The 144,179-nt window shown below is 46.6% G+C and overlaps 1 protein-coding gene and 1 pseudogene across 2 annotated transcripts; one reads left to right on the top strand and one right to left on the bottom strand.

Annotated features, from left to right (window-relative positions):
* Positions 1-61,298: 61,298 nt before the first annotated feature.
* On the top strand, positions 61,299-141,203 carry LOC135373489 (sialin-like). 2 transcript variants are annotated; one of them, XM_064606668.1, is made up of 10 exons: positions 61,299-61,397; positions 61,490-61,683; positions 90,078-90,311; positions 96,504-96,687; positions 115,675-115,808; positions 121,233-121,379; positions 123,409-123,541; positions 124,561-124,716; positions 129,198-129,283; positions 140,969-141,203. In XM_064606668.1, exons 1-10 carry the CDS (start codon positions 61,379-61,381, stop codon positions 141,140-141,142), a joined length of 1,461 nt encoding a protein of 486 aa, XP_064462738.1. In that variant the 5' UTR covers positions 61,299-61,378; the 3' UTR covers positions 141,143-141,203. The 2 variants fall into 2 exon arrangements, with proteins under 2 accessions (XP_064462738.1, XP_064462739.1); XM_064606669.1 differs by lacking the exon at positions 121,233-121,379.
* LOC135373487 (uncharacterized) lies at positions 64,997-67,291 on the bottom strand (annotated as a pseudogene).
* Positions 141,204-144,179: the final 2,976 nt, after the last annotated feature.

The following is a 144,179-nucleotide window of genomic DNA, read 5'->3' as shown; positions in this document are numbered from 1 at the left end:
TAACGGCCAACGCAATTGCCAGGAGCAGAATTGACGTGTCCAGACCCGCCAGTGTCCAAGAGAGAAGTGAATCCTTGCGCTACCTGCATGCCATTCTCATTGGTCGTGACGTCACCCTATTATCTCACGGCTACACTGTTTTTTTCCACTAATGCTCCTCTAGACAAGGTCAATCGTATCGCGGTATGACGTCATCATGCAGTGCGTGGCTCAAGGACGCTTACGCTGTAGACAGGGGACCTGATATTTATTGCATCACTATCCCTAGATTATTTCCTTTATTCTACTATAATGATTGCAAAGGGAACTATTGCAGAAAAACACCATAGACAAGAGGAGATTGTAGCATTTCATTCCCAAAGTCTTACTCTGCAGGAAAAAAAATGGTTCAGCAAGACATGTCCATCCCAGCCAAGAGCCATGCACCTAACTGAATAATGACGCTTTGTTCCTCCTGAATAAAGTCACACACCTGTCCCTCTCGTGCTTACTCTCTGAACTAAATGAGTCGCAAAATTATTAAGAATAGCTCTACTTCCATTCAAGGCAGCACTATCATCATCGTCAAGAATATTCCTTGTACAAAAAGAAAAAACTACATGTAGAAGGAAAGCATGTCAGAACAGGCCCAGGCATGTCAGCGCATGTTTGTCAGACAACAAGGGGGGAAAAAGCGAAAAGAAACAAAGAAGAAAACCAGTATCAAACTATTTCTAAGGACACGCACTCCTCTTATTCAAAAACAGTGCTCATCATAAATCCGTCCAGGGCAATACACACCATCTTTCTATTGCTACACTTTTTTCGAGTAACGGTCAATGCATTGCTACAGACTGCGTGACGTCATCACATCCTGTCTGAAGCAGAAGACAGTGGCAAAGACTCCTATTATTTATTGAATCGCAAGATTATTTCCTTTGTCCTACTCTTAATGACATTCATTCTCTCATGAAAATTCAACAAAAAAGCACCCTGCATATTAACGATTCTCACCCTATAGGCTCCTCATAGTCATTAGAATTACAGTAAACTACCACTGCTCTTTTAAAATATTAAGTGAAACCACTCAACATCACCTCCAGGCTTATGTAATACATGACCCTTTCTATGCTCATACATTCTTTGTCTGAGGCTACACCTCCGAGCAAAAAGGCGCGAAAGCCGGGTGGGCAAAGTTCCATTCGCGCACGCCAAAGCACAAGACACAGAACGCCTTTACGGGAACATGATGGCAATCCCACGATATTAATGATTTTCTACCTTGCATTGCACTTTAGAAAAACTACTACAAAACTATAATTTCAGGAGCCCATTAAAATTCTACTTTCTATGGAAACTATAATTGCCCTATTACTTGGATCGCTATTAATGAAGCGCTCCAATTTTTTCTCTCTTCCCATTTCAGCCTCGTCATGCGGTGAAGCAGACTCACATCCAAAATAATTAATTTACACTGAGGGTGCCGTGCTTCAGGAATTCCTATCCTGCACTCAGATGCAAGCATTTCTTCACGGATGTCTTTAACAGCTGACTTCCTCAACATACCGAGCTCCTAACAACATCTAACAAACAATCAGAGAAAGCCTCTTCTCAGCTGCACCGTGCGACTTTCTTCTGCGTAAAATCGGTGATTTGAGGAAGAGAGCAGCGAAAAATTGCGCGCACTTGTGCTTGACTTAAAAAACCTGAAGCATATTCTAATAAACTAAGAAAAAGACACTTATGTCTGGTATCTGATAGTGCCACATACACAGACGCATTGCCCTTGCGTAAAGAAAGCACAGGACAGGGATACACAATTTTCCTTAGGTGAGCAGGCAAAAGGCTTAACACCTCAGGTCACCACACATCCCCACGCGGCTAGCACAACATGTCACTAACAAGATACTAGCAGCGGGAAGAACTGCAACACTGCTAAACAAGTCCAGACATGCCATGATGACGTCACAAATCAGGAAAAAAGCACACGCATGCACGCACAGAGGACAACGCATTAAACACACGGAGCGCTCAGGAATAATCGTAGCGTTATCGCACATCGCTACGAAGCTCAACGTCTAACACAAGACGGCAGCAACAAGATATTAGCGAAGGGCAAAAATTGCAACACTACTGAACAAGTCCAGACATGCGACATTGCATACAAAACACTGCTCATTGGGGAAAAGGCCTAAGCCCGCGGCGGATCATCATAGAGCATACACAACTTCATTTTTCTACTTCGCGTAAACTAAACGCGGTCTGCTTGGAAAACGACGTACAAATTTTCTTAAGGAGCAGAGAAATATAGAAATTTCTACTCCGTGCTCAGATACCAGCATTTCTGCTCAAAAACCTGCAAAATTAAGCACTGCTTACTTCGTCAAGATATCGAACACCCAACAAAATCAAACAAACAACCCCAGTTCCACTGGTAGAACACTATTTAGCTTTTACGCAGGAGGCTTTCTTCTACATAAAAGCAGAGAAAATAAGAAAAGAGCAGCGAAAAATTACACGCACTTTTGCTCGCATAGCTATAAGAGAAAAAATAAATAAAATAACGACGTACACACTAATAAACTGTGACAAAGACACCCATTTCTGCTATCAGATAATTATTGCATAATGCTAAATACTCATTTGCATTGGCCCTGCGTGAAGAAAGCACAGGACAGGGACACACAATTTATCTTAAGCGAGCAGGGAAAGTCACTTTTACTCGAACACCTTAAAGGGACTATGAAACGATTTTTTTCTTCATTTCGTTCGAAAGAAGACATTTTTCTGAGTCTAGAACCGAAATTTTACTTTCGTCGCGCGAGCGGATTTCTCGGGAGCGAATTTAAATGGAGCGGCGAAGGGAGGACAGCTGACGCCGCGCCGTGACGAGCTGCCGAGCGGAGACACAACGGGTAACTTGACGCGACCACGGTCGGCTCAGCAACACATCATCGTGACGTGTTGCTGAGCCGAGGAATCCCGCCAGGAGCATGCGCCGTAGGATCCCGCGTATGCGTTCATCGGGAGTGGAAATCTCCATAACAGCAGCTTTCGGCAGTGGCGGCAGCCAGAGCGCGAGCTCGCGGCATTACTTGCCATTGTGCAACACCGGTGACGTACGGGGAACCGAAGAGCGGTCCGTACAGTTACACCATCGGCAGGGAAATATGCGCGGGAGAGGAGGAACGCGGAAGAGACATTTCCAGCGCGCGCTCCTCGCAGAGTGGAGCGATTTCGTCCGTAAAAATTTGTGGCATATTAGTTTCTCTGCGGGAAGAACAGTTTCCATCGAAAAAAAGTATGGGGGTTCGGGAAATTTCATAATCCCTTTAATACCAGAAAGTCTGAATTTTTTGCAAAGAAAATAAAGCTTGAACAGCGCTACAAAGGTGACAGACACATACTAACAAACAAACACACACTTCTATTCATTTCTATTGATAAAGGCGTAAACCACACTACAAGGACAAAGCACACTGCTTCAGGAAAGTGCATCAAATGCAACGCAACAGGACCGGCTCTCATAAAATAGCCTGCCCAAAACAAAGACTTCACCAGGTTCGCGAGGCAATTCCATTAAAAACGCTCTCTATTTATCCTACAGATAGCAATGCAAGCGCTGCTACCATTATTTTTTAAACCACTATTCCACGCAATAGTACATAAATGTATCACTCGTGTCACATGAAAAGGCACAAACAAAGAACTTACTTGTCAAGTGGGATCCCTGGTTCAGAAAAGCGCCCGCACGCCCGCGCGCACACACAGACACACACTCACACTTGCACACTCACAAACACAAAGTCTATTCTCACAACCACATAAATTCATATTATTCCTCAGGTCAATAATTATCCTACCATCGTCAAAAGATGGCTCACTCTTGTATGCGATCGCAAAGCGATAGGTCCTCGTTCCGGATGTAATAGGATATCGCCACTCGACCGACGCGAACCAAAAAAGAAAGAAAGGAATGCACGTTCGCTATACCTCCACAAAGAAAACGGTGCCGTGCTTCTACGCAGCACTCATCATACAGGAGTGAATTGTCTTCTTCGTTTTCCTTTTATTTTCTTGCACCCATATATTTTGCAAGAATACTATAGAGACCCAACAGAGCAGTGCGCTCCCATCAACACACCTTGGGCTGACCTTACACACCCGAAGCCTTTTCTGAATACATTCTGCTGGCCCTGGAATAAAAAGATTTATCCCCAAGGTACAAAAATGTCAGCTCTGCTTCCGTTTAAGGAAGTCAGCTGTTAAAGGTATCCGTGCTCACCTAAGGAAAATTGTGTATCCCTGTCCTGTGCTTTCTTTACGCAAGGGCAATGCGTCTGTGTATGTGGCACTATCAGATACCAGACATAAGTGTCTTTTTCTTAGTTTATTAGAATATGCTTCAGGTTTTTTAAGTCAAGCACAAGTGCGCGCAATTTTTCGCTGCTCTCTTCCTCAAATCACCGATTTTACGCAGAAGAAAGTCGCACGGTGCAGCTGAGAAGAGGCTTTCTCTGATTGTTTGTTAGATGTTGTTAGGAGCTCGGTATGTTGAGGAAGTCAGCTGTTAAAGACATCCGTGAAGAAATGCTTGCATCTGAGCGCAGGATAGGAATTCCTGAAGCACGGCACCCTCAGTGTAAATTAATTATTTTGGATGTGAGTCTGCTTCACTGCATGACAAGGCTGAAATGGGAAGAGAGAAAAAATTGGAGCGCTTCATTAATAGCGATCCAAGTAATAGGGCAATTATCGTTTCCATAGAAAGTAGAATTTTAATGGGCTCCTAAAATTATAGTTTTGTAGTAGTTTTTCCAAAGTGCAATGCAAGGTAGAAAATCATTAATATCGTGGGAATGCCATCATGTTCCCGTAAAGGCGTTCTGTGTCTTGTGCTTTGGCGTGCGCGAATGGAACTTTGCTCCCGGCTTTCGCGCCTTTTTGCACGCAATGCGCGAATGGAACTTTGCCCACCCGGCTTTTGCGCCTTTTTGCTCGCAGGTGTAGCCTCAGACAAAGAATGTATGAGCATAGAAAGGGTCATGTATTACATAAACCTGGAGGTGATGTTGAGTTGTTTCACTTATTATTTTAAAAGAGCAGTGGTAGTTTACTGTAATTCTAATGACCATGATGAGCCTTTGGGGTGAAAATCGTTAATATGCAGGGTGCTTTTTTGTTGAATTTTAATGAGAGAATGAATGTCATTAAGAGTAGGACAAAGGAAATAATATTGCGATTCAATAAATAATAGGAGTCTTTGCAGCTGTCTTCTGCTTCAGACAGGATGTCATGACGTCACGCAGTCTGTAGCAATGCATTGACCGTTACTGGAAAGTGTAGCAATAGAAAGATGGTGTGTATTGCCCTGGACGGATTTATGATGAGCACTGTTTTTGAATAAGAGGAGTGCGTGTGCTTAGAAATAGTTTGATACTGGTTTTCTTCTTTGTTTCTTTTCGCTTTTTCCCCCCTTGTTGTCTGACAAACATGCGCTGACATGCCTGGGCCTGTTCTGACATGCTTTCCTTCTACATGTAGTTTTTTCTTTTTGTACAAGGAATATTCTTGACGATGACGATAGTGCTGCCTTGAATGGAAGTAGAGCTATTCTTAATAATATTGCGATTCATTTAGTTCAGAGAGTAAGCGCGAGAGGGACAGGTGTGTGACTTTATTCAGGAGGAACAAAGCGTCATTATTCAGTTAGGTGCATGGCTCTTGGCTGGGATGGACATGTCTTGCTGAACCATTTTTTTCCCTGTAGAGTAAGACTTTGGGAATGAAATGCTACAATCTCCTCTTGTCTATGGTGTTTTTCTGCAATAGTTCCCTATGCAATCATTATAGTAGAATAAAGGAAATAATCTAGGGATAGTAATTCAATAAATAACAGGTCCCCTGTCTACAGCGTAAGCGTCCTTGAGCCACGCACTTGCATAATGACGTCATACCGCAACACTATTGTTTCAGGTTGACCTTGTCTAGAGGAGCATTAGTGGAAAAAAACAGTGTAGCCGTGAGATAATAGGGTGACGTCACGACCAATGAGAACGGCCTGCACGGGGCGCAAGGATTCACTTCTCACTTGGCCACTGGCGGGTCTGGACACGTCAATTCGGCTCCTAGCAATTGCGTTGGCCGTTAGTGGAAGAGCTTAGTTTCGCTGGGGTTCTGTCTGCCTCTGATGGGGTGCGGATGTGTGGTTCGTCACTGGTGAATGGTGTTCGACGATGCAGGTGGATTCTGTGACGAGCGGATTTTCAATGGGGGAATGCTGTGAACGTGAAAAATGATGGTGAGTGCCTTTTCACTCTGTTCAAGTGTTTGTTTTCCTCTGTTGCTCAGCAGTCGTGCAATTTGTCCTGACGTGTTCTGACATGCCCCGATATCCATGCTTTTCTTTGTTGACGCTTTGTATTTGTTCTTTTTTGACAAGGAACATTGTTGTCTTGACGATAGTGCTGCCCTGAGTTCTGTGCTCCTTGTTACCCGTACTCTGTGTTGATTTGTTGAGTGCCTAGTCCTCTTATTAGCCGTCGATGGAGTTACGCGTTAGGATATTTTGTTCTTTTGCAAGTCTCATTTAGTAAGACTTTGGAATTCCTACGATCAGCTTTCATGCATGGCGCTCTTCTGCAATAGTTTCCTATTCAGTCGTTATAGAAGTATAAAGGAAATAATCTTGGGATAGTGATTCAATAAATAATAGGACCCCTGTCTAGAGCGAACGCGGCCTTGAGCCACGCAGGTGCATGATGACGTCATACCGTGGCTTCATTGTAGATTGACCGGGTGTTGTTTCCAATGCAGCCCCCAATAGACGGATTATCTCCGATGAATAGAAGGATTAACCATTGTAGAGTAGAGTAGAGTACCGTGCACCTAATCCCTTTTGATACAGGGCAGATCCCAAAAATAGGTGTAGGGTACACCACTAGAGGGCGCTACGACCGACGCCTCACCACTAGGGGCCGCTGCTGTCGTATTCCGCGGATGACGTCATTGCTCCTTCCGGGAGCATGGTGAGAGATAGCGGGAGGCATTGGATGGCGATGGGAAATAGAGCGCCCCTTTGTGCAAGGCTGTGGTGGCGCTGCGGGCGACAGGACAGACGCTCTCGGTGGCGGCTCTCTACGGCGTTGTTATGGTTATGGTCTCGTGACCGCGATACGCGGCGTCGGCGGCGAAAGAGTTTTGGGTCCAGCGTTGTGAGCGAGTTGATATTAATCTCACTCCGTTTATTGTTCAACTGATGGTTGTTGTTTGAGAGCTCAATTGCTATGCTGTGAGATTGGGGTGTACGGCACGCATATACGGCATACGACAATATAAATAAATACATATAAACAAAAGGATGTGCACGATAAATTACGCCACATTATTATAGCTTCCCGTGTTGCTACACTTTGCATTATAAAGGCGCTTTCGCGAACCAGTCCGTTCACAAACAGCCGTATGCATCCCGTCGTGTATATATTAGACTTGGATACTTTCCTTTTAATTGCCTAATAACACTTTTGCGACTCGAGCGCGTATATTGGCAGGCTCCAGACTTGCGCAATATTATTTTGGGGATGGCGCATATGCTCAGACAAGAGCGGAGGAAAGTTGTTCTCCTATTTGCTTTATGTATTTATTCACTTCAGTATAAACAATTATGCACACTACGGTGCTATATGATATATTGTAAGCACCTTATGGCTGCAGAATCCCTGGTTGGATATTTGTAAAATTTTAGTGCCTTCTTTTCTGTGGTGGTCACTGTCACTCATAGGGATTCCGTTAAGTGTTGTGGCAATTCCAATGTAAACAGTCATCTGTTATATTGGAAAGTGAGTGATTATAGTCAAAAGAGTCTCAATAAACATGATACCTTCTACAATACCATCTGTGATTCCTAAATGTCAGTATGACAAGGTATGAAGAAATGTTAATGTAGTACATGCTATCCAAAGCAAGTTCTTCCACATCCCCCCCCCCATCTACACACACTCAGAAAACAAAAACAAAAAAAAGCCAATCTTGGATTTGCCTCTGATAACATAATTTAACTACACAAATGCAGATACGTGCACTCAAACACATTTGCAAGGAAAGCATGACGATTATTGCAGTTGCAACGGTCATGCCAGTAAGTCATGTACATCTTGGTATTTTTGAAATTTCTCAAACATTTCCATATCTTTTATATTCAACGTGCTGGACATCTAGTGTGCAACACCTGATATCGAATCAAAATCTGAGCCAGTATGGGGTCACGAACACACCGGTGTCACCTGAGCAAGAATAAGGTAGACGTCATGTCAACAAGTTGCACACTGCTGTTCCATCTTGCACATTTGTCATGCTCATCTAGGTATTTTGAAATTTCTCAAACATTTCAATATCTTTCATATTCAACGTGCTGGACATCTAGTGTGCAACACCTGATATCGAATCAAAATCTGAGCCAGTATGGGGTCATGAACACACCGGTGTCACCTGAGCAAGAATAAGGTAGACGTCATGTCAACAAGTTGCACACTGCTGTTCCATCTTGCACATTTGTCATGCTCATCTAGGTATTTTGAAATTTCTCAAACATTTCAATATCTTTTATATTCAACGTGCTGGACATCTAGTGTGCAACACCTGATATCGAATCAAAATCTGAGCCAGTATGGGGTCATGAACACACCGGTGTAACCTGAGCAACAATAAGGTAGACGTCATGTCAACAAGTTGCACACTGCTGTTCCATCTTGCACATTTGTCATGCTCATCTAGGTATTTTGAAATTTCTCAAACATTTCCATATCTTTTATATTCAACGTGCTGGACATCTTCGATTGATATCAGGTGTTGCACACTAGATGTCCAGCACGTTGAATATAAAAGATATGGAAATGTTTGAGAAATTTCAAAATACCTAGATGAGCATGACAAATGTGCAAGATGGAACAGCAGTGTGCAACTTGTTGACATGACGTCTACCTTATTCTTGCTCAGGTGACACTGGTGTGTTCGTGACCCCATACTGGCTCAGATTTTGATTCGATATCAGGTGTTGCACACTAGATGTCCAGCACGTTGAATATAAAAGATATTGAAATGTTTGAAAAATTTCAAAATACCTAGATGAGCATGACAAATGTGCAAGATGGAACAGCAGTGTGCAACTTGTTGACATGACGTCTACCTTATTGTTGCTCAGGTTACACCGGTGTGTTGATGACCCCATACTGGCTCAGATTTTGATTCGATATCAGGTGTTGCACACTAGATGTCCAGCACGTTGAATATAAAAGATATTGAAATGTTTGAGAAATTTCAAAATACCTAGATGAGCATGACAAATGTGCAAGATGGAACAGCAGTGTGCAACTTGTTGACATGACGTCTGCCTTATTGTTGCTCAGGTTACACAGGTGTGTTCGTGACCCCATACTGGCTCAGATTTTGATTCGATATCAGGTGTTGCACACTAGATGTCCAGCACGTTGAATATGAAAGATATTGAAATGTTTGAGAAATTTCAAAATACCTAGATGAGCATGACAAATGTGCAAGATGGAACAGCAGTGTGCAACTTGTTGACATGACGTCTACCTTATTCTTGCTCAGGTGACACCGGTGTGTTCGTGACCCCATACTGGCTCAGATTTTGATTCGATATCAGGTGTTGCACACTAGATGTCCAGCACGTTGAATATAAAAGATATTGAAATGTTTGAGAAATTTCAAAATACCTAGATGAGCATGACAAATGTGCAAGATGGAACAGCAGTGTGCAACTTGTTGACATGACGTCTACCTTATTCTTGCTCAGGTGACACCGGTGTGTTCGTGACCCCATACTGGCTCAGATTTTGATTCGATATCAGGTGTTGCACACTAGATGTCCAGCACGTTGAATATAAAAGATATGGAAATGTTTGAGAAATTTCAAAAATACCAAGATGTACATGACTTACTGGCATGACCGTTGCAACTGCAATAATCGTCATGCTTTCCTTGCAAATGTGTTTGAGTGCACGTATCTGCATTTGTGTAGTTAAATTATGTTATCAGAGGCAAATCCAAGATTGGCTTTTTTTTGTTTTTGTTTTCTGAGTGTGTGTAGATGGGGGGGGGGGGATGTGGAAGAACTTGCTTTGGATAGCATGTACTACATTAACATTTCTTCATACCTTGTCATACTGACATTTAGGAATCACAGATGGTATTGTAGAAGGTATCATGTTTATTGAGACTCTTTTGACTATAATCACTCACTTTCCAATATAACAGATGACTGTTTACATTGGAATTGCCACAACACTTAACGGAATCCCTATGAGTGACAGTGACCACCACAGAAAAGAAGGCACTAAAATTTTACAAATATCCAACCAGGGATTCTGCAGCCATAAGGTGCTTACAATATATCATATAGCACTGTAGTGTGCATAATTGTTTATACTGAAGTGAATAAATACATAAAGCAAATAGGAGAACAACTTTCCTCCGCTCTTGTCTGAGCATATGCGCCATCCCCAAAATAATATTGCGCAAGTCTGGAGCCTGCCAATATACGCGCTCGAGTCGCAAAAGTGTTATTAGGCAATTAAAAGGAAAGTATCCAAGTCTAATATATACACGACGGGATGCATACGGCTGTTTGTGAACGGACTGGTTCGCGAAAGCGCCTTTATAATGCAAAGTGTAGCAACACGGGAAGCTATAATAATGTGGCGTAATTTATCGTGCACATCCTTTTGTTTATATGTATTTATTTATATTGTCGTATGCCGTATATGCGTGCCGTACACCCCAATCTCACAGCATAGCAATTGAGCTCTCAAACAACAACCATCAGTTGAACAATAAACGGAGTGAGATTAATATCAACTCGCTCACAACGCTGGACCCAAAACTCTTTCGCCGCCGACGCCGCGTATCGCGGTCACGAGACCATAACCATAACAACGCCGTAGAGAGCCGCCACCGAGAGCGTCTGTCCTGTCGCCCGCAGCGCCACCACAGCCTTGCACAAAGGGGCGCTCTATTTCCCATCGCCATCCAATGCCTCCCGCTATCTCTCACCATGCTCCCGGAAGGAGCAATGATGTCATCCGCGGAATACGACAGCAGCGGCCCCTAGTGGTGAGGCGTCGGTCGTAGCGCCCTCTAGTGGTGTACCCTACACAATGGTTAATCCTTCTATTCATCGGAGATAATCCGTCTATTGGGGGCTGCATTGGAAACAACACCCGATTGACCTTGTCTATAGGAGCATTAGTGAAAAAAAAAAACGGCGTAGCCCTGAGACAATAGGATGACGTCACGACCAATGAGAACGGCCAGCAGGGGGCGCAGGAATGCTCTTCTCTCTTAGCCTCTCGGAGGTGGTCGCCCCAGAGGGCGCTAGGAGCGCGCATGCGGAGCGGCGTCCCAGTCAGTTTCTCGCTGGCTGTCGCGGAGAGCAGTCGCATCGGTCTGCGCTCCTGCTGTGGTGAGCTGATTTGTTGTGTAACTAATCCTTTCGCCAACTTTGTTCACGCTTTGTTTGCGATTTTCGTGCCAGTGCACGTCGGGTGCTTGTTGCTGTTGTCCGGGCATCCCCACCATTTTCAATCTTCTTCTGCCTTGGGAACGGGAGTAGTGCTAGTGTGATTCTTCATAATTTTGTTGTGAGATTAGTTGAGAAAGTAACTGCTAGGGGGTGCAGCTGCGGGGCTTTATACAGGAGAACAAAACCATTACGAGTCAGTTCTCTGCCTGGCTGTCGGATAGAGCAGTCGCATCGTTCTGCGCTCCTGTTGTGGTGGGATCATTTGTTGTGTAACTAATTCTTTTTGTTGATTGCTATTGATGACTAGCATACCCTTGATTTCCCAGCCTCTGTATTACGAGTGTTTTTCTCCTCGCATGTCCAGAGCTGTCCTAACCTGCCCAGACATGTCATGATGACGTGACAGAATGTCCGGAACTGGAGCCACAGCTGTGAGACTTTGCAGTCTTCCTCTGTGCTCCATCGCCCAGCGATGGTCAGCGGCCGTTCGGGACCGCTTTCTTCAAGATGGCCGACATCTGTCTTCAACTAAACTCCTTCTCTCCACTATATTTCTATCTTTTTATTTTATTTTCTACCTATTTTTTATTTTTTATCAGCTCAAGCAGCCGGAAACTCACACAGTGGTCTGGACACGTCTTAGATGCTCCCCAATTAGTGTAGTGACTCCCTGGATGATCCTAATTACTGTGAGGGGTCCCAAATTGCTCTAATTGCTAATTAATGGCGTCCAGAAGACTGTGTGAGTTTCCGGATACTTGAGCTGATCCACTACTACTTATGTGTCCTATTCTCACGTGATATTAAAGTTACAGGTATTTTTCCGTTCAGCAGAACGCAAACTTTTACGCACTAAATGGCACGTTCGACATGGTTGCGAACTTGAGCAATCTGCTACTCTCAAAACTGCGCACTAGACATGAAATTGGAGGCATCAGCAGAATTGGATCTTTTTTCTCACTACGGCCTTGAATTCCAGAAAGCCCTTTATCAATCAGTACGAGGTTCTTTGGTGAAATCAACTTAATAAGCTGCTGTGCTTTTTGTCTGTTCAAAAACTGACAACGTATGTGTCATTGTAAAACGTGAAAACTCGTTTCCGTCGTCTGTTATTCCAAAGCTGGAATCACGTTCTTTCACATATTTGTTGCCGAACTTAATCCCATCTTCTATCTGCCAAATGACATGTGAAACGTCTTGTCTGAGCAGTAAATAAAGGTAGCTGGAGTCATTCCATTGAGAATCTTGTAAACATTGATATCACACGGCGAACAGCACTAATCCAACGGTGGCTGCGACACCTTTCACATGGTTTGTTTGTAAGGCTGTAGAGACATGTTTATCTTCTGAATTTCTGTACCTGTGGCTACAACCTAACAAGAATAACAAATATATTTTAATATTGCGATGTTTTCGCTCTCGCGCGCCTTCCCATTCGCAGGAAAATTACGCAAAAATTTACACATGGGAGGCCGCTGAACTAGGGACTAGTTTGCATATCTGTCGCTAGCTGGCTCTGCGAAAAGCTCCAGCGCAACAGGCCCATAGACGCGCAGAACCTCATTTTCTTCATCTGAGACAACTACGAGAGGTGGTTGTGCTGCAAGTATGGACAATATTTTGTAAAGGTACTCGAAAAGGTACACAATGTGCTACCTGTTACTTACCGGCATTTTCATGGCTGATCGGCGGATACCAACTGTGCACGCATGCCCCGACTAACAAGTCTTGCGAAAGTTGTACGATGTCAACGATGCGCTCATATACTGCCCATTAGTCTAGACACCGGCCTTCTACAACGCCAGCGATATCACAATGTATCACAGCCAAGGTGACAAACAGCTTCGAAAATAAGCGGCGTCCGCCTAACCAACCACCACCAAGACGCCGACCGTTGAACGAGGTGATGCAACCTGCAGCAATGGCACGGCTGCGAACTTGGGAACATTGGTAACCGCCACGATTCTATCCGCCACACTCTTTCGCGAGGCACGCAACAAACAATACAAAGAAATACGTCCACCTTTGTTTGTTTGTTTGTAACAAAAAAAACAAGGAGAAATTCGTCCACCTTTGTTTCAGTGAACACGTGCTGGAAGCTTGTTTTCTTTGTCTTGTATTGCGTTCTTTTTGTTGCTGTTAAAGTTTCGGTGGTGTGGCGCATAACGCTGGCAGACTATTAAAAACAACAGTAAAATATGCGCCTCTTATCCGTCCTTTATCCGCGACCAGTCTTAGATTGTATATAGCAGACCTCTATCGTGCATGTAAGATATACTATTGTCATCAAGCAGTGTTCATGACCAAACCATCCAGTGAGCCTCTGTCAAGATAGCAGGCCTTCAATTTTGCTCACAAGCACCCGAAAGAAAAGTGAGAGCTTCACCTCAGTGAAAGCAAATGAACATACACATGGTCAGACAGCACCTACTGCATCACACGTCAAAAAGGCAAAAACATTTGTATGCTGCAGAAGGAAAGTTTTCTCATATGGCATGTTCAGCACATGCTTTGAGGACTTTTCTTTAGTGCTTTCCTAATGGTCCACAGACCCACCTGGTAAACTGTTTGTAGGCAACGTACCGAAACTTCCTGCATGTACCATGGGCAGCGTAAAATTATGATATGTAACTTTACGGATAACAAACTGAAGGCAGAAGTGAACGAACTCACTTGTTTACTTCGCTGTTCCTGATAAGGGCGTAGTCGTCGCTTTCTCTCACGTAGCAGTAGGACACCTGGAGCACCTCAGTCTCCAGACACAGTATTTCAAGTACAGATTTCTTCAAATGCAACCGCTGCGCTGCTTCAGTAACGTCTCATTTCGCTACAATAAAGGCATTCGTCTGCCGTCGGCATCGGCACGCATTTGCCGCAAGGACACCTGAATCGAAGGAGCAATACCATATTTCCGCTGTGAGGGTCTCAACATTTTCATTACGCATGAAGACTGTTTCCCACACGACCAGGTGACAGCGATTCATCCGGCAATTCATCCTCCGTCGACGATTCTGCGGATGACATCGTGTCATGCTGTGTCTCCGGCGTGCCCTCGTAAGAACAAAAGTTTTGTTGGCGTGACTGCTGGACTATCCCAAGCTCGAGGGCATTCAGGTTTGGCAGATTCGACATCAGACAGCGTGGACCCCAAAGCATTTCAGTCATTACGATTTCGCCACCATCCGGGACGCGGATGAGAAAGTCGAGACTAGCCATAGCCGACACGAGCCAACCTAGTGTTGTTGCTGAGGGAGTACTCAGCTTTGCGCTCGAATGCATCTTTGAAATTCGATTACTCAAAGAAAAAAAAGGGATTCCAAAAGAAATATTCCATAAATGAGATGTACTCTTCCTAGGCTTTCATAAAATCATAAGGTTACTCTGGGTTGAACTTCACTTTACAGTTCCTTTAGGCAAGCCAAGGACGATATCTTCAGTTTGTGCCCATGTTTCTGATGGAGAGTCCTCCAGCCCAAGGAACAAAAGATTGTTTCGTCTGGAACGATCTTAAAAGTCGTGCAAAGCACAACAAAGCTTCTCACTCTCAGCCTGGAGAAGACGCATCTCAGTTTTCAGATCGTCTATAAGTACCGTCTTCGATTCGACTGCTTCAAGCCTGGCACTCAAGCGTGAAATCTTCTCAGAAATTTCATGCTGTATTTGTTGAAGACAAGGGACGCCGCAGGAAGCGATCGTGCGCAATGGTGGTGGAGAGGAGTACCAGCCTGTGACCTTGCGCTGACACACCGTCCGCGCTCGCTGATTAGTTCAGAGAAATGCCGTCTGCTATTCAGGGCTCTGAAGCAGCATTGCAACTCCTGCGGGAAAATGAAATAGCCCATACACACGGTCACCCTTTCAATTCCTAGTCCCCTCCGAGGGAACAGGTTCACCGACTACAACAGGAAAGAGCCCTCACACACAAAAGAAAAAGGCACGCGCTGACCGCGCTGATGTAATGCCGTCGTCGTCGTCCTTTTCCTCCTCGTCACACCCCGTGGGGCGAGTCGAGAGTGAACGAGTGCGTCTGTGTTCGTATACCTCTTCTTTTTTTCTGGGAAAAATTGCATGCATGAAAACGTCATTTTCTTTTCGGTAAATTGACGCATATACTTTCATCAGATCTCTTAAACTGAAAGTATTTTATATTTTTTTGGCTAATGTACTCTAAGAAGCACGGGAGTGACCCTCAAACTATTTTTGTTTTTCGCAGCGGCGTGTTGTGCAGCGAATAAAATGACTTTCTACAAAAGAACCATAAGCGCAGGTGCCCCACATAGTAAGCTCAAGGGTCTATTACGCACACCTTTAAAAAATCCTCTCCTGGTGCAAAGGGCGCGGTGCCGAACGAGAGGACGTCGTGACGCATCACGGGCTCTGGCACGTGAGCAGTGACCTACAGTGGCACAGCTCAAGCATGTACAAGCGCTCGTGAGTTGAGAAGAAAGAAGAACGAAAAAAGGGGAGGCGGGCACAAAGCCATTTCTGTCAACGAGAATCGTGTCTTTCGTCCTCGGCTACTTTCTCCGACTGTTCTTGCAAATTCGGTGGCGCAGTGACGATACACCGCGGAGCGAAAATATTTTGCATGGTGACTCCTGGTGGACAGCTTCAGAGATGAGGCGGGGTCTGCAGCCATGTTAAATGTCACAAAACACAGGCACAATGCAGACAAACACATGCCTATATCGCCGCTTTCAATAAGTTACGTCGGATGCTCGACGGTGGATATAGTTTCTCGTACCGACCTCAGACTACCAGATATATCATTTGAAAATTGGAAATCATTTGAAAATTCACCCCAGGACACTATCGATCTCCTGCGCCGTGCTATGGGTGACCTTCAATCAACAGCACCACGATAGCCTACCCGAATCACCCCATTCCTTCCGGGCTCCACGCATGTCTTCGTTCATAAAGATTCTCGCCACAAGCCTTTAGAACCCCATTATGAGGGCCGACATAAGGTCCTGAAACGCAACGCCAAGCATAGCACCGTGCTAAGGAAAGGAGCAGAAACGGTCATCTCCCTAGATCGGTTAAAAACCGGCCCACATTGACACCATGGTGACTAGGGACCCCTCTCTCCCAGATTAGGTGGCGGATCATGTCCGTGCGTTTACGACGCAGATCTTCCAACATTTCCAGCCCAGTGGTCCTCACCAGTTGTGACATGGACCACTCATTTCGTAAATTATCCCAGTTATCATTGTCCTCCTAATGTACGTTCGCCACATCGCTGGATCGTCCATTTTTCGACATCCACGCTGTGGCGACTTCCAAAGATTCTGGGGCGTGAGGTACTGGGGTGCCGTGTTTAACGCAGGCGACGACGAAGAAGAAGTCGAGGCACGAGCCCACGCAAACGAACTCACGTCGCAAATAAATGAATTTGTTTTATTCCGTATCAGCGCCGCAAAGCAACTGTCGTATGAGGGCGTACAGATGTGGACAGATGGAGAGAGGACAGCAGGAAGGGGAGGGGACAGGGGGATTAGTACGCGTTCTGGGTCGGCTTCATGGGGAACTGTACTGGCATTCGTCTGGAAAGTCTTCGAAAAACCTTAGAAAACCTCAGACAGCACGGCCGGTGGTTGAATTCGACCCACCGCCTCCCACTATTTCGCACGACCTTGGCTACCACCAACGAGCAGGACGCCTTAAGAGGACATATCACATAGGTCTCAACTCAAAAATGAACTTTTTTCTGCGATAGATGGCGCCACACGCGCCCTTCTCACTCCTCCGACTTTGTAAGAAGTCCATCGCGTCTCTGATTGGAGGACACGACAAGCCCACGTGACAGGCGGAGACCTATGAGCTGGGTTGTGTTTCCTTTATTTTTAGATTTCCTCCTTTCCCCGATTTGCTTTTGCGCGGTGGACTTGGTTGTCTCACGTTTGCTTTTTGGTGTGTACGTTTTACTGGCATTTCTCGAACATGCCGTATGACTGTCGCGTACCGCCGTTACCACCTCGCTTTCTCGTGGATGAAGATTGCTCTGATCGGTAGCAGCGGGCTGAAGCTTTTCACCCGATACGCAGAGACTGTCCGTGGAGGTGTCTATTTGTGATATGGTGATCGTAGTTTTCAGTTTTCGTGGTGTCACAGGATCACGTGTCCCTGAGAGTATCGGGGGACTCCAGTTGAGCTGAATAGCGATTTTTGTCAGAGGCAACGGTATCCAGAAAGGACGCGGGGTTGTCGACGGTCATATGACAGTGCAACATCCCGTTGCAAAACATCCCTGCTTTTCTTGCCAGTGACATTTACGCTGTTGAACCATGACGTTCCTTGCTGTCGATTGGTGTCGTGAAGGCGCTCCCTCAATCGGCTCGCTTTATTTCATAATAGAACTCAAGACCGGTGCGCTCGCACAGGACTGCTAGCAAATTTCGATAGGGTTTCGCACTCATCCTTTAGAGCATTGCGCGGGCCTTGTTGGGCCGGGCTTTACGTTTTTCGCACGTGCCCGTGCCAGGCTCGGACTTGACAACACATATCATGGTGCGGCATGTACGTCAACAGACTTCATGAGACTCGACAGCTGAATGTTTGTGTTCATTTTCATGCCTATTTCGTGTAACGGGTCTCGGTTCTTCTTCTTCATAGGGGTTAGGAGATGTCAGCCAGATAGCTACGGCTTGCTACTCCAAATTCCACACACATGCACTCACACACGTTGGGGCCCACAGGCGTGGTGGGCGCGTTTCGACAGCAGAAAGAGCATCCTTCAACAAAGCCAGAGAGGAGCAACCGCGTACACACGACACCGCTCTCTCCGTGAAGCAGAGTGAGACGCTGATCAAGAGGAAAGCCGAAGTGCGGAGTTTTCAGGCGTAGTGCAGGGTTCTGCACGACCCGCTCTATCCTGCGGTGCGGATCTCGGCTTGGAGTTTACCGCGGGTAGCGGGTCGGTTGCGGGTGATATTATTGACACCCGCGCGGGTTGCGAGACTGTTACGGGCAGCGTTTTTGGCACAAGCACTGCTGGCGGGTCGGCCACGAACAAGCAACGGCTACAGCAACAACAACGAAGAGAAAAGATCATACCACGGTCCCTTGATAGCTTCCTGGTCACGCAGCTTCTCCGTAACTCTATGGGGAAGCTTTGCCCAGGGACCGGAGCGCCCGCGTGGTGGCGCTGCCATCGGAACGCGGGAGAGAGACGCCTGCGTCTCCCATTGCAGTACACGTCTTTCGGCTGTTGTCGCGTTGTAACCGTGTGCTAGCAGCATGCCAGAGACATGCTGTGTTACCAAATGTCGCTCTGGGTATTCGGGGGGTGGCAAGGGGGTGTACATGTTCGCTTTTCCTGCGAATTCTGACAAGCGTGAGAAGTGGAAACGTGCCATCCATCGCATTGATGGTGGGCAGTTCAGTTTTGACTCTCCACACACACGTGTCTGCGAGGAGCACTTTGACCACGGCGATGTTGTATGGCACGACGAACTCGTCATCAACGGCGATAAAGTGATGCACAAGCGTGGAAAGTCAAAGCTTGCGTGCAAAGTCAATGCAGTGCCGCGCATATTCGACGGCTGCCGTCGTATCTGAGCACGCCGAAACTGCGAAGCCGTTCCGTCAGACAACGATGCCCGGGAAACAACCCCGTAAAAAGAAGGCGTCTGCCGTAGACACCAACAACGAACTCAATGCTTTTATGGAGAGAATCTGAAAGAAAATTGCTCATGGAACTGGGGCTTTTGAGCTGATTTGGCTCCCAGGGATGTCAACATTTGTAATAATCGTGTAATAACGGTCGAGCGATCGCGTCAAATACTAAGGCAGCGTTCACAAGGAGCAGCTTTTCCCATCAACTCTGAGCAACTTTGGAGTTATTGACAGTCGTCTGACACCGGCAACCTCCAGCAACTCAAGTTGTTCGTAATCGCTCCTCGAACGAAAACTTAAAAAGTTGCTCGCGCGCTGGCCAATCAGCGAGAGGAGTACTGTCACGTTGCTCCCGAGGGCCTGGATTCACGGGTTCAAATCCTGCACGTGCAGCTCAGAAATACTCGTTTATTTTTTTTTTTTTTTTACGAACGTCACGAAAATATGTCAATTGCCATTCTAGAAGGTAATAATGATCTATTCGCTCAAAAAAAAAGACTGTAATTTGACAAACGGTTGATAAGGAAAAGACTCCACCAGTTGGATTCGAACCCACGCTCTCCGGTTGCCGTAAGATTGCTTGTGGGTGGAGCTGCCGAGTTGCTACATGTGAATGCGCCCTCTAAGCGGTCATGTAACTGTCTGCGATTAACTGTAGTAAGTCCTTTACACGCTAAATAATGTACGCATCATTAAAGTGTTTTAGCATGGCAGGATAAAAAGGCCGCTCTAGATTGATTCACGGAAGCGTGTCGGATACATGGCGGTTCCTTTCAGTCTCGTAAAAGAAATGAGGTCCAGACGATAGATGACTAAAACAAGAGATGAACGGGACAAGGGCACAGCGGTTAAATTTCGTGACATGTCCGTCAGTCGGGATCTTTTTAGACGCTATACTTTTGTCTTCATCAGCTTCGTGGCAACAATTGAGAGTAACTCATCTGGTACCTCGTGAAAGGACTGGTGTGATTGCGATCGGCCGATCGCGTCAATTAGTACGCCGTCATGGGCGCAGCAACTGTCCGCAATTAACTGTAAAATGTACTGTACCCGCTAAGTAAAGTACAGATCACCTTACCACCGTGCCCTATGCACATAAACTGCGCTAGACTCTCCGGTTGAGGGTTTGAAGATAGGAGACTCGCGACAATACATCCGTGCCACTCGAAGTGGTCGGCAGCAGCTTTACGCATAAAATAATTCCGAACAGAAAACGATTATTCGATTATAGTTGCTGCAACGTAGCAGAAAACCATTGCAACAAATAATTTTCTCGTAGGATGTCTGGAAAAGCGCAAAAACAACACTGCATCTGCCGTTCCCATGACTGGCCCGAGCGGGAGATTCTACCGCGTTCCGATCGCGGCGCCACCACGCGGCTCCCGTTGTCCCTAGGCCAACTTTTTGACGGAGCTGCATGACCAGAAAGCTATCAAGGGACCGTGATCATACCAAACAATAAGTAAACAAAGACGCCGCAGCCCCTGCTGGTCCGGTCCGGTTGGGTGCGGATTTCATTTTCAGCTGACTTTGTAGTTCGCCGCATCACGCATTGTGATCCCAGAGAAACGTAAACAATGAAAGGCGCGTTGGTTGGCAGTAGCCAGCTGAAGTTTATGACGCGCGACAGGTTGTTCGTGGACGCTGACGTGGAAATCGTCACTTTTAGCTATCCCAGAGCTACAGCGGCCCGTCTGAGAGAAAAAATCCCTCGACTGCACCTAGCAGTAGACTGGATCGTCATGCATATCGGTGGCAACGATATCCAGGATGAGAAGAGTGCCGCAGCTGTTTTGCGGGAAGTCTCAGTAAGTACAGATTGCAACAATTTCAATCTCTGTGCTGCTAAAACCCATTTCCTCTGACACGCCAGGGAAGATTCATTTCCATGAATTGTCTTCTATCACAGGATACCGTTGAGGTGGCGAAAGGCTACGTGGAGCATATATTCCTGTATAAGTTGATGCCACTGACAAGGCGGCCTGAACTTTCTGGCACAATTCAAGGATATAACGCGATGCTGCGCACGATTCCAGCTGTCCGTGCCCGTGACGCTACGGTGTTGAGCATTGACGTGAGTAGTCGCTTCTCGAACGCTAACTCTGGAACTTCCTGGTGGTCATGGAAGGTATTTTATACAGTATGCTCGTTAGTTTTGGAAAAACAGTGCGACAAAAAGTAACTGGGGCTACCTTTGTGGTGCTTGAATTACAAACAGGTGCTGGTCTTCATGCGGTACCTGTTTGTAATTCAAGTATCACAAAGCTAGTTTCCAGTTGATTTTTATCGTGCAATTTTTCCGAAAATAAAATGCGTACGAAGTATTGGCACATGCCTACCGGGAATTCCGGTTTATTTGTATTGCTGTCTTTGTGAAGTGCTGTTTGCAAAAACATTCCGTATATATGTTCAAATATCTTTTCCAGCACAAGGTCTTTACCAGGAACAAGGAGGTGAAAGAGGGGATGCTTTCACGGGATGGCTATCACATTTCGACGGGACGGGGGTTATCGTGCCTAGCAGGCATCCTCCGCACAGCCCTCGTGAAACGCTATGGACCATGACTGAAAGCACCGGGTCCGCGTCGTGGCATCGTACTCAAGCCAATGGAGTCGTGTGAAGAGTGTCGTGCTAAGGGACACCCCACAAGTGCATGCAGGCCTGTGCGCTCACCGTGGTGAACGCTCACCATTTTGGCCGCCATGTCATGACGACACAGAACGATGTTACCACCATTACCTGCTGTATTATAACAACCACGTCATCTGATCCCCAATCCTATGCTCACTTCTGTCAGCAGCAGCAACGTAGCCAAAGCTTTTTCTAACCTGTTCCTCCTGCCATCGCATACTTTGTCCCATGATTAGTGTACAAATGGCCCACATCTTACGCAAGACCTGCCCGATAGAATTTTGTAAACAACTATCATCATTCCGATGACGATTTTGTAATGGCTTCATGCCGTCTGCCAGCTTCCGGCTGGGCTGTCTGCTCGTTACCCTAGGCACCCTGAGACGAGTTGTTTCCCTAGAAATTGGTCCAGGGCACATATGCCCCCCTCCCCGTGATATTTCCTGGAGCAGAAACTCTAAACACAGCGAGGTGGTGCATGATAATGCGCGTGAAATTTGAAATTGAAAGACTACTGCGTTGCTTGCCACTATGAGTGCGAGTCACTGATGCCCACTGTAGCCTGAATGAGATGGCTGGGTATTTTCCTACGGGTGCAACTCGTGCGATATGTTTTGGTTAATAAAATATATTATGCTTCATAGCAAGCTTTTCAAGGGAAAAAATGTATTTCTCGTCAAATTCGTATTATGGTCCGTACAGATGTGTTTGCAGTGTTCCCCCGGTCTCAAGTTTTTCTTCAGATGAAATCTGGTCAAGGTGACCAATAGCCATTGTTAGTAACCACTGGTTCACAGATTCCTGCAAGCAGAAAATCCTAGACAGCCAGCACCCGAAAGATTAAAAAGAAGTCAGTAGCATGTGTTCACTATTGGTAGATTGGAGATATTTTATTGAAGAACGCAGCATGTATACATCGTCACATTTTCTGCATTACTTATGCGTATCAGCTCATGTTTGTAGCCTCAGAATGTTCATTCGTGGATACAGTATCCAACAGCACATTTCATAATTGGCGATGTGACATACACACATAATGAAGTACCATACAGTCCGCTGCATGTAGGCGCACTTTGACATGAAGGTCTCGCACATACGGCATCAACATATAGCATCTTGGTGGACAGAGCCCGATTCATAATATGGGAATAGTAAAAACTTGGAACGTGTTACTCAGCAACGAGTTTCCTTTTTGAGCAATGAAGTAGCAACTGATAGTTGCTTTTGCCATGCGTGTCAGTTGGCAGCCAAGGCCTCAGAGTGTGTGTTGTGGAAAACCCGTGTTTCCACAACCTCGGGGCGTCAGTCCGTTCCGTCCGTTCCAAGGAAGACACAGCAAACGAAAAGGTTCAAACAACAAACAAGGTTTATTACATACCTTTGACAACAGCACGACCCGCAACCGCCGTAACAACCGGCAACCACCCGAAGACCTTTCCGCACGGGAAAACGCTTGCTTAAATACGAACGACCACGCCCCCCTACAACAGTTCCGCAGCCACAACAGTAGATAATGCCAGCAAACAATGATAACAACCAACAACGATAACAAAGTTCAGCCCGGCGAAACGTGAAAACAGATCAAGTCCTACAATTCGCCCTCCCCACAAGACTGGGCGACCCGCTCACTAACAGAAGACGAAGAGACGAAAAGTTCATGTCAAGAAGGACCAGAGGTCGACCTGACGTCTACAAATGGCAGTAGCCACCGGAAAGTCCGTGGGGCCTCGCCCCCGGAGGTCCCAACGCCGCACCAAGCGGCGACCAGGGTCAGGTAGTCGAGCGGTCCTCACACGTCGTCCGGCATATCGATGACGCAGTCCTCGGGAAGACGGGGTGGAGGGGCGGCCGGAACGTTCAGGAGGTCTGGGCGTTGGCGCTGGAGGAGTGCGACAGCCGCCGCGATGTCGTTCGCCGCCGCACGCTCCCTGCGTGCTGCATCGAGCCGGGACTGATGTAGGCGTCCTCGGCGATGAGCGGATCGGTGGGTCTCCGGCACCGCACACATAGGGCAGAGTGCCCGCCGTTCCTCTTCGGACAAGGGGGAGAGAGGGTCCGCCGGATGCCTCTCCTCCAACGTAAGGCCCCTGAAGGGCCGAGGCACTTCGTTGAGGTCATCGCCGCGCAAGGGTTGGTGCTGGGAGGCCCAGCGCGACCGGGAAGCCCATGCCACCGGGTACCCATCCGCAACCACGGTCCATGTAGCAATGTTCCTCGGAGGCAAGCGTCGTCGAGGCTGCGGTGGCCTGGCCGAAGGAGGCGTCCCTGGAGGGGTGTTGGTGGGCCTCTGTGTCCTCTGGCGGGAGCACCCTCGGCTACTGCTCCGGCTGGTCTGGTTGTGACGTGGAGCCATCTTTAAAAAAATGATAAAAGAAGGGAACGGTCAGGAGGGAACTCCCAGCCGAGAGGGTCTGTCCAGCCCTCGCACAACACTAATTATCGTAAACAGTCGTGAAAACGGAAGACAGACAGATAATTAGCGAAAATACCAAACCAAATCGAGAGCACTAGAAACTAGCGGCCGATGAGGTGGCGTCACGTGCGCTGTCTACGGGGACGTAGGTTGTAGCGACGTCTTGCAGGTCCGGGAGGGGCTCCCTGGTCCGAGTCCTGCAGGGGAGGAGGCGGGAGGTCGGTCTCGTCTCCGTCCGGGTCCCGGAGGTGATAAGTTTTCAGGTCCGAGATGTGAACTGGCCCAGTCTCTTCGCCGGTGTTGCAGCGACGAAGCCTGTAAGTGAGGCCGGAGGAGCACGCACTTACCTCGAAGGGGCCATCCCACCTACCTGCGAGTGAAGCTGCAAAGCCTCGTGACGCATCACTTAGCGGGTGAGTCCGTCGAAGGACGAGGTCACCGACGCTGTAGGTGAGGTTCCGACGTCCACGGTTGTACTGGCGAGCCTGGTCCAACCTTGCGACGTCCAGGTTCTCCCGAGCCGTCCGGGCTGCATCGTCCAGTCGACTCCAGAGGTCCTCAGCAAACCTTGAATAAGGAGGCCGGGTAGCACCATCCCGGAGGCCCAGAGCATTCTCCACTGGAAAAGGGGCCTCTCGTCCCAAGTTCAGGAACGCCGGGGTGAAGCCTGTGGATCTGTTTACTGTTGTCCGTGTAGCGAACGCCAGTTCAGCAAGGCGAAGATCCCAATCACGGTGGTGCTGACTAGTAAAAGCAACCAACATCATTTTCAGGTTCCGATTAACACGTTCGGTAATCTTAGCCTGAGGGTGATATGGGGAAGTCTTCTTGTGCCGAATGCCTAAGACAGCGCAAGAATCTGAGAACACCTTACTTGTAAAGTAGGTAGCGTTATCTGTGATGAGCTGAGCAGGAAACCCGAACCGGCAAAAGGTGTCGAGTAGTCTTTCCCACACTCTCTGGGAAGTCAGCGTCCTGAGAGGAAACAGCTCAACCCATTTTGTGAAATGATCAGTAACCACAAACAAATACTGGTTACCTCTAGGACTACGTGGAAACGGTCCCATCACATCACAAGCAACTATCTGCCACGGGCCTATTACTCTGAATAGGCTGTAAGCGCCCAGGGGGTAAACCACCACGAGGTTTTGCTCTCTGGCATACGGGACAAGTACGAACATACTTTGTTACATCCTGCCTCATTCCTGGCCATGTCGCAACACGACATAACTTTTCATAAGTTTTCCTGCCACTGCTGTGACCTGCCAAGGCCGAATCATGAAAGTAACGTATGAAAGACTTACGCAACTTCCGTGGCACCACGACTCTGAATGCTGATGAGCCATCATCGTCATCCGCCTGGGGTATGTATCTGAACAGGATGCCATCCTCGCCCAGCAGATAGGAGTCGTGCCGTCCGTCAGTCGTTCCGGTGCCTGCCGAGTCCTGCTCAGCTAACCATTGAGACACCCGCTGACAAAGGCCGTCCGCTCTCTGAGCGTCTAGGAGCTGCTCTCTGCTCACGACCGTGCCCCAAGACGAAGATACGTCTCGTGCCACTTGTGCTGCTGCCAGGAGCTGGGAAGGCGCCTCGGTGCCTTCCTCTCCCCCCTCCGGTAGAGGCGCACGGGAAAGCGCGTCTGCTACCACGTTCGTCGAGCCCCGCCTGTACTCCACGTTGAAGGAGTAGCCTTGTAGCGTCAGGGCCCACCTGGCAAGACGTCCAGATGGGTTGCGGAGCCGCTGCAGCCAAGAAAGTGCCTGGTGGTCAGTCTGGACGGTGAAAGTGGTGCCGTCCAGGTACAGATCAAACTTCCTGAGAGCGAAGATGATCGCCAAGCATTCCTTTTCCGTGACGGAGTAATTCCGTTCTGCCGGATTCAGCGTGCGACTTGCAAAAGCCACTGGACAGAGAATAGCGTCATGCTCCTGCAAGAGAACTGCGCCAACACCATAATCGCTAGCATCTGTTTGCACTACAAACGGTTTGTTCAGGTCAGGCAAATATAGCCTGGCCGTATTAGCGATTGCGTGAGAAAGAGCTCGAAATGATCGTTCGTGCTCCTCTCCCCACTGCCAGGGTGTATCGTTGCGCAACAACCGGTTAAGCGGCTGCGCTAACTCAGCGCAATTAGGAATGAATTGTCTGTAGAAACCAACCATACCCAAGAAACGCTGCAAGGCTTTTACGTTACCGGGAACCGGATACTCCATGATCGCCTTTAGCTTGTCATCGCTAGGACTGATGGTTCCTCCGTCCACCATGAAGCCGAGAAGGCTGATCCTAGGCGATGCTAGCTGCACCTTGCGGGGGTTTATGGTTAGCCCCGCCTGCTTCATCCTTGCAAGGACGATTGACAGGTGTTCCAAGTGTTCCTGAAAGTTTCTGGAAAACACTACGACATCATCCATGTACGCCATCGCGAAGTTATACTTCGCATCTCCCAATACGGTATCCATTAGCCGTTGGAAACTGGCGGGAGAGTTAGACAGACCGAAAGGCATCCGTACAAACTCAAACAAATCCCTATGACAGGTAAAGGCTGTTTTCGGGACATCCTCCGGGGCAACTTGGAGTTGCAAAAACCCTCTACTACAATCAAGCGTTGAAAACACTGTAGCGTTGCCCAGGGAATACATAATAGACTCGATGGACGGAAAGGGGTAAGAGTCCCTTACAGTTACTGCGTTAAGTCGACGGTAGTCGACGCATAACCTAGCCGTACCATCACGTTTCGGAGCCAGGACGACAGGAAACGCCCAAGGGCTCTGGGACCTTTGAACTGCACCGGTTTGGAGCATTTCATCAAGAGCAGCGTCTAACAAAGCACGCTTATGCACACTCAATGGTCTCGGATTACAACGCCAGGGCCTAGCGTTACCCGTGTCTATGCTATGCTGTAACACAGACGACTTACCGGGTTTTTCCGTGAAGACACCGTCAAACTGCCGCAGTACTTGTTTAAGCTGACGGCGCTCCTCCTCGGGACCATGAATGACCCCAAGACAGTCGGGAGCGGGGACGGTTCGACGGACGTTGCTGCAGCTCGCTTAGCTGAACTGCTGTCCTGTGGCACGGCGAAAGGAAAAAATCCTGACGATCCGTTGTAGACGTATCCTCCATTGGGCAGGTCCAGCACAAATTTCTGCCGGATGATGAAGTCCCTGCCCAGGATAACGGGCACTGCCAGGCCAGGAAGGTGGACGAAGCGCTGCTTTCGTCGTCTCCCATCAAAGCGAAGCCAGAGCACAACTGCTGTTTGTGCTGGAATCACGTCATTGGAAGCAAGACGTAGAGTGACATCTGTGGATTGCAATTCCACATTCCGTGATGCGCAGTGCTCGTAAACCCAATCGCCGATAAGGGAGACTGTAGCTCCCGTGTCGATAAGGGCGATGTAATCTCTCCCCAAAATTCGAACAGCGATGTTTGGTTCCTTGTCCTCGATGTTATCTCGGACAGAAAAAGCAAAAGGAGCTAAAGCGTCTCCTTTTATCTTGCTGCTTGCAAAGCCAGCTTCTGAATTATCAGGGTCACGGATTGTAACCGTTCGTTCGCTCTTTCGGCAGATAGCCGACGTCGCTGAGCGATTGTTTACCGGCGTCGGCTGCGACCGTTTCCCGTTGGCACATTACGGGGGTTTGGTCTTTGCTGCGGACAGTCCCGACGAAAGTGGTCCGGGCTGCCGCACGTCCAACAGCCGGCTGGCATTCTGCGTTGCTGCCGCGGAGCATGCCGTTGCTCCTGCGACCTCCTTGGGGTTTCGCCAGCTAAATAGCCGGGTTGCCCATGATTATGGGACAGGACGGGTCTGCCAAGGCTCGTTCCTGCGGGGATCGCCCTCTGTTCATAACGGAAGGGATCGGGTGCTCGGCGTGATGGCTCCGCATAATAATTGCGGTTCTGCTCATCCAGTCCCACTGTAGGTGGGCGCTCAACCGAGGCTGCTCCCACTGACCACGCACAGCGCGGTTCTAACGCCAATTCAGGCGGCGGCGGGGGCCGATACTCGAGTTCCGCTAAGAGGTCTCCTTCAATTGAGCGAGCCTCTTGCGCCAGCGCCTCAAGGCTATTAAAGCGATGGACTCGAAGATAGGGCCGGTAGCGAGGATGACACTGACGGATAGCCCATGTCACACGCTGCTCCTCTGTAGCAGTAGGTTCAGCTCTGCTATACCGGTCTTGCAAGGCCCGAACGAATTCTGCTAAGGTCTCATCTGGATGCTGAGTACGCTTATGCAGCTCCTCCAGGATACGATATTCGTAATCCGGTGGAAGAAATTCGCTCTTAAACCGCTTCTGAAAGTCCTGAACGGACGTAAACCTCGACTGCAGCCGAAGCCAGCGGGCGGCGTCTCCGATCAAAGCAACTTGCAGGATGCGTTGTATCGGGACTTCATCTGAGATTCCCATACCAGTCTGATAGGCTGTAAGGTCATCCAAGAAGTCTGCGACCGACTTTTTATCGGTGTACCCTGAGAAGGTAGGGACCGGTAAATTCAGTCGCAGGGGCGCTTGTGCCTGCGGCGGCGAAACCGACCCGGCTTCAAGGCGTTGTGCCACCAACGAACATAACTCCGTCATGCGTGACAAGAGTTCTGTCGTTATAGCGGAGTCAAACTGCGGCACTGCAGGTACCGTAGTTAACGTACCTTGGGACGGAGGCACTGCATGTGCTCCTTTGCCCTCGGCTGGTCCTTTCGGCTCCGAAGTTGCCGCGTTGTCCGAAACCAGTCTCTCCTCTGAACGAGACCGCTGATGAACAGGGCCTTTGTTCCGGAGGTTGTATCTGCCTGCCGGCGAATGGTGCATCGGCTCCGGGGCTCGGGCACCGAGTGGGAGCTCTGAAGCACTCAAAAACACACTCAAACAAACAAAACGCTAGCTCAGAAAAGAAAAAAAAATGACACCCCGGAAAAAGAACAAAAACAAACCGGCGGGTCCTGAATGAAAGAAAAGAAAAAGAAAAAACGTACCAAAGGAAAAATTAACAACGCATTTCCACAGTGTTTATGGAAAAAAATGTCCAACAGGGCACCATTCGTCATTGGCCACATAATGCTGAACCAGGTACAATACTGGCAAGGGCAGGCGCTTCATAATCAGGGAGAGAGTGAGAAATTTTCAAATGACAGATAAAGACAGTAACACTTAGGAAGTTTGACCTTTGGGCGTCTGGCCATCATATTTGCAGTAGTACTGGATACCTGAATCTGAAAAGGCAATTTTCATATGTTGAAATGACACCCAAGTAAAGGCAAGATTGTAAGAGGACGTAACGCAGAGCGACATGTTGGGATGTTGCTCGTGCTCAACAATGCGGGGAACTGGCGACAGTTGGGAGACAGCTCTGCACAATTATGATACTTACCGACCTTGTCAAAATATCAAAATGGATTCATACTCAGGATGTCGACATCTGAACAGGCTGGTGGAGCTTCAAAAGTGCTAGGAATACCATTCATGTTTATTTCCACAATTTTTCATACACTCAAGCCAAGGTAGAATACCATGATGGCCTCACACATATAGCATCAACGTGTGGACGTGTTTCAACCATGCCTGGGAAGAACGACGGTTTGGGGACAGCTTTGCTATATCTTCATACACTCAAGCCAAGGCAAAATACCATGATGACCTCACACATATAGCATCAACGTGTGGACGTGTTTCAACAATGCCGGGGAAGACGGTTCTACGGTTGGGAGATTGTGCACCATTCTCATACTTAGATCCTCACGTGCTGATGGCTGGATTCAGATTTCTCACTCGTACGCCAGGTTTAAAATATGACAAGCATCCCACGACTAGTCTGTGGATTTATACATAGAAATATATTAATATAAATATTTAGGAAAATTGAAAAATATGCACAGATATGCACAGTGAAAATGGAAAAAGGTAACTTAAATATGAAACACAAACATGAAGATATGCAGCCTGAGCCAAAGTCGAAGACATGTATATGGAAAAAATTCAGTAAATTATGAAGCAAAATGGATGAATATGCATTAAAACACTTGGCAAAGGTGGAGCCGCACAAACTAAATGACACGTAAATCCACAGTCTAGCCATAATTACAGAACAGCGGCACGTTAGTTATCTTTACCAGTCTTCCGTCTCTTTCTGGATGAATCGCCCTGATTGGAAGTTGTTTTGGCGGCATCACAGAGCGAGGGAACCTGATGGTCACTCTTCTTGTTATCTCTGAGCTGCAGCCCACGGGACTGACGAGGGTCAACCAACTCCGGTAGAAGGCTATGTGAGTAGAACAGTTGAAGGTGGCCAACCATTTTGCTCCAGAAGCCATCATTTCTCTCGATCTTCTGGACAAAAATTTCCTGACCAGAATATACCACAAAAAGACAAAACTGACGTCGAGTGATGTGGAGCTGTCCCTGCACCTGATAGTGGTAGTCATGGTTTTCCTTCAACGAAATATTACCAGCGTTATCAATAGTGCAAAAGGTGATTTTTTTGCCCGCACTCCCTCCACAGGGGTAAGGAACCGAGCCGAATAAGGGCACTTCACTTCCACGACAGTGTCGTCACCGACAAGCCCATCAGGTGTTGCAGCAATGTATGCAAACTCCTGATCAACAGCAAGGCCGCATGGTGAAACAGTCACCCCTAACTCATCCTGCAGCTTAGCAATTGCAATGGGCTCAGTGTCGCGACCATATCGGAGAGCCTCAGTGTCAAAATGACCATGGAGCAAGGAACGAACAGTACTTGCACTGCTCGTTGCATCTCGCATCTTGCATACCTTGCCAAAATTAGAAGCGGTGAGTCGCTTTCGCCTCTCCTGCATCCACAAAGTTCTCCCTTCTTGACCTCGAGTATCAGCCTCGAGCTGCTCTGCATTTGGTTGGGAGAGCACAAGGGAATCCTTGTACGCCGCAGCAGCTTCAACATAGTCATCGTGGTTCATGTCTGGAGCATCCACTATGGAACCATAGTGGTTGTCGCTGGAAGCACGCTTGCAAGGCGCACCTTCAAGTGAACGCTTACAGCGAGCAGCCCCAGAACTCCGATGCCTTATGCAAGCAGCACGAACAGCTGCTTTACGCTTCAGCATAATTTTTGCATACTTCCCAGGGCTGGTGTTGTACACTGCCTTATGTACAGCACGATGGTACTGCTTAGAGTTGAAAGACACGACAGCTCCTGAAGCCCGCATTCCGAATGATCCCCTCTGGGAAAAGTTTATTCTTTTACCGCTAGAAAACTTTGCAACGAGAGAATTGAAATGTTCTGCAGCATTATTGTTAACGTCAAGGATCAAGCTGCTACCATTGTTTGCCAAACGACTCATCGCTACAAGGATTTCACTGAAAAGTCCGCATTTCCTGAGCTCTGGGACGTGATTGACTTCCCCTTCTTTTGGACCACTGCAAAAGTAACCCGCACATTTTGCGTGGTCGCCGAACACATGGAGTTGCCCATTACGGATATCATCCACCAGGTTCCGAATCTGATCTTGTTTGCTGAACTCGGCCTCCTCTTTGCGATAGTGAATAGCCCTAGCAACTCCAACTCTTAGTCGAATAGCACTATACAGAAGTAGCTTCTTCAGCGATGGGGGATGGAGGTTGTTCTCTTTGCCAAAGCAATATCTCGAAGACGACTTACATAGTTTCGAAGGAGGTGGTTGCGACATTCTATCTTCTGAACTACCTGATGCTAGTACGGTGCAGCTTCAAGAATTGACTTGTATGTGCTCGGATCACCGTCAGCGATCAACTGCAAGTACTTTACCCCGTGCAACTCAATGCTGCGCCTGAAGCCTTCAACGACGATATCCTTCTCCATACTGGTAGAGCTGCTGTCCCAGTTCTTGAAGCACAGATGCTTTTTTGGGCTCGACCGTGGCTTGCAACTTGCGCACAGTGTACAAAATTTGTTCCGGACGCCTAGGAACAGTACTTTCTTTGTGCGGTACCCAACAATTACAGCCTGCAAAAACGAAAAAATGTCAGGATTGTATTCCACAAAACTCTACCCCCAATGACAATGTTTCCAGGAATTATGCATCTGCACGCGTATCGTACAAACTAATGCCACAGGATGTATACCACTCTAGTAAGTGTGTTTACCAAAAGACAGCAGTGCCACTACTAGCACCAGAGGGGTCAACTTTTTCCTCCAAATAAATGCTCATAGTGTTCTTTCCACAAATGGTGGGCACAGACTTCCTGTATATCCCGTCTGCCAAGCGGTGTGCAAGATAAATCCTCCTTTTTCGGGCACCTTTATTTAGTGTAGATAACAATATTTACTTACCAAGTCAGAAAGACCGTCGTACTTGTTCTTGTATGAACGTTTGCACCAAGCACCATCGGCAACGACCGTAATTATAGGAAAACCGTCAGCATCGACGTCCCCAGCCTCCCTAGCTAACCGAGCTTCCTCAATGCCTGCTTTTCTTATTTCTTCCCAAGCTGTTTTGTCGATTCCTTTAGCAACAATATCCTGATACTTACTGTACGTGCTACTAGCCATGCCGGGTATGTCCAGAGCACCTAGGAGCTCGAGAAGGCCTGAGAAACCAGAACCTTTAGACACGATACCGTTCACTGCTGAGGAATTGACGTCCATGCGTTGTTGAACAAGTTGATCAACTGGTGCCTCCGTTGTGACTACATCTTTCCTCAGACACATCCTGCACTTCAAACTGAAAGAGCTACACAGATTTCGCCGATGTTCTGATACAATTTCCATGTCAGCCAGGCCGCAACCAAACGGACTATGTACCGACAAACTTTGCAAAGACGAGAAGAAGTGATCAATCTCCACTATACGCCGACCATTCACACTGCTTGTGCGCTGACTCTGTGTCTGGTGAACATTGCCAGTATCGAAAGGGAGATCGACAGGGTGTAACAGCGGTAGTGATTGGAACGGGACTTGCTCTGGAACCGGCAAGCTCGTCACAACCTGAACTGCAGGGGACTACATTATCTACCTCAGCTGAATCAGCACATGACGAATTTGAAGGACGAATTTCGCTTGTGCTCGAAGCGAAACAAGCATTCCGACCGGCATCACTTACAGTTTGAGGAACAACACTACCACCAAAGGTTGAGCCTATAAGGGTATCTGCGCGATGTGGAGTCGTCGAAGTGCAACGATCACTCGGAACAGCACGGCTGGAGCATCCTGCATTACCGAAATCTCTCAAATCCGCAGGCTCCGTCACATGCCTGCCTCTACCACGTAAATTCTCAAAGTCCTTCTTCTTACGTTTCCGTTGTCCGTAGACGTGACTTCGAGCCATAATGGATAAATACTATGAACACGCAGAAAACACACAAGGACAGAGAGCAAATGAACAGGACAAGAAAGTGAAAAAAACGCGTAACTTAGCCACGAATTGGTCACTTCAGGACGAACCGAAACCACGGACGCCAATCAACTGCTGCGCAATACGTGGAGGCTTACAGGCGCAGTCCGTTCGGGCGCTGCGAGCGGACGGCGCCATCTTCCGAAATCAGTGGTAAACGCCTTGGATGCATGCCTGTACTCACTTTTAATTCTTTTTCGGAAAAACAGAATGCTAAAAACACACAAAAAACGAGTGATTTGAATCCTGAAACATGTCCCCGGTTAACCTCAGAAGCGGATTGTTTTTATTTGCTTTCATTTATTTATTTGGATTTTTTGAAGCTGTAGCGACAAAATTCGTTTCTTTTTCTTTTTTCAAAAAAATTACAACGCTAGAGCGATATTTCAGTTGCCAGAGTTAAGAGATCTTGACGTCACCTTTCCGATGAAAGTTTCCGCATTCCGATCTGTCTCGTAGTTCAGCCACAAAACCTATGCAAAGTTCACACAGAAAACAGAGGGGTTCTCACCTTCAGGGGTCCGTAAAAAAAATACAACGCTAGAGCGATATTTCAGTTCCCAGAGTGAAGAGATCTTGACGTCATCTTTCCGATGAAAGTTTCCGCATTCCGATCTGTCTCGTAGTTCAGCCACAAAACCTATGCAAAGTTCACATAGAAAACAGGGGGTGGTATGTCCTCTTAAAGGGATTGTAAAGTGAAAAATAACCCCAATATTTTTGCCCCCTATCGTGCACAACATCATTGTTTGACAACACACAGAAAGCATTACTTCTCAATTCGGCATATTTTTTATGTATAAATATTTTGAAGATTGCCGGAACATGGACGGTGCTGCCGACAAACGGCGAAAAAGAGCAACTTGGTTTCGGGTCCAGGGCTCCCAGGGGTTGGTCAACCCTTACCACGTGAGAGTTAATTTTGTAGAGAGCAAAGTTGACGCACATTATCTTACAGCTAAACGCCATTTTAAAACTGACGCTCACTTCCATAGTTTCTACATTGATAAAGCCTTAAGAAACCATTCAGCTATTTCCTCGCTACGAGCTACGATCCGCCGCGCCATCTGCAAGGCCGTCTGTGTGTTATTGCGTTTATTGTCTACGTCGTGGGTGGTCATGTTGGTCGCGCGAAGCAGAAAATGGAAGTGAATGACGTGTCTGTGGCTGCTCTGTCACGTATTCGAGAGACCTACATATGCCTGGTGTAGTTTTGGTGTTCGGGGATGCAAAAATCATCTTCGTTCATCTTCGACGACGGACGTTTCCTACCACAAGATTCCACAGGAGAGTGCGCGAAAACGAATGTGGTTCGAAGCACTCGGCTATTAGAAACAGCAGTCGTGTCGTGTGTGCTGAGCTCATTTTGCTGCCGATGACTACGAAGATGCCGTAGAAAGCGAGTTGCGATGACGTCCGAAGCGAACTGCCGTTCAGTAACCAGTGATTTTGCTTCACGGAGGTGACGGGTTCAACACAACGTCTTAGGTGTGTACAGGTGTCACACATGTATAAATTATAATGTGGCAATGACGTATTCCATTTAACTTATGTTATCCTAAATTGTCCCGTACTGAACATTGTCAAAAATTCAATTTTAGGGCCCTACCAGTGTTGAAGTGGCGCCATAGTGCTTATGTGTGTGCGATCCAGGCACTCGAGCTGACAAGACAGAAATAGCTGAAAGCAGGTATGCAAAGTCCACAGATGGAAGCATTCGTTACGTGTTGCAGACTTTGTGACATTTTTGGAGTCCTTGGATGCAGAACCTTAGTATGACGTCAACAGTAGGAGAAGAAACCGATGAAAACTACTAGCTTCTTTGAAGGGTAGAGGAATACTACCTGTTGAGGAATAGTTATGACTAAGGAACGCTAACTATGAGACAATCGATGTTCTGAGGCTGGAACACATAGAAAGGACAAATACATACAAAGCCCCAAGTGCCTAATGAATTAATGATGACGCGCCCTAGGAAGTCGCTGGGGAGGTGTATTAGCTTAGCTCAATTGGTAGAGCCCTGGACCGGTAATCCAGAAGATGTGGGTTCAAGTCCTACAGCTGGCTAACCTTTTCAGTGACTTCCATCTTTTATCATGAACGCTAATTAATTTTCTAGAGATGCATCCTCTACACTTGAATGCCCAGTGAAACAGCGAAAGTTCATTGTCTTCGAAGCCCCACTACTGGAATTGTTCAAAGTGTATCACAGCTGCAGTGAGCCGTGCAAGGTTACCACATCATATTGGTCTTAAATTTGCAGAGTTCCCCTATCTCGGACACAACGGTCGTTTCTCTGTATCGCTCTCTCGATCCTAGAGATCTTGTCAGAGATTAACGTGGTTCTCCATGCATTACATGGGCACTGCCTTTTTCTACTCATGCCTTCGGTTTCTTGTTCTGTTGAATAAATGTTCAATTGAGAGTTTGCAGCCTGTGTTCGCCCCTCATCTATACTGATGTGCTATAACGGTATAGCACATCAACATACCGACAACTTACCAACAACAACCAAGATTTGCTGTTTTTGTACACCCTTCATTGTACATTTCTGTTGTCTTACTTAGCACACGTGAAGAAAAGTTCTCATCTTCATCAAAATTGATCAATGTCATCATCAATGATCAAGGTCATTGTTGGATCTATCTGCAGCATTATTGTTCCTGTAATCTTCTCATCAACAGAGAATACAACGGTGCACAAATGGTAAAATATAACTTGCTTGTTAAATTCAAAAGGGAAAGACAAAACTGTTTATACTTATCTTGTTTATTTTGTTGCAGGTTTTACAACTCTATCAAGTACGTCAAAACATCAGAGGGCAGGAAGTCCTACCCTGTTTCCTAAATCCCTGGGCAATAAAAAAGAAAGATATAATTTGAGTTGTGACAAAATGTTGCTTCTGCTCTTATATTATAATTCAATTAAATGTTAAGTTGCGTTTGTCGTGTACGCTGAAGCCAGTTTCAACTTACAGGGCTGTCAAAAGTACTTTGCAAAAGTACATCTCAATTATACTAACAGATAACTTATGCAATAAATTAGTCAGACTTTTTGGAGTACTATTGCCCACACCAATGCTGCATGCTTAACTTTGGACCGTGATCAACGGCTGCTAATACTTGAAGTCAGCCCTCAAGTCCTTCTTTCCAAATGTTAGTTGGTGACATGATAATGAATCAGTTACGAGTACTCCTTTTAGCAAAACAGAGTTAATGAAGTGTTAAATCCCAATCTCGGTTCAAATATTAATTGGCATTTGGAAACCTGGTCAATTAGAAGTATATTAAAAGGTTATGGACACAGTTCAGCTGAATGACACTGATGAAAATTACCTTATTTACTCATCATATATACAAGACACGAGTGTAATCTACGAATGCAGATATTCCCCAGGTTACTTAACCCTGGAACACGCTAATAATTATAGTGTGCTGTGACTGCAAAGAAAAAGCAATGAGAAAAACTTGCAGCAAGCAAGAAATGAAAATTAGCTGACCATCAATGTATACATTTCTACAAGTCTGCACACTGATGGGGAAAGCATCCCTAATATAGGATGCACGACGCAGGCAGGAAGAATACTTTCTATTGTACTTTCTCAGCACCCCATATCCTCCTTGTGATAACAGGTGATACAACGGAATTTCCCGCAGAAATAAGGGTCTTCCGTCCAGTTTGCCGTTCAAGTAGCGCGTAAAGACCACACGGCGCTGCCGCGTATTTGCCATGCTCTTCGGTTTCTCGGATGTATGTAAAAGATACTTGCATTACTTCAGTGTCAAGGCACAGTATTTCGAAATATTCGTTAGTTCTGAAGCAATTGTCTGTCTGCTTTCACACGCATTCTCTACCTCTCGGCAGCAAAAACACTGGTCCGTGTATCCATCGGTTTACATTTCCCACATGAACACCTGCACGACGAAAAAACAGCGCTTGTTTCGGCTACCACAAGTGCTTCTCCCTGATACATGGAAATTTCACAAACCAGTCCGTGTCCACGGCAAGGTGAGCTACTGGTGAGGACAAATGTGACTCTGGTAAATCTCTGGACGAGGAATCTTCTGCTGCGAAGCACACACTTTCCAGCACGCTATCGCACGAACAGAAGCTCTGTGTGAGCGATAGTTCTCGAATGCGGAATTCCAGCGCACTCATGTTCAATAGGTTTGACACTCTCGACGTAGAAAGTTGCCAACAATGTCCACTGCCATTTTCGTTTTCGCCGGATTAGCGAGCGGAAGCGCGCGTATTACATGCGTCCTCGACAGATGGCGCGGGGTCATGCAATTGTTGACAGAGTGCTCCGTTTCATACTAGGACCCTGGACATGCAATCATGGAAAATTCGATTACAGGAAAACTACAGCGATTTCAGCGGAGTTCTTTGATATTTGAACTTTTGAAGGTTCAAGCTTTTCGCTTAACATAAAGTTTCGATAGGTTTATATTCACTTTTCGGTCCCTTTAACCCGCTCGGCCATACCGCTGATAAATAAATGAAATAAATCAGCTCTATGTTACCGGTTGCGTCTCAATGGACCCCTGCACTAAAGCAAATAAACGAACGAATGTACACAATGAAGGTTATCTATACAAGACGTAGAAAAATAGACGACTAGTTGGGGGACACGTGAGAAGTTGCCTCAAAGACCTAATGACACCGTAACGAAGCATTCTACCGTATATACTTCGAAAGAGAAAAAGGGTTGCACGGATAGAGGCATCACAAGCTGTATTTACAAGCTTCCGTATGTCCGTGCGCACTATTGCACGAAAGCATGTGGAAGGTAACGTGTCTTTGTACATCCGAACTCTACTCGAACGACGTGATATAGGAAGTTTTCAAATCCAAGCATAGATGTGATGAAATGTGATGTCACCTGCTTCAAAGTGGCACGCGAATGGCTTATCATGTTTTCGGGTTTATAACGTCATATCGTGTCCTTGAACCCGGTATGAGATACATGCATACCTGCCATATCTGCATAACTGCTATATCAGCATGCACGCCATACCGCCCGGAATACCAGCCGTATTGGTATAGTTGTGAAATATGGGACACCTGCAACCATGGAACCACAGCACATTAGCTACCGGGTATGCGTGTCAAACACATTCACAGTTGTGCCACTTATCTGTGCTTGTTAAAATTAGCAGACATAGCAAAAACATTTTTTTGCTTGCTTTTATTTTTTCCTGTTTACGTCAGACAAAAGGTTTCTGACATGGAATGTCATCTGCTTGTAGCGCTCCTCCTTTTCGTGGGATCATGTTCGCTTTAAATACTCCTAGAAGAGCTTCTGTAACTGTATAGATAATAATTTGGGGCTGTACTGTAATAGGAGGGAGAACAGACAATAAGAACTCTGTCATACATAATAACATAACATAACAATAATCTGGAAATAAAGTCATAAAGTCATAATAGTAATAATACGTTTATGGCCATAGTAGCTAATGCGCAAGAAAAATCCAAATCAAATCAAATGGAATGAGTAATAATACATAAGATAAGAATAGCAACTGCTTCTGCAGTTGTTATTATGTCCCATATTTCTAGTTGTCTCACTCAAGCATTGGTGTGCTATTTCTTCATAACTGTTAGGACATGAGAAGTAGTTCTGCCCTGTTGACCAACATGAAAGAAGCAGAGGCAGTCGCATCTCTTCCTTGTGGAGCAACTGCTTTCGTTCTTGAGGCACGAAGTAGTTAGCGCTTTGTAACGAAATGACATGATGTACAACACAGTGTAAAAGAAAATAACAGAGGCTGCCTCTGTGGAACTTACTTCCTAGCGTATTCTACTTCCTGAGGCGTTTCTTGCCAACTGCCCCATTTTTCGCGTATCGGCGACACGCCTCACCCGTTACGTTGCATTCGGGAAGTTCCTTCCCAGTCCATAGGAGCGTCGCAACCTCCCGGCAGAAGAGTGAATCCTTCGACTTGAGCCTTTCCTTGTTGACCATTATATTGTCTTCAAGGGCAACCTATCACAGAGAAAGAAGCACAAGGTTAAACCTGGAGCCACAGACAAGGAACATATACAAAACAAATATGCAGATTGCTCTCTGTAAACAAACAATAGTGAGCTGCAAATCCACCTCATTTTCAGTGGACAGTGATACAACTGTTTTCCTTTGCAACGAGTAACAGCGCTATGCATGACAGCAGTTCTAGAAAGGTAGTTACGGCATTGTGACTTGTTTCAAGAAATAATTTTGACCTATGAAATGATGAATAAAGTAGCCAGATAAAAGAGAAGTGCAAGCAGAAACGCAGGAAGTTCATGGAGTGCTGTGATGCATTCAAGCGCAGGCTGTGCATCGCGTCAATGCCAATGTGTACATATATAAAACGAAGTTAGCAACAACAACAAAAAAAAAAGTACGGTCCGGCACTATGCTGCCATAGTACCCCAAGGCAGACTGCCCCGCAGGACATGGACTGATGGAAGAGCTACTAACCTCACCGTCATCAAAGTTCAGCCTTGGCCGTGTTGGCGTGCTCTGTGCACACGACAGTACCAAGAAATGTCGCGATGCGGGCTTGGCTGCGGGCCTACGGTGGGGCGTTTGCGGCGTGGAGAGGTTCCTCTGCTGTAAAAAGAAAGTAACATCATAAATAAACGACCCTATGACACGTCACTAGCACAGTCCAGCAGAACATGATTCAGCATGTCCTGTGCATACGCATAAAAAGCACTAGGCAGGGTTCACACGGGGCAACTTTTTCCAGCAACTATGAGCAACTTTGGAGTTGCTGTCAGCCGGCAACCTCCAGCAACTCGAGTTGTTCAGAGTTGCTGCGAATCGCTCGCCGACCGAAAACTTGAGAAGTTGCTCGTGCACCGGCCAATCAGCGGGGGGAGCATTGCCACGTGACTCCCGATTGCGTTGTGGATTTTGTTCGTGGATTCATTAGTTCAAATCTTGAAGGTGCAGCTGAGAAATAACTTTTTTCTTTTTTTACGAACTTCACGTAAACATATCAGTTGCCATTTCTGGAAGGCAATAATGATCTATTGGGGCAATAAGACTGACTGAAATTTGATAAACAGCAGCTAAAGAAAAGATTCCACAAGTTCGATTCGAACCCACATTCTCCGGTCGCCATAAGGTTGCTCGTGGGTGGAGCTACAGAGTTGCTACGTGTGAACGCGGACTCGAAATTGCTCGAAAGACGTTGGTTTGAGTTGCTTCGAGTTGCTGGGAAAAGTTGCCCCGTGTGAACGCCGGCTTATACAGCTCATCAATGACAACTGCCCGCACTGGTGCGGTGAAGGGTGCGGTACCGGGCGCCATCTCTGGTGAGGTCACACGAGGAACAGTGCCGGTCACAAGGGTGTACAGCACAAGGCCCATCCTGGTCATGTAGTGAAGACGTGCGAACAACTGCAGGCTCACGAACAGCAGTTGGAATTATATCCTCTTCCTGTAGATATAAGCATATTTAGTGTGAGGAGCAGACATTTTTAATGGAAATGTATTACGCTAATCGGTATAAGCAACAGTGAGTGATGAATTGTTTTAGCGATTAAGGAAAAAGGAACACAAAGTGCCTGAGCCTCTCAGAGGGAGTGTGACAGCTCCTGAGATTCTTTCCTTTTCGGTTGGTGATTCGGCAATGGTTCGGAGCAATCAACATCAGACGCCTGACTATGCTACTAACAATTTACAATGATGTTCCGAATGAATTACCTCCTCACAAGGGCCACCCTCTTGAGGAACAATAGGAGCACCCGATGCAAAGCTTCTGCACCTCACAGACAAATGTTCCCGAAAGACACGTAGGAAATAAATTCAACTAGTTTACAGCACATTAGAAGACGACATAGTGTTGTTAAGGAACACACTGGAAAAGAAAAAGAAAACAATCAAAAATCAGCGAGCACAGTGTTATTTATATATATATATATATATATATATATATATATATTGGACTTTGAATCTCATTCGGCAGAATAATCGTCCAGTTCACGGAAAAGTCAAAATGAGGCACGACATGGCCAGGCCTCACAGCACACTCCTCCCGATGTATGGCTTCCCGCTGAGTCTTCCTCACATAATCGTGATTCACAACAGTACCGACCCAGCGCTGCAAAACAGCGAGGAATTCGCTCACCGATACTGTGCGTTTTAGCAGCCCTCTCATGTAGCAAACAGGATCTCCTCATCGTCGGGGATACCTGAACTTTCTGGTGTCAGGGCTTCCGAACCGGGACACTAGTCACAGTCTCCCGAGAGGCATGCTTCAGAGTTGATGTCGCAGACGCACATATTGGTGATCTCCTGTAACGTCAGCTCTTTCTCGCTGGTGTTTATGGCCGCTGTCGTCGTTAATTCAAAGTTTGCGCAATATGTACACACGCATTCTTCCCAGCAGCGACTTACACTGACCCATATCAGTCGAATTGAGTAGAACTTGCTTAGGCTGAGCTTCACATCAGGACATTTTGTTTTAAATTTCCTATATGCTTCGCGGATAGACCAGGTCATATAACGTTTTGCTTTAGTCGTCTTCTGTCCCCCTTCCTTTACTAGTACGACGTCTCTTGCTTTTGGGCTTTGGACGGAGCAGTCTAGCTCATCCACGTGTAGAAGCTCATCTATGTAGAAGCTCATCGCTGCTAGCAAGTCCTCTTCCTTCAAGTGATCTCTTTCGTAGGGGCCAGGTGTTGCCCACACATGCTTCTCTGCAACCAGTTTCTTCGACTTGCGAATCATATACCGCGTTGCTTCTGGAATGATTTGCTGTATGTCCCGCTCTGACATGAAGGAAGGAAGCAGGGTGAGAATCTGGCAGCGTACTTGCTGTGGCTTGCTTTCTCCGTAGGCTGTTCTGATGTTCCGAAGCAGCTCCTCACTCAGCCTATTGTTGGAACTTGACGTCCCAGGAAGCGAAACGTCAAAAGCCGCCCTCTCGATCTGTTGGCGCGTCTTCACGTTAAGTGCTTCACTGATTTCCATCTGCTTTTTCCTCAGATACGGCGTTGAAGGCTTTTTACGTTTCGTCACTGGTGTCACGTCCATCCCTTGTGTTTGTATGAGCTCGTTAATTTCTCCAATAGTTTCGTCGGGCGTTGCGAAAGGCACATCATCGCCGTTGCTTCCAGACGACACTGACGTTGTCACTTCCTCTGATTGCATCAAAGTATTTAGGTGAACAAAACAGTTCCTGCAGATCATGTCCGATTCGCGTGCATTTGCTGTCCTCTCGGCACCAAGAGCAGATTTCAGGGCTTTCATACCTATGCTAGACAGATATCGGAAGTCCTTTGTACGTAGAACTTTCTTCTTGTGTCGACGGCAATAGTCTGCACAATAAACACGTTCACTACTGTGCACTGAACTCATTCTTCTCAGAAGAAGGCACGACGAATCACGACATCAGAGGCGATGAAAACAACTCCCACGCACTGATTGAACCTAAAGACGCGGAGCCTAGGTGACGAGGTTGTGCTGTTGTCCGAGCGGAGCAGGTAAGGGGGAATGAATTGGAAGTACACATACACTTTTTTAGTTAAAATTGTCATTTCGAATTGAACACGTGATACAGGGCTTCAAAGGCGTCGGTTGAAGAACGGGTGCAGGTTCCCACAGCCTTGACGTCGACTGCTGTCGAAGTGCAAGGTCACCCGAGGAAGTGTCCAAACGCTTTTTCGGAGACACAAATGAGATTAGCAGTGGCCATGGCGACGCATAGGAACGCGGTTGACTGTGCTTTAGTGCGGCTTCCTGAGTAGTTGCGGCCTCTGTGAAGCTACCGTTCTGTGCAATTCATACGTAGGCGGTTTTAGCACGGCACCGCGTATTAACTCTCTACATGAACCCTGTTCGTATAGGCCACAATACGAAGCGCAACGAGAAATTGTTCACGCTACCTCCTAAAATTATTTTACGTATATCAACCGCTTTCGGTCAGCGCGCGCTCGAATTCAGCGCTGGGGGGTTCCCGGCAGCGTGTTTCGAAACCCTGACCGATACAGAAGAGCGGCGGCGGCGGCAGAAAACCCCGAAAACCCGATGCGTTTGCTGTACGGACGCCGACGCAGACGACGGCTATTTGTAAATTTGTACGCATCGCCACAGGACATGGCCGAGGGTGGTGAAATGTGCTGGAGAACAAGGTTAGGTTGGAACACGCATGCAATTTTGAAGTCCTTTACTATGTGTTTGGATTACAAGCAAGGGTGGGTCAAATTTCGCTACCCCTTGGACTGTAGATGAGACAGAACGCTACGAATTTATAGTTAAAACCAGACACACATTCGGAGAATGTGTTACGCCATATAAAGCAAGAAAGCAACAACTGTTAATTTGAACGTTCGCAAACTGTCACACAAGGAACAGTATGTTCAGTCCCACTGTTAATGTCAATGTCGTTCTTTCCCTGTCTGATTTAGTATGTACCTCGACCCACATTCGAAGCACTTCAAAACAGTTTCTTGCGTCAAAACAGTTGTCATTTAGGAGCCTCCACTGATAATTCATATGCTATGAGTAAACAGGGTGCGTAGAATTGATCCACTGTACTGAACTGTCGGTACGCTTGTCATGCTATGTGTTGCTGCAGAGTGTGTAATGCCAAGACTGAGACATACACTGAAGGCAGGAACACAAACAGGCTATCTGTATTTCAATGCAAAAGTGAAGACCATGTTGTACTTATTATATCTACATACAGATAATAAGTGCTTACAGCGCACGTCTCCTCTGCGAGCGAAGGAAAGCGAGACTCTCCGAACTGTAGTGGGTGTGGCGTTGTAGAGGATGTAGAACACATCCTTCTCAGGTGTCAGAAGTACGTCGATGCTTGAAGGGCATTAGAGACAAGCCTCTCTCGTTTGGACTCCCGAGCCTTCGACATCACGAAACTATTAGGTCCTCCTTCGTCCGACAAGGCGCTAAGGGCACTTGAACTTGACTTTTTGCATGCAACCGGGCTTATGGACATCCTATGACACGCAGAATGTGTGATGTGTCCTGTGTGTGCCCCCGGTGATTCCGCCACTTTACTCTAACTTGGGCGCAGCTCTTGAACTTTTGACCTACATGTTGAACTCCATTATCATCTCTGTTCGTCTCTGGACATCATCCCTTTGCGTTTTCATCATCTCATGATCGGATTGAACTTTCTGTATTAAGTGTACTGGGGTAGCCAGTTTGACTTCGTCGAAACCCACATCCCCATTTTTTTCTTTATTCACATCACATCACATCACATCACGCTTACAAATGTCAGCACACACTAGTAGACAGGTCCCAATAGTTATTATACTGTAGGAATTTTTTGTAAATTTTGTTATGTTTTGCAACATCAACAACAACAACAAACTTGCAGGCGAGTCAAACTAACGACAGATGTGGCTTGACTTGTATTGAAGGAAAACGATATTGTGTAAAATAAACAATAATGTAGGATACAGAATAATGTAATGATTCGGTATTTGTAATAAAGACAGAGATTGTAATCGAGCAACATTGCTTTGACACTTGCATGGGTGAGACTGACTTTGAGGGCTGGCTGTCGCTGCATCGAGGTCTACTTCGGGGTGGGCATAGAGGACCTACAGTCAGGAAACAAGTGTTTGTTGTTCACACTTGACACATGTACTTCAATCGAAACTGGCAAATTAATTCTGTATGTCTTAGGCTGGGTTGCACTAGTGCAGATTAGACCTCCATAAACTTGAGAGTGCGGTGCCATGGACTGTGCAGGCAATGGCTCATTTGTATATGCTCGCAAATTAAATGATAATTCTAACATTTAAATTTTACTTGGGAAACTTTTGGAACGTCTGTTTTACGTATCGGAACCTTCAGTGAAAAATATTTAAAAACAAAACTATGTTGGCAACTTTTGATTTTTTTTCAAGTTATCAGTTGGTTGCAGTTTACACATTTTTTGTACAGACCAGTGTCCAAAGCTCTCTTACTCAGCTCACTTGATGTATCTATCGCATGTTCATTTGTCTGTCACACAAACAGGGGTGACAAAGGATAAGACAGCAGTCCCACAGGCCAACTTTCTGCACCAACTGCACATTCATGACAGACTCAAATTGGAGGGAATGTGTCACCGAACGAAACCTTCAGAAATTGGTTGTGCATTGGCAAGTCAGCGAGAGGAGCATTGTCACATGACTTATGCCCTCACTTCCAATGGTGATGCAATTTTATTTGTGTCATAGTGCCGTACTACTATTATTAGATTGGACTGGTTACGAATTGTGCAGGTGTAGCTGAAAAATAATAGTTGTTAAAAGGTCAAAGCCGCAGAAGCATCCCAGTTGGCATTTCTTAAGAGAATGTTGTTCTCTTGGTGAAATAAGATGATGTGAGATTATTTGTCTGCGGGGCTCCCTAGTTGGTACTTGCGTATACGCAGATGGCACCGCCTCGAAGTTGGTCTGTTGGTCTGTATGAACACTGCTTAAGAAGCAGCCACAAGGCATGCTTTGGAATCCTTCTCTACCTGACTTGTAAACAGCAATGGCCATGATGTCATTCCTCAGGTGAGACAACACGTTTGCATCATGAGACGTCACGAGCGCTGTGCACCAGTTCGGTAGAGAAGAAGAATGAAGAGCGAAGTGTATCTTCCATCTGCCCCTTAATTTCTGCCCCCTATGTGTGAACCACGCGGATGAGCACACAACTGACAGCAGCCAAAGAGCACATTTGTACAATGCTTCATGCAGGAAATACATAAACAGAATCCAACTAATAACTCGATAAAGTCACTGAGTGTCAATGCAGTTTGTTCTCAGAATATTTTTTTGCTGAAGGTCCTGGCCCGCTTGCACGAAACGTCTGCTAGGATGCTAACTTTGAGGCATTTCCTTTAACACAGCTCTGGCATTGCATTTCGCTTATAGGAAAATTTATATCAGTAGCATGTGATACAAGCACTAGCAAGGCTGTGCTAAAGGGAATTCCTCAAGGTTAGGACCCTAGCAGAAGTCTAGTGCAAGCAGGCCCAGGTACTTACCGAAAAATGTCGAAAGTAAAATTAAAAAGTTGATATTTATTTAATTAGGGAGCATATGCAAATAAACTCTCGCTGCACAAGTCATCTTTAGCGATAAGAAAGCTCTCCAATAGCACCAACTCTTTATGAATTATTCAGACTGGGGACCTTCACGAAAGAAGTCCAAAACAAATGGGACGTGGACAAGAAAAGCAGGAGCAACAATTAAATGGGGTGTTTACACTTTGGCAGTTTATTCTATGTAGCAGCTGCAGTTTTTGAAATCGAATCTGCAATATTGTAAATTGATTTTGGCTATAAAAGGTCTCACGCTATTCTACGTGTAGCCAATGTGAAAATATAACAGAGCATGTAAATTGTGACCTCCCCACTCTCCAAAGCCAAAATAAAGTTGTTTTGTAAATTGTGGTAAGCAGACTTCTGGTAGGACTTCTCTATACCTGACTCACATGGTGTGAGGCCATATTTAGGTATGTATGGTATCAGAGGGGTAGTGATTCTATTAGTAAACGTATTGATGAAAAATTATAGATCCTTCTCATTTAAGAGACGTTACCTGTTGTAATCAAAATGCATGCAAATCCTGTAAAAATATGCCTTATGAAAGCATATCAGGAGCTCTGTCTAATCCTTATGCACGAAAAGGGGGGCCGTTTCCCCAAAGCCCCGAGATCAAGATGAAAGTGTCTTGTCCTGCACCCACTTTCCAACACCTGGAGACATACATTATATCAATGTAAACAAAGGGATTGTATTGATAGACCTGGTGGTTATGATGTTTTCATTGTCATTACGCATGCTTGTGCTTGATCAAAAGTTGACTGCATTGAAAAGACAGAGCTTTTGTTAAAAACCTTACACCACTTGTTTGTTTTTCTTTCCTTTTCTTTCTTTCCTGGGAATAGGAAGCTGCCATAGCACAGGCTAACCTTTCCTTCCTATTTTTTAATATAATAAACATATCCCCCCTCACACACACACACACACACACACCACTATCCCTTGCTTTTACGAAAAGTGTGCTTTGTTGCCTGTATGATGGATGAGATCTGCGCTGGATATCTACAACCACGTATAAGACTATGCAGTATAATAATAATACATAATAATAGTATATAATTAGTTATATTATTAAGATTAGTTTAACAATAATAGTATAATAATAAACAACAAATATAACAGAGCATGTGTGGGCTTGATCATTTCACTCAACAAAATGGTTGCTATGGCTGCAAGACATGAGCTTTATTAAACACAATTATATTACAACATTGTAAGTGTTTCTTCATCTGTCTTTCAGATAGTATAGCAAAGACGGGTGGTGTCTCGTCTTAGACGAAGGAAGCATGACAGTAACAAACAAACAATAATGTCTTTTTATGTATTTGTCCTTTCAATGTGTTCCAGCCTCAGAACACCAATTGTCTTATGTTCAACTGATGCCGCTTGCGTCGATCCCGTCGTATGAATGTGTGTATGAGTGAGCAAAAATGTAAGAGTGAAAGGAGGATGAGTGAGAGAGAGATGGCTGGTTTGTCCCTTCAGATGACACACCCTTGGAAGTCGCTGGGGAGGTGTGTTAGCTTAGCTAAGCATTAGGTAGAGCCCTGGACCGGTAATCCAGAAGATGTGGGTTCGAGTTACAGCTGACTAGCCTTTTCAGTGACTTCCATCTTTCATCATTAATGTGGTTGCATGACAATAACTTGATCTACAGTCACTGATAGAGCAGCATAAATGCAGGCAAACTGGTGGACAAACTGCATGGTAAACAACCCTGAGCAATGGACAAATGTTGAAGACAACACAAAACAGACTGCATCCTGTCATGTTGTTTTCAGAGTACGTCCATTGATGAGGTCTGTTTACCACAAAGCATGACCTGCAGTATTTGAAGAACAGTCTGCGTAAACTTCTAAAATACCTTTTTGGTTCAAAAAAATGGTGCAGTACAAAAGCAATTGCCAAAGTTCATCAAGCATCACATTGCTCTGCCCTGAGGGCATAAATAAACAAATCAGAAGGAAGCAGCATAACGAAGGAAAACGTATGGACTGGCCCTGCATGCAACTTTTTCATGTGGGCATAATTGCAAGACGTTGCGTAGAACTAAAGAAACAAGGGAAAGGGTGCAGGCTAGCTGGTATAGATCCATGAAGAAGACCGAGAGACACGGACACAGAAGACGACACACGTAGGTTCTCAGACACAGCAATAAATTTATTAGTTCATCTCAACTTAAAAGCTAAAAATCTTCGAAGGGGTGCGAGAGGGATAAAAGACGCATTGCTAACTACGTTTCCCCTGGTGGCAATCTCCAAGGATTCCCGAAACAACCTTCGGTGTGCGTAGGGTTCCCACGCAAGCACTGTAGTGTCCTTGAAGCAAGGCTGGCAACCTCTACAATCCCGTAAATGATCTACCAGCTCCGAAGACCCGGCCATTCTTTCAACATTTGCTGCATGTTCCCTAATCCGGTCATTGAGGCACCGGCGCGTCTGGCCAACGTACACAAAGCCGCACTCAAGGGGAATAGAATACACAACGTTCTGCTTGCAAGGAACAAAAGGCTTCCTGTGCCTCACGCCACAAGATTCAGATTTAGAGCTGAAGGGGGTCAAACGACTTAATTTAAAGGCATTGGAAAAAACAACACCAGAACACCAAATTACACCAAATTAGAACACCAAATTACAGTACTCTTTAATTCAAACCCCCAGGTCATCACCTATTTTTTGTACAAATTGTCATAAATTACTCCAAATGTATGTTGCAGCTCACATTTTATAGCCTTTGCTCTAAAGAAGTACTATTATGAGTGGGGACAGAAAAAAGCAGGCTTAATAATAAATAAAAATAAAATAATAAAATTAATTATAAAATAAGATTAATTAATAATAGAAAAGCAGGCAATTAAGTTAATAACTGCAGAGATATTCAAAAGAAGCATGTCAATGGTTACTAGCTTAACACGTCAGTCCTCAGAACTAAATGTCTTATATCAGCTAAAGCCCAAGCAGTAAGGGTGCCTTCTTTAGGAGACAGGCATCTGGAGGTGAGCATTATGTTCAATGGAGGGTGTCTCAAGCGGTGGCATCAGCAACATGCGGAAGCCATCTTCTGCCAGTAGGAGGGTTTCACAAGGGAATGAAAAATGTTGATTAGGCAAAAATGCCATTGAGTTAATAAGCTTTTCAATACACTGAAAACTGTGGGCTAAAAATGGAGGTGACGTGAAGTTTGTCTGAAGTATGCAAAAGTATGAATTATCGTAGCTCGACGTAATGAGAGAACACCTACATTAAAATATAGCAGGTACGAAACAACTTGTTGTCGGTTGTTTGAGGTCTATCTTATTAACTGCCGTGAACTTGCCTGGGCTATGCGTGTGTGGCATTAGCACCAGACATTATAAAACGCAATATATTTACTCTTTCTTGTGCAACGATGGCCCGCTTAAAGACATGTCCTGAAGCTCACTGACACAACTGTTACCTGATAGCCATAATACTGTACATGTTCATCGGATTGCCCTTGGTGTTTTTTTTTTTCCTTTCTTTGCTGGGAATAGCAACCCGCCATGGCGCAAGCGAACCTTTCCCTCCTATCTTTTTTTATATAATAAAGCTATCCCCCCCTGGTGACCTTATACGACTAACCAATAGATGTCTGTGTTGTTGAGGCTGTGTGTTCTTCGAGTTTCCCCTACAATCTCAACGTTATAGCAGTGAGTGGGACCAAAATTGATCAAAACCATGCTCTTAAGCACAGTAAAATCAACACTTTTCGAAAAAATCTCATTGTTTTAAAGCATTCTATCAGGTGTTTACACACCCCATAGGAAAACCAAAAAGTTGTAACTCTAGCGATATGGTGCTACCATAATTGATAGGTTGTTTGTGCACAGCAAACTGAAATATTAAAAGGCCATTATTGGTAGCAAAACATGGGGAATACAGTTGTAATGTTTTTGTACTACACGGAATTACGTACTTCGCTGATGCCGTCCAACTGCAACGAATTGCATGAAGGCCAAGCAAGTAATTTATCCTGCAACATGTGGGGGTTTCGTGGAAACGACATTGCTGTGCGACATTGCAGTATTACTCTAGTGACATGAATAAATAATCTCTTTTGTTTTCTTGTAACGAAAAAAAGAGGAGAAATTGAACTTGTCTCCCGACTTGTTCTGCTCCTCCTAACATAAATTCTCATCCCCCCTCCTTAAAAATACTGCTCACGTGCTCTGCTCGCAAGTTTGCTATCCACTATGCACATGTTCGCTATTCAGAAGTCCACTAGTCATATGTGTACTAGCAGTCCACTATCCACATGTGTACTAGCAGTCCACTATCCACAATTATCCCAGGATCATGCACAGAGAATCCTAAAAGGTATCCATTCCACAACTCTGAGCAAATTTCACAAGTGCCGCCAAGGCAACATCCCTCGTGTTCGGTGCCCAAAGTCCCAACACCTTCACTATATTGAAGACACTGCTGTCTAGTCGAGCCCTTTTTGTTTCATAATCTGGCAGTGCATGTTACTGTTTTACAGAGCTGCAGTGCCTTTGCATTTGTGAGCAACATGTTGTACTTAAAGCTTATAATTTATGTGCATACATATGTACATACGGCATGTGATGGTGTGGGTATGATCAAGATTGGGTCAAGTGGGTGCAAACACTGGCACTGGATTTTTTTTTAGTTAACCCACTCCCTTGCCTTGATCAGTAAACATGTGAACCTAGACACCTTCCCATCTTGGTTTGATAAGTTAACAAGTTTCTACGTTTGCTATATACCCCCGTGTAGAAACCATTGTATGACAGCTTTCCTAAATAATAAAAACAAGAGCAACGTGTCATGTGTTAGTTAACAAAACAGAGGGCTCCCAGTGATACCCAACCAGCAGTGGCCCCAGCCAAACATGAAAAGCAAGTTGTAGGCATCGCATGACCATGTCAAATACATCTTGTCACTATTCCTAACCAAATTAAATTAAACGTTACAGACTTAGATGGACTTAGACAGACTTAGTTTTTCTGGAGCTAGAATTCTAGTTATGATTGGTCAATGGTTGCCTCCAATGAACAATTCCGTGGTGAATCTGGTATGTGCATGAGGTATTGCATAAACAGGTGACGGGTGAAACTAACGGTCTTTTGTCCTGAGGTGATAACCACTCTACCATCACCACTACCCACTACCATCCACACCCACAACTATCCACTACCATCACTACCATCCACTACCATCACAGTCATGAGCAGAGATGAGAGTTGACCATGAGACACAGAGACCATCATAGCCATGGGATACAGAGGGCAAACTAAAATCAGAGAATATAATTTACACCACAAATGGCGATTTCAATATTTCTGGAACGTGCAATTTGGGCATTTGCTAAGTCACAAAGTTACCAAAGTAATGTATTGCTAAGCTGCGTAGTATTGAACTTATCTACAACAAGTAACGTAACTAATATTTGCGTTCAGTTCTAGCACTTCAAATGAGAAAACAAACATTTCAGGAATAAATGTCCGACAAATTGGTCAGTTCTGGTTGGTTGATATCAAGTGAGACACAATTGTGTTCTGACCTTGGGTATACCCAAGCCACTTGACTTGACCAAGACATTTGACTTGAGGTACAGCTACTTAAGTTCTATACCTAAATATTCCAACTCGTCAAAGCATCCCTTCTCTCTCCAGAAAACAATGTGAATGCCATTCCACATTATAATATGACTAATGCAGTGATACTGACTCCGTTATTGCTTTTGTTTTTACTGGTAGCTTTTGTAGAAGTATGCTTTTCATTCATTTTAGTCTTGCTATTTTGGTGCACTTGCTCTCGTTAGGTATGCATGTCTATATTATGCATAATGTTTCCTCACGTTCAAGCCACAGTTCCCTGTTAGCTGTCAGAAACACTGAATAAAAGACAAAATATAGCAATATAAAAGCCTGCGTACATTCTTTGTCATACTGTGTACATTTATCCACAACATTTAGTAATGAAAGGCAAGTGTACTTGACTTTTTGCCAACATGAAACCACAAAAGGAAGCTGTATCAACACTATGGTCATAAAAGGTTACAAATATTGGTCAGAAAGATATATGAAGTGCACTGAAATGCACCATAAATACAGCCTGATTACGTGTTATACCCGAGTCTGAAGAGCTCGTGTTACACCAAGCATCGCCCTGAATTCAATGACGTTTCAATTATGAACTAAACTGGATGCACATTATTTGGATTTGACGTTCAAGACCACTACATGTAACTTTCTCTGCGAGAGAAAAAACGACAAATGGAATATAACCTGAAAACGTCAGAACTAGAGTGACTCTAGTCAGAACCACACACACCGTCTTTGTGCACGCGCTACGCACAGACTTCAGTACGGCGCCATTGCTTTTGCAGATTCACTTCAAACTTCTCTACACGCCGCAAGGACCTATTTTCAGTTTCTGTCCCACTTTTACATCCGAACATTTTCAACTTCCATGCCGTGCCAACGACCACCCAAGTAGCAGCACAACATCGCTGACATACACTGAAAACACCGGCTCTCTGCGGACTCACGCTTTCAAAAGGAGCATAAATGTTGGAAGAACTTCCGCATTACTTAACGCATAATCTGAAGGCACGTCAACCAGCAAGCCAAATCTATTTTTCTTTTCACTCATCCCATCTGTCCTAACACCACAAAACGTAACACCGCCTACACTCTAAGAAAAAAAGGAGTAAAACGGGGAGTAATTGCAGCTTCTACTCCCGTAGACTGCAATTACTCCCCATTTTAGTCCCCTATCCCGACATTTAGTCCCGACATTTCCTCCCCAGGACTGCAAATTGTCACTGAACTTCGCGAATGGTCTCCTGGATGCAACAGTCTACGTAAATATGTGCCCTTGGTCAATTTGATGGCCTAGGGCTGTATAACTCAGCCAACTTAGCAATTTTCCACCCACACAGAGTAAGAGAAACAGTTAACGCATCCTTCTTCTCAAATTGTGCCCTATGTATGGCGCAAGATTTTAAATCACTCGATATATCACGGCTGACGGTTTGCTTCAAAGTATTTTCATGCATGCACACGAATTATGTACCTGGGACTCTTACAACAGCGCGTGAAATGCAGCCTCCACTCTGTAACATTCATTTACTACCATGCATTTACTCCCGTAAGGGACTATTTGTTGTGGCAATGCATTTAGTTCCCAAAAGGAGTAAAAGTACTCCATTTTTTCTTAGAGTGTACAGCCGCCATCATGTCAGCAGCGTCCTGCGCCAACGCGTCGCATCGGGTTTTCAGGGTTTTACGCCGCCGCCGCCACCGCTCTTCTGTATCGGTCAGGGTTTCGAAATACGCTTCCCGGGCAGGCGACCCCGTAGGGTGCGTAACCCTGCGTTCATTTAAAAAATCGCCGCGTGAAGCACGATTGAGAACGAATCACGATTTTTTTGTGGGTGTGCGGGGAAAGGATTTCTGCGTAATAAGTTGCTCCTACCGTTTAATATCACTCTTTGATCTACTCATCACCGGCAACTTTACATCGCCTATTTTTCTGTCGTCGTATTTAATCATATAAAAAATCGAGGCATGTTTTTGGTGGGGTTTTTGGGTCAGAAGCGTGCTAAATCTGCCAATTTTATAAAACAGCTTCTGTGTTCAGGGCAATATGGATGCGATGCGCTGATGAAGTCATGACGATTTTGGTACCAACAGAAAGAGCTTGTAACTGCAAATACAGCGGTGTGTGTTATATGTCTGGGCGATGAATGGGCTGCGCCGCAGAAGGCTTTAAAATGAAGCCATTTTAACGCTGTCACACAAGTTTGGCATTTTTTCAAATTGTGGATCTTTGCGCCAAACCAGTAAGAAGCCGTGAATCTATTGTCCGCCTGCCAGAGAATAAGCAGAAACAAATGAACTGCCCTGCGGCCCACCGCTGCCGCTTGGGAAGCGCTCATAGTAGGCCGAAACGACCAGGCGCCAATACACCGTATTTCTTTCTCCTCCCCTCCCTCGAAAACGGTTATAATATTGAAATTTCTTTTATGATCTTTTTCATCATTTTGGATGTGGTAACACATATTTTTTTACTGTGAGATCGGCCATGTCGAGGTTCCATGCTTGGCTGATTTTCAGTGCAATCACCCAGTTGCGAGACAGGGAGTAGAGATGGTCGACCACGGACGGTGCTGTGCATGCTGGAAAATTACATATAACACGCGTCAGTGTTTTACAGAATGGTAAAACAAACAACACTGGCGTTCAACTAACCATGCTTTCACTTTTAGTGGACAGTGAATCCGCAGCAAGCGCAACATTCAAGCAGTTTGTCACTGTGGCAAAAAAAAAAGAAGGAACCAAAGCTATTTGATACAAGCCAAGTTAGATAATGCATCATAATGGTGACAATTTCAGGTGGGATAGCTTGATAGCAGTGCAACGCAGAAAGACACACATGTGCAGTAGCTACAGCCAAGCAAATGGTAAGCAGAATAATGATGCATGAAGATGAGACGCAAAGAGAATGTACAGCAGCTAACACTGCTTGTGCTGCCACCAAGGAAAAGGGCGGCACTGTGCGTCGTGGCATGCATTCCAGCGTTTTGTTAGTGTTCAGTGTCAAGTTTTCTCGTTTTTTTTGTTTTTTTTTTTTTTTGTCAAATGCTGTGTACTGTACCACGCTTCTGAAGTAGAACCTGCTGTATATGGCGGCAGAGTTTCCGCTCAGCACTGAGCTCCTCTCTCAGATTGCGATTTTCCTGTTCAAGCTCCAGCCGGTTCTTTTCATGAAGAAAAATACTTTGCGTGGAACAATTTCTATGTTCTCACTCCTGCCCTCAGCAGCATTTGCAAAATTCATTTTCATCGTGGTTTCGTCCAGCTTGAACATGAAAGAACTGATGTTCTGCGAGGCTGGTTGAGGCTATGCTGAGGTGAGGCTGTGGCTTGGTTCAGCTGTTTCCCTTGGGCTTCCCCTCGCTTCTCCTTCAGGACTTTGGGAATTACTTTGGCAACCTAAATTAGGGTATTGAGCAACAAAAAAATGTCTAACTATATATTATCTCAGAAACCTAGGGAGATACGTTGGTGCGACTTCCACAATGTAGGCTGCATGATAAAAGACGTTTTATGCTTTCTCATGGAATGAGCACTTAGCGTACTTCGTTTACAGGAGGAGTATGGGAACCCGAGCTAACGAAACGAAGAACGGATTTTGCATACTATGCGACAGTTGTCAGCCTCACTACGCTACATTCAAGTGTACAATTAAGTGTCTAGGTCCTGTGATGTGATTTTGTCATGTCAAAGTGATGCAACGCAGCTATTCTGATATTAAGCATTGCAAAGGGCGTCCTTGCCTAGCATGAAATATACCTCGATATTAAGACGCTACGATTGGAATTTGTACAAACGATGTCACTTACTTCGAAAATATTTGACATTTGTATTCTAGTCGCCTTCTCTGTCGCCGGCCTTTTAACTGCCAATAAGCCTTCCTCGTGGTGCCTTGTTCGAAGTCATCAGTAGTTCGCGCGTTGAAATTCTTGATCGAACGGATCGGCAAGATGGTTTCTACCTCGTCTTCGTACCGTACACACGCATACATGTCGCGTCAGACAAAAACAGAAGCACTGCAGAAAAAAAAAAAAAACACCACATACAAGACAAAAACTGCGGAAAGCAAAACCACGTGCTAAGGCGTTATTCACCCTCCGGCTGTCACACCACGGCTGCAAACTAACGTTGCCAGGCGTAGTATAGGCCAGCTCACACTTGGGCACGCACGACGCGACGTCTTGAGCGGGCGGCAGAATTAGACGCGCATTTCCGGCGTTGGGAGAGAACAGATGTCGAGCAAAACAAAAAAAAACTACCATGCTAAACTTCCGCGATGTCGGCGAAAGCTGCCGAGAACGATACACTGGCGACCAATAAGGTGACACAGAAAGGCCACGTCTCCTGACTCCCCTCTCCGGCTTCCCTCTGCTTTGGACGACGGAATGTCGTTGTGGTGGGAACATGAAAATCGTGCGCTCTGACGGAGCGGCGGAAATGCGCCTGTACATCCGCGCGCAGCTCACGACGTCGAGACAGGCGTAGAGATTCAAAATTTCCGGAAATTTTGAATCGCTCAAAAAAAAAAAAACGGTTCTTTTCAGGTTTTTTCCCGAAAAATTGGACGAAATGGAAACAAACGCCGTTACTGCTGAGTCGAAGCATTGCCGGCCTAGCCACAGCATACAATGAGCTAGAAACTTTAGTAGTGTTCACCCTCTAGGCATAAATGCAGAGCAGATCATCCCATGAGGCTGCTGTCTACTCAGCGATAGGTAATTGGAACAACCCTCCACTCCAACCAGAACTCCGACATTATGTGAACGAGACGGGGATCGCTTGGAGCAGCCAGACGGAGCTCTAAGTTGGTGGTTGTTGGCGGATTAGAGGCACCCAAGGCACTGTTGGCGGGTTGGAACGCATCGAAGGGACGAAAATTTATATTTTTGAATTTTGTCGCCTGGAAATTTTGGGCAATTTTTCCGGAGACGAGGAAAAAAACCGAAAAACTGTTTTTTTTTTCGGGGCTTCGCATCTCTAGTCAGGCGTCGCCGAATGAGAAGTGGCCCTAAAAGCGTCATTGAAGTCACCGGGCTGCTACACGAGGCTGCTACTTCCCAAATTTACCTTTCCTGGAAAGCGTAGACAGCGACCTGTTGCCACAACCACGGTCCATTTAAAGCTATCAAGGGACCGTGCCACAACATAGGTGTAATACATTTCTATATTTGCTCTTGTTTTCTTTTTTTTTATGCTACGTGAGGAATCTTTTCTTTATTTGCATTTAATATTTCACAATGATTCGCATATGAAAAACGAAACGAGTCGGCTTGGAATTTCGAGTCGTTAAGCTGGCCAAGCCGAACCAACGCACACTGTGATGCCAGAATGGTGCCAGTCATGCGTTGTTTGCAATCCCTGTCGTCTGTGTTCTATAACATTATTCACCGACTGATTTTACTATTGTTTGGCGATTTATCGTGGACACCCAGTGCAATAGCGGAACTGTATTCCACTTCTGAGAATATGCCTCCGAGACAGCGGAGACTTAAAGAATATTTGCACAGAGATGTGGAGTTTAAGGTTCCTAGAAAACCTCGTTATTATCGACGAAACCGCATGGGAAGAGTCGGCTCTGAAGGTGGTGAGCAGCACATTTTATCAACTCACTACAGGTGATGCGAGAAATTCGACGACTGAATGTGTCTCTAGTGGACGTGAATCCCTGCAAGATGTGGCTGGTGTACAGAATCTCGAAGCGAGTCCTGACACCTACCACCAGCTTAGTGCTGGCTGTACCAACGAAGAGTACTCAGGGGATGACGTGAACTTCACGTGTTTCCGGGCAAGTGGCGACAGAGGTGGTTGGTGAACACAACAGTGAAGGGCCCACGAGCGCGACAGCACTAGAGAATCATCCCAAAATTTCTAGCCCGCCTTCATGCTCCGAACATGACACTGTTGGCGTCACTGATGATGAGAGCGACGCCACGGGCACTGTAACACCAGACAATGAAGAGGATGCTTGCAATTCGGAAATGGAATATATTTTGTTGCTGTGCTCATAATGCTCATCAAGAAGATATATTGTTCCTGTTAAGCGAGAGTGAAGAAGACGCAGGTAGCCCTAGCAATGCTCACAAAAGAAAGTAAGTATGTGTGTAAGTATGGAACCAAGTGGAAGTATGGATGAAGATCCTGACGACCAGCTTCCGAGCGGTACACTGCCAGGGACTCAAAGTACTGTAGCTGCTGCATCGGTGTGTGTTGGTCGTTGACATGCTGCGTGTTCAGAAACCCTGTGTGTTCATTAATTTCTTGCATTTGAAGAGAATACGTTTTTGAACGTGAACGATAACGATTGAACGTGACTGATAACATTCAAATTCACTTGACAGACTATATTACATTAAGTAACTTCAACCGTACCTCATGTGTTTTCCTCATGAAGCGGTATCTGGGACGACGTCCCCAGTCCTGTCGTCGTAAAGCTTCGCGCATATCCTTTTTCACAAGATATTCCGTCACAAGGATCCCGTTCTCGCTTCATCTTCTGGTTATACCTCCCACCGCATGGATCGCACTGGGTTCCGCACCGACATTAAACGTAAGAATAGAGAGTCCTACTTAATTTCGCAATTCAAGTGTCTCACACCAAATGGTCTGAATCTTAGTCCTGGCTCGTTATATCCGCTTATGTAAATTTAATAGTTATATATCTATATTTATTTGTGCACAAGTATTGAATCTTCGCTTCAGTCATCGTCTGGCTCTCAGTCAGATAATCCGTAGCTTTCTCTTTTGTCAATTCTGGGCGACTCGTTTCCCATACTCCTGACCCCCCCTTCCGCGAAACTGGGTTGGCGAGCCTTTTTGTACACAATAACACCTTTTACTGTTCTTAAACTGTTAGAGGTCACTTATCTGTCTGCCGAGCAATTCATTGTACACAGACATGTGGCACCATATCTCCTTTCCCCTTCCCTTTCTTTGTACAGCTGTGTGTTTAGTCATGTATATGTCTATACTATATATACTTATGTGTGTCAATTATTTTCCTACCATCATCAGGTCATATCCGCAGGCACGGAAAGTCCTGATTACATCCTATGTGTACATACGTTATTTTTGTGACAACTACATTTTTTCATTCGCACCCTGCATGATTATCAGGCACCGTTGTCGCTTTCATCACAATTATTTTCCTGCAAGCTTCTGGTCACGCGCACGCACGAAAACTCAGAAGTAGAAAACTCATTCACAGCCTGAGGAATACTGATTATATGGCACCATTGTCACTTTCATCACATATGCATTTGATTCATCGATTCATCACGTCATTCATCACGTCACCAACCGCTCATTTAAGAACTGCCCACTGAACGTCGATGGAACGCCACTTGATTTCGTCCCCCGCTACAAATATCTCGGCGTCATCGTAGACAACAAGCGCGGCCCCCGTGTATGCCTCGGACTGCCACGTACGGCTGAAACTTACACGGTACTTGCGGAGGCGCGAGAGACGCCCGTGCATATCCTGCGGACAGAGAGACGCTCCCCATCTTTGCGCGCTTCCTCACGCAGCACCCTTGCCACTACCTGCTGTCCATTCAGGATGTCCGCTCTGCATCGGCCTCTGGCGGCGCCTTCCGCAGGCTTAAGGCTATCCTCCCAAATCGCTCTTCAGGTGTATCCTACGCCCTTCCTTTATGGGCCCTCGCCAAGCCCCAGGTATTGACGAGCGTCCCTAGTCTAGGACGAAAGAGGGAGACGACGTTAGCCGTTCCGCGCCAGCTCGTCCTCGAACAGCTATCGGCGCAGCATCAACAGCGTCAAGCCATCTATATACAGACGGATCGGTAACACTTGATGGAGCCACTGCAGCCATCTACGTCCCGCACGGTAATGTCGAGCAAGCTTTCAGGCTCTCCCATACCACCTCCTCCACCGAAGCCGAGTTCTTCGCAATCTACGCGGCCCTCAGGCACATCACAACATCGCCCCCAGGAACCTCGACGATCCTGTCGGACAGCAAGGCGGCACTGGAGACACTCCACTCACACTGCACCAAAACAACCGACGACCTACACACAATGGCAATGTCCATAGCCAACACCGCCCTTGCTTCCGGGCACAATATATGTCTCCAGTGGGTACCCAGCCACATTGGCCTCGGCGGGAACGATCGAGCCGATGCTTCCGACCCGAACACGAACAACCCGACGCCGCGGCGCACATACCGCTCACTCCGTCGGCCTGCTGCATCCAAATCTGCCGCTGGGCCGCCCAAGAGGCTTTGTGCTTCATTCGCAAATCCGCCCGTTCCAACGAGTTTCATCCCTCTAACGACCCGGCGGTGTAGTTGTCCTCACCACGACGTGTCCAACGGCCACAAGAGACACTCATCCACCGCTGGGCCTCAACTTGGCATACACGCCACCGGTCCTGCGTATGATGGGGCACAAAGGAACAATCCGGGGTAGTTGTATAGGTTCATGATGACGAAGAGCAGCAAGAAGACAAGGACAGGATAGAAGTAGACAGGACGACAGGACAGTTCGTCCTGTCTACTTCTACCCTGTCCTTGACTTTTTGCGGCTATTCGTCATCATGATGGGGAGGCAGATCTCGGCCCTATGCGACGTTTGCGAAGTGGTTGCGGACACGTCGCACTTCCTGCTGACCTGCCTCAAGTGCGCTAACCATCGCGCCACCCTTTCCCGTTGCCTCGAGCGTTTCGGGGACAACCAACTGACGCTGGCAGCACTCCTCAGCCCTGTGCCTCGGCACCACCAATGGGCCGCCACAAGTGTTTTATTGCCCTTTCTGAACTGACTTGGCCTGGCCTCCAAGCTCTGAGATGCGCGCTCCAGGGGTCGCACCTTTTTTTTTCCTTTTCCTTTTTTTTTCTTTTTTTTTTATGGCATAGCCATGGCATTATGCCGACCTTTCCTGTTAATAAACGTATATTCCCCCTTTTATTTTTTATTTACTCACTTTCTGACGTTCGACGTTCATTCTGCAGTTTGTTTTTCTACGCGATTTATTTCACAGAAGATTGATGATAATGCAAAGCGCATTCTAACAACAGAAAAGATTACGTAACGATACCGATGCCTATATCTTGAAAGGAGAACAACTGATAACAACCGCAAAACTAGAATGATGTTCAGACGGGATTCGAACGTTTCTTTTCATTGGCAGCTGTCTTTGCCAGTTCCTTATCTTCTCTCGCTGCTTCCTGCCGTGCTTCACAGCTGTAGTTGCTGCGTCGAGGGACAGTCATGATCCTCTCAGCAAAATGTAAGCTGCTCGAAACGCCACTGTCTTTGTAGTATTGCTTATCCTGCGGAATGAAAATTAAATTATTCGCCCCTAATGATACTGTTGTGCAGGTTGTCTGCCTTACCGCTACATCATCACAGCTTTGATAGCACTTGGCTGCTTTTTCGCCTGCGCCCATCGTACCAATTTCAATTTGGTTGTGGTGGCCGTGGTTCCAAGACCTTCTGCACACCCCAGTGGATCACAGGAACGTTGCAATGCTTCAGCCGAGGCTCCAGGCGTCAGACACAATTTTCGCAATCAGGTTAGTTGTGCACCTAAGATTTTTTATTTATTTACAAATACTGGAGACGGCTTATAGCCGTCCAAGCAGGAGATGTTTGTTTTTTTAACAAGTAAAGCAGTGTCTAATGCTCAGCTCAAATGCACGAACACAGTGGTTTATCCAGAATTCCAAGCACGGAAGGGTGTCTGAAAAAAAATGGGGGGGGGTCATTATTATAGTTACGTCATTGCAGCTTAACTTGTCATTAGCGACATGCGTCTGAAGCTGAATTCGCAAGGGCACACGCTGTATGGGGTACACTGGTGAAAAAGTTAGGGTGTGTCACTGAACATTTGGGGGAGGGGGCGGTGTAGGGGGTCTGGATAAATCACTGCATGAACATTTGGGGATAAAACACATTCAGAAGGCAAGGGATTCCACTCCTGTATGATACGTGGAAAGAAAGAATACTCCAATGCACCAATACGTTGCCCGAATGATTTAGTACATTTCTCATGACTTAACCTCGCAGAGTGGTGGGGAGGGGGCAAAACGTATAGGTTTCTCATGCCCTTTGTACAGGGAAAACAAAAACTTAAGACGAGCTATTTTGCGCCGAAGATCCAATGTTTCTAACCCCAATTGATTAATCATATTTGAAACAGAGGAGGTCCGTGGTAATCATTAATAATAAAACGGACAGATAAGCTCTGACCTTTTTCAATTTTTGATATAATCGTATGGAACGGGTCCAAGACAATAGAGGTCAGTTTTCTTAGTCAACTCAAGTAACCCGCGAGTTGGCTGACATAGCATCTCGTGACCTCAGAGTAGTCATCTTCGACAGGTGTTTTCCAATGGCCGGAGTTACTCTGCGCTCTCTGGGCAGCAAAATAGCGAACGTTGAAGTTTCGCGCGCTGCTTTGCGCACCATCAGAATTGTAATGGGCACTCAGGACGTGGACTGGGGCAATGTGGTTCTGTTTTCTCTTGAATTCGGTGTGTAATCGGGTGCTACTTGGGTGCACTCATGTGTTATCGTTTGCTCTTCTTCTTTGTTGTTAGTTTGATCGTTTGTTTATTACTTGTTGTGCACCAAGCAGTCATCAGTAAACGTTGCATGTACAATGTGGTCAAGCCCGCATTCCTCGAGAATTATACTCAGGGGGTGTAGTCGTTACCTGGACCACTGGGTCTTTAAAGATTAGCGAAAGCGGTTGAAAGGTAAACATTGCATATGAGTGTGAAAGGTGGTCATATCCGGAAACTAAAAATGTAACAACTTTAAAATTGTGTGGTCTATAACCTTTTTATATGCATGTGAATAACACCATCTGAAGCACTTCTGTGCAGCAGGGGAAACTCGGCCTTGCTAAGCCTAACGAACTTGGAGGTTGCCATCTTGAGAAAGGTAGAAACCGTTAGGTCAGCGTACAGCTCAGGTCAACCTTAATGACACTGAAAAAAATATGGCCTCCTTCTCGAGCGCGATTACAGCAACCGTTGGGGCCATGGGGAAATCTTAATTGAACAAAATTATTCTGTCAGGTTAACGGAACGATTTTGTTCACTTAACGTTCCCCGGGTTAACAGTGCCTCCGGGGTGGCTGTTATCGCGCTCGGAAATGAGACCCAATTTTTACCAGCGTTATTATTAAGGTTGACCGGAGCTGTTCTCCGGTGAGGTTAGTCCCCAGGTTAGGTCAGGGCAGATTTGGTGTGGTCTCGAGGCGGTGTCGCCAAAGTGTCTTTGATTCCTCAGCAAACACGGCGGACTATCTTGAAGAAATCGTCGATAAATGTTTTTGCAATGTTTGTTCACACAATATATGACGCTCATTCTTGTTTCATTTCTTTCGTTATTTGTTCCTCTTTGAGGTAGAAACAAACCGTTAACCTGGTCATTTTCTTTCGTTAGGGAAGCTCAGTGGTCGAAATCCCCGTTGCAAAATAGACTGCTGGAGATTATTTCGTTGTGCACTGATTGAAACTAAGATCCATAAACCCCACAGTCGAGCGAGAGGAATTGCGAAGAGCGAACTAACCTAGACAAAAATGCAAACGCTCGACTTCAAACTAACCTAATAATAAACCAACCAACATGTTGTGCCGGCGTGTCCGCCCTATGCTAAGCATACCAACCGCTAAAATGAGGATTTCATTCGCTAAAACGACTTCGTTAGATATCGAAGACTTCTGAAGAAGTTAATCAGCGATGTCGGCTTTTTAAACACTGAGCTTACGAAGCAATCGAGCTTTTTTTTTAGAGGCCGTCAATTTTGGGATCAGAAATTACGCAACCGGGAATATCGAGGCCCTCCCAAATTATCGTACCATATGAATAAGAACCACGTGCTGTATACCTAGAGTTTGTGGTGTTCGGCATTTTCTTTCAAGCTAATTCGGGGGGGGGGGGTTATTGGCATATATATCGTTGAGTTAAAATCAGATTCTTTCAGGGCAGTTATTCCGCCCTGAGAAGGAGGCTCAAATGCGGGCATCTATTCAATTCCACACGAAGGTCCTGCTGGCTTGACCGTGTTTTAACGGGCCTCGACTCGAAGCTCCGCCTCGACTCCAACGAGTGGAGGAAAGTGCCGCTCCTCCACTCGAAGAGACCATGCGTTTCATCACGGTCCCTTGATAGCTTCCTGGTCACGCAGCTTCTCCGTAACTCTTTGGGGAAGCTTTGCCCAGGAACCGGAGCGCCCGCGTGGTGGCGCTGCCATCGGAACGCGGGAGAGAAACGCCTGCGTCTCCCATTGCAGTACCAATGCCTCCTATATTTAGTAGACTATGCCTGTCAGCTTCCGACGCGCACAATGGGAGAGGAGCGTCGCATGTGGAGTCGCACCCGACCGCGAGGGAGCGCAACTCATGGAGGGACGGCAGTCCCGGCAGACGATGAGAACGAGCGCGGCAGCACGCCGATTATTGCATTCGTATCTGTTGCTTATGAGTTCGCATTGGTGCGGGTTCTGGTGAACGTTTTGAGCTCGTCGGTTGTCTGACGAATTCGGAGAACTCTCGGATCGAATGTTGCGCTGGTGAATGCAACGAAAGCGAACCCAATACGAACCCGTGTCTGAAGCTTTAGCCGTGTACAAGATCTTTAAAACTGAAAGAAAGTAAATGAGTGCAGTTGGCCACTCAAAATAAATTGCCACAGCTAGTCTGTTTTTATTTGCGTACAACTTATTGCAAAAAAAGAAAAAGAGAAAGAGACGGCATGCACAAGAATAGCATACAAGTACAGTATGGAATGTAGTGAATTCCACAAGATGCGTAACAGAGAGAGAGGAGCACTGCAATACTTAGTGAGTACTGCTTGAACATTCTAGAAGGACAGAAGTCACTTTAGTATCAAGTATTTTCTCGAGAGGGGCTTCCTGACAAAAGTTTTTGCGGTGTCATTTTTGTCGGTCACATGGAATGCATAATTTGTAAGAAGCGGCCGGAATAAGTTTGAGGAGATCAACTGTACAAGCTCAAGACTGTGTTCCCTAGTGTTTTGTGGACATTGCAATAGGGGCACTCACAGACTGCAGGCACTGCAAAGTGCAGCAGTGTGCCCAGCGGCTTTGATGGTTTCAGTTGACTGGAGAGCGCAGTTTCAGCGAATTGCCTCAAAACGCACAGCAGGTACGCAAGGTCCTCTGAAGGGTACAGGAGCCCACCTCGATCTTGATGCATTGTGAGCCCCTGAGCGGCCTGGTTTGACTTCCCCTTAAGCACAAGCTGACAACAGTTTTCGCAATGCACCTTTTCAGTCACGACGCGGGCAACGTAGCCCCCAACGTGGGTTGTGGCAGACAGTTGGAGGGTAGGCGGGCACCGTTGCCTTGGCTCGTTCAGTTTATGCAGGACAGATTCTGCTTCACAGGGAATCCTGAATGGTGGTGCTGATGGTGCAGGACGTGCAACGTTGGTGACAACTATATTTGATGTCGTTGAAACTGTGTGCGACACACTGCTGTGCTGTGATGCACTGACATTTCCTGTCTTCAGAATTATTTCCAGTGTATGTATCGTGGATTTGGCGTTCATTTGATCATTACACCCATGGGACCGTCTTAAGGCACCGAACTCTGATTCCAGTGCATCACCACTGAACTTTCTTGTTAACACAAATGCAAACTGCTCTTTCTGTAGCAAGTCCCTCACACAGGCAACCGTCGAGTCTGTTGTCATGAGCAATGCCTTATAGGTTTCTTTGGTGAAGAATTGAGCAGGCTTTGTACCCTGCTTTAGCTTGGCCAGGTACTCTGGGAACGTGGATTCCAACCAATTAAGTCTTGAGCCCTCAGGGCTGTCATAGTGACGCACATCTGGAAAATTCTGGTGTATGTACTCTGTACAATTACTTGTATCAGGACGAACAGCAACAGTTGCAGGACGAACCAGCGGTACAATGTTTCCATAAGTAGTATTGTAGGTCCAGCATCGGTGAACATCAGGTTGCATGTGTGGCCCGCCTGGGCTTTGAGGAACTTGAGTGCGGCTGTGACATCCGGGGAAAACAACTGTATAGCTCGTTTAACATTCATTTTTTCAATATTATTTGGATACAGATGCTTCCGGCTGAGGAACCTGACAGCTTTGATTGATGCCCCTTTCTGCAGTTCGTATAGTTCCTTTAAATAAGAGGACGACACTTCATTGTCCTTGCCTATGTCGCGATCCAAAAATTGGGACCGAAGGTTTTTAAGGATATGACAGCAATCGAAGCTAAGGAAGAGTGTTCTCTGCGAATCAACTGGATTCTCGATGCGGTGAGTAAGGTTCCCACCACACAGTATCTTCATGGCGCACACGTTTACACGGTGGTTATCTGTCACAATAATCAGTACTCGAAATCCAACGCTTTCAACTTTATCCAAGACAAAAAGTATTAGTGTACAAAGTTCACCTCCTGCAGGCCTTTCGTAAAGAAATATGCCACAGGTATTCGGAATGACACACTGAGGCCACACAGTAAAAAGCAGAGCAATATTTTTTTTTGCCAAGACCGGCTCCTTTTTGTCTGAATTCAGAAGACCATAGTCCACCTGCCCTACAAAGGCATCCTGTTGCTTATTGTACTGCAGTTTTTGTTTGATTTGCATTTCGTCAATGATAAGGGAACATGTCCTTGACTGAACATTTCGTAAGTTTAGAACTTCTGCTTCCAGGCGGGCTTTTACTAAGGAGCTAAATCCAGTCTCACCACTTGCACTGCCAATGTAGTTCTGTAGAGTGTTGCTAGACGGTAACTTGAGCCGCCCATCACTTCTGATGTGTTCTTAGGATTTCGTTGAAAGATGCCTCAGTATAATGCAATGTCCCAGCGTGTCTTCTGACCATCTTGGGCTCTTTTTCTTGAAATTTCTCACTTGATCCATGAGGAACATTGCCTGAGTATCATTATCTGCACATCTTGGTCTTCGTGTAATTTCTTCAGCTCCATTTCGTAGCTGTCCACTGTTCTTTGCAGTCGTTCAACCTGCTTTCTCAAGTCTGTGTCTTTCCGAGATAACCTGCGGTGCTCCAGCTGCGTGGTGTATTGAGTCTTCCGAATGTCTGCCTGGGTTGACTGAACTCTCATTAGCAATGGCACTGCTGGTGTTGACGACAGGCTGCCACCACAGCAAACTTGAGTTCCTGTCATGGTAGAGGTGTCAGGCCCTCCTGTGGCTTCATAATGACTAGAGTTGCCCAGACTTGGTGCGTGGTCACAGTGGTCTCCTGAGTGTGCAGCTCATTTGAGATTTATCGTGCCCCTTGTGGTGATTCAGCTTCGCGGCGAATTCTTTTCTTTGGTAAAGCAGGTGGGGGTGAACGTGCCCGCTTTCGGATGCTGGTCTCGCCTCTCTCCTTCGTGACCTTAGGTTGGAGGTAGGATGGGAAGTTTTTGAAGATATACGGGACAGCTTCCTTCTTAAGTCGCCGTCTCTTGCCTTCAAGGAAGTCTGAAGCAACAAAATGTTTGCTGCATACTTTGGAGTAGTTTGAGGTTGAATTTGGTGACCAGTCGTCCCTTCTGATAGCAGCCAACCACTTCTGCCGAATATCCACTTGCGCCGGTATTTCATGAAATGTGATTTTCTCTCCTGGAACTGGTCTTTTTCCATCAGAATTGCACAAAGGCACGCAGCAGTATGCCATAGCACTATCTGAAAAGCGAATTGCAACGATGTTTAGCGTCTCCTCCGTCCATTCAAGAGGTGAACATTTCCGAGACCTAGAAGTGATGCGAACATAAGGGCAAGCCCCATATGGAGAATATTGTATTTCGAATAAGGAATAATGCTTATGGCAGACAATGATCTCAACGAGACTCACTTTCACTAGTACGTATGACTTGATTCGTATCACAATTCCTAAATATTTATGCTGTCTAATGATTTCACTCAACGCTGACGCTCTTTACACTCTACACAGATGTTGCACTTAGTTATCCAAACATGTCACATAACTGCTACTCATCTTCGGCCCCTAAAGATACAAAAACTGCTCCACGTGCTGCGTTTTTCCTTGCGTCTGTCGATCTGAGTACCCTCTGTATGCAGCGCCCCCGCGGCGACACGATACCACGTGACGCAGTGCGGCAGCGACGGCGTCGGGGAGGAGAGCTGACAGGCATTGTCTACTTAATATAGGAGGCATTGCCAGTACACGTGTTTCGGCAGTTGTCACGTGATAACTGTGTGCTAGAAGCATGCCAGAAACATGTTGTGTTACGAAATGTCTCTCTGGGTACGAGTGAGGTGGCAAGATATACATGTTCGCGTTTCCTGCGTATCCTGACAAGCTTGAGAAGTGGAAACGTGGCGTTCCTTGCTTTGATGGTGGGCAGTTCAGTTTTGACTCTCTTCACACACGTGTCTGCGAGAAGCACTTTGACCACAGCGACGTCGCGTGGCACGACGAACTCGTCATCAATGATGATAAAGTGCTGCACAAGCGTGGAAAGCCAAAGCTTCGAGAAGATGCAGTGCCGTGCATATTCCACGACTGCCGTCGTATCTGATCATGCCGAAACCGCGAAGCTGTTCCGTCAGACAACGAGCACAGGGAAACAGCCCTGTAAAGAGAAAGCGTGTGCCGTCGACACCAACAACGAACTCAGTGCTTTTATGGATAGAATCTTAAAAGAAAATTTGCTAGCAACTGGGGCTTTTCGCCAAGGGATGTTAACTGGTGTAATAATCGTGTAATCGCGATCGAGCGATCGCGTCAAATACTAAGCGGTCATCCAAATGTCTGCGATTAACTGTAGAAAGTCCTTTACGTGCTAAGTAAAGTACGCATTATTACAGTCGTTTACCATGGCAGGATAGAAAGGCTGCTCGAGGTTGATTCACAGGTGAATGTCGAATACATAACGAAAGGAAAATTAGGTAGCAAGCGAGCTGGTGGTGACGATCCATGACTTGAAAACCCGAGATGAGGTAGGGACAATAACAGAGACACAAACACGGTCTCAAACTCAGCTGCTGAGTTTGAGACCGTGTTTGTGTTTGTCTGTTATTGTCCCTATCTCGTATCGGGTTTTCAAGTCATGGATCGTCAAATACATGTCTGTTTCTTTCAGTCTCGAAAAAGAAATGAGGTCGACACGAGATGACTAAACAAGAGATGAACGACAAGGACACAGCGGTTAAATTTGGTGACATGTCTGAGTCAGTCGAGATCCTTTTTGGACGCTATACTTTTGTCTTCATCAGCTTTGTGGCAACAATTGAGAGTAAGTCATCTGGTACCACGCACCGTACCACGTGAAAGAGACTGGTGTGATTGCGATCGGCCGATTACGTCGTCATGGGCGCAGTAACTGTCCGCGATTAACTGTAGAAGGTCCTGTACCCGCTAAATAAAGTACAGATCACCTTACCACCGTGCCCTATGCACATAAACGGCGCTAGAATCTCCAGTTGAGGGTTTGAAGATAGGAGACTCGCGACAATACATCGTGCCACTCGAAGTGATCGGCAGCAGCTTTCAGCATAAAATAAAGCCGAACAGAAAACAATTACTCGATCATAGTTGCTGCAACATAGCAGGAAGCCAGCTCAACAAATAATTTTCTCGTAGAATGTTTGGAAAAGCGCAAAAACAACACTGCATCTGCCGCTCCCATGACTGGCCCGAGCGGGAGAATCTGCCGGGTTCCGATCGCGGCGCCACCACACGGCTCCCATTGTCCCTAGGCCAAATTTTTGACTGAGCTGCATGACCAGAAAGTTATCAAGGGACCGTGGTTTCATGAACTCGTTTCGGAGATTCCTTCGCCAAGGCGCTCCTCGAGAAACCGTCCTCGAATAAAGCTGTGGTCTCGTCCCCAGCCGTCTTTCGGGACCCCTCGGAAATGTTGATTTTCGTGCTTAAAACACACTTATGGCATGAAAAATAAATATCTTTCTTTACTTTATTTCGACCAACGCGCATTACAAGCACAAAAATTTGCAAGTGTTTGAAGAAGGGTTCACGTGTTTTGAACAGGAAAACAGACAGATAGGTTTTCTAGTTTTCTGGTCTGGCAACTACAACCAATCATAACGGCTCAAGCAGCTAGCTAGCTAGCTAACTAACTAGCGGCTAGCTAGTTAACGGCAGCAGCTAGCTTAATGGCATGGTCACCTCGTACCAAATAATTTGAAAGATGGTGCCACTGCTTGTCACTCTCATGATCTAAGTTGTCTCGCGACGTAAACACCCAATTATATAAAAAATACTGCTTGTCACTCTTCTATGTTACAATATGTGGGGTGGACTCTCTTAGTTAGCGGATTGCTACGTTTACCCAACGCCTAGTGGGCAGCTATAAACAAGCAAACAAACAAAAAATATTTTACGACAACGTCGCGAGAGTTCCAGACTGCTCGAAGGAATCGGGGAGACCATTTGCGACCCATTTGCGTTCTACCAGCATGTGGAGCATGTTATCCCACCCAACAAAAGGAATTCGACATCTCCCGAATGTCTCCCCACATCTCCATGTCCGAAAGGACATCTCCCAATTACCCTAAAAAGGGGGAGAACTCTCGCGACCGTTTGTACACGCTCTTTCTTCGACTACAAAACAAACAAAGCGAAAGAAATATGAATGAAAGGTTTGTTGAGCCGTTTCGGTCATAGCTAGGGCAAGGGTTGATCCAGCTTGATACAGTGTAAATAGTACGGAGAAACTCGAGCATTGAGTGGGCAGATCAGATGTTTATTTTTTTTAGATGTCCAATAAATGCAACGTTTCTTTTTTTGCACCACTTTTTCCGTGAAAACATCGTTCAGACATACCATCTTTGTGCTGAGTCGCACGACAGAAAGAAAATTAACTAGACCTTGTCTTGAAGAGTGTGCTTGCGAGAAGGTGTGAGATTTTATTCCACAACGCGGCACACCGTCGGCTCTGACACATTCACAGGCTCTCCCGCGACAGTCCAAAAAGTCCTAACGCCATAAAATCACATGTCGACGGGCAGCTGTAGCACAGGAGGTAGCGGCACCCCACGACTGCACGCACTTTCGTCCAGCGGTAACGTATCCAAAAGGCTTCATACGTTTGTCTTCATGAAGCGGTACCGTATACCATATGAGGGATGTTGTGGAATATCCACTCCGAGAATGAAGGAACTGTACTTGCCACTTCAAATACGTTTAATTTCAGCGACCAGCTTCAACCATGTCCGAGTATACAGAGGTACAGCAAAAACGTGTCCGCTCCTAACACGAGCGCAAGGTGGAGAAAAAAATATATAGAAAAGTCCCCCAAAAGGCTCACACACACGCGCTTCTTACACGCGCTCTCAGTTGCTTCGTAGTCGTCTTACGATGCACACAAAGAAAGCTGCAACATCCTCCCCCGCGCAAAATAGAGTTAGTCAATGTCTAGTCATTTCTAACGGGTACAATAGCTGCACAGGCCGTCGAGTTATAGTCCCATTGGGTAGCCTCACTGTACAAGAGCGTACATTGCCATCTCGACCGGGATGAACTTCGTTGACTCTAGCCAGCTTCCAGATATGTCGAGGTGTCTTATGGTCGTGAAGAAGAACCACGTCCCCTTCTGAAAGCTTTGGGAAGCACTCCGTTGCGTTTGTTTGATGAGCTGACCTGAGCTCGAGGAGATACTCCTGCTTCCATCTTCTCCAAAACATGTCTGCAATTTTCTGTTTGTGTCGCCATCTTCGGATGCTTGACTGGGCTGTCGAGGATTGAACTTCATGCGAAGGTTTCTCGGGTAGTGCTGTTAAGGTCCTGCCTATTAGTAGATGAGCTGGAGTCAGCGCGGCGGGTTCGTCGGGAGTGGAATGAAGAAAGGTGAGAGGTCTGGAGTTAACAACTGCCTCTACTTCATGAAGAAGAGTTTCCATCTCTTCGAATGTGAGGCACTGTCTTCCCAGAATTCGCCGCAAGCAGCTCTTGACCGTCCGTATCAGTCGTTCCCACATTCCGCCCCACCATGCAGCCCGTTCTACGATGAACCTCCAGTTAATACGTCTTGCAGACATAAAGTCTTGTGATTCGGTGCTACGCATTATCCTCCACAAGTCTTGAATGTCCCTCGACGCCTTCTTGAAAGCAAGGGCATTGTCGCTGTATATGATAGAAGGAGTTCCCCTTCTTGATATAAATCGTCGGAACGCCATGAGGAACGCTTTCGCCGTTGTATCGGTCACTAACTCGAGATGAATCGATCTCGTCGTGGCACATGTGAAGAGGAGGATATATGACTTAGAGGAGGATTCGTAACCTTTACTAGCTTTGATGTACAACGGTCCCGCAAAGTCGACACCTGTGGTCTCAAAGGGGTGAGTCGGGTTTGTCCGAACGTCTGGCAAAGGCGCAGTTGGCGCTGTGATTCGAGTAGCACGAAACCTTACGCACACCGTGCAGTCGTGTATGATCGACTTCACAATCTGCCTGGCCTGGACTATCCACCACTTCTCTCGCAAGGTCGACAATGTCAGTTGTACCCCTCCATGTAGCGTTAGTTCATGTGCATTCCGAACAATCAGCTTGGATAGCGTGTGCTTCTTTGGTAGCAGAATGGGATGCTTGATATCTTCAGTGTTGTCCGAGCACTGTAGTCTGCCCGTAAGCCGCATCACTCTATTTTCATCGAGAAACGGATTCAGCCTCAGAAGCTTGGATGATTTGGCAATTTGCTCGTTGCGACTGAGTGCGAACATCTCTTCGGGGTAGACTTCACGTTGCACATGTCTCACCCATAACATCTCGGACTCCGCCACTTCAGATGCCGTAAGCGCCGCTATGTTTTTTACATTATTGCGGCAATTCCACACAAATCTTCGTATCCATGCGGTAACCCGCACAACGCGGTTGTAACTGCTGTACTTAGAAAGCTCGAATAGAGGAGAAGGCCCCTTTAAATCACCTGCAATCACTAGTGCGGCTCTCAGCTTTTCTTCCTCGACGCTCTCTAAGTCCGCATCTTCTTCACCGCAAGGCTTTGGCCAAACTGTGCGTGGATGGGCAAGCCACCCGGGTCCTTCAAACCACTGTGTGTTCTGACTTAATGACCTGACGGTGAGTCCCCTTGTTAAGGCGTCCGCTGGGTTATCGCAGCCTGGGCAATGCCTCCACTGCTGCTGACGGCTATTCGCCTGGATCTCTGCCACTCTGTTCCTCACGAAGGGTTTCCACCTCGTTGAGTCACCTCGGATCCAGCTTAGCGTAATGGTGGAGTCGGTCCAGAATGTCGTCTCAAGGTTCGACAAAGAGAGCGCTTGACTCAGGAACTTGGCTATTCGCACTCCTATCAGGGCCCCCATTAGTTCCAGCCTGGGCAAAGTGATCTTCTGGAGTGGTGCCACTCGTGACTTTGAAAACAGCAGGGATACCTTTGTTTCTCCAATCTCACTCGTGCTCCGTAGGAGGGCGCATGCTCCATATGCCTGCGGACTAGCATCCGTGAAGATGTGCATTTCATAAGTGTACAAAGACCCTTCGGTTGGAAGCACACATCTTTCCACTGAGATCATATGTAGGTCGGGCAGCTCCTTAAGCCAGAGGTTCCATGTCTTCGATATCTCCTCTGGAAGTTTGGAGTCCCAATCTATCTTCGCCTTCCAGAGTTCTTGGAAAAGCATCTTCACTCGAATGGTATACGGTGACAGGTACCCCAGAGGATCGAACAGTCTGGCGGAAGCCTGCAGTATGGACCTCTTGCTGTCTTTCATGTCGGCAATGACATCCAGCAGGTGCTGTGCTGAGAAGCTCAGTCTGTCACTAGATCGGTCCCACATCACCCCAAGTACCTTAGTGTGTGCAGTGTCGACGAATGATTTTCCTTCGCTAGCTCCGCCGGTGTCGGACTGCAGGAACGTAGTCTGTAGCTCAGCAGAGTTAGACGCCCATTTGCTTAGTTTCATTCCTGCCCTCTGAAAGATGTCTTCAGCCTTTTGGACCAGATGTTTCCCTTCCAAAACGTTGGCTACGCCCACAAGCAGATCGTCGACATAGAAAGAATTTATTAGTGCCTGGGCCAGATCTTTGTCCGACCCCTCTACTGATCTCAGGTGATGCTGTAGAGTTGCAGTCAGCAGGAAAGGACTCGCCGATGTCCCGAAAGGCACCCTCGTCATTCTCCAACACTCCACTTCAGGCTGTGGATCGTCCAATGTTGGAGCATGGTTAAACCACAAGAAACGGAGAGCATCTCTGTCTTTCTCTCGAATGCCGATTTGCAGAAATGCCTTTCGGATATCCGCTGTGATTGCTATTCTGTGTAGTCTGAAACGCAACAGGACAGGCACCAAATCGGCTCCCAACTTAGGCCCCTTCTCCAAGTGGTCATTCAGCGACGTAGCTCCAGATGCGTGTGATGAGGCGTCAAACACCACACGTATCTTCGTTGTCGTGGATTCGCTACGTACTACTGCCCTGTGAGGCATGTAGTAATGCAAACCAGTCAGGGCTGTGTCTTCGTTGGCCTTCTCGGCGTGCCCATTTTCAAGGTAGCTCCTTATAACCTCGTCATACTTCGTCAAGCAGTCATTTTGGAGTAACCGTCTCGTAAGTCCTCGCAGTCGCCGGTTGGCTTCCTCGAAGTTGTCTTCCAATTCTTCTGTACGAGGCTTCCAGGGTAGGGCCACCTCGTACCGGCCGTCCACATAACGAATGTTTCTTTGAAATTCTTCAAGCACCGCTGTGTCATGCTCGTTGTTGTTTGTCGTTACGTCTGCGATTCCAATACTTTCTAACTTCCAGAACTTCTCCAGCACATCATCTGGATCCACACAAACTCCTGTTCTTAAGACGCATATCGTAGTGGCTGCTGAAGTTTCAGCATAGCCATGTGTGACCTGTGAAGGCCCTTGAAACGTCCACCCGAACACTGTTCCAATTGCTACCAACTTGTCATCGTCTGCATGCCTCTTCACTTCTCCTGTCAAAAGCTGCCACATTTCGTCACTGCCTATTAGCAGTCCAATGCCAGCTTCACACTGAACATTGGGGAACAAGGAGTCGTCGGCTATCTGGTGTCCTTGTCGACGAAGCCTTTCGACGAACTCCTGATTAGCTGGAATTTCCGCAAGATCCTTGCAAATGAACGGAATAGTGGTTGCGCGTATGACATAGTCCACAGGACGATACTGACTCCGCAGGTGAAGTTCAACCACCTTCCCTAAGTGGGTCTTGTTAGCGGTAGACGAACTGGCAAAAGTGTTCAACCGCAACTTGCTCTCACCTACAACTTTCAGTTTCAGCTTCTGCGCAATGTCGTCACGGATGAAGGTCAGCTGACTACCTCCATCGATGATGCCACGAAGTTGGGTACACGCGGTGTCAGATGACGCCCATAGTCTGAAGGTCTGCAAAAGAACCTCGGCACGTCCCCGTTGGTCCCTGTGCCGGGTGGTGGTCATTATGTTGGTCACGGTGTCGTTGCTACTTGTCGGACCTGGTCTCTTTGAGGGATCGCAGACGACGGAAGCGTGTCTGTTTCCACAATGTTTACAGACAACGTTAACACGACAGTCCTTGGACCGGTGACCTCTTTTCGTACACCGAAAGCAGCGCATATCCTTTGACAGTTTTTTAATCTTTTCGGCGATCGATAGTCCTGCATTGCAGTCCAGTGTGCTGTGGCCAGTTGATGCACAGAACACGCACTTTGGAGTTCCTTCAACGCATGCTTGGAGAACCGCTCCGGTAGGAATAAGTTTGTTTCTTGCCCCGTTAGTATGTTGGGCCCCTGAAGCCTTCTGACTGTATTGCAGTCCAGACCGTTCTAGGCTATCTAATTCCGCTCTGATGAAGTCGAGGACCTTCGACAACTCATCTGTAGTCTCTACGCCGCAGTCATCTTGAGCAACTGGCCTGGTAGACCTATCCCTGTGCTCTGCGGTCCCGTCGTCGCTGGGGGTCCTCTTGTGTCGATGCATTCGGTGGTACTCAACCACCATCTCTGTAGGGATAGCTGAGAAAAGGATATCGACCATCATCGACGAGTAACTACTTGTTGACACTCCCAGCGCCTTGAGACCTCGCATGTTGGCTTGTAAATGGTCATACAAAGACCGTAGTCCATGTACGTCTCTCTGTGATTTCACAGCTGGTAAATCCCGTAGCCTCGCGAGATACTCCCGTTGTATAAGAGAGGTGTCTCCGAAACGCTGCGATAGTATCTCAATCGCGTCGTCGTAGGAAGACTCTGTTGATTGCAGTCCACGAAGGGAATCAGCTGCTCGTCCTTTCAACGACGTGTTTAGGTACTGGAACTTCTCTGTCTTATTCAGCCGCTGGTTTTCATGTACTGCCGTCTTGAACTGCTCCCAAAATGGTCGCCATTCTGTGAGCTCACCGGCGAAGGTCATCAACTGCAACTTAGGTAGCTTGATCCCCGCTTGGACTTGTTGGTTGATCTGTGGCATACGAGGCGACACTGGCTCCGACTGAGGAGAAGCCATGTGCCGTTCCAAAAGCTGAAAATCAGCCAGCCGTGTCCGTAGTTCCGCAGTCGCATTAGCAGTTTGCTCTTCATATCGGAATACTGCTTCGTACTCCGCGGGTAAATCCTCATCCTTTATGAAGGGCTCGATTTCTGCGTTCACCGCTTGTAGTTCCTTGTAACTTTCTTCTATGCGAGCTAGAAGTCCATTCAAAACGGTCTTACTGACACCGACGTCCTGCCGAAGATCCGTGACCTCGTTCACGAGTCGAGTAATTTGTGCACGCCGTGCTGCTCTTTTAGGCTTAAGCCGGTCCATGATCAGTCTTCGAAACGTTCAATATCTTGTACAGCCAGGCCAGTTCCCGGGTTTCGGCACCAGAAATATGTTGTGGAATATCCACTCCGAGAATGAAGGAACTGTACTTGCCACTTCAAATACGTTTAATTTCAGCGACCAGCTTCAATCATGTCCGAGTATACAGAGGTACAGCAAAATCGTGTCCGCTCCTAACACGAGCGCAAGGTGGAAAAAAAAATATATAGAAAAGTCCCCCAAAAGGCTCACACACACGCGCTTCTTACACGCGCTCTCAGTTGCTTCGTAGTCGTCTTACGATGCACACAAAGAAAGCTGCAACAAGGGACACGTGATCATCAAAATGTTCGAAGGGAGTTTGATGCCTGATTCGAATCGAACCCAAGAATTCGTGACCGACAGTTCTGATGCCTTCTACAAACTAAACCTTTATTCTCCTCTCTCGCGCTCCTCGTCTTCGTCCACCGCCGAGCCTAAGAGCCCTCTCCTCCTCCTCTTTCTTTCACATCCTCCCGGGCCACGGGTGGTGCGACATCCCCTTCCAAGCGGTGCAGCAAGTGCACGGGACGGTGAAGAATGGTCTTGTTGGCCAGCATCACTGCACAGGCACGAACAACACCGTCGCATCCGGGAATGGTCTGAGTTACGCGGCCGAGCTTCCACAGTAGCGGCGGTCCTCTTTCGTGGATGACGACCATATCTCCGACCCTCAGTTGACTCTCCGGTCCCGTCTCGCCATGTGCGCGGATCTCAGCTGGAAGAGGTATTCCTTGCGCCACCTGCTCCAGAACTGCTGGCGAAGACTGTCCTGTGCTTTCAGGTAGTGCTTGAGTCTCCCTGCGTCCAACGGCTGTGCAACTTCGCCCGGTGTTGGGGTGGCAGTCAAGCGTTTCCCTACGAGGAAGTCTGCAGGAGTCAAAGGGTGCAGGGCGGCGGGATCGGAATCCACATACGTCAGTGGCCGGCAATTCACTATGCATTCTACTTCGCATAAGGTCGTTGTAAGATCTTCATATGTCAAATGGCGCCTTCCTAAGCAACGCCTGAGGGAGTCCTTCACGCATCTGACCATCCTCTCCCACCACCCGCCCCACCAGGGTGCTCTCTCGACAATAAACCTCCATTTGATGCGATTCCTGGCGGCAAAGTCTTGCACTTCTGAGGACACGGTGGAGATAATCCGTGACGTCTGATGGAAGGTGCGTATCACATCGTATCACATAAGGGGGACAAGATCTTACAACGACCTTATGCGAAGTAGAATGCATAGTGAATTGCCGGCCGCTGACGTATGTGGATTCCGATACCGCCGCCCTGCACCCTTTGACTCCTGCAGACTACCTCATAGGGAAACGCGACTCATAGGGAAAGGCAGACTACCTCATAGCGATGAGATCGCCTCCTTATTGAACGTCGTCGCACAGTCGTCTGCACTCAGTTTAAAGACCATCGTGGCGCAAAACGCTCGATGAACTTAGCGAACAACCTGTCTTCCGCTATGACACCCGCCAAACTCGAGTTGAGGAGCGCTCTGGAGGTAGCGCCGATGCTACCTCAAGAATGCGCGGAATTTCGAGGAATGCGCGGGGGATTTCTTCCACTTGAGGAGCGTTTCAAGTCAAGGCCGATTTATGAAACGCAAAACCGGCCTCGAGGAGCAGCTCGAGTCGAGTTTCGAGTCGAGGCTGGTTCATGAATTCGGCTGGCAGAAACAGAAACAAGGGTGAGTCTTAAGTCATTATTGGAGGGGTGTAGCCAGAAGAGTTCAAAGAGTACAAAGTCTAACCAGAAGACTTAGGGAGTCAGTGATCGGCTTTTGGAACAGTTTGGGAATTCCGTACATCCGCTAGAGATAACACATCGTCACAACCAGGTCATCTTTCTATAAGCACTGAAGCACAATGTAACAAGGGCACCGTCCGAAGACAGCAATGAATTTTAGTGCATCGTAGACGCTATCTCCTGAGCGTACGTAAGGAATAGCGTTGTGGATTGTCGCGAAGTCAGGTCACGACAATAAGCGAGACGGAGGCAACAACCACTTTACTGCGTGAGGGCCGGATCTGAACTAAAGAACCACTGCACGAACAGTCAGCACGAGCAGGGCAGAGACAGGGCTCGTCGTTGTCAGCAGGTGCCGCTACAAGACCCCCCCCCCCCCCCTCGAGACCAGAGGTTGACGAAGGCAAGGCCGGAAGACGTGGCGGAAGCGGGCATCAGGGGTGGGCAATGGCAACAATGGGGATGTCGTATGGCACTGGATCTTGGAACGCTGACAGGCCAAACAATTCCGAGCCCACTGGCGGTTGTCCTGATTCATGGACGGCCACACGAAGCGGGAGCCGATGAGCCTCTGCGTCGACTTGATGCCGGGGTGATGCAGAGTGTGGTAGCTGTTGAAGATGTGGCGACGGAAGTCGTGGGGAAGCAGCGGACGTGGGTTAGCCGTAGAGGTGTCGCATAACAAGGGGCTCGAGGTTCCAGGATAGGGAAGCTTGTGGATGTCGAGGTACGGGGATGACTGAATAATGGTAGGCATGTCGGGGTCGTTCGCTTGCGCTTGTGCAAGCTCAACGTAGTCAACGTCTGGTGACAGATGGTGGGCCAGGCCAGCAATGTGAGCTCGAGAGAGAGCGTCCGCAACGACGTTAGCGTGACCAGGAACGTGCCTGATGTCTGTCGTAAACTCGGCGATGTAGGCCAGATGACGGATCTCTCGGGGTGAGTGAGAAACAGAGGCAGGCGTGATTGCGTAGGTGAGAGGTTTGTGGTCAGTATAAACAATGAACTGGCGTCCGTCGAGAAGGTAGCGGAAATGTTTGATAGCAAGGTACATCGGCAACAGCTCGCGTCCGAAAGTGCTATACCGTGCGTCGGCGGGCTTGAGGGGTTTGGAAGATAAACCCAGCGGCTGTAACTGATCGTGCGGGCCGAGCTGGTGCAAAGCGGCCCCAACGGCTTCTGAAGAGGCATCCACGAAGAGTGCGAGTGAAGAGTCTGGGATGGGATGAGCCAAGAATGAAGCGGAGGCGATGTCCTGCTTTATCTTCTGGAAAGCTTGGTCAGCGGATGGCATCCACTCGATGGTTTTCGACGGACCGCCAGGACCAGCAGCAAATGACAGAGCGACTTGATGGTGCGCGCGCAGTGCGGTATGAATCGGCAATAAAAATTCACCAAGCCCAGAAATTCGCGAAGCTTCCGCCGTGTGGTAGAGCGGGGAAAACTGTCAATGGCGTCAACCTTCTGGCGCGGAGGGGCGATGCCAGAACAGTCAATGCGATGGCCGAGGAAGGCGAGGGAAGGAACACCGAGTCACTTAGCCGGATTGATTACAATGCCATGTTGACCAGTGTTGCGGATTTAACGAGTCAAATCGGATTTAAATCAAATCCATGTTTTTCGGAACACCGCAAATCAAACCCAAATCAAGTACGGATTTAAACTTGAGGCGATAAATCGAATCATTTTAAATCCGGATTTGTTTTTGGTGTGCTGAATCAAATCCGGATATAAATCTGGATTTATCAAATTCGTCAACGAATCCGAGGGCTAAAGTTCCCGAAATAACTGTAGCATGCGGCTGACCATGTCTGCAAGGTATAATTACTGCATGCATTCACTGGATAAGACCCGTGACATGGTACAAACACGTATAAATGTTACCTGCAGTGGAGAGTATGAACAGCCAAATAGCGATGCGAAGTTGAAACTGACATTTTATTTTCACGTGGTTATCGAAGAAACATATTTGTCAAATACGCCTACTCGGCACATATGATAAAGTCACCTGTAGGGAATTGTTACGGTAAATGTGATGGCTGCGTGCTGCACACCGCAGTTGTGTTATAACAAACTCTATAGTACATCCGCCCAACACGCGTACGCAGTCTTATTAGAGAGTTTTAGCAGACCGTTGATAACGTGGGTAGCGTCTCACCGTATCAACCGGAACCAATCAGTGCATAAGATTCTGAGTCACGCACGAGTGCGATTGGTTCCGATAGAGACGATAACCTTGTCAACGGTATACTAAAACTCACTATTGTCTCAGGTTCTTGTTTAGAAAGGCCAGCTGCTCCAATGTAGCTGGATGCAGCGTGTTTCTTATCGCGGTCTTGACCAGGCTGGTTCGTTCAACTGCTCCAGAACTTGCAGGTACTGCAAATACATGTTTCGTTACTTCTGAAAGCAGCGGGTAGTGGGCCGCTGCGGACATCCAATAGCTGATAGGGGAAACATCATCATCTACTGTACACTCGCTTATATAGAGGACTATTTCGTCGTTCGTTCTTGCGGTACGAGTTCTGCGGTGCCATCACGTTGACCATAAACAAGCCACCATGAAAAAAGGCGACCAACATTCACATTCCTGTTCCTGGAGACAATGACCTCGCACGACTGGTTCTCACGTGCACATTCCAGGATTTATTTTAGCAAGCTCTGGGACACCAGAACGCGACATCAGTTGCAGTTCAGAACCAACAAAACAGACAAAATGCGTGTATGGTAGTCCTTTCTCGAACGCACTTTGCCAGAGCTTAGCGAACCAGTGGTGCGCTCGCTCCGATGCGTTCCATTTCTAAGAAATCATAGAAAGCTGTGACACCGTTGTGAGTTAGACGTCGAACTGCCCATATGATTATGTGTGAGAGTATTGCATGACGTACCCTTAGTCTCTTGTGCCATAAAGCACCAAAACACCAAACGTACCCTTAGTGCTCGGAAGGGAAGATCTCTATAGATCTCAGAGGTGGTCTGTCTGACAGACAGACCACCTCTTAAGCTTGAAGCCGTTCACAGTGTCCGTAGACTGCTTCACGCAATAAAAAAGAAAAATCACGGGATTTCTTTTTGGATGAAACGGAACTTTCGGCGAGACATCGGGAATCGAGAGAGAGGCAACCCATATCAAATCCAAACATTTTTTAAACTTTCTCCTTATTAAGAGTTGCATTGAGTCATATGTAAACATATGTGAAATGCAATTCAGTCAAATGTCTTGTAAAAGCGTAATTAGACAGACTGCCTCAGATACGACTGACAAAGAATCTGCCTGCCCGGCAACGTCAAATTTCGCAGCAGTCAAAATGCAACCATTTGCCTTAAGGAGCTTGTCCAAAGACTCATCCAATTCCGTCGAAAAAAAAACGTGATTCAATCCAAATCATCTGCAAAAATTGTGATTCAATCCAAATCATCTGTCAAAAATGTTATTCAATCCAAATCATCTGTCAAAAATGTTATTCAATCCAAATCATCTGTCAAAAATGTTATTCAATCCAAATCATCTGTCAAAAATGTTATTCAATCCAAATCCAAATCATCTGTCAAAAATGTGATTCAATCTAAATCCAAATCCTCGCCATAGTTTTCCCCGTAAATCAAATCCCAAAGCAAATCCCAAATCAAATCCATGAGCCCTTTGATGGATTTAAATCAAATCCCCGGATTTAAATCCGCAACACTGATGTTGATGTAGACGCTGGAACAACTGGCGAAGGTGTTTGGCGTGGTCCTCGGGAGTGGAACTAGCCACCAGAATATCGCCGAGGTAGGCAAAACGGTAAGGCAGACCGCGAAGGACCTCGTCAATGAATCTTCGGAAAGTTTTCGCAGCGTTGCGAAGACCGAACGGCATTCGAACGTATTTGAAGAGGCCGAACGGGGTCATGATTGCGGTCTTCGGAATGTCACTGGGCTCCATGGGAATCCAATGGTAAGCCTTGATTAGATCTATCTTGGAAAAGTGTGAGGCGCCGTAGAAATTTGCGGGGAAGTTGTGAAGATGTGGTAAGGGGTATCGGTCGGGTATGGTGACAGCATTAAGCGCCCGATAATCACCACACGGTCGCCAATCTCCCGGGTCCCTTTTTGGCACCATATGCGATGCCGAAGCCCATGGGCTGCTGGGCGGACGAATGTACCCCAAGGCGAGGAGATGGTCGAACTCGCGACGAGCGATCGCAAGGCGATCAGGCGGGAGTCGCGAGGCTTCGCATGCACCGGGGGGCCTCTGGTGAGGACGTGGTGCATGGTGGTATGGAGAGGGAATGCATCTGTAGGTGGCAAACGGACGATGTCGGGGAAATCCTTAAGGATGTCACGCAACTGTACAAGTGCTGATGGGCGGGTGAAGACATGGCCAATGGGGTTACAGAAGGCACGAATCCAGAGGATAGATAGGCCAGTGCCGTTATCAATGAGGCGGCGTCTCTTCACGTCGACCATCAAATCGAAGTGCTTGAGAAAATCACCGATGATGACATCAGAGACGTCGGCTATGATGAAGATCCATTGAAAGTTCCGACGCAAGCCCAAGTTCAGGGTGAGGGAGCGCTCACCGAAACATTTTATTGGTGACGAATTTACAGCTTGCAATGAATGCTAAGTGCGATGACGGTCCGAAGGATGGGGTGGAATGATACTGACTTCAGCGCCAGTGTCGATGAGAAAGCGAAGATGGTTGATGGTGTCGCTGACGTGAAAGAGGCGGCTGTTCTCAGGCCCAGCGACTTCGGCCGCATTCAGTTGCCGGGGCTGTGGTTTCCCGGCCACATATGGGGGTTGACAGCTACGGGCCGTCGGAACCGAACTTGGCATGGTACCAACAGTAAGGTGAAGACTGAGCTGGGGATGGAGATAGGTATCGTCGGGGCGAGCGAGTGTGTCGGCGACGATTATCCCGGTAGTGCGGTGAAGGGGATCGATGTGGTCGCGCGGTTGTAGAGGCAACCAGAGTGGTAAATCCAGTTACAAGCTGTGTGAGCCGATCAACGCTGGATTGTAGGGTGTTGACAGTGGCGGAAAGACTTCAGATAGAGCGCTGACCATCAGGATACTCGCAAAAGGTGTGATGGCCGGAACGGGCGGCACCGTGTGAGCCGGGGGAGGTACGGGGTCGTAGGTGTTTAGTCGGCGTTCCACAGGGTTCTATTATTGGGCCCTTTCTTTTCTTAGCCTACATAAATAACCTTCCCGGGTACTTGTCGGAGAGCAGTGTTTTATATGCTGATGATATCAATATCTTTGTAGAGTATCTTAACTATTAGTGAATTGTTTGTAAAAGCCAACAAGGTTCTCAGCGAACTTGTAGTGTGGCTCTCTGAGAACAAACTTATTCCAAATTTCTGTAAATCTGCTTAGGTTCTGTTCCGCCCCGCTCAAAGTCTCGTCCAGTTAAATTTTCAGTCTTTTTTTCTCATCAAAGGTCCTTCCCATAGTACGACCTTCGAAATTTTTGGGAGTCATATTGGAAGAGCATCTTCTAGTTGGCACCCACACGTCCTCTCTGTGAGAAATAAGATATGCTCAGGGTTATATACGATAAGCAGGGAACAGTCTCTATTGTCAACAGAAGTACTTACTGACATCAACTACGCGATCGTTCCTTCACATATGAATTACGCGCTAGAAGTTTACGGTTTAACTTACAACACGGTCTAAAAGCCGCTTTACCATGCAGAAAAAAAAGGCGTTGCGTATTATCTTGCGTGTTCAGACTAGGACGACAGTCTCTATGCTTTTAATTCACTCGCAATAATGGATGTCTTTTCCCTTAGGAAATATAAGATATGCTGCCTTGTACACAAACTGCTATACGAAACTGATGTCACCCACATGGCTTGAGATTGGCATATGATTTGAGACGCGATCTTTGGACCGTGAAATTACCGAAACCACGAACGAATTATGGGAAATTTACGCTAGAGTTCTACGGTGGGAAGGCTTGGAATTCCTTGCGTGTTACCTTTAGGGATAATGCTAATTTTAACTCTATGAGAAGTAGCCTTAGAGTATATTTGTTGCAAAACCTATCAGACACACATTTTTAAATGTTTGAATTTTTGCTTATTGTAACCGCGCTGTTGTTCTGAGCAAAGTTAGTTGGTACTATTGTCTGTACGCTTCCTAATTTGCGAGTACCTTTAGTTTTGTTCGTGATCTCAGTTAGCATCTAAGTTACCGATTTGTTTGACATCAGGTCACTATACGCTTAAATGTACTGAGTAATTCTATCGCACAAGGCTGTACTGTGTATTGTCTCACTTTTGTGTGTTGTGTTAGATGGATTGCATTTACAGGCTTTGACCTCGCAATCCAGTTGTTACTTTGTGTATATGTTGTCTATTGTGCACAAATAAAATGTGAATCTGAAATGTGAATCTGATCCAAACCAACTCGCTCGAATAAGTGCTTTTGCAGCTTTCTTCTTTCCGCCGCACAAATGTTCGTGCAGACGTTCGTACATGCATCCTTGATCTTTTTTATTCATTTTAAAGATGAACTAGTTCAGTGGGATACAACAAACAACTGCCTGTTTGCAGGCAGTGGCGGATCCGGCGGGGGGGGGGGGGGCGATCGCCCCCAAAACATCAGTTTATACATGGGATTTCCCTCTCCCCTCCCCCACTACGCGCTCCGACAAAGAAACCCCTCCCCGTCCCAAACCGAGGGTCTCGATCCGCCCCTGTTTGCAGGGCTCGGCACATGACGCATACTAACCCCCCGGCCCATGTCCCCTACTGCTTCCTGCTGTCCTCTCCATCTGGCTACACCTGCGCGTCGCTCGTAGCCACAGCTGTTCTGTTTCTCTACAGACGCAACCGACGTTACAACATGCACTACAACACCTACAACGCGAGACTGTAGAGCCCTCTGTGAGGCGCGGGCGGAAGCGCTTTACTGCATGCTTAAAGGTCAGCTCCGGAGATACCTTGACTTCTCGAAACTGTAACAATATTCTGGAAGCCCATATCGAACTGTGTCTGAAAGCACCCTTCATTTCCACAAAACAGCCCCACATTTTAAATAATCGTAAATTAACCATTTCGAAACAGACATGGGGGCCGCCATTTTTATGACGGCAGCTGTTCACGCGGTCTATATCGCCGACGTAAGTGATATCAGTGTTCTTCAAGACTTCCCTCCCTCTCTACGGAGCATACGGGAATGTAAACAGGCGATGGTGGCAGGGAGCGTCTGCTCGATCGACGTATGTTTCTTGATCGCATCGCTTTCTTAATATTTGGGATGATCTGCCAATGCTAAAACACGCTGTTGATACCACTTGTGCAGTTAGGATTCGTGCAACTATGCTGTCGCGTTCCGGCCAGCGGCAGACTGGCTAAGAACGCAATGAACGTCACGTATATTGTCAACGGAACTGTGCTCCGCCTACATACGAAAGATATTTTTATTCGCATTGTAGGTGTCTTTGATAAAGTAAGTCAATTCATCGCTTAATTGAAGACTTCACTCTCTTATAGTTACGGCTCACCACTGCTGCATCACTTGCGCATATCTTTCTCACTCTCGAATACGTTCCAGGCGTTTGACGTTACAGGAGCAGTAATCGCATTTCTTGGCATTATAACCGGGTGAACGAGTTGTGTTTGGCAACGCCATGTTATCGTATACACACTGCAGGTACTACGTACGTAAGAATTAGGCTTGAATGACAACCTTAGTGTAGATTCGCGATGAACGTATTTGCCGAAATTTTACACTGTCGAGAGAGCAAGCACCAGATACAAGAACAAGATACTTACATGAGGGCATACGTGGCTTATGAGAGCTGAACAGAAAAAGAAAGGAAGGAAAAAATAAACGAACACAAAAATACACTGCACAGTACAAGGACACCATGCAAGCGTAATTATCAGGGATATCTTGCACCTTATTTCGGCTGGTTTACTAGTGCAGTGCAGCCATGAGTCATCACATTAATCAACCACAAAAAAAGAAAGAAAAAAAAGAGAAAAGAAATGAAGATGAGTTGCTTCCATATGTGAAAGACACCAGTATTACATCTGGATCTGCATGCTGGTTTCAGGAGCCGATTTACTTCTTGAATCAATGCACACCTCCACACATTCCACAGATACTGTAATTTTACACGTAACACTGAACGTACCATAATTTTATTGAATACACAGAGATCATAAAACTCTGACTCCCCCCATAATCGCTCGCAACAGGTAAACAAACACACTGCAAGATGGACAGAACACAGGTGCCAGTTCAGGTGTTCTGTGGTAAGTCTTAGGTGCAGAATCAGGTCATTCCCCACAAACCAGTGAAAGAGGTTGCAACACCACCATCCCACATGAACATAAAAGCTTCTTCGTACCAATGTGTGTTTTACAAACCAAGGTTGGAATAGAGTGTAGAAAATGGGCACCTTGTACAGCAAAGCTCAAGCAGCTCTGACGTCACAGACCTCAGGGCTATCAGTGGAATTGGCTGTATTTCTGAGGTCCTTGACATTCGTGCGTTAGTGAGGCATCTGTTCGAGAGCTTTTATCTCACGAAGTATGACACATGAAAAAAAAAAAAAGATTGATCAGCATTATGGAGCGCAATGCATGACGCACCCATGATGTAACAAACCACGTCTATGAAAGCGTCCCAACCCCTTTGATTTTTCCCTGGCACTTCATGTAGTAAAAATGGCTAAGGAACATGGAGTACCATTTACTGTGTGCTCCAAAATCTTGTGTTTGTTTCCCCATCCCCTACGCTTCTACAGAAGCCACCGATTAATGGCGAATGAAATGCCAAAAACTAAAACTCCTAGGTATGCGACTGTTTGTACATGTTCGCCGAAGCCCTTCTGCTGTCGACTTGCATTTAATGCCTTGCAGAGTTGTTAGCGTTTACTCATTCACTGTAACTCTTGCGGTGAGCCCCCCTTGTGTAGTCTCTTCCTTCTGTTCGGGGGCTCATGAACAGCTATCGTCCACAGAGATCGAGCAGAGCACCAGAAAGCCCCTGGACATAACCTGACATGAAAATTAGCATTATTAGAATTCCTAAAACAGACAGAACAGGCTTGTGCAGTAAAGAAGCAATGCAATTCTCTGTTTCAGTAGTTTTCTCACACACATTCCTTTTGTGTAGATACAATATGTGGCACACAGATAAGGTGGAAGTGATACATGACCTACTTACCATGACATACTTTGATACATGACCGAGTAACAGCACTGAGACAAGGAAACTTTTAGTGCACACAATGGCGGGATGTCCTTCAGAAGGGGAAGTACACCCATTATCCCCTACAACACTTCGAATGTTCCAGTTCCTGTAAGTGAGGAATGCAGGACAGTTGCTTAGTAATCGCTGCTAGCTTGAAATACTGTAAATCACCTTCGTGGGGCCAAAGCAGCTTCCCAATGTCTTGATCTGCACATCTTGCATGGTGACTTTTATGCTCATGAATATGTGAAGCAACGTTATGATCCAAATATCCATGACATGCCAGAGTATCATGAGCCATTTTACCGGAAACAGGTTGCCATTATCATTGGTTGTCCATGTGTGCACACATGTACATGTTCACGATACTGTGGCACCATTATTGTAGCACCAGACGTTGCTTCACCAGTGCTGCTGTATGTACCTCTTTCCTGGGACCTGAGAAAGGAGAAGCAGAAATTATAATGATACCTGTTAAGGCTAATATTGTTAGGAAAAGTGCAAAAAAGCATCTACATATTTAAGAGCTACAAAATGTGATCAACAATGTTGACAGCATAGCTTGCCCCCAGCTATACCCCTTCTCATAGGAAATATGTTGTCAACCAATGGACAGCATACATATGTGTTATAACTGTGTGCTACAAAGCAAATGTGGTCCTCTTGCAATGTGCCATGTGTCAAAACGATGATTCACAGGTAGATGAGCCTTTCTCATGACTTCACCTATTTCTGCTAATCTGTGACGAGCATGCTGATCGTCATCCCTTACTGGTCAAGGTACTCAGTTGCTGGAGTCAACTTCATTAGTATAGAAGGACAGAATGGAATTTCTGGCACGTAATAACTTTACATTACAACTTGAACACACGGCACTCACAGACACAGCCCGGCTTTTAAAGAGGAACAACAATATGCTACCATGTATGCAGGATATGGTGTGGTTCCATGGTTCGGAAATGGCTGAATGTGATCACACAGAAGTCCAGACAGACACAGTGTCTCAAAACAGGAACTCCTAAGTTGTTGCTGATTTCAGCTGCTGTGACTGTTTTGTCTTCCCTGTGCCCAAGCGCAGACTTCTCCAAACTCATGTAATTTCTCAACCAGCTTCTCTGAGAAACTGCGTAGTTTTACATACAACCGCGGATTATAGGGTTTAGCAGTCCCATATTTGTCATTCACATGTTTACATTGTGTGCAAGCCATAGTGCAAGTTCGTGCGGACACTTACCCGCAACTTTGGTCCTTTGTTGCTATCCTCTCCTCTTTGTTGTCGTCGAACGAGGCAGGTGCCGCATCCCTTTCCAGCGACTTTTACAGTCCAAATCGGCCGTCAAGTGAACGACCTCGTAACATTCTGATGCAAAATGCTTCGTGCACACACGACAGTTGCCTTGATAAGTTCAGAGCACTCAACTACTGGTTTCGTACCACTCAATCACGCACAATATCAACTGGGAACCTGGCACGAAACATCTTTCTTAGTAGCGTACCTGCTCGTACTGCGAGAAGCACGGCATTCTCACAATTCACTCACGCTGCATCTCTCACAAAGTGACAACTTAGATGAGGTTGTGTGTACTGACTAGCCGGAGTAAAAAGATGATCAAATTAAGACGCGGAGAAAGGTGCCCACACGTACACGACTCTCGATTTCGCTTTCAGCCTGACGAGTTGTGATTGCTGGCGATTGCGAAACTGCGATCCAGCAAACAAGCCAAGAGGAGCCAAAGCGAAAGCTGAGCGTGACGTCAGCTGTTCAAGCGGACGATCGGACGGCAAACCAAAAAACAGATTTCGCAGTAAATACAGGGTATTCGCCGAAACTATTTTGGAAGTACATTCAGTAGGCATCAACCTTTGTGCCTGCGAGTTTTTGTTGTAATCCGTGGCAGTAAGTTTCCTCCGGAGCCGACCTTTAAGGTTTCAGACAATCTTCCGCCGACTCCAGAATCCCCCCCCCCCCCCGTTTATATCACTATCTATATCACACTAGTTGATTTTACAGCTACCGCTGTAAAATCAACTGTTCCCTTGCAGGAGGTAAACATATACTACAGCAGAGCAACTAGATCGAGCGACGTGATTTATTGAAGCGTCACGAACACAAGCCAAATGTTCATGAACGCTGTGACATCAGTGGTGCTAGAAACGAAAAACCACGCGACATTGAACGCTAAAACTTATAGAAAATGCTACACTGTTGTTTATATCTACGCTTAATTCTTCTTTCAGTCTGCAGCTTTCCAATGGTCGGAGACTGAACAGGACGTCATGTTGAGTGCCTTCTTCTGGGGCTACACGATTCCTCAGACATTTGCTGGCCTCGCTGCAGACAAGGCAACACCAAAGCATATGCTCAGCATCGGCGTCGTTATTCCAGGACTGCTTTCTTTCCTGACACCTATGGCAGCATATTGGCATTGGGGAGCCGTCGTTCTACTCAGGACACTCATGGGCTTCGCGCAGGTACATCGACGCAAATTTCATGTTCTCGTTACCTTCAATCTTGAGGGCACGGTTTATTTTACTTGACGATACACGATTTCCCCCACTGCACAGTGACTCACTTTCACTTTGGAGAATCCTTTAAAGCGCCAATGTCTGCAGCTAACTTTATTGTATGTTGAACTAGGGCATTTTAACGTGCTTCTGTTGCGAAATCGACAAACCACCAATACGTGGATTTGCGACGTCAAAAAATTTGGAAAAATGGATGAAGCGGGTGAGAAAAGCAACCTCCTTTCCCACTTCCGGGGCCACTAAGCCCATCATGCCCATAAGGGACAAACACGAAATTGTACAAAACAACCAGATTCTGGTTTATTACCTTGTAACGCAAGCGAGAACCGTATATAACATGTTGCCGCTCCACTCAGACTTCCTTAGGGCTATCCTGCTCGCCCATGGACATGGTTCACAACGGGTGGGGACACTCCGAACCATATTCTGCAACGCCATTTGTGGTCATGTAGCCGGAGGAGTTTCCGTATGGAGGCGTTCATCGCCAACACTGCGGCTCCGAAAAGTTGTGGCGCAAGGATTTCCACAAAAGGGACGGCGTTCCCGCTACGGCAGTAAGGCAGGGAACATGCTGGACACGACTAGTAAGGGCGCTCTGCGCTTGGGAATGGCACTCGGCATTGCGGTCGCCGTGCGAAATTTTATTGCAACAAGCCGAATAAGAAGCCATAAACCCTTCTCCCAAACCAGATCACAGCGCCCCCAGTCAGTACACCAGTACAGCACGCGACCAACTGCGGCTGTGGCACAGTCCTGAGCAGAGGGGAGAGACTCCGGTAACGCTCCCACCCCTTGGATACGATCCACCAGCTAGCCTGTTCGAATGCCATTTTATCTTCCAGTTAATTAGTTGCCATAGGTTGCAATGAAGAAGTCAAGTGCACATGCCACGTTCCTTAATATATCTTGATATAACTCCCCATGTACACATCGCATACCAGATGCCTCTCTACATAGGTGAATAAGGTTGACCGAGCTGTAAGTTGCACCAGATAGAAAGAGTTGGTGAACATGGGAGAAGCATGCACTGTTGCCAGCAAGAAGACAATGCTTGCTAAGGGGGAAGCGCTAGTCACTCAATCCACTATAATTTGAGGAAGCAACAGCAGGGTTGGCTGGTACCAATGGTGTACCCAGGATTTTTTCCAGGGGGGACGAAGCGTACAACCCCCCCTTGTTTCCTGTACACGGGTGCTGCGGACCATGCGAGCGTTCAGCGGTTCTTATTATCATGACATCTGAGAAAAATCATTACGGCCTATACCCCCATGGTTGATACGCATCCATAATATTCTAATCGACGGGAAAAAATACATTCACAGCCACTAGACGTTGTATGTATATATAGGCAGCAACGAGAGTTTGTTCTAGAAGCGTCTCACATTAGAGGGAGACTTCGCAACGAAATGAATTTCAAGTTTGTCTGTTATTTCTGCAGCCGTTAACATGATCACAAAGAAGACTGTTATGAAATATTTGTGTTGCAAGCGAAGCAGGAATCATAAAAACGATTTTTGAAATTTGCGAGAGGCTGGCTCTGACGTGCCTGCGTCGATTGGGACCCTTTGTGGGCAACACTGGCCACTGTCTGCGTACTATTCTCCTCGTGCGCAAAAAAGACACCTTTCGTGGAGCAATAATACCGGGGGGGGGGGGGGCAATTTCCCACTTGTCTCCTCGGAGGCGCCAAGTAGATACCGATACTAGTTGTACTCTCATAGTTTTTGGGCTAGTTATTCGGCAATGAAATGCTGCATCAAAGCATGTGTCTACAAGTCAATGTAGACGTGGGCTGTTACCTATTCCTGCTTTCCCAGAGATCAACAGCGTTGCGTGTGGTGGGCAGCACTCCGGAAAACGTGATAAAAAGAGCATGCCGCTGAATTTGTTCCGATCATTGCACACTTGAGATGTTCGACATCAGGGCACGTCTTATGCATGAGCTCGAAGTATCTAAAGAAGGAAAAGTGTTAGCGAGTCATGGTATTCCTATACGCTGTTTCACTACTCCCGAAAGCCGACTCTATGTGGCGCGTACATCAAACAACAACGCAAAAGGTACGCATTATCAGCCCTGATATTCTCTAGCGTGTTAACGGACACGTGTCCGATAAATGCATAAATTGATAGATCGTAGATCAGGCTTGAGGAAAACGGCTGACCGCGGTTCCTCTTAAGGACGAAGTACACCTGCACAGACGTCAAAACATCATACCCGTGTTACGGACGCCCTGTAAAATGAATTCTCACAATTTTTTTGTATCTGAGAGATTCTGACCGTCGGAGCCTCCGATTCCTTAGAATGGGATCTTCATGGGTGGTGAATACGCGTCTCACACGCACAGAACTCTCCACATCAGGCTGTCTTTGCGAATAATCATCGTCTGCGTCTGACTGTTCTGATTCCGAATTTTCGTTGATTGTGTCGTATGGCTTCGCTTTCGGCGTAGCTACACAGCAGCTACAACCGTCATGGTACTACATCACCGTTGCATGCAGAGTGTCGTCATCCCGTCGCCGGCGCGGATGCCTTGGGAAGGGGAAATTTGTGGCATGTATACCATAATTCATCACATAAGGAGGAAGCAAAGGTTGTCTAAGGTATTAGGAGACAAAATGGCGTAGATGCAGGCTGGCTGGTGGATGAACTCCATAATGTAAAAGCCTGAGTCTGGGCACACAAAGGGACGACATGAACCAGCAAAAGTTTTGCTGGTTTGAGTCGTGTGTTCATGTGTCCAGACTCATGCTTTTATGGTATTCGGAGACTGTTATGCACCAAGTACGATCTGCAGCAATTTTTCTTTCCGATCGTTGCAAAGTCTAGCTTTAACATGTTTTACAAATGCGTTGAATGCACTGAATGAATGCTCACCAGAGTTTCGGAATGGGGTCTCCCATTCCGTTCCAATTCCATTCCGAGGAATGGAGTTTTGCGATAATTCCATTCCTTTCAATTCTTCGGAATGAAAAGGTACGGTCAGTTCCCACTCCTGGAATGGCTTGGCAACCCAATTCCATTCCGTTAATTCCCTCAATAAAAGAAAAGGACCGGTAACCATCCTGGGGGCTTAATCACTTCCATCGTTCGCGAGCCAACGAGGGGCGGAGCTCTCGTTAACAGGAACACGTGACACGTTTCACGTGATGCGCGTTTTTCGTTAACGGGACAAAGGCGTAATCTCTTGCTCGCGTAACGACCGACGGTGTCGTCTGCCTAACGAATGTGTTCACGTGCTCACAGGCTTCGTCGCCTACATGGCTCATGATCTAACGAGGCGCGAGGCACTAGGGAGCTGGAGCACGTGGTGTATGACGCGCTCTTTTCGTTAAAGTGACAGGGGGGTAATCTCTCGGTCCAATTACGATCGAATGAGACCGTTTGCCTAACGAGTGGCTCTACCCACTCGTTAGAATGTGAAACATCTTCATTTGGAGATTTGCAGAAACGGAATTTCTGCAGAAACGAACATGTATTGCTCCACGACTGCGTACAAAATGACATGCTCCCCCTTTCATCGTATTTACCCCAGTGGTTACGTGAGGGCTGTGAGACATTCTCGGGAAGATGCAGATGAAGACGAGAAAAAAGACGAAGAAGTGACAACGACAAGCCATAGACAAACCATGCCAGCTATCCAAACAAAGTTAAGCAACCTCATTGGTTGACAAGATTGCAGCCTCGTTGGCAGCTGTAGTTCGTTCGCCCTTTCACCATCACCACCACCACCACCAGCTGTAGTTCGTTCAGGGCGGTGACATCACAACACGTAACGGCTCGTTACGAGCACGATAGCCTCAACGAAGAAGCGAAACGAGGAGCAGAGATTGTGCCGCAGCAGGGCGTCGATAAGTTTCCTCGTTTCGTTATTCGTAACGACTCGCTGATGTTGAAGCTGCCCAAGGAAGATTGAGTCATTCTTCGCTTGGGCGACCACACAAGCGGCTAACTGTGCCCCATGGACGTGATGGCGCCAGGATGCCTTTCAACTGGACGAGACAGGTTTTGTAAAGTTCTTCCGTCCGCCAAGAAACACTCTCCGCACCGTTTGTGAGGACATGAGACCGTGTACTTCGCACCGTCTTGATAGCTACGGGTGTTGTGATGAACAACAAAGGCGAAATGGATGTATATAGTAGTGTTCTAATTGCAGACATAGTGTTGATGTAGTAATGGACGTGAAGAGCAAAGGATTCTGTGGATTTTCTGAGGTCGATTGTCTTGAATAGTTCCATAACATTCTCTTGTTTCGCGGTGCTAACATGGAATTAAAACAGTTCACACACGTTCTGTTCAAGCTCGCTAGAAAAACATTGCACTGCGAATTTATTTTATTTTAGGCGTCAGGATGCCTCTCAACTGGACCAGATAGATTTTGTAAAGTTTTGTTACGTCCGGGAAGAAATGCTATTCGCACTGTTTATGAAGCCTGACAGTAAGGCTGCGCGTTGTACTTCCATGCTTGAAGGAAAAATGTACATGAAGTTAATGAAATAAGTGTAAACATTGAGGAGAACGGGCAGCCTACTTCTCTTGCTTCTTTTGATACTTCTGATAACACTACGTCTTTCCTTTCTGGTCTCGGACTCCCACGTGCCCCAGAACTCAGCACACACTAGTTCTGGTATCATACTTAAGACCATTCTCACCCGCCACCATCGTCAGGGTAGGAAAATGATTTACAATTTTTTGCGTATTGCTCGACGATTATCCTTACAGTGACGTACATGTCTGTTCATTATTTTCACACGACTAGCGAGCCATATATTGAGACGGGAAGAAAAAGAAGATGATGAACGAGCCTGGGAACGAACATTGGAACGCAATGAGCATGTATGAGAGCACGAGAATGCGAGCTATCGCAACAAATGAAACAGTCCTATTGGTCGGAGAAGATGCAGCCTCGCTGCCAGCCGGCTCTTCGCTCAGGGCGGTGACATCACAACACGTGAGCGCTCGCAATGTGCAAAATAACCACAAAGAAGAAGCTTCACGAGGAGCACAGATTGTGACCACAGTAAAGCATCGATAAAGTTGCTCGTTTCGTTAGCCTGAACGACTCGTTCAGCTGTCTCGTGCCGTTAAGTTGAACGTGTGAAACGATTAAGCCCCCTGGCAAGTCCAGCAGTGCTAGAGGAGATTGACATTACCAAGCACGGAAAAAGCACAAAGACAAGGTTATTTCACTCTTGACCGTGTGCAGGTGCGGTGCAAAGGGAGCGAGGGCAGAAACCAGCATGTTGAATCCAAAACTACCACCCGGGCACCCAGACCATTCCATTCCCATTTCTAGGACAGCTTCCGCCATTCCATTCCAATTCCATTCCGGTCTCTGCTAAACCTGGAATGATTCCGGAATCATTGCAACTCCGGAGTGGCAACTCCGCAACCCTGGTTCTCACCATAAATTGAGAAGTTACCCGTCAAAAAGAACTCGTTACGAGTTAAGTTACCGTGTGAAAAATGTACCTAAGTTAAGAACGATGTCCTCCAGCCTGCAATGTAACTCGCAGTTATGGAGTTGCTTAGAAAAAAGAACGAGTTACTTCGGACACAAAATAGCACTACACAGGTGCAGCACCCGTGAGCAGTTGAGTTCGACCTTGAGTTGCCTGCGGAGGAGTGCAACACGCTTAGATCGTTTTCGTTTATGTCCAACAATTCGAACGCTTTACATATTACTCCCTGTGGGCGCACAATGTTTCAGCTTCATTTCAATGTCAGCGGTTCTTACTTCCTGAATAGAATACTGTCATTGATCGAATGTCACGTTCTGTGGCGTAAAATGCCATGAAGGAACCGGAGAGAAAGCAAGAAAATAAGTGGACGCGAGTGAAAAGCGAATTGAAAGTAACTTGAAACTTCGCTTAAGTCATTTTGGCAAAGGTACCTTAAAAACGAAACGAGTTCCTCTGAAAGTTGCCACGGCGCAAAAGTACCGAGTTACAAGTTACCAAGAAAAGGAACTTAGTTACAGTAACGAGTTACTTGTAACGAGTTGCCCCGAACTCTGGTTCTCACAGTATAGCGTTGCCGTTGGACGTATGTCAGAAGCGTGCGATTCCTTTATGTATTCAACCTGAGGCCCTGACAAGCGTAAAATTTCATTCCCCTTGTCTTTTGTTTGCTTTTTCTAGGCCTTCGTGACAGCATCAGAATACGCGCTAATTGCAAACTGGGCTCCGAAGTTTGAAAGAGCACGAATGTTGTCCATCTGCTTCATAGGCTATTCCATCGGTGCCATAGTTACCATGCCAGTGACGGGGCTATTGATCCAATATGACGTTCTTGGTGGATGGCCATCTACGTTTTATATTTTTGGTGAGAATTTTCTTCATTCAGATGCATGAAATAATTTATAGGCAGTGGAAACCTATGTGTAAAAAGGAATTGCCATCCAGGAGACCGAGTGTGACACTCTACAACACGTAGGCTAGAGAAATATTTCGCTTGTGAAATCCCGTGTAAAAGCTACCGGGCTGCTCGAGCGAATTTGTGCCTTTCCCATTTCGTCGTAAATCTTATCAAACACTGCACAATTCGAGCCTTAGAAGTTGGTGTAATAAATCAATCAATCCGTAGAGTTGCCTCCGAAGGCCCCATAGGTGTTACAGGGGAGGTGTGGGAACACACGCACACGAAACGGCAAAAGGGCAGTTAAGCCTGTAAATGCTAGCCTGCGCATAATACTCATCAAGGCGGGTAAATGAAATAGAGCTGCAATTTCGTGGCCGCTTCTGCTTTCGTTACGTTTCCGTTGCTGTTCCCGGCTGAAACTGTTCATACGCGGGCCAATTACATTCACATGACGTCACATCACCTTAGCGGGCTCCCCTAGGTTTGATGACTGTGACACAGGTCCCGGTGTCAGCAGCAATTACATCACATTACATTTAATAAGCACAACTAACCCAATCATGCTTCAACGTTGTCTGGGAGGCAGAAACAAAAATACACAGAAAGCAACGCAGGAACAGCTAGAGCAGAAATACCTGTAATAGCTTTCTAGATTACCTTTGAAGTTGTGCTTGCATTATACGTAAAAATTTCCGCGCAGTAAGCTGCTGAAAATGCGGTTTTGCCGCGGTGAACGGCATTTGTTCTTACTAGGTTTTTGCCACCTCCTGATGTAAATGTAATCTAACATGAGTTTTATTACGCCATTTTTCACGAACTGAACTCGAAAATTTGCCAAGTATGTCTCCTTTTTGCCCCACCAATGTAAAGCGCGTGTAGAATTCACTCGAGTTCGTGATAATTGACACGAATTATCTGGAGTTTTAGTGCATCGTACGCCTTTCGTTATTGCGTACGTAAGGGTAGCGTTGCTAGTCCTGCGCACGCGCAAAACATAAAGAGAGCTTCGCGCAGTGCACAGAACCACCAGGCTATCCCTTACGTACGCAAAGGTGATAAAGTACGATGCACTAGAACTCACTATTAAAGAGATATCCCATCGAAAAAAAAAGAAAAATGCGGCGCAGTACCCGTTTCGGAGCGCCCATAGTCCAGCATACCACCACTTTTTGCGCGCCCTTGCTCTCAGTCCGACGAAAGGAGGTTGCTAAACCCAGCCCACAGAGGGATGGTAGAAAAAGTGAGAGTTCTTGAAATGGGGAGCGGGAAGACAAGATTGAAGCGGAAGTCGCATGCGATAAGCCATGCCTGTCTTATCTGGTACCGAAACAGGAAAAGGAAAACACTCTTTTGCGGCACCTATCGGCTCACTTTTTCTACGACCCCTGTGGGCGTGTTTTTTTTTTATATACATATACTATTCAATTCGAGTAACCCGCGAGTTTGGTATGACGTAGCGCCACATGATCCCTACAGTATTTGGCACCTTCGACAGGATTTTTCGAACGTCTGGAGTGGGGGTGACTCTTCGATGCAAGCTGGTGGACGCTGAACTTTCAAGCGCTGCTTTGCCCCAAATTGTAATGATATTCAGGAAGAAGAATGGGTACAACCATCTGATCCTCACTTTAGTTGTCGAAACTTGGGGGTGAAATCGGAGGCTATGTGAGATCGGGTGCACTTAGGTGTTATCGTTTGTTGTGTTCTTTTTCTCGGCTGTTTCTTACTTGCTGTGCAGCAAGCTGTCCTCCATAAAAGGTGGATGTGCACGGTGGTCAAAGGTGCATTCTTCGAGAATTATAATCATAGCTTCTAAGGGCCGTATTCCCTAGCAACCCTGGGGGTTCCACATGTAAGCGCTAGCCCCGAGGGAGGAGAATATCGTTTCCCAATATGAGTTCGCGAGCTCCCTGTGCTTCCCTGACGGACGCTCTCCCCGAAACAAAAATGGAGGACATGTGCGATTTCATAGATCACGTCATGCGATTGAAACGCTACCGGGACTGGGAAGACCCCCTTGAGCGGTACGACAAATGTGAATTCAAATAAAGATACCATTAATCGGAATCACCTATGTCCCAGTAGTGTTTGCGTCCTGTGGCAATTGTACACACGAGAGATGCGACCATTTTACATATAACGCCTGATGTGAATGTGACACAAAATAAGTCACGATCTTTCCTTTTCAGTACAAATCCTATAGGCAGCTCGCAACAGTTGTACAAACATTTCTTACCTATTCGATATACGGAGGTGTGGCATCCCCTCTTCGATATTGGGTCGCATGAGAAGCTTGCCGCCCCGCCGCATGTGCCCCTCCAAGATTGCACATCTGCCGCTTTGTCTTACTTTGCTTAGACTTTTGTTTTCTAAAAGTCTCTTAATTGTCCTACAATCCTGTCAGACGTTATTCCCTGGGCGTCAAACTCCCTGGCTAACTGCGCCCAGGCTTTCGCGCCGAGTGATGCGCTGTCGGATTTTTTTGTCTTCAGTGGCCCCTTTATGCTTCCCCACCCGTTCTAGAAACGTCTCCCGCTCCTTAGCACTGTGTTGTGCACGTGGAGCCATCGGAACACTAGATTGATACGAACTTTGCAAGCCAACCGCCTGCAGAACAGGCGATACCAAAGTAGCAGACGTCCGAAGCGGAAACGAACTGCGGTCTTGCGCATGTGCTACGGCTTCATTTTACGGGTGCGTTCCACAACTAACCCTCGAGTAGAGTTGGTTACTTGACAGAGTTGTACCACGTGACCATGGGAGTAGGGTAACCCTCGGGGAGGTTGTGGAACGGGCGCGAGTACGATTCTCAATATGGTGACAGCAGACGACATTGACATTTGGGCCCCGCGACATAAGAACCGCTGCCCGCTGCTTCGCTTTAGTGTGACGCTGTTGACTTCCGTATGGGGACATCTGCGTGGGTTCGTAAAGCATTCACGCCACGAATTAGGGGTATTTGCCGCACGTTCCGAGAAAGGGTAGCGCTGTTCTGGTCCGCAGCTAGCTCTGAAACGCACAGAAACAGGTTTCGACCTTCACATACAACGATCTGATGTGTGTTTTATATATGGTTCCGTTCATGTTGCTCTGAAGAAAACATCAGGTCGCAAAATTCGCACTGGAACTTTCCTGGGTCCGCTATGATGCTGCCGAGACGAGCAGCAGCAAAAGCGGACGACCGTAGATTTCAATGCAAACGACCGCTCTGACGTCACTACTCTTACCTACTCCCGTCTGATAGGGAGCAGAGCGAGTCGACGCACGCTCCCCGGGTTGGGTGTTCGCCCGGAGGGTGCCCAGAGCCCAGGAGCCTTTGAGGGCGAAGTTGTGGGTGGCTTTGGGAATACGGCCATAAATATTGTGACATCAAGCGTGCCACGCATAACTCAATTGTTGCATCCCCGTAATAGTGACACCAGTCATGCTACAGATTGCTTGTTAATAAATTACTGTAGGGGACACGGTTGTCTAAAAACAGCACTGCGTGGTTATTCGCATCTCATATCTCCAGGTGTTGCACAACTATTTCTTTCGAGTAATAAACACGTGCTGCATACGGTCAAATACAATATTAGCACAACACATTCAAGCGCAAACGAGGTAATATGGGACGGCGAAGTACGATTTTAGATAACAGTGTCCCCAAGAGGCCATCTAGTCCAGCTGTAGACTGATCGAATTCGGGTACCAATTCTTACAGTCTACTATTTCGAGTTTAGGGGGGGGGGGGGTACCTCGAAATATAGTGATCAAAATCTCTGTGGCAAAATAAACAGCTCGAAATAAATGTTTCGTGGTCCCCTGACTAAAAATAAGCCTCCCCAAAAATGCACGGTGACGCGCGAAAAAAAAATGCAATCAGCAGAATTAGACCAACTTGGACAAAAAAATGCAAATACCCATCTAGAACTAACTTGATAGTAAACTAGCAAAGATGCTGTGCTTGCGAGTCCGCCTTGCTAAGCATAACTGCCGCTAAGATTTGGCTTTCATTCACTAAAACAACTTCGACAGACATCGAAGACTCGTGAAGCTAAGAGGTTAATTTGTGATATCGTCTTTTTAAAAACCGCGTATATTCTTACGAAGTAATCGAGCATTTTCTTTGTTTCGAGACCGTGAATTTTGAGATGGGGAATTTTGTTACTGGGAATATCGAAGCTATAACAAATAATCATGCCCTATGAATAAGGACAACGTGCTGCGTAACCTGGCCTACAGCATTGCAAAATGCTTACTATTCGGGTTGAATAAGAAAACACACCGTATTTAAAGGTCAGATATGCCGATTTTGAAGTGCCGCAGAACTGGGCGATACTCGCGCTGTGTGTTGATTACCGAACACTGAATATGTGTGCGAAATATCTTGCTCCAACTGTTCGTAGTTTTTTAGAAAACAGTTTTTTTAGTTCCCACGCCCGGCCGTCAGACCGTCGGCAAACCCTGCGCTCGAGCGCACCGACGTCACTGCTCTAGGTTTATCTGTCTTTGGCTTGGCATGGACTCTTGGCTTGGCCGCTTGGCTTCTTTCGTTTCGTCCTCTGTGCATCGTACATAAGCGAACAGCTGTTATGTTGTTGCTAAGCCGGAAACAAAGCATGTGAATATTTTTTTTTGGCACGGCGTCGTTTGCAAAGTGCACTTCCTTGTTCTGACCTTGCCTTTTATGGGCTGGAGCGATATGATACGTGAAATGCCACGGCGAAGTTGTCGAAGATGCGACGGTGCTACGCTGTTAGAACAATTCATCGGAGCATTCAAGTGTTACCTATTATAAGCTGCCAAAAGACCTAGCAGTGCGAAGCTCTTGGCTGACAGTGGTGCCTGCTAATTTCCACTGCAAGGATTTCGTCCACGAATGTTATCATAGGTTACGCGCGACTCCAGAGGCAATTTGGAATCTCGGCACGAAATCGTCTGATGAAAATCTGAGGTGCCCGACGCACAACATTTCGAACGTGCCACGGAGGATCAAGGCAAAAAACGAGAGCAGAAAAGGTAAGGCGAGGTTCAGACATAAAAAAATAGCAAGCTTAATGAATCGATTGTGCAGCTGTCCTACTGCGCTTACTCTGATATAACCACGATTAACAACACAATAGTATTGATAATCTAACTTCTGAATTATCACAGGTGCACACTGAAGGCGGAAATGAAGCGTGATCTGGCTTGCGTCTGGTACATGAAGAAATTGCTGACACGTTAGTTGCAGTCTACCTCCACCAACAGGTATGGCAATGTGACGGTATAATTTGAGTACTCACCTATGTTCAACTTTTCATGTGCACTCGCATGCAGACATCTTGACACCACTTTTAAATCTGCCCTCAAAGTTACAACCTGTGCTTTCAGGGTGGAAAACAAATGTCGCAGTTCCGATTAGCTGCTATCTCCCAGTTCAAGCACTTTTGCTGTCTGGACACTGGTTCCTGTGGATGGGGTGTTACAAGCTTCACTGTCTGATATAGAAGCTAAGTTACATTAGTTCAGTTAATTTGTCTTTTGCACATTTTTGTTACTGTTAGCTGGATTACTGTTTGACATACAATCCTTTGACACACCGAAGCTGATGTCGCCTCTGATAACGTTTTAGAATTTTCAGTGTCATCAACGTTCATTGAGGAAGGTGCCTTTACTATCTGTGAATCTTTAATTGAAGAATAGCCCAGAATTCATGTTAACATTGTCTACTCTTATTAATTCACTGTCTGTGTTCTGAGAGCTAAGAAAAAATGGAAACTATTTATTTGTCACAACTTCACACTTGATGTGGTACTGGCTTGACATGTAAGCTAAAATACCTGGATTCTACAATAATTGTGTTCAACTTGGTGCATTACCGTAGGCAATGCCACATTCACTACATTTTTAGTGGGTCCGGTGCACAAATACTGTGTGCATACTACATACATACATACTGTTCGATAGGCAAAAATACCTGAGCAGTGCTGTGTAGTCTTTTTACCCAAAGTCCATACTCTTATTGCAAAGTCACAGTACGTAGAACAGCAATGTGCAGGTATGCTGCGATAGAGATTCACAACAGAAAGAAGACTGTTGAGAGCATCTAAATTTTAATGAGACGAGACTTTCGTGCACAAGGCTGCTCTTGTTAATGTCTAACATGAAGTTACAAAATCCCAGAATATATAAAACATGTTGTAATGTAGAGAGCGAGGGTTGGTACAGACATAAAAATAATTATAGAATCATATATAATAAAATAAAAAGGGGGTACAACTCCCCCTCAACTCAACTCGACAACTCAATAACTCTACTTATTCTCTACCTTACAACATGTCATATATTCTGGAATTTTGTAACTTGATGTTAGACCTCAAGAAGTACAGCCTTCTGTGCGAAAGTCTTCTTTCTGTTGTGCACAATCATTATACAGTAAATACGACTATCCATTTCTTGTCATTAAATGCTTTTTCTTTTTTTTCTGCAGTGATGAGCATCCATAAGGACACATGCCAGAAAGGGAGTCTCTTTGGGATGACAAACCCTCATCACCTCATGGGGATACAATGGTTGACGAATGGTTCTCAAGTACATCGAAACTTCAACAAATAATTCCTGAAAAAGCCAGTCAGTGCTAGCACCAGGAATTGAACGTGGACCGTCCTGCTACCAGTCAGAGATGTTACATTTCAGGTGCTCATTGACTTTTGGTGAATTACTTGTTGACTTTGTCCCAAGGTGGAGCTCGCCACAGCTCATTTGCCTATCTGTTAATGTTGTGGCGTGTGTTGTGTTTTTCTCTTTGTGTGTTCCAGACTCAGAACGTTTAATTTGGATCAGGTCAGGTACGTTTCATTTAGACATGGCAAACATAAAGTGGTGTTTCTCAACACAACTTAGCAGTGGCCTCCATGCATTACTGCTACGGCCATTAAGCGTGAATGGAAAGCTGCACATTATGCATGATGTAAAACCCCAGGACTAGGGAACACGAAGGGACAGACACAAACACGTCCCTTAGTGTTCCCTAGTCTCGGGGTTTTACATATGCATCACCTTCACCAGCTCGCTTGCTTCCTAGCCATTTTTTCTGCACATCATGTTCACTCTATTTTTATCGTGTGCTATATAATCTTGTTCAAGTTCTGTCAAACGACGTGTAGTGCTATAAAAAAATTCAGTACACTGTCTATGTGGGTTGAATGGTAGCGCATGAATGCAGGAAGGGAACTGTCATGTTATGGCAAGTGTTTACGTATTGTACATTTAACTACTAATTTTATTGGTTACCTTTCGCCGGCGTATCATGTCAAGCCATGTTATATTAATTTGGAACATGTTCTTCTTAGTAGCCAGAGCAGCTGATGCACAGTGAGAACATAGCCCATGTGTGTTTGTCTTTTCCACCGCAGCCCTTGGGTTTCCTCCCTGATGGCTACACATGTCAGGGATAGGTTTCAGAATTGGTAGTGTGAATTGCTTTTCAGGGGATCATCACGCTGGCAGATAAAACATATGGTTTAAATTATTTGCAGGACAGGAATTGCGTAGCTTCACACAAATACTACTACTACGACGTAAGAGTGGTTTCAAATCTATCTTTTTTGTGTTCCTGACATTATCGCACGAGATATAGTATCCACTATGATCCTTTATATGGGGGGTATGTACAGTGCAATCAACAGATGCTATTTACAAATCTGTGTTTTCTACTGTGTTGAAATTGGGTAGTTCGTATCTGAGAGCCATAGTGAAACACAGGCAGCCAAGGACAGACTTTTGATGCCCTCGAGAAACATGGCAACACATTGCAGGGACTCTGGATGCTGCCTAAATTTCCAGAACACATAGCTCAAGGCAGCGGTTAAATAACAAGTGGGTAGATAAATCCAAGACGGTTGCATGTGTAAGCAGTCCGCTGTTGGATTTGCTTCTGTCTGAGATACGTTATCTCAAAGGGAACGCACGGACACACTCAGAATGATACTAGGGCTGCCTGTGAAATAGAATGAGGAGAGGGGAAGATATATAACCCCTTTTTTCTTGTCTGTTATTCTATTGGTTAAATTGCCATTTGCTTAGCAGCATATATGTGTATATTCCAGAGTCTGCTAATAAATATATCAGTTTAGAGCTAGCAGTCGCATTGCAGATGTCTCATCCTGTCCTCGGCTGCTTGTGTTTCACTATGGCCATGCTTGCTATTGCAAAAACAGAAAACAAAAAAAGACAATAGAGAAACATGCAAAGAGCGACCTAAAAAGCTACCTGTTCTAGTGCTCTCATGGAGGCAATGCAATGAGGTAACATGTTCCATTCATGAACTGTGCATAGTAGTACATATCACAACGGCAACCGATTATTCAGATTTTTCTTGAAGTACTTTGTCTTTTGGAGCTTTGTTTGCACAGTCTATTATTAGAGCTTTATATGATTCCCCTCTTGAGATACTTCAAGATTGCTGATGCTGTGCAGTTTGTTAATTTTGAAACTGTACTGTGCTGAGGTACAAAAACAGAATTGTCATATCTGCATTTGAGCACATAGAAATAATTTGTAAGTACTTTCCTTGTTGACATTAATATTTGCACCAGGTCACAACATTGTTGATTGATGGAAAATGTAAATAAATATATTTATTTGCTTGCCAAACAATGCACAAATGTCTTCTTTTCTAGTGAGATATTCCCTGTTCACCAGAAATAAATGTGGAAAAGTTAAAGGGGCACAATGATGACAGAGTCTAGCGTTGCTTTTTGCCACTGCACATATATTCACTGTTATTCGTGTGCACATGTAGGAATAGGAAGGTAGAGCATGCGCATCAAAATTTCGTATGCAGCCACACATATGGTTCAGAAGATTAATTAGATGATGTCCGAGCATATATAATTGTGCTTCATGTGCATTGGTTATGCTAACTGATTGCTTGCATAAGCCTTTTTATATTTTTTTTAAATGTTATTTTTATTTTATATAAATTTCATATTACATATTGTATACTTATATTTTTATAAATTAAAAACTAAAGTTACACGGCCCCTGTAAGAGTGCCCGTTTTAAATGGTTTGGTAACGTGTCTCTAGCTGTAAAGGTAAGAGGCCATCGAGAATGCTGCAGACAAGGCTGCAACTTAAATATTGCTTATCATGTCCTACATACAAAGTGATTTGTACAATAATTCCTGAGCACGGAATTAATTCCGTGGCTGGCCAGTGATGTCACCCAGGACGACAAGTCACATAATTGCCTCTAACACTTTTACACCCCATGGGCTGAGTTGTGAATTGAAAGAGCACTCTACAGAAGGATAAGCTGCACCTGATTTCTAGGATCTATGCTATGCTCTAACTCTTCAGACACCACATTTCTAGAAACACCATTTCTAAGTGGCAATATGTGCTCTGGTACTTCTTTTGCGTCTGCATAGTGTGCAACCACATGGCTACTGGAGCTTTCGTGTGCATGTTTTTGTGCGACGGTGCTCATTACAAACAATATCCAGATGTTAGACATAAAATGCAGTAGTTTGTAGCGTGCCACACACCGCAGCGTGGGGGTGTGATTCAAAGAAATCTTCTGGAAAATTCAGAGTCCCACAAAAAGTTTAAAATATGATTTGTATTTCGTTTTACGTCTCTCGTCATTACATACCATCGTCGACGCTGTTGCACATTCATAAATCGTACGTAAAACTTGTCCCATAGCAGTATGCGGTTTCTCAAATACATAGCACAATTTTTTCCTGCAGGAATAAAACGCTGTCGGCATTTTCTTGCTAACACGGCTGTCGAAACGTCAGTCTCTACAATGGGCAAGTGCTGTAAAGGGGCTAACGCAGACGCGTCTTGATACAAATTGTACATGCTCACAAAACACAAACGACGAATTCCAGTCACAACATCGCACAGATGTTGGTTCGCGAATGAGTTCGCAGCTGCTGCACTGTTTACTTATCGCGGAACGGTGGAACCCGGCTGTCCGCCATCTTCAAGCACATATACGTGAAGCCGCGAGAAGCCGTAGGTGAAATCCACTGACAAGTACCAACGCGCGTACACGTCACAATGCCCGTTCGGGTGCATCTACGTCATAAAAATGGCTGCGCCCATGTGTGTTTCGGAATGAATTATCTATTTTTTTGACGTGGTACTGTACCGAACTGAGAGAATGAAGGTGCATTTTGGGGAGAGCTGGATGTGGGCTTTCAGAATATCACAACCGTTTCGACTATTTGGGATATCGGCATAGCTGACCTTTAATGCAGACGCGGACAGGCATTGCACGTTTCGAAAGTGCTCCACACTTTCCACCTTCTATCTAGGTATTAATATTCTAGTGGGTCACAAAGAGAACTCTGGAACATTTCCTAGACTAACTCTAAAGGTAAAGCTTTTGAAACTCTATCGAGACCAGCAGAAAACGGCCCAACTGTTGTGTATAGCAGACGACAAAGGCGCACTCGCGCGTCCGTTTGACATCATACCTTAGCTTCCTAGGACCGGAGTAGAGAAGCGTTCTTACCAGGGTTAACTCTGGCTATTTCTCGCTGCAGGGTATGACCACATTTCCGCTACTCTGTTTTTCGTCCGCGTAGAGTAACTCTCAGTTGCCAGAGTTTAATAAGAAAACGCGCCCAATGACCTGTTTCTGTGGGTCAGGTGGCGCGAGTGAGCAGCAACGTCAGCGCCCCAAAATATGTATCGCGCGGTAGTTTAGCAGACGACGTGGCACTTTCAGATACATGGTCTCGAGTTGTTGGCACTCGGCAAGATGCACCGCGTTTTCTGTGGATTTCCCATGCGTGTTGAAGCTCTCCTTGACTCATACGGCATGAAACACCACGCAGAACCCGTCGATGACACTCCTACTGTTTGGATCCGTGGCCGCTTGGGCCTGAAATGGGGCTGTGCAAAACTTTGTTGCAGGCACAGGGGTGACACAAACCCGTCATTGTTGTAACTACCCTCAAGCGGGTGGTTTTGGCAAAACTGCCATCTTGTCCTGGTCTCACGACATAGAAAATGTCATTTTGAGGTCATGTGACTTTGTTTACATGTCGTTTTGCCGCTTACCGACATGTTTTCACCGTCATAACACCAAGAGGTGACCGTATTTTGCCAGCGTAAACTATGCGGTGCTTCTTCCGCAACATATGGTAGCCCATTTCACCTTAGTTTAAGTACATCGCATCGGCTCGGTAAGTCTTAACGCGCGGTCGTCATCACATCTTTGGAAGTTGTCAACAATACGAGGCTTTATGTGTAAAACTGCGTGTTACTGCGAGATTATCGGATAAAAATAATTTCCGTGATAGAAAAACATCCAAAACGTCGTCCAGAAACAACCGCATTGTTTACAAACGGTTTGGCCGCCGATCACGGGCGCCGCCATCTTTAAGGTCACGTGTGCCTTGACGTTTGCTGTGACGTACGACCAGGACCTGTCCAGGATGCATTGCGTTCGCCCACCACGCTTTCGTCTACGGAGCAATACACTGGATGTCACCCCTGTGGTTGCAGGGGGGTCGGACTCGCTCAAAAAAGCGTGACCACGCCGGAGCTGCCATCCGTTGGTCATGGAAGGTGTTGCCTTGCGTTGACTGCTTCATTCCGCTAAACTTGACGTGCTCGTTTTCCTAAATTCATCACATGCTATTTATATTCGGCGTACTATGTGCGTACCTCATATGTATTCGTTAAACAAATAAGCAGTGAATATTTTCCCGCTACATCACTTGCTTGTGTGCTGCCGTTCGTTCATCACTTTATTATCAGGAAACTCGACAGACCAGAGCATGGAATGGCGGGTGGTTTCGTTTTTTGTATTTCCGGTTCCTGTTGGTTCGCAGATCAGCATGAAAATGGCGGTTTACTGTGTGTATACATCTTTGGAATTCTGTTGCCTTCTGGCAACAATGCTCTGGAAATATGTGGCAAATGTTCTGGAAATACATGTCAGCATTTGTTACCTTGGGTAATCATTTATTGATTTCGCTCGCAAAGCATGCAAATGCCACTTCAATACGTCATAGGCGGTAAACATCTTCATCCGTGTCGGTGCGAAGCAAAGGGTTGGCGGTGTCGCAGGTAATCTCATAGATAATATATGATTCACGTTTGATATGACAAGGTTTACCTTGTGATTCCCATAGCACCACTCAATTCTGCATGTATCCCGAAGATTCGTGCGTACTCAACGCAATTATACGGCCGGCCTCGCTTCTTACGGTGGACGCCGTTGCCTCCATCGGCTCGTTCCCCCGTTTGTCATCCCACGTGACTGCACAGGGCTGGCAACAAACGGAGCAGCTCCGCTGTAGCTAGGGGCTGAAATTCGTCCACTAGCACTGTCCATGACCAACGGATGGCTGCGCCCGGGCGGTCACGCTCGGGGATAGGAGAATCCCATTGACGGTGCGCCAATTACGTTCTGTAGAGTCTTCCTATATTAACTCTATGCTTTGTTGCATCGGCCCTATGTGCTGGGTTCAGGAACCTCCTTTCATCGAGCGGAGAGCGAGGGTGCTCAAAAAGTGGTCGAGCCCTAGGTTGTGGACGATAGGATGTTTGGCTATTGTTTTCCGATGGTATATCTCTTCAATATCCGTGTCAGTTATCATTAACTTGAGTAAATTACGGCACGCGCTTCACGTTTGTGGGTAAAAAAAAGCGACATTTACATTGTAGATGTCCGCGTTCAGTACGTAAAAACTGACATATTCGAGAGTTTTAGTACATCGTACGCTATCGTCTTTGTATGTCGTGTGTGTCGCATCGTACGACGTACTAAAAATTTTATAATAAAACTTAAGTTAGATGAGATTCATATTTGGAAGTGGCAAAAACCCAGTAAGAACAAATGCCGTTGACTGCGTGATTCTATGTAACGTAGGCATTTTATTATAATTTAATGGCACGTTTTCTAGGTGATCCTGTAGAGCGGAGAATAAGTGCCGTATCGGGTGGATGTAGGTGGAATAGTCTATGTAGGCAGTTCATAAGAACTCGCCTGGCGGTACTGAGGTTTAATGTAATTGAATTTACGGTGTAAGTTAATTAAAGTAAGTTAATTTAGAGTTAAATGTAATGTAATTGTGTAATTTTGAGAACACAAAGTTTAGTTTTGAAGTATACCCCCGTGCCTAAACCACGATGGTAATTTGGCTTCGGTGAAATCATACATATTTCGGGATTTTTTCTCAATAAAATAATTACGTCAAGCGAAGCTTAAAGAAAAATGTCATATAGAGGCGTCGTTGTGTCATGTGGGCGGAGTGAATTGTGTAGACATCATGCCCACATGTTTGCGTCACAGGAACGTTGACCGGACGAGCCGGTGTATACATGGGAATCTTAAAGAGTATGCTAGAAGGAAACCTTCGAAACTGGGACGTAGCGGCGACTGGAGCGCCATATTGAATCAGCCAGCGCCGGCAAAGCAGCGCTCTCCTCCGCCGCTAAGCTTAGCGAAAGCATAATGTAGTATATTCACAGCACACTAATTAGAAAACAATGAGGCCTGTGCTCAAAGATGAAACACGTAAACGGTACACACAACAAGCGTCCGTGTACCACCACCCCACACTGCTACCACCGCACCAGACTTGGCTACGAGCTTGGGTAGACGCGGGCAGTGACAAGATCCGTAGCCAACGCTAGCGGCGGAGGAAACGTTGCCAACAGTTTCCGGAATTGCGCTGGTTTTAGCGGGCTAAAAATACGCGACGTTCCCTCGGATGACTCAATATGGCTGCCCCCCGGGCGCGTACATTGAGAGAGGGAAGAACCCCTTCTGAGCAACACCACCTAGAAAGAGAGCCTGCGCATTGCCTCCTCTCCCTCCTTCGCTACGTGGACATATATAGTCGAAAATCGTCTGCTACCGCGATACACCGTTCTGCGAATTCAAGAACTCGCAAATCATTGCAGCTCACCTGGAACCTGCAGACCTAAATATTTAGACAAAAAGTGCAAGACGCTTCCCAGAATATCACTTTTGAGAAAGGTTGAGACCGTTTTGGGATATATTTCAAAGTTTTCCCATTTAGTAGGCTGGGACGTTCAATCACAACTCGCACACGACAGTGGTTCTTCTCCATCGCCACGACCGCTGAAAGCACGTTCGTGATTGGCTACGGCCGTTAAAAACACGACCTGATTGGCTGACTTTTAATTGTTACGTGACGTCGACAAGTGCGCAGGCTTTCTGTATCTAGGTGGTGTTGGTCTGAGTCCTTTGCTCTCCTCTGATCCTCTTCCCTGTCTTTCCTTCTAGCCTCTCCCATGCAGCGCTTATTCCTATACTACACCGAGGTGTTCTGGAAGCGTATTACAAGTGCTGTGTGCCAGCTGTTTAAAGGACGATAGTCTCGGCACCCACGCCAATGGTGCATTCCGCACGGAGAGGCCCACATTCGGGGCGCCCATAGCATCGGGTCAGAGTGCAACTCTGCTGTCGGGATATACTCTCACCTCGCTTTGCAGTCGGTTTCCTTCGAGCATCGGAGCCACTCGCTCGTACTGGACATGTAGCCCTATTTATTGGTATTAAACGTGTTATGTTGCTATAACCCACTCGAATACACTTCAGCTGGCGACGACGGATGGGATACTGGTGACGCAGCGGCAGTACGCGACCAACGGCCGTCACCGCACGTCTGAAAACATCTCATCCGACGAGACTGCATTTCCCTTTGTTCTCCGGAGCGAGGAAGCAAGATGGCTACTTTCGGAACCGCCTCAGCCTTCGACGCAGACGTGGAACCATGGAGTCACTAAGTTGAAAGGTTGGAACAGTACATCGTCGGAAACGATTACAGACGAGAATCAGCGCGCCGGTATTTTTCTCTCGGTTGTGGGACCGAAAACCTACGGGCTACTTCGGAGTCTCCTGGCCCCGGCCAAGCCGAGCACGAAGACCTTCGTGGAACTAGTAGCAACACTGAGCAGTCACTTCGCCCCGAAGCCGTCTGAAATTGTGGAACGTTTCTGTTTCAACTCTCCTGTCCAGCAGGAAAACGAAACTGTATCTACATTTATCGTTGAACGGAGAAAACTATCAGAGTTCTGCGAATTCGAAACAACTTTGGATACGATGATGCGGGACAGGCTGGTATGTGGTGTCAGGGACATGGGCATACAAAAGCGATTGCTTGCTGAGCGGGAACTGACCCTGGAGAAAGCTACTACACTTGCGTGCGCCATTGAGATGGCAACCAAGACCACGCCAGACCACACGAGACCAGAATGCCATGGAACTGAGTCAGCCTCCGGAAAACTCAGTGAACCGGATCATCAACTGAAAGAGTTGATGAAAGAGTCGACAGCGTCTGGCTGGTCAAGAGCCTAAAGGAACACTACCAAGACAGGGAAGTCAGAACTTTAAGTGCATACATTGCGGAGGAAGCGATCACGGAGCACCAGCATGCCCATTTAAGACTATTGCGTGCCACCGCTGTAAAAAGAAGGGACACCTTGCAAAGATGTGCTCGTCAGAATCACGACAACCAAGACCACGAGCACATGGTCGGACGAATGCTATTTCAACAGAAGGGGCTACCTCAGAGGCAAGCCTTGACCTGCATGGAATCCATAATGTCGACACCCAGGCAACGCCGCGTCCGTGGATCATCACCACTCGTTGGATGGGCATCCTGGTTGACACAGATTCGTCCGTTACGTTGATACCTGCTAGCACGTACAGGAAACATCAAACCTCCTGGCCAACGTTATTGCCATGCCAACGCAAGTTATCATGCTACATGGGTCAGCTACCAGTGCTAGGCGTTCTGAAAATGGAAGTCACTTACGGACACCGGACAACAACAGCTTCGCTTTACGTCGTTGATCGCGAGGGCCCAAGCTTATGTGGTCGTGACGTCATTGCAGCGCTGGATCTGCTTACCGTCAACGTGAATGCCGTTAACAGCGAAGGCAAGGTGGCCAATCTGAAGCAGGAATTCAAATCCTTGTTTCAGCCAGGCATCGGCCTCGTGGTAGGTCCACATGCTCATCTACATTTGAAGCAAGGTATAACGCCCAAGTTCTGCAAAGCAAGATCTCTTCCGTATGTAATGCGCGACAAAGTGTCTGCGGAACTTGATCGGGCTGGTGAAGCGGGAGTGCTCACACCGGTGACCCATTCCGAATGGGCGACACCTATCGTGCCCGTCATGAAGAAAGATGGCACAGTAAGATTATGCGGCGATTTCAAGGTTACGCTGAACCAAGTCTGTGACGTTGAACAATATCCTCTTCCGAGGATTGAAGACATGTTTGCGTCGCTTAGTGGAGCGGAGTGCTTTTCGAAATTGGACGTACGCGACGCATACCAGCAGATTACTTGATGGGGACTCACAGAAGGTCACGGTAATAAACAACCATCAAGGCCTGTACAGCTACAAGCGTCTACTCTATGGCATCGCTTCTGAGCCAGCGATCTTCCAGCGTCGGATGGAATCCTTGCTGAGAGAAATTCCTGGAACGGAAGTCTTTCTCGATGACATCCTGATTGGAGAACGGGAGGCGAACTTCGGCGAAACCCTGCGCAAGGTACTCCAGCGTCTACAGGACAACGGTGTTCGCCTGCGGGAGGACAAATGTGAGTTTCACAAGTCTGAAATTTCGTACTTGGGACATCGCATTGACAAAAGAGGACTTCACCCCGAAGAAAAGAAGCTGGGAGCAATATTAGAAGCGCCAGCGCCGAAAGACATGCAAGAATTGAGAGCTTTCTTGGGACTGCTTACTTACTACCGCAGCTTCATTCGTAACATATCCTCCTTGCTCACACCCTTGTACGACCTACCGAAAAATGATTCCGTCTGGAAATGGGAAACTGCCCAAGCGGAAGCATTCAAAACGGCGAAAGATGTGTTGGTAAATTCTGGATTTCTAACCCATTTTGATCCGTCCCGAGAACTTCAGCTTGAGTGCGACGCATCACCGTACGGAATAGCAGCAGTTCTATCACACCGCATCGATGGGCAAGACAGACCAATTGCATTCAGGTCGAGAACTCTCACGGCGGCAGAACAGAACTATACTCCCACCTGGAGAAGGAAGCATTGGCACTTGTTTTCGGAGTCGCGCGATTCAGAGACTACCTGTATGGACGAGAGTTCATTCTCAGGACGGACCACAAACTGTTGGTAGGCCTCTTCAAAGGAAGCAAGGCTATATCATCCACGGCAGCCAGCAGAATTCAGCGATGGGCGTTGACACTGAGCGCCTACAATTACCAAATTGTATATAAACCTGGACGTCAAAACGGCAATGCGGATGCACTAAGCCGCTTTCCCATAAAAGGAACTGCAACTGAGGAAGAACTCACAAATTCAGAACCAGTATGTTCCATCCAAATCCTGGTGGAGGGGCCACTGTCAGCAAAGCAGCTAGCCGACTTGACAAACCAAGATGCTACCTTGTCAGCACTCAGGGATGCCATACAGCGGGGATGGCCACATAAGCTGCAAGACAAGGCATTGCAACCATATTGGTCTCGAAGAGATGAGCTCTCGACGGATCAAGGACTGATCATGTGGGGAAGGAGGATAATCATTCCAGCAAAAGCACGCCATGCACTGCTACTGGAACTCCACTTTACACACTCTGGAATGGCAACAATGAAAGCAGTCGCAAGATCGCTATTCTGGTGGCCCGGAATAGATGGTGACATCGAAAGCACGGCACAACACTGTTTGGAATGTTAACAGGCACAGCCAATGCCACCAGCAAACGAACCACTGTCCTGGCCATCGACAACTATAAGATGGTCACGCATGCATATTGATTATGCCGGGCCAATCGAGGGAATGATGCTACTCATCGTAGTGGACAGCTTCTCACGTTGGATTGAAGCAATTCCGGTTAAGAATGCTTCGTCTGAGTACACGGTGAAGGAACTTCGCAGTGTATTCGCACGTTTTGGAATTCCACACTGCATAGTGTCAGACAACGGCACGCCGTTCACAGGAAAACCATTCCAGGATTTTGTGAAAGCTAATGGGATACGACATATTCGTACAGTCCCATACCACCCGCAGTCGAACGGACTAGCAGAAAGGGCGGTACGCACGGTGAAGGATGCGTTGAAGAAAATGAAGACTGGGGATTTGCGCACAAATGTGGACCGCTGGTTGCATTCATACCGTCGATCTCCAAACACTGTGTCCGGTAAATCGCCTGCTACTTGGGTACAACATCAGGTCAAGATTGGACCTCATCAGCGTCCGAGAACTGCACAATGAAGCTATCTCAAAACCTGACCAGGCACGACCAAGCCCAGATAAAGGTTCAAGTTCGGAAACAGGCGTGCTCCAGCCAGGGGCGCACGTGTTCGCTCGAAATTACGGGCGAGGACAAAAATGGATTCTTGGAGTGGTACAGAACCAGAAATGATCCCGGATGGCTGTTGTGAAAACGGCGTGGGACGCCGGACGTGACGCGGGACGCCGACCAACTGCGCCGACGACCTGCGTCGCGGATCGTCACTGAGGATGGCACCTGGATGTCTGACGTGGAAGTTCACAACCCGGGTCTCCTGACTCCGGTTCGTCCACCTAGAAGATCAAGACTACGCAGGAGGTCACCACTACGCCGGGGGCATACTAAAGGGGGACGAGTGCTGTGTGCCAGACATGCGACTTAAAAGACGATAGTCTCGGCACCCACGCCAATGGTGCATTCCACACGGAGAGGCCCACATTCGGGGCGCCCATAACATCGAGTCAGAGTGCACCTCTGCTGTCGGTATGGGCTCTCACCTCGCTTGGCAGTGGGTTTCCTTCGAGCATCGGAGCCACTCGCTCGTACTCGACATGTAGCCCTATTGATTGGTATTAAACGTGTTATGAGCATTGCTATAACCCACTCGGATACACTTCAACAGGGAATAGTGCTCAAGAGTAAACAAACAAAAGGGAAACATCCGTGTCAGAATGTGGAATTTTGAGCTGCCATTAACCAGTTCATGTCATTTCAGGAGCCATGAGCATTGGATGGTTCATGATGTGGTCACTCCTCGCTTCTAATACCCCTGACGAGACGACGTGCGTTTGGGATGGAGAAAACAAATACTCGCATCTTGCCAGCTCTGCGGATACAGCACCCCAAGCGGTACGCATCTTAGCTATTTCTCTTTTTGGAAGGCTTATCTCATTTTCAAACTACACTGTGCGGGTACTCTGTCCCACGATGAAGCAGAATAATTTGTAAGCACGATGTAAGATGTGAAAGAGGTCCATTTCTTTCGAGTCTAAAAACTGCGCCTAAGATTTAGCTCAAAGTTTCGACTCTGTCCCGTTTCGTGAGTTGATCAAGTGATTTTCGTGTGTTATTAGTGACATAGATCAACTAGGTGTCGCACTAAAAATGTAGAAGTACAGGGTTCGCTATGACAAATTACGGTATTTGTAATCAAGATAGAACGAATTAAAAGTGTGTCTGAGAGCCGAAGTATTCATTGAAAGATCTATGTGCTAAAATTGCATAGGAGGGTTGCAACTTGGTGTAATTCTTTGTGAAAAACCCTGTGAACTTCATTAAAAAAAAAAAGAAATGTGCACTGAACTGATAGCCGTACTTTGTCTAAAAGGTTGCACAGAGTGTAGGCAGGGGTTTCACCCCACCTAAATCTGTATAAGACTTTGTGTAACCGCTTTCGCTATCTAAAAAGCGAAGGCGCAACTCGCGCCTTCCTCTAATGCATCAGCAAACGCCACCGGGCTACATCAAACGGGGCAGACGTATCAGAAACCTGTATTTCCTGACTCATCCCGAAATGACGTTCGGCGTCGTCAAGCAATCCCGGACTCCCACAAGGCCAGGCCAGGCCAGACCAGACCAGGCCAGCCGCGGGGATGTACTCATGTACGTAGTGCCACTCCCACAAGCTGCCCAACCTGAGTGCTGCCGCATTGTTGTAGCTCCACCACTGCGGAGGGGTTTGATTTCAAATTATGAGTGCGGCTTATAATGTTATATCATTTCTGTTCCTGAAGGCGGCTGGAAAAGATGTACAAATAATACATTGCGGAAGTACATTTCTCGTGAATGTAGTTTTGCGCATCTAAAAAAGAGGAAAAGGAAACACTTATTCAAAAGTGCAACAACACAGCTGGTGGCCCGCATGAAACTTCAAAATGACGTCGATGCCATTGTTGCGAGAACTTGTGGACAGAGCAATTCAATATTTTTTTCAAGTTTCAATTCAATATATTTATTAGTCATCTCTATTAGAAAATACATACATATTTACATACAGGTAACCCAGTAGGAAACAAAATCCCTGTTAAAGGGTTCTCCATAGTGATTAACAAATACATCAAAGAGAGTTCACCAAGCATTAATATACATTAATTCGGCGTCACACTTCTAGAAGGCTTGAAAACTGGTTAGAAGACACTAACAGCTTAGCAGTAAGACAGCTAAATGTCCAGAAAAAAGCGATCCGTATAACAACTCATTAGATAGGTAAAGGAGATAGTAAGAAGTTTTTAGTTTGGAGTGTAAACGCTCTGGGGATAGCAATCCTCTTTATTTCAGGTGGTAAATAATTCCACTCGCATACACTGCGGAAAATAAATGAGTGCTTACCGTAATTAGTGTTTGTTAGTGGTAGATTGAGCAGACCCTCCGCTCCAGCCCTGCTTTGACGTTTTGCCTTCAAATGGTTATAACTAAGCGTTTCTGATTCTAAACAGCCGGTAATATACGACCGCGCGATAAGTAGGACGTTCTGGGAAATGACTTGTTGAATACTTAATATTCTGTAATTAGTCATCACAGGAGAAACAGGGAACTGATATGGTAAGCGAAATATCATTTTCATAGCACGATCCGGCAACACCTCCAGTGCCCGTAAGTGAGCATTATAAGTAAGGCCCCAGACTGGGGCGCAGTAAGCGATATGGGAATAGGCAAAAGAAAAATATAAGCTTAGGAGCACTGAACGAGGAAAGCATTGTCGTGTCCTGACAAGTGCACTAATGCCATCAGAAATTTTGTTAGAGATATGTCTAATATGCGACTGAAAGCGGAGGTGCTTATCGAGCACAACACCAAGAAATTTTGCTTCATTACTAAAACTAAGTAGCGTACTGGTGATAGATAGTCGGGACGGGAGAGTTACGCGACGCTGCGGGGAATGAAATAGCATACAAACAGTTTTATCAGAGTTTAACTTTAAATGATTGCTGCCACACCATTGTTCCAAACTATCTAAATCAACCTGTAGTCTATCCATCAGTTCTTCTGTATTCTGGCCTGCGATAAGTAAGGTAGTATCATCAGCGTACAAGAACACATCGAAATGTACGATATGATTAGGAAGGTCATTTATGTATGTTAAGAAAAGGAGAGGCCATAAAATAGATCCCTGAGGAACACCGACGTTGAGTGTCGTAGCAGGCGATAGTGCGCCATCATATCTGACGACTTGTGTGCGGTCAGCAAGATAACTATGTAGAAGGTCATCGGCGCGTCCACATATTCCATAGCTGGTAAGTTTCGACAAAAGTGTTCTGTGATTCACACAATCGAAAGCTCTGGAAAACCACAACAAATACAGATAAAGCAACACCGCCAGAGTCAATTGATTGCTTGACACGTTCGACGAAATTTATGAGAGCAGTCACAGTCGACAAACCGCTGCGGAACCCGAATTGTTTAGCGTATAGAATGTCGAAAGATTGAAGATAACTCATTAAGCGGTCATGAATTAGCCTTTCAAGGGCTTTACTAACAGCAGGTAGGATAGGTATTGGCCTGTAGTTTTTAATATGAGACATTTCCCCTTTTACAGATAGGCACTACAATTGCCCTTTTCAGTGCCGCGGGAAATCTGCCCTGTTGAAAAGCTAGATTAACAATGTGTGCCAGAACAGGGGAGATTAAAGTTTTGACAAGTTTCAGGTTGAACACAGATATGTTATCATAGCCAGCCGATGTACTGCGCAGCGAAGATATGGTACGCAAAACTTCAGAGCAACAAGTAGGACGCAAATAAAAAGATTGAGATGAACGCTGCAAGACTGAAGCGGACGGTGCACTCTGTGTACTGCAAGCAACAGTCGAAAAATAATTGTTGAAAGCAGTTGCGATATTAGCAAGTTCACGAAATGATGCGCGACTCCTTTTGCAACAACTGTGCTACTATATGTCGTTGTCAACCTTCATAATAATGATAAAAAAAATGTTTCAGAGTTAAATAAACGTGTACCGATTAATGCTCTTCGGATGATCTGTCAAATGCGAATACCACTAATGCTCTTATCTCGGTGCGACCTACGTTACTTTTTCTTTCTACTTCGATTCTATTCTATTCGATCTGCTCTTATCTCGGTTTAGTGCTCCTTTAACATTTCCAATGTTATATACTGCCTGCTAACCCCTGGGGCCCTATCCTGGTCAAAGTAATCGACCTCGATTACTTTAAATCTCTTCTGTCATTGGTGCACAATCGAAAAAGGCGTGACTATTAAAAGTTGTTGACACCTTTTATCAACCAATGGTACAACGTGTTATCTTGGAAAGCGACCCACCTTATCGGTGTTTCCTCCTAAGAAACCGAAGGTCACACCTGTGATCTGCCCGCCCTGCCTTGTTGCTTCAGTTCTTTGGTGTCGGAAGCGGAAAACTCTACCTGCGAACTAAATTTCGTGGAAAATGCGCGAAAAAGCATGCTCGTAATTTCCTTTTCTGCTGTTTGACATTTTTACATTTTTCATGACGTACAGGTGTGCAAGACGGCAATGTTTGTGTGACACCGTGATTGTACTTATGGTACTGTGTCCGTGAGATGGCGCTGATGGCAGGCAACAAAACGGTAAAACCGCAAAGGGTCGAACGGACAGTGTGGCGCGAGCCGTGAACGCGTTTATGAGAAATCGGTTCGTGCTTTAAATCGTGAGCTTTAATTAAGAGCTTTTTTTATATATTTCTCTGTGTTCGTGTGTTCGATATACAAATGATAAGTTGCATTTATGCTTCTTTTGCTGGTGAGCTGTGCGGGTGGTAATGGTACCGCAAATGAGGGTTGATAGTTTTACTTAGCAAACTGAACTTTGATGTTTTTTTTGTGTGTGTGCACACCCCTATGGTGCAAGAACATTGATTATATGGTGCCTCTGACGACGCTTCGAAAAGCGCGCCACTCTCACGCATATGAGGCGGCGATCCGCGCAGATCTGTGTTCGCGGTAAAGCGCGTTGTGCAGCGGTGCTTTTCTGTCATTATTAAACAAAAACGAAGAAAGATATGAACTTTTCGTTGTGACGAGCACATACAGACTTTATACAACACAATAAATGGAAATGCACATGCGGACCCATCACGAAACCCGTCGCCGCTCAAAGTAATCGACCCTTTTTCGCTACATTACTTTTCAGCTTTAAAACTAGTCTTTTACGTCATTGTTACGTCAAGATGACGTAGGTCACGGTCCGAGATTAGGGCCGAGAGGCTGCGAAGGAACACTAGGTATAAGTGTGATGCGGCAGGCTGTGAATCAACCTACGTGCCAGCGGGTCAGTTCACAGTGCCGACACTGGACGTGGACGCCAGAGCCCACAGGGTAGTTCGGATAGAAGCTAGCATGAGACAGAGTGAAACAAAGTTGTAAGCAGAAACTTTACTGTGAGCATGGGTCACCCTCGGGGCGGACAGCGCATCGCCAGCAACCAAGCAATCCAGAGCCAGAGGCAAGAACCCGGTGGGGCACGCCAGCAGCCAGGACCTGGTAGGGCAGACCCGCACCTAGAACCAGAAACCCAGGACGAGGTCGAAGTTGGAACCCAGAGCCGGGCGGTAGGACTCCAAGACGATGCCGACGGTCAGCCAGGAGTACTTCTCTTCCAGAACCCAATCGCCCATGCCCCTCCGTCCGTGCCCGTTACGTCACACACTGCGCGTTTCCCCCCTACTTCTTTGTGTCAGGTGTGCCCACAACCATGACAATAACCATGACAATTGAAACGGGCGGGATCTAAGGGCGGAGTACTCCGTGGCAGCCCCGCCCTACAGCTTGTGACGTAAAGTAATCGAGGTCGATTAGCTTTGACGAGGATAGGGCACCTGGTGTTAAGCGCTTTTGCATTTACGTGGTTTCGTAAAGCAACCATGACTCTGTCACCATATTTTGCAATCCCATAGTAATCTCAAGCAAATGTGCAGTTTTGTTGCTCCACTTTTAGAAAACTTCTCTACTAAATTCAACTTTCGTAAAGCCTTACAGGGGCAAATTGTGAGCCCGGAAGATTCCCGTCAGGCCATGAAAACGACTGAGCAGGTTGTTCACAATGTTTGGGAACGAACAGTTTTTCATTGTGGTCTAATGTAATCATCTAATCTAATAATTACAGAAGATGACTACTCTTGTTGAATGTTGCATATGTTGTTGTTAACTACTATAATTAGCATTATTTTGACTGTTTGCTGTATAAATTGTCACTAAGCGTTAGTCTCGACCACTATAAGAAAGGTCCGCTTGAATATTCAGCAAGGAATCGGAACTGTTCTTATGACGTGGACATCAATACGCAGGTTGAGTTCCCATGGAAGTCTGTCCTCACATCCGGGCCAGTATGGGGAGTTGTAGCGGCAAAGACTGGAAGTACATTTGGGCTGAGCGCATTCCAAACTAAGATCCCAGCCTACATGGATAGAATACTCTGTATGAGCATTGAGAGAGTAAGTATACTACACATGGAATTCAAATTGGTGGTTTACGTTACCTATGTTTTACTGGCTTGCAAACACCGATGAAAGTAAACTCGCTCATAGCAGATCTATGACACAGGGATGGTAGCACTGCAATTATTTGCTGTGCAACATAGTTGTTCCTCTAGTAGTGCTTTGTTTGTGTTGCCTCAAATGCCCAAAGGCGGCCTAAGGCCAAGTTGCTATAAACGAATAACTTGTCAGTCCTTTCCTTTTCAGCCCTTTCCTTTTATCGGCAGGCTGGCTGCTCGCTTCTCTCCCCTCCTTCCCACACACATACCACAATTGAATGTTTTCTGGGAATAGGGCGAGCGTACCATTACAGCGTCTGACCATAGAAGCTCTTGAACACTTCATTACCGCAGGACCTCTGCAGTTTCTAATCCTGCCAAATGATGTTAATGCGGGCTTTGTACTTTCAGGTGTATCATATTATCACACACCTGTTAATGTCATATTATCTGCGTATTAGGTTTAGCAGGCTCTAATTTTTTCTCACCATCCTCTCCGCTCAACCTTCGTTTGAAAAATTTATGGACATATCTAAACGTTTACTCAACGTATTAAAGGGTTTCTAAAACCATTGCCAAACCTTTGAAGAACTAACGTTGTAAATATTGATTTTTATGTTTTAAGTATGAACATAAAAACGCCATGTTTCTGTGAACCCGCGTTAAGAAGCTATTGGACTCCGAAGATTGTCCGCTAGGTGAGCTCCTCCGTCGCTCTCAACTCTTCACCTCCTCGTCCGACATTTCAGAGTGGAGTAAGGAAGTGCATACTTTTCCGTTCCCATGACGCCGTAGGCGTTGTATGGAGGGAGCCGGCCACCGGCGAACCCTCTTCGGTATGATGACCTTCGGGCACTTCGGAGAAGCGTGCACGGATAAAACGTCACTTCTCGTGTTTCCGTCGACGTCTCTAATCGCTCTTCGGCGCCACCGTTGGCAGTGGCTCGAAATAATCTCACTTTTAAAAACCTGACGGTTAAACAGCCACTCATGGGATGTTGCTTGTCTAATCCATGGGCCACAACGTATGAAACGGAGCCATGCACTTGAAGTATTGCATGTGATTTCTGAAACCCTTGAAGTGTTGCAAACATTAGAGAAGCATGGAAGCACCTTCGAATGTGTATTGTTTGACAGCGCGACATGAACATACCGCCTTCAGTAACTGTGACGCAAAATATTTTGTTTTGGGTTGCTCGACTTTCTAGAGAAAATTAGTTTACGAAAGATTGTGCGCTGCGGCGGTATCTTACCCGGCTACTCCTAGCGTGTGGTGACGTCACGTCGGCGGAGCACTTTTTATTGGCTACCGATGCATCATCTCCTGGCAAGAACGACGCGTGACGGGCGGCACAAAATGAAGAAAAAAAGGCTCGCGCCTCGCTACTGGGCAGGAAACATGACGTCATAGACGGACGACAAAGGGAACCAGCATTTCTGACCTGCGAGATTGAAAGCGTTGCAATCCTACCTTTTGTGCAAATGTGTATCACAGGGCGTGTAAATTCTTTAGCCCTTTACACGCTTCATTATGCGCACAAACTACATTCTCAGTCATCTGTACCGACGTGTGTTTAAGTTCTCAGTGCATCAAAACGCCACCGTCTTCACTTTGATGTGAATGGCAGGCAGTTCGAGTCCACATGCTCAAGCCGACAATATTGCAAGAATATGGATAAAATTTATTGGCATAGATGAACAGACGCAGAAAAACGACGCACATAAACGGCATTCGCGTTCTTTACGAACTGTTAGTCTACTGACCACCGGCGCCGCCGTTTTTATATTTTTATTGTCACGTGTATAATGGCGTTTACAACGACATCACGCCAGGATCTGTCCAGAATGCATTGCTTTCCCCTGGTACGCTATCGTCCATGGCCCGATATGTGCAGGGGCTCCTCAGTGGACTGGGCCCATGGTTAGGAATTGTATCTCCATTCGGTGTTTCGAGGTCGGTGACCCAGATGTAGCTTCTCACTTTTCAGAATGCGGCGGTAAACGGGATGATCTTCACTGCCCTCTCTCTCGGCAGTCTCTTGTGGGCCTCAGTAGCCGACGAACTACAACGGAGGCGCATCTTAGACACCACCACCATTAGGAAAATGTTCGCCGTCATATGTAAGATCATCGACGGATGAATTACTACGAACACGCAGTTCTTTAAATACTTGCACCTGCAACAGCTACATAAAGTCGCACACATGTACGAAAACAAAGAAACATGGACATGGTTTCTGATTATAATCCCACATTACAAGCGTAGCCCCGAATTTTTCAATTTTTCTTGTTTTCATTTATTTATCTTTTTGTTATTTTCTTTTCTCTTGTCCATATTTTTCCTTTCTTTTTCTTTCTTTCTGTTTTTTAGGGAATAGCAAGCCGGTGTGCTGCATGGCTGACCTTTCCCCTTTCTTTTTTTCTGCCAATAAATCCCCCCCTCCCCAATTAACGGGACTACAAATCTAGGCTGATTTGGACATGGTGTGGCTTGCCGGCAAAGTGTATCACCTACACATACAAGTACAAGCACATATACAAGTGCTCTATTCGGTCTGCAGTTTGAATTGTGTGCTGAGATTGAAAAATTATGTGCAGTTCGAAGCATAGTTAACAATCACGCAATTTCGTCACACAGGACTTGAACAGAGACACCTTAGCGGTGCCTGCGAAATATAAACGGAGAGAGGGTTTGGGCTACGCCACCTCCGCTAGAGGAGAGTCTGGGTGAGCCAGATGCAACGGGCTCGGAATGCAGCGAATGACTGTTGCCCTCGATTGAGGTAGTCGTGCTTAACACAGCGCTAGCCATCAAAGCAGGTTCATAACATCGTTCACGGACGGAAGTCACTGCAAAGGACGACATCATTTTTTCACGATAGCAGCTATCCCACAAATTGTATCACCAACGAAAAACGCTGACAACAGCTGCAGTGATAACCGCACTGAAAGGCAAAAACATTGCGAGATCGTGCATGTGGCTCATGACTGATCCACAGGCCAGACCCTTTCTCCCTTAGACTTTCTCAAGTGCCGGTATAGTGGCCCTGGTCGAGCTCCGGCTGATGAAACTGTGTTATTGTTAAGTTTGCTTACAGCGGTACGTTAATAGAGTGGAACATGTGCGATCTCGTATGCAGGTTTCTGCGGATCAGCCACCTGCCTCGTGGCGCTTTCCCATTTGAGTCAAGACAAGACATCGGCATCAGTTTTTCTCATGTTGTTCATGGTGATGTTCTCTGGTCAATCAGGGGCCCACCTGCCCAACATTGTTGACATCTCTCCACAGTTTTCAGGTAGCAGTGATTGATTGATTTGTGAAAGAAAAAAATGGAGATGTTAGTCCCGAGCCACTCGGGACTGGCTACTCCAGGACCCGTTATTCAGAATAGAAAGGGGGACTACACAAATCTATACACTTCGAAACGGTATAGATGAAAGCATCACCACAAAACTTGGCACCAAAAACAGCAATGTAGGAGAGTCCACGTGCGAAATCTGAATGCACAAAAAACAAAGCGCGTCACAAAGTGTCAACGAGGTCCGTCGAGACGAGGAATGGCACAAGGGTAGCAGGTAGCAGTATTTGGGGTAAATCAGTACGTCCTCGTATTACCATATTTATATATGTCGGAATACGCTGTATAGAAGGCTAAAACTTAGCGCAGCATCAAGTGAGGAATCTAGGAAAAAGGAAGGGTCAAAGGAGAAAGGAACAAGAAGAGCAAACCTCGTTGTTTGCAATATCGTGTTTACTGCATTACTTATCTGGATTCTGTTGTAAAAGTAATTTATTAAACAGAGCAAAACCGTTATGGAGAAGAGGGAATAAAGTAGATAATCGAAAGAGACACGTCAGGAAATGTGTTCACTTCCGAAACATTAGTGACGTCTGTGGAATAGCGCCATCGACGAAGGGGAGGTGCTCTTCCCTCGAATGGTTCCCTCGTGGTTGTAGGCGTTTTGACGTAGAACTACGTTTTTCTCTGCGCCAGGTATGGGCTAGGTAACTTGAGAGTTGATCGTCACGTTGAAATGCAATTGGGAGGCCGATGTGGAAATATAAGTTTATATAGACCGGCCCGAGGTCAGATTATCGACTTCAAAATTGCTCAATGGAATGCCTCTCAAAAAGATGGCCAAGAAGAATGGCGCAGAGTAGTATCATAGCCGACGAGCTGCACTTAGGGACGAGCCAAGCTAGGCCTCTGGAATACCAGCAAGGACAACGGCAGATCGAAAGCGTGAGCATACTGCCAGGTACTGCAGGGCGCCAGGGTATGGGCAATGTACTGTGCGCCTCTTTCATCACTATTTAGATGAAGACAGACACCGCGGTGCAACACGAACAAACCAGGGAGTACGTCAACACGTTTCAATGCTATAGAGACCATCAGAGTTGCTGAACTCCAAGACGCGGCTCTACAAGATTTAAACGAGAGGATAGAGGTAGCAAGCGAGCTGGTGGTATAGATCCATAACTTAAAAACCCGAGACTATAGGGGACAAAAAAATGACGACACAGACAAGGTCTCAATTGAGACCTTGTCTGTGCTGTCGTTTTTTTAGTTATTAAATTGTCGTTATTGTCGTTATACATTTATTAAAAGGAAAGGTCTGCCAGACCAAGGCCAGCATGCTATTTCATTAAAAAAAACAGAAAAGGAAAGAAAAAGAAGAAAAGAGGTGGGACTCCTGGAGCGCGCATTTCAGAGCTTGGAGGCCAGGCCAGTGCACTTCAGAAAGTGCAATAGACCACTTGTGACGGCGCGTTGTTGGTGCTAAGGCACAGGCTCAAGAAGTGCGGCCAGCGTCAGTTGGTTCTGCCCGAAACACTCGAGGCAGCGGGAAAAGGTGGCGCGATGGTTGGTGTACTTGGAACAGGTCAGCAGGACGTGCGACGTGTCCGCAACCACTTCGCAAACGTAGCAGGGGGCAGAGATCTGCCTCCTCCTCATGCGCTGGAGCGGTGGCGTGTACGACAAGTTGAAGCGCAGCTGGTGGAGGAGTGTCTTTTGTTGCCGTTGGATACGTCGTGGCGGGGAGAACTCCACCGCCGGGTCGATGGAGCGAAGAAACTCGTAGGAACGGCCGGATTCGCGAATGAAGCACCGCGCCTCTTGGGCGGTCCAGCAGCGGATTTGGATACGGCAGGCCGACGGAGTGAGCGGTATGTGCGCCGCGGCGTCGGGATGTTCGTGTGCACGCCTGGCCGCAGCATCGGCCCGATCGTTCCCGCCGACGCCAGTATGGCTCAGTATCCACTGCAGACATATATTGTGCCCGGAAACAAGGGCGGTGCTGGCTATGGACATTGTCATTGTGTGTAGGTCGTCGGTTGTTTTGATGCAGTGTGAGTCGAGTGTCTCCAGTGCCGTCTTGCTGTCCGACAGGATTGCCCAAGTTCCTGGAGGCGATGTTGTGATGGGCCTGAGGGCCGCGTGGATTGCGAAGAGCTCTGCTTCGGTGGAAGAGGTAGTGTGACAGAGCCTGAAAGCTTGCTCGATATCACTGTGCGGGACGTAGATGGCTGTAGTGGCCCCATCAAGCGAAACCGACCCGTCTGTATAGATCACTTGACGCTGTTGATGCTGCGCCGATAGGTGTTCGAGGACGAGCTGGCGCGCAGCGGCTAACGGCGTATCCCTCTTTCGTCCGAGGCCAGGGACGCTCGTCAGTACCTGGGGCTTGGCGAGGGCCCATAAAGGAGGGGCGTAGAATACACCTGGAGGATACCCTTAAGCCTGCGGACGGCGCCGCCAGAGGCCGATGCGGGGCGGGCATTCTCAGTGAACAGCAGGTAGTGGCAGGGGTGCTCCGTGAGAAAACGCACAAAGACACTGAGCGTCTCTCTGTCCCGCAGGATATGCACGGGCGTCTCGCGCGCCTCCGCAAGTACCGTGTAAGTTTCAGCCGTGCGCGGCTGTCCGAGGCATACACGGAGGCCACGCACATGGGTGTTGAGAAGGTCCCGCTCACCCGTTCTGCTGATGCCATGGAGCGCTGGGAGGTGGTACCGTAGCAGCCCCAGCACGAGTGCGTTATGGACGTGCCGGAGGTCGTTTGCACGTTTTGAGACCCCACGACGCTCCAGAGATGCGTCGTACCACGTTCACGAATTTCTTGGTCTTGGCAGAAAGGGCCATGATGTGCTCGAACCATGACAGCTTTTTGTCTACGATGACGCCGAAATATTTGTAGCGGGGGCGAAATCAAGTGGCGTTCGGCGACGTGCAGTGAGTAGTTCTTAAATGAGCGGTTGGTGAACGTCATGGTGACTGTTTTGCTTGGGAAGACACGGCAAAATTAACAGATCACAAACCATTATCGGGTCTCCTAGGTCTAGAAAAACCAATTCCCTCGCAAGGCTCACCAAGTCTGTTTCACTGGGCGTTATTACTTTCAACGTCGTTATCAACGACGTTATTACTTTCGTCATGGCGACTGTTTTGCTTGGGGAGACACGGCCGAAGAGTAGGGGAACAGAGTAACAGATCACAAACCGTTATTGGGTCCATTGTGGGTGCTCTGTTTCTCCGTTTGAGTGGGCCTCTGCCTGCAAGATATGATTCAATGACGTCGAGGGCTTGCTGCGGGCGCCGCTGAATCGCGTCTCTCCGGTTGTCTGAAGCCGAAATGCAGACATCGTCAGCGTAAATTGTGATATTGACGTGGGCAGGTATGTGGGCGGGGAGTGAGGCCATGACAAGGTTGAACAGGAATAGACTCAACACACTGTCCTGCGGCACTCCGCGGCTTACAGGGAAGGGAGCTGTGTCGCCGTGAGCAGTGCGCACGAAAAGGGTGCGATCTGATAGGAAGTCCCAGACTTCCCGCTGTGCTGGCTTGCGCGCTCGCCATCCACAAATCGTCTTTGAGTACAGCAAGGCACAGTTTCTGTAGTTTGCGTACGCGGCGCTGTCGCGAGTTACATTGATCGACGGATTACTCCATCAGAATAAAGGTGACTTCAAGTTCAGGCACACCATGGGCACCAATGTTCCCAAGATCGTGGATCTGCCGCGCGAGGACATTCATCCATTGGATTACCACATGTCATGTACGCGCTCGAAGAGGTTCCTCACCCCCGCGTCAGTCAGGCTATGGACGCCTCTAATGGTGCGTCCGCACTCTGCCTATCGGCATAGAGAAGACGCACCTTAATGCCATTCAACGTCCAGAGCTTCCACGCTCAAGCGAAGCACTTCGAGTAAGATATGAATGTGCAGCCCGTCCATCTTCTAGGGCCCAACGAAACGTGACTGAGCAACAAGGACAGTCATTGTCGTTACATTCAAATGGGTAAAAGCGGGCCTTATGGATCAGTTCGCAGCGTGTCCGCTACTGATTCCAAGTTTACTGGCTCGCTTCTGGCTGATGACGCCAGTAACATACTGGCATTCTAGAAGTTGCCTAGGCACGCCGTCTCCCAAAAGAATGTTTAAATACGATGTGCTGAGATTTCGATGTATGTTAAAGAACCCTCAGGTGGACAGAACTAGTCAACGGTCCGACCACTGTGGTGACTCTCATGATCATAGTTGTCTCGCGACGCACAGCCACGAATTACGATTATTACTAAATGGGTCAGGCAGTTTGAGTGAGCCGACAGAGGATGGGCGGCGTGGCGATTTACGTACAGGGAGGATATTCTGGTGGTATTCTTCTATGTACTGTTCATACGCGCGCAAATAAAATCTGAATACGTTTTATCTCTAAGTACTTTGGAGGCTTGTCAGTTCTTGTGATTCCGTTTGTGTATTTTCTTTTTGCACAGGCACCATCTTTGGGATAGCAAACACATTTGGCAGCGCTGGTGCACTGGCTTCCCCACTGGTGGCAAGTTTCTTCCTTTGGGATGCCGTAAGTTTCTGCCGTAGACACTTATTATTAGGGTTACGCAAAGTATGTACTCAAAACTGCGTAAATACGCACGAGTTTATATAGAAATCGAAGATATAGACGTAAGTGCAGTTCTGAAACCATTGATTCGAAGTTACGACTTCACGTTTGAACAGAAGCATGCACGCAGACATGCATAGAAAGGACGGATACGAAAAACATTGCGGGTCATCATGGTATACTTCAAAGCACACATTCTTCATTTTATGCGCACAGCGAATTAGTATTTGTAACAATCAAATTCTAATGGGGATATAATGACGTTCTCGTTCCTCCACTGACAGATCGTGTGCCTTTTTGTAAACAAAAATATTAGTAGCGAAGCACACTAGATACTAAAATTAATTGCGTTCAAAATGTAGGTTTTCATGGACGCCGCCGTCTTAAGGGATTTAACTGCTCACCAAGGCGTACGTTACGTTAAAGAGTTGCCTAAGAGTCCTTTGCACCTACGTAAAGCTAGAACTCAACAAAGCGTATCATTCTCTGTGAGAAACCGAATACCCATGAATAATAAGACTACGGTACTTCGAGTATTGCTCTCGAGAACTCATGCCAAATTCGATGCTTGTGCGACATAACGGCGCACCCATCGACCAGCTAAACTGACAATTTCATGCTTTTTAGATAACGCGATGTTCGGATCCACTATGAATCATTGAGGCCACCGCTCATTTCATGTGGTACCTTCTAAGAGAGGACAATATGTTTCGTAGTAATTGTTAGCGGGGGAAAATGCATAAGGTCTTCACACCGACACAATATCCGCTGCACCCTTTCGTGCTTATAACCCACATAACGATGCGCTGCACTCTTTCGTGCTTATAACTCACATAGCGATGCGTTGCACGTCATTTTGACGTGGCGCACAATCAACCAGTCAAAGTACAGGACACTTATACACTTATTTATCGAATGTTGGTAATTGAGGCAGATTCTGTTTCCACTTCAATCCCCCAAGATAAAAGTTCGCACCGTACTAGGAGTCTGCAATGTTCCATTTCATGTCCGCAAAGGTTTTCAGGACTGTATTGCTACGCGAAGTCATTGCGATATTCCTATAACCGCGCCCCCTCGCGCGCTGCAGCATGTCTCAACGCTGCCTGTAAGTGGCTAGCAACCTGAAATGTCATCAATCCTGAGCGCTTGGAATGCAGCGCAGTTATCTCATGCGAGATTGGTGACGTAGCTGCTCCTTAAAAAAATGGTGGAGATAGTCGCGCAGATTATGCTCTTTGATTGACATTTTTGTTGGCAGACTTGTACACGTTACCGAAAAACAAACTAAATACCGTTGCTCGTTACCACGAAAAGAAGGAACTAAACACGTTACTCGTTGCCAAGGCAGCAAAAGCAACTGTAATCAGTCGCACGGACCACGGGAATGTCCTGCCTTTGGTAAGCCCTGTCTTATACATTCGGGAAGCTACACCACTTGGCGTCGTGTTGCAAGAGCGTTGCCTGTGTGCAGGAGGCACGCACTGAAAATCACGATGACAGTTTCGAAGTACTAGAAGAAGGCCTATCACTCAGAGTGGATGGTCAACGTGTCTGTGGCTAGAATGAACGTTAACCTCGAGGTGGACACAGGATCACAAGCGAAGGTTCCGCCATACGCACTTTACCGGAAGTTGAAGACGAGGACGCCTCTAATTTCATCGGAAGCCGTGCTTCGTGGATACAGCGGCGCGTCATCAAGCACATTGGTATCACAACACGACACGCGCAGTTCAAGGACAGCTCGGCTTGCTTGGACATGGACGACGTGCTTGTGTGGGGCAGCACAAAGGAGGAGCACGACGAAAGACTACGAAAGGCGCTCGCTACTGCTAAAGACGAGTGATTGATTTCAAATCAGTCAAATGCAACTTTGACAACCAAGCTACTTTATCTTGGAGACATCATTATGCTAAGCGACGTTCAACCAAATCTTGCATTAGTAAAGTGTCCGCTGAATTTACCCTGACAAGCTGACAAACATGGCGTGCAACGTATGTGTGCAGTAGTTGCTACTTTGGCAAATACATACCTCACCTCGCAGAATAAACGATGCTTTTAGCAGTTTGATCATGGCAGACACCATTTCGAATGGACAAGTACCATGACCAAGAGTGGAATACTATTCGTCAGTTTCTTTGCAACTCGCCGTTATTGGCATTCTGCGACCAAAGCAAGTCCACAAAGGTCTCATGGGACGCATCACAGGGTGGCCTTTGTTCTGCTCTGCTTCAGCTTCATGGACATGACAGGAAGCCGGTATTCTCAGAATGAGAAGGGAATTCTCGCTATCACATTTGACTGTGAAAAGTTCCATCTGTTTATGAGGTGGGGACGCGATGAGAAGGACCTCCTGATGCTGCATAACGCTTTGATTCCGGCCACAGTCGCCTACAGTCTGCCTGTGCTTCACGATCTCCCCAGCACCTTAGCACAGAGAATCCGCGCTATGCTGGCACGGATCCTACGGGCGTGCCTCGGTGTCTCCCGCGGGGTCGAGACAAGGGTAGTGGTTGCGGAAGCCCGTGACATCCCTGTTGAAGTTCTCAGAAACACAGAAACTGTACGACAGTATCTCCGCCTGATTGCACACAATAGCCACCGTAAACACTCATCCGTAAACTTCGGGTAAGGCGTAGCACGCCGATCCACGGATGTATAATGTCATTCAAATCCCGTGTTCCGAAATTCGTGAACAGCCCCGCGGCTCAAAGCACAGACCCGTGGACACTTCCGTCGCCAAGCGTCACCGCCACTGTACCAGGGATCATGGACAACAAAAGGAGGTACCTCGACCTCGTACTACAGCAACTGACTATAGATTTCATCGGCACCGCATATGCCGGGTACTGCACTGTCTTCACGGATGGCTCCTCAACGAAAACTTCGTCATCCTCATCTTTTGTGAGACCTTCGATACCGCTCACTCGCGGCTGTCGGTTGTCCCATCGCACCTCTTCGACCTCAGGCGAACTGTAAGGAATCCTTCTGTTTTCACAATATGCGGCCAACTGCGACTCACGGCGATGGGTTGTTTGTACGGACTCCAAGTCAGCTCTTCGATGCCTGAAAACCGTAGGTCCCGGGGCTCACTGGCCAACACTTGTGATAAATATTCTGCGCCTACTGAAGTAACTGCCATAACTGCCCACGACCACACCATCGCTTTTCAATGGATTCCGGGTCATTGCGGAATTTCTGGCAACCACGTTGCCGACGCTGCGGCAGCGGCCGCTCACCACCAGCGCAAGTGCGTCCCGATTTTACTTCCAATGGGGGATAGACTATCCCTTCTTCGTGACTGGGCTGCCTCCTTATCCGTCGAACAATGGCGTCGGGATGTCCCTGTCAGTACGATACTGGGAATGGGGGACCCAACATTCTGGTGCCGCTTCCCGTCGTGTTTGCCGCGCGTCATTAAGTCCCTGCTGCATCGCTTACGTCTGAATGTTGCTTTTACGCCCTACTATCGTTACAAGATAGGGTGTGCCAGTAGCCCCTTGTGCAGGGAGTGTGATGTGCCAGCGACCATGTAATCATCGCATGTGCCACTTACAGTGGGGAGCGTCACTTGTTGGCAAACGACTTTGCACGGATTGACAGCCGACCCCTTGACCTCAGACTCATTTTGGGACCATGGGACAAATGAAAACAGATGTCCGTCTTGCGACCCTTTATCAAAAACCAGGAAACTACCGGCCTGATCGACTCCCTCTAAGACCCCGTCAGCGTCGTCAGCATCATCCTCATCACCATCCTCTCATCTTCCCCAAGACCAATGGGGTAGCATTCTGCTCAGTGAGCGGAAGTCATCCCCATATCATCATCATGTATATACTTTCAGAGGTGTCTTAGGACACCCTGACGGGAGGCATCATGTGCCATGTGACCTTCTGACGCCATCCACTCAAACGTTGCCTGCCTGTACTGCTGATGAGGCCGAAGAAGGCCGAAACAGCTGTCCAGTACTGGCATGGCGACGTTTGACTTACAAACATATGCTATACGTGCAGCCAAAGAGCTTCTGCTAATTTTTTTTCCTTTATACACTTGACTGGCTTTGCACTGGGCTTTCAGGGGTGTCTTAGGACACCCTGACGGGAGGCATCACGTGCCACGTGACCTTCTGACGCCATCCGCTCAGACGTTGCCTGCTATATATATATATATATCCATCTGTTTGTTTATGGACGGAAAATAACGGGTGAAACGGATCACAGGTCACCCCTCTTAATAACTAACAAGGGGATTGGTTTCTGAGGTTCAAGGTTTCAGAGGTTCTTCTTGCGACTCAGCAAATACGATTACACCCTTGAGTTCACGACCGGGAACCAGCTTGTTCTAGCGGACACGCTGTCGACGACAGCTTCGCCACATCTCAGAGACAACACAGAAGCAGATGAAGTTGTTGAAGTCCACGCTCTATGCATTTTGACAAGCGCAGTAAGTGAAGACACCCTAGAAAAGCTGCGTCAGCAAACTGTAGGGGGGGGGGGGTGACGTGGGGTATGGTGGGACTAGAATGACTGGGTGTGTTTATCGGCGATTGCGCGTGGCTACCTCTGATGTTATCGCCGGTAGATGGTGCCAGCTGTACCTTCTCAGGCCTGTGATTGAGGCGCCCCTAAGAGATCCCAGTGGAACTATTCATCACGTGATAGCACTAGTGCTTCTAGACTCAGAGCGCGCATCTTTCTCTTCATACACTCGTTCTAGTGGTGATTGCACGGCAGGATGTCGCAATCGAAAGGGCCGCTCGCTGTTTTGGCCAAGCTCGCGCTCTGCACGTGGGCACGGCCGGCCGGTCGAGAAGCTATGTTATTTTTTAGTTATCTTTATTAGTGTAATTGCCGTTGAATCCATATTTCGTGTTGGAGGTTTAGTTAGTTGTAAAAATACCAAATAAATAAACGAAATTACCCTGGTAATCTACGTGTTTCTTCACAGTGTGCTCTAGTATACTTCACAGCACGGGCTATCTGCTGTGTTACCTGACAGCCTGACAATATTTGAACGCATAAATTGTATAATGACTTACTAGCTTGTTGACCTTACATTGGTTGTGGGTAACTCCTATTACGAGATCCTTCTAACTATTACTCGCCATATTGCAAAAAAAGAAAGAAAGAAGTATTTTTGGCACTGTCTCCCTTTTGTGTATTGCCAACATCCAGGAAAACTACCAATGGAGACCAACCAACCTTTTGTTATTCATGTTGACAATCGTACAAAGCAATACTTCAACAACAACTTATTCATATGGCTTAACAACACGTTTTTATGTACATGGTGTCCAGCGTAACTATGGAAGTGCTTTGTCAGAAACACAGCTACAAAAGGAAAACTCTTTCCAACACGACTTGTGTTGCAAAGAGATGCTTCATTGTGAGATCTGCCTTCTTTGCAACACAAGTCTCGCGGGAAAGACGTCAGTATTTTATTAGCTCTGAAATGAAATGACACTTGTATAGTTATTCTGGACACCCTGTGATATGTACTCACGATTGTACTAGTGAAGTTAGTGCAAACTAACATTTCGAAAATTTTTTAAGTTGCCGCCGCTTCTCGCGGTCCGGCTTATTATTTGTTCTGACTCAGAAAAAGCATAGACACAAGGACTCACCGTAAATCGGCGCTCGAGCAGCGCGCGACGGTCTAGCCAAAGCGCGTGCATGCGACCGTTCAACGTAGCATTCAGATATCTTCTTCGGCATGATCTTTGCACACAGTGGCTCGCTCCCCGAACCTGGCCACGATATGTGTCACGTGGCCTATACAGCGTGGGGGTGAAGAATGCGGCAACAAGACTACAAGGAAGCATGCATGTCGTGCAAGACTAATGGTTCACATAAATGCAATTGCCAATAATGCATTTTATGAAATAGTTCAGCAGGAATCCGCGTGGTGCGCTACGAGCGCAGGCCTGAGAGTCACGTGCTTCGCTTCACAGCGGGGCCCGCGCGCGCCCCATGCATTGAATGAGACGATAAACACACCCATTCATTCTAGTCCCACCATACGTGGGGATTTGAGCGGTCTGCATGCCTAGAAATGCGGCACGTTGCTCGGGCGCAAACTGTAAGGGATCCAGAATGGCGATCCGTTATTATCAGCCTTCAAGAGCATTTACCGCTAACGACGCTGTTGAGGCCCTGCGAACATGAACAAAGAGCTATACTTGTGGTGCCAGAAGGCATGCATCATGATATTCTGCAGCGCATTCACGAGGGCGACCTGGGACTACACAAGTGCAAGAAGCGAGCACGACGTCTTGTATTTTGGCCTGGTTTGAACCGCTATATTGAGGCGCTGGTTCAAGCATGCGTTACATGCAGGAAACATGCCTATCGGAGGTCCAGTGAGCCCCTCCTTATGCGCCCCACTCTTGCAAGGCTTTGGTTTAGGGTAGGAGTTGACATTTTTCTGCGTTCCTGAAGCTATTACGTACTTGTCCGTGTATGATGCTCATTCTATTTATCCAGAAGTGGAAAAGCTGCTAGACCCAAGTGCAGAAACTATGATGGACTGCCTTCGAGCAATCTTCGACTGTTCCCAGTTTAGTTGCCATCACTTCGCCAACTTCGCAAGGAAGTACGACTTCAAGCACATTACTTCAAGCCATGGGTTTTCTCAGCCAAATGGAATAGCTGAGAAGGGCGTTCAGGTGGTAAAAAGGATCCTGAAGAAAAGTATGGACGCCCGTGAAGCCTTTCGGCTGGGATTGCTCGCGTATTGGTCCACAACTCTTGACGACGGGCGGTCGCATGGCGAATTGTTAATGCGAAGATACCTGCGTACTAGACTCCAGGACTCTCGTAACCAGCAAGAGCTTCCTGTCGCGAAGGATGAGCAAGTACAACGCGAACGTCCAACTCTCACGCCGCTAAGCGAAGGCGACAAGGGGTGGCCCAAAGCAACTGTTCTAGCTGAAGTAGTTCCGAAATCCCACCATGTAGAAACACAAGCGCAATAAGTTATTCGACGAAACCGACAGCATTTTTTACAGACCAGTGAGACATTCAGACCAGAGGGGGACCATTGGAACTTTAGTGATGGCGACGAAATACTCATTACCTTCACCTGCAGCCTTTCAGTAGCCCGGCCATAGAACTCATGGCCGAACCTCATTCTCCGCCCTCTAGGCGGTCGCACAGTAATGCACGCCCACCGCGTCGCTTATGTTATGAGAGTGGGTTTCAGCAAGTTTCGTAACTTTGAAGTTTAATAATTGTCTTGATTTATTCGGAGTGCGGGGGATGTATCGTGAACGACAAAGTGAGTAAAGGCCCGTGGCTTGATCAGTTCTGGCGAGCTACTGATCACGACAGGCCTACTCGATGCAGTTAGGGGGTTACACGACGTCAGCGCGCTTCTTCGTTTGTTTGAACTGATAAACGCCACACCAACTTCTATAAGCCGTTGTATAAGCTGCCTCTTTGCATGGCTAAGCTTTCCTTTTTTTTTAATAAACATATTCTATCAACTAGCAAATCAGCTAGCAAAGTGCTCGGGCTACCTCCTTACTACACGGCATTGACTCCACGAGGTATTAGATGGATTATTGAAACCCGGTGCCCTTTACGTATAATCCTCGACACGGTAATTGCTACAGCTAACAAAAAATATTTGGCTCTTTCCTGAGCACGCTTCCTCAAATTCGAATACAACGTGCAGGGTATACTGAGTCATATTAGTTTGGGAAGGCACAGAAGACACTAAAATACTACATTCCTGTCACGTTTTGCTACCTTCATCCTGAACATCTCGTCCAACCCAGGCAAGACTGACGTGATCATTATCCGTGCCATTTTGTAATCCAACAAGTGATCGTCACTGAAGCCTATAAGTGTGGTGGTGAGAGAGAAAATACAAGGACTAAGGTTTCTTCCTCGGATACGCTGCTAAGCTATAATGACACGCACGAGGTTCATAAAATAGACCCGGGATCTCGTCGTCCAGGTCAGGTGAACAAACTTTACAACAACATGGCGAATCAGCAGAGAATGACAATGCCATCTCAGGATCCGAGTTTAGGTGAGTTTGCTTACTCTAGTATATCCACTGGCAGCAGCTTGGGGGTCACACGCACGCACGCACAAACATACACGCACGAAGGAAAGAAATCAAGGGTCTTTTTCTAAGAATACTTTCATGGTCAATGCACTAACAGTTATCGTCATGCCGGTCACCTTGGGACTCAACAAAATAATGACTGTCGTCTGTCGATCTTTAGGCTCCCAGGAGCTAAACATACACGTCAGGTCACCTCGTGTTAGATGCCTACGGAATTTCAGGAACTTTCACATAGTAATCTACCATGTCGTCCATGTTGAAGCCGAGCGTAAACGAAGGAAAGGAACGAGAAACATGAGTAACATCGATTTTTTGTAACTGAATACGCTATTAGCAAAATTTTTAGAAAAGTAACTAGGCCGTTACTGCATTAGCAAAGAAGTAACTGGTTACTGGGTAACGAGTTACGTATAACCCCAGACAACACGAAACTTTGTAGGGACATCCCAAACAGGTCCCAACATCCGCAGTCCCACAGACGATGTATCTCGTACATTGGTAGGATGTGAGTTTGAAACGCAGCATTTGAAATCCGCGAAATCGCCTTGTGGATGCCAAATTGGGACGTTCGGCAATGACCAGTACGGAAAGCGGCGGGAAGGAGGCCACTCGAGCGTCCATTATTGTGATGCGAGTCTGTGAGTCTGCTACGGAACTGTCGTTAGCAATAGCAAGCAAAAGTAAGTATATTTAAACTTTCCGCACTCTTGAACTGCACTGTCATGTGACTACTATTGCATGTTCAGGCCCATCGTGACTACGTCAGTCAGATGCAGCTGAGATGCACGCTTCCCCATCCAGTGTTCCTCCGCATGCTAACTTTGAAGAGCGGCCGAGGTTGTGGGCGCTTGCATCGTCTGTGTCACATATGTAGGTCTGACAAAACTGTTGAAATTGCTGAGGACGCAGCGGTCATTTATCGATCTCCCAGCTTGTGCAAGGACGTTGCTACGAACCCCACGTTTTGCATCCGGTGTGGAAGGAATGGAAGATGGAAAATATTGCCATTTTGGTTTGGTTAGATACCAAATTGCGATAATTATGAACGTCAATGGACTTCCACTGACAAAAGATCAGTTTTGGCCTATACTCTGCCACATCATGTTTGAGAGCAGGTTTCGCGTTCTTGTAATACATCTCCCATTTGTGGCACCGTTGCATATTCACCTGTACATTTAACTCCCTTTGTATATGGTTGTCTTGCAGTGAGCCGCATTCGCTCCATCTCTACTTCTGCTCTTCCTTCGGCTGCCCAGACCAGAAGCGCAGTTGAACTGCGCCACATCCTGTACCAGGAACATTCCAGTTTGTACTCTTTTGTTTTGTTAGTTTGGACCCTTGTTTGTTGTTTCGTTCGGATAATTTCCTTCCATACTCACTGAATTTGTTTTTGAATTTTTTATATAGTCTACGGGCTTGTGGTAGGTTTTGCATTTATAACATTGTTGCATATTCACCTGTACATTTCATTTCCTCTGTATGAATAGCGAGTTTTAGTGCATCGTACGTTACCGCATTTGCGTACGCAAGAGGTAGCGTTGCTGGTTCTGTGGTTCTGTGCACGCGCAAAATATAGAGAGAGCTTCGCGCATTGCGCAGAACCACCACGCTATTCCTTATGTACGCAGGGGCGATAGCGTACGGTGCATTAAAACTCTCTATTGAATTGCAGTCAGCCGTATTCGCCATACATCCACCTCTGCCTCTGCTTCCGCTCCTTCCTCAGCTATCCAAACCAGAAATGCGCCTCTACGAGGTAACATAATAAAATTTCAGGTAAAATTTTCAGTACCTGTCGTAACTTACAACATCCTAGTTGAACTATTGTACTGCCTTTTCTTGCTGCAAGTTGCATTATCAACGTCCGACGCTGCGGTGTGATGCAGAAGGGATTTCATGAATGTTGCAGTTGCATATTATAATGCCTACACTTGCTTATAATGAGCTTAAACTTCTGCTACATTACCATTTGACTCCCTTCGGGTTGGGAACCTCTTTACAGTTTTTACAGAGGGCAGTTTTAACAATCTATTTGGAGCTTTAAATTTCTTTAGAAGCGGCAGCTGCTATCCCCTGATTTGGATTTTTTAGTGTTTACAGGGAACAGTTATAACCCCGTACAAGTGTTTGCATTTGCTCGAACTGTGATATTTATTAGCTTCATAGTATTAATAGTCAACATGCTGGATGATGACAACTGTAACCCAAAGGAACAATAAAATTTTGTCATGTTTACTCAAGGCGTGTGCATGTTACTTGCAGTGCTTATAATACATTATATAGCTTAAAAAGTGGAAAGAACGGCACTAAAAGGGGGACGGGACGAGGGGGAGGGGCTTCTCATCGATATCCCATTCATGTCTGATGCACATCCTTCGGGGACATCCACAGGATCTCCCTGAAACATTTCTCGGTGTCTCATTTTTTCATTTTTGGGACAAGTTTAGGCTGTGTTTGGAACATGCCTGGGATGTTCGCAACATCCCCAATGTGACATCCCAGTAACGTTTATCGGACCATTTCGTGTTGTCACCCAGAAACAGTACTGTTTCTGGGTGAATACGCTTCCTAGAACTGGAACTTTGCAAGCTGTTTTTTGGGCCTTTAATGCTTGATCACGTATAAATGGGCTGGTGTGAATCGGATGAGGTGTAGGGTGTGCTAGATTCAGAATGGGAAATGACTTGTATTGCCATTGGCGAGCAAAATGCTGTTACAAATCCAATGGAAGAACGATCATCACCATCATAACTATCGTGAAGACTTGATACGCATAGTCATACCACATCACGAGACATTACATAACGAATATCACTGTTCAACTAAAATGTCCCCTTCTGAACTTAGGGTCTATTCATACGACGCAGCTTTTTGCCGCAACCCGGTTCCCGCTACAATTGCGCGCAACAGAAGTTGCACCAAATAGGTCCCTTTCATACGGCGAGCAACATCTAATGTCGTAGTGGTCATCGAGCTCGCCAGATGGTGCAAAAAGACATAATTGTCATCACTTTCGTGAAATCGTACAGCGACATCCGCTCGTTTGACTTCAGTTCGTTGGGACTTCCATAAGTTTTCATGATTTCCACTGGTCAGTGATAATTTCGTCGTCTCGCGTACAGCCGCTGCAATAACTGACACATTGAAGTCTTCCTGATTGGTCGCACTTGCAAGGAGGAGCCGTGTGATTGACAGTTGGCACCTAGAGTTGCAGGAGGAATTACTCGTGATGCGATCGGCTGTGGATCTCTTGCAACTTGAGCTGCGCAACCAGAGCTTCGCGTTCACACTGTGCAACTTGATGGCGCTTTGATGACCAAAGTTGCATCGTGTGAATCGACCCTTCACAAAGGCGTTGCAAGCGACAGAGGCACATAGGATGGACATGTCTGCAGAGTGAAGAGGCGTGGGTGGTTACGGCTGAGGGGTACTCCTAAGTGTCACTTCGCTTCCAACCTTTCCAGAATATTTGTGACAAAATGTCAGCCCATATAACGTTTGTTTTCGTTTCTTGCGCTTACTGTATTATTATGCCACCGTAGTGATACAGTAGATAACAACTTATTCTTGTTTCAGGACGATCCCCTGCGATGGTCCTATTATTTCTACGCTTGTTCCGGCGTCATTCTTTTATCTGGCTTGACGTACATCGCATTGTGCTCATCGGAACTGCAAGAATGGGCCAAAGCGCCTCGGGAAGAAAGGCGTCACGTAAAGACAAAGTATGGCGCTACAACAGAGACTGCATGAGACCAATAGCGTTTTGTTTAATTTAGCAGTTTATTCCAGATAAATGGTTTTAGTAGGTTTCCCTAAATATCTATACTCGTGTTTGGACGCGTGTTCTCTTATCCTCTTAGTTTTTAATTTAGAACTTTTGGCTTGATCTTGGAATTATATGTTATTGCAAAACTGAAAAATTGGAGCGTGATTTCAATATTAGTTATAAATACTTTCGTTCAGGAAAGGAGCATGCGGTTTACGTATGTAGAAAGTTCGGCTAGATAGTTTAGGGAAAGTTGGGCTGGTTGGTCGTGCAATGCGACGTAATGAGCGAAAGAAACACACGACAGCCCGTGCGACCCCACGAGACCATCCAGTTCGTCCTGTGCTGTCGTGTATCTCTTCCGCGCATTACATCGCAATCTACTGAGCATGTTGTAATTTGACACAAGTGCGAGCCATAGTGGCATCACTCTGCATGACCAGTGCGCACTTCACTTTACCGGGTTGTGTTCTATACTTGGCTTGTCTGAGCAAGCAGACCTCAGTCCTCTTCACCTTTGAACATCGTAGCCCTGCTGAAAATTGTAGGCACGATCTCATTGATTTCTTCCCGCAGTTTTAATGAGATTCAATGAAAAATCAAACTAATGAAGTGAGGAACCAATTCAACGAATTGGTTTAGTGGCCGTAAATGAGAAATGCTAATTTGCAATTGATTTTTATTTATTTATTTACCCTCAGGTCAGGGAATTAGAGGGGAGTGGCATAATAAAAGGAACACACAACATGGAACATACAACAAATTACAAGCAAACTAATTGGTCCAGCAGCTTGCGGAAGCTATTAGGGCCCCAGACGATGACACTGGAGGCGGAAAGTGGGTTCCAACCGTTCGCTGTACTGGGAACAAATGAATTGGCGAAGTGATTTGTGCGACTAAATGGAACAAGTAGTTTCTCTGAGTGGTCGAGGTAGTTGGAATTATGATGGGGTGGTGAGAACAGCTGATACCTGGGGAGAATGTTGTGGTAGTAAAAGTTGTGAAGCAACGTGAGGCGAGCTATTCGATTTGTTCGAACTGCTCGATTTTGTAATGCTTCGAATTTGTTAATGAGGTAATCCTGGTGCGGGTCCCAAATAGATGATGCGTATTATAATTTTGGGCGGACTAATGTAACATAAAGCTGCCGGTTTAAGTCGCAGGGTGAATTTGAGTAACTGCGTATGATGAAGCTAAGCGTTTGGCTGGCTTTGGAGAGCACAGAATTAATGTGGATGTCCCATGTAAGATCACTCGAAATATGCACACCTAAATATTTGTAACGAAGTACGCTATCCAGCTTCACGTTGCCAAGGAGGTAGGAATTAACAGAGTGGTTAGTGTGACTGATAGCCATGTGCTTGCACTTGTTAATGTTCAAGGACATGAGCCAAGTTTCACACCAAGAAGATAAGCTGTCAAGGTCATTTTGTAATGACCTTGACACGTCACTGGAGGAGTCAATAATACGGCATATTACGCAATCGTCAGCAAAGAGCCTTATATGCGATGAAATAGATGAAGGTGAGTCGTTAATGTATATTAGGAATAGGAGAGGCCCGAGGACGGAACCCTGGGGAACCCCTGAAGTGACAAGCGTAGAAGGAGACAATGAAAGAATCGAGGATCGACCTACAATTTTAGGATCGATTTTCGGAGCTGACAGCTTCTGGAGAAGATGAGAAACAGCGTCAAAAGCTTTGCGAAAATCTATGAATATGGCATCAGTAAGATACTTAGAATGCATGGAGGAGAATAGATCGCTGGTAAAGCACGCCAACTGAGTCTCACATGACAGCCCTTGCCGGAAACCATGTTGTGAGTTAGAAAAGGAGTTAGCTTCGAGGAAACGAATAAGGTTGGAATAAATGATATGCTCGAGGAGCTTGCAGGAGACGGAAAATAACGAAATCAGTCTAATTACCCAGATCCTGCTTGCTACTAGACTTGTAGACAGGAACCACCTTCGCCGTCCTCCAGTCGTCCGGAATCCTACAGCATTCAATAGACTGCGAAAATATTTGGTACAATAAAATGCCAATCGTCTCCTTAGTACTCTTGAGAAACTTAGACGTGATGTTGTCAGTTCCACAGCTGGATGATAGCCTTAGATTGTCAATGAGTGAAAATACTCCAACAGGGTCAATGATAAGAGGGTCCATAGGAAAAGCTGTATAGTGAATGCATCGTTTATGTGTGGTAATAGAGCCTGAGGATCTCTTTCAGTATACGATTAGGAGAACTCATTATTAGGAACGCGCGGGGGATAATCAGGGGATACAGCAGTATCATTGACCATGAGGTTTACTGTAGGACTATGATGACGCCGAACGGAATTCCAAAATAGCTTAGGGTTAGTACGAAGAAGTGATGGCAATGTTGTATTGAAGTACCTATAGTTTTAGCAGACTGTTTAAACCCATTCGCGTTGTGGTGATATCTAGCTCACAGATCGGAATCGTTACTGCTACGTGCCCCGCGGAACAGCCGCTTTTTCTTATTTCTGGTAGCCTGGTTCCCAATGTGTGCCGCTGTACCTCCAGAATGTTTCGTAGACGAAGGCGGCAAAAGCACGTGTACCGATGCCGGTATCAGCGCCGATAGGCGAAGCGAAACGAGTTGAAGCATCAAAGGCAGCAGAGCAAACGTGAAGGCGATCGCTGATAAACAGGCACAGCTGCGGGATAACAAACAACAGCGGGTTAAGCGTTGTACCAAGCATTTTGCCGTGTCCACCACATTTAATGAGATCCGACATGTTATGTATTACAGACTGCGCCAATAAAATGAATGAGAAATTTGCCTAATGTGTATCAATGAGAAATTGCTTTCCAATTGATTTAATGGGATCCAACAGGTTGCATTGCCGGCACTACAGTAAGTGAGAAATCAGTTGCTGAAGGAACGAGCGCAATGGTGACCAACGGTACATCATTATTTTCAAATGAAGTAATAATATGATTAGGAAGAACGCCGAACGTTCGTGTAAAGAATGAACTAATTCCAGAACGCGTCCAATTC

This window comes from Ornithodoros turicata, unplaced genomic scaffold (assembly GCF_037126465.1).
Source record: "Ornithodoros turicata isolate Travis unplaced genomic scaffold, ASM3712646v1 Chromosome25, whole genome shotgun sequence".
Classification (NCBI taxonomy): Eukaryota; Metazoa; Arthropoda; class Arachnida; order Ixodida; family Argasidae; genus Ornithodoros; species Ornithodoros turicata.
Note: the sequence above shows the minus strand (reverse complement) of the source record. Positions and strands in the feature narration are given on the sequence as shown.

Bases quoted from the DNA above. Each gene is read 5' to 3' on its own strand.
- LOC135373489 (XM_064606668.1), top strand. The intron at 121,380-123,408 runs GTAAGTATACTA...CTCACTTTTCAG, and splicing joins TCTGTATGAGCATTGAGAGA to AATGCGGCGGTAAACGGGAT. The intron at 129,284-140,968 runs GTAAGTTTCTGC...TTCTTGTTTCAG, and splicing joins GTTTCTTCCTTTGGGATGCC to GACGATCCCCTGCGATGGTC.